Source organism: Pelmatolapia mariae, linkage group LG9, assembly GCF_036321145.2.
Source record: "Pelmatolapia mariae isolate MD_Pm_ZW linkage group LG9, Pm_UMD_F_2, whole genome shotgun sequence".
NCBI lineage: Eukaryota > Metazoa > Chordata > Actinopteri > Cichliformes > Cichlidae > Pelmatolapia > Pelmatolapia mariae.
In genome coordinates, this window is record NC_086235.1 from 30,711,153 (window position 1) to 30,838,248 (window position 127,096).

Sequence of the window (127,096 nt, forward strand, 5' to 3'; positions counted from 1 at the left end):
ATAAACCAAACCCCAGAGCCGACACACTATTGTAACAGAGCCACAGGATGGTACTGTAGCTCACAGTCTGCCATTTGATTCATATCAGCGAGCGGGGTGGGGAAGGAGGGCTGAAAAATCAGCAGAGCCTGAAATGATTGCGTGGCCAATTGCAAATTAAAGTAACAGTTAACAAGAATGCAACGTGTTGGGAACAAGCCTGTTGTTTGTGTTGTTGTGTTCTCATGCCAGGCCTCCGTTTTTTGTTTTTTTCTTTTTTGTTTTTTGTTTTTTTGTTTTTTCTAAAGCGTGTGCTGAAACCTTGTGGTGATTACACCCAGCCATATGTCTAGTCTGTGAACACTGTAGCTTCACAGCAATCCAATCCATTTGGCCTTTTAAAAACAGCCACTCGCATCAAACGCTTTATAATTAACCATAAAATATGACTGGAGGAGCTGTGGTGAGCTGCTGCTTTTGTTCGCTGTCCAAAAACTGGGCCTGGCTTCCTCTTGGAGGATGATTTCATGATTCTTTATTGAAAATTTAAACAGGGTAAGGGAAGCCCTGTGCCACTCTCTGTGTGTTTATTTTCCATCTGATACTATCCATTTGTCTGTCTTGACAAAATTGAAATATTAGAAAGCCATTGGAAAAAAAACTGTAGTTTAACACCAGACTGCAGTGCACTGATTATATATATATAAATGGTTTTTTGTGTGTTTTTAACCCACTCTAGTCAGCTCTAATGCTCTTTTAAAGACCACTGAGAAACTATTTAGTAACCACTGTGACATGTGTTGTAGGTCTGTACCAATAAACATGTACTTTGCCAGACTGTGTGTCTCAGAGTGCTAATGTTCAGTGGGGATCGGGTTGGTTTTTCTTTTGGATAATAGTCTTTTGCGATTAAAAAGCCACTAAATCTGTGGAAGCAGTAGAGGTTTCAGTATTGCAGGGTTTCGCACTGCCTGCTTCTCTCTATTTGTATGTCAGCCTTTCTCGACCACCAGAGAGGTTTATTGTTGTTCTTATTTTTAAAAATCTTTTTCATCTTGACAAGAAAATGCCAAAAATAAATAAATAGAACCTAATTTTCCAAAAAGTTGGGATGAGGAGGAAATTATGAATTAAAAACAACATATGAAATGTTATATATACTCATATACACATACACACTCACATACATGTGTATGTGAGTATACTCAGTTAGGACAAGGGCATGTTTGCCACTATGTTGCATCAACTTCTTCTTTTGACAACACTGTGTGTGTTTGGGAACTGAGAAGAACAACTGCTGCAGTTTTTCAAAGTGAAATGTTTTCCTATCATTCCTTGATATTGGATTTCAGCTGCTCAACACTTCAGAGCCTCCTTTGTTGTATTTTATTTTATTTATTTATAATACATCAAATAGTTTCAGCAGGTGACAGTACTGCAGTAAGACCTGTTTTGCACATATTGCCTTTGTAATATGTACTGTACCTTAACAGGGTATGGCATAGTCTTAATAACCAGCACCTTCACTGTAAAATACATCAACTAAATGATATAGCAACACATGTTGCTCCAAAACGTGTATAAACCGATCAGGTTTATGACCACCAAGCCTGATATAATGTTGGTTCTTCTTTTTTCTGCTAAATCAGCCCTGACCCATCGAGGCATGGACTCCACTACACCCCGTAAGGTGTGCTGTGGCATCTGCACATGTTAGCAACAGATCCTTTATATATTTTTCTGTTGCCCCATTAAAGAAAACATAATAGTGCCACAGACACCAACAACTCTGAGTCTCTGGAGAATATGAAGACCCTGTTAGACACTTTCCACATGTATGTGCCAAGTAAGTACTCCATCAATCTGTACCCTTAAGTATTTGTTTGACATAGCCTGTCTAATGTCATGGCCATATAGTAATTGGGGTCTGATCTCCAACTGATCTGAGATCAGTAATCATTTTTTCAGTTTTCTGTACATTAAGTGATGCTCATCACAGCAGTTCACAAGCATATCCACTCCACTCTACTCCACAGTGGTTGCCTCTCTGTGTAAGACTAGTGACCTGTATACTCTGCCTCTCATGCTGTGACAGCTGGGATAGCCTCCAGTCTACCCTGAACTGGATAAGCAGAAGGAGATGGATGGATGAAAACTTTCTTCCTTGCATGAAATTCCAGATTAGCATAAATTAAGGAACAGATGAATGCATTCTCAGTTTGATCATTTTAAGTGTAGTCTTTGTACTGTTTTCAGTTACATTTAGGAAATGCATTGTTAGCAAAGTGTCCCAGTGTTTTGGAAACAAGTACGATTTCAATAGCTCCCAATATTCTGCACCACACTTTTGTGTAATTAATTTTCGCCTATTATAGTGAAGTTTACAAAGACGATAATAAATTATAATCTCCCGATTCACTCCACTCTTTCTCTCTACTTGACTCTGTTGCTCGGTTTCGCTGTCTGCATCCAATTACATTTGTCTCTCTCCTTGTCAACTTCCATTTCTCTCTCCTTATCTTTCTGTCTGCATCCAGCTCCAAATCTCTTTCTCTCTCGCTCCCCCTTCCTAGTTTCCTCTCTGCTGCGCACAATTTTGTGTCTCTCTCTACATCGAGTTCCATCTCTCATTCTTGATGTATATACATTTCTCACTCACTGTCCCTTTCCTCTGCGTTCTGGCTCCACATATTTCTGCTCCTTTCCCTTTCTACTCCTGCCTCCATTTGTCTATTCCTGTCTCTTCTCCCTCTCGGACTCTGTCCTGCTGCATCTCTTTCTCTTGCTGTCTGTCTCTATTTGTCTCGGTGGACAGGTTGGTTTCTCTGAGGGCTGCACTCTGACATGGTGAAATGGAGTTAGTTTGTTCCTGCAGTGACGGAGGCACTTTGCAGTCAGGATAACAGCTCCAGATATTGACAGTGAGGAGGAAGAGGACTTCAGGGGTCACCGAGAGCTGGCAGGAAGAAGCGGTAAAGCTTCAAACCACTGCAGACATTAGCTGTAGGTACAGTTGCAGGTAAACACAGAAGCCCACAAGACAGTCTGAGGTTAAGATAAGGCTGTTCTTAGAATAATAATTATTGCTGAATAGTTTACATCGTGACGTTATTAAGATTGTTTTATTTTAAAGTAAAACAAAAAGTGGCATCTGACATGTCAGAGCGAGAGCTGCAGGACAGTGTTGTAAGCTTTACAAAAACTAAAAACTGCTTCCCTTCTTGTGCTAAATACCTTCCTTAACAGTTATAAGCGAACCATCCAGGAGCTGGTACTGCACTTTATGTAGCTAAACCTTTCAGGATGAATGCACTTGTGCATGAAAGTGAGTATAAGAACAGATATATGTGGGGTTTATTTCTTGCCCTTCTTGTAGATGAAGATGGGTCTTGATTGCAGAATCAATCAGTTGTGACCAATCATAGATGTCCCTGTTAGTACTAAACAGCATGCACTGTGAAATCCTCTGTTATGGAGTTAATACTGCTTAGCTTACATATGCACTTCCTGAAAAGTAGACATCTAGACTACAGCATAGACATTGTGTGGAGAGCCATAAAACTGTGCCTAGGTTTGGGCATAGTGTGTGTATAATGCTGGACAACAAAAAAGCAGAAACTTAAAAATAGCTAATTCTTTTTACACAAAGCCATCTCCACTGCAAATATTCTGCTCTTACTTTCACTCAGTACCAGCCACTTATCAGCTGAAAACACAAGCAAAACATAAAGCAGTTCCAGTTAAACATGTATATGCACCTTACTGCTCATATTGTAAGGTGTTCAGAATGTTAGTGTAAGAGCAGCAGTGCAAAAACAGTCATATACAGTTATATTTTCTTTATATATACATCACATATCACACTTCTCTAACTGGTATCTTGCAGGAGAAGCGTTGCTGTGTGTCAAATCTATCTTTGTGCTCTCATCTGGTCTGTTCTCCGTTTATTATTCTAAATCAAGGTCAAGCAGTGCAAAAACACTTAGTTGTCTAATGATGCAGAGCAATTTAGCTCTGCAATGAAAAAACCCTCAGATAACCTATACTGCATTTGCATCTGTGTCACTGAAGACGAATGTTGAAAGTTTATGACAGTAATGTGACACAAATAAGCTCATGAGAACATGTTGAAGGAATAACAAACTAGAAGGCTAATTTAGTCAGAGTTTCACTTCCCAGTACTGTAGCTGCTCTCAGGCCAGTCTGTGGCCAGTGCATCTGAAATGAGGCCAGCATACTGGGTGGGATTCAGGTGTACTGTGAGTCTGGCAACCCTGAGTGCTGGAATTGGGCTGCCATTGTGTTGAGACACTGAAAAGAGAAACTGAAACTCTAAATCACGAGGAGCCACTGAAACCACAACAGGACATCATGGTCATTTTGAAGAGAAAAATGTTTTCCCACAGTTCACAAATGGGTTTCTTTGTTAAGTGTTATTACCTGTCTATAAAGAGGAAAGGGTGTTATCCGAAACTGAAACTGAAAAACATACTCTTCTCTGTTGCTACACCTTAAAATCCCATTAAGAGATGATGGGGAGGTGGAGAGCCTATTAGCTTTTTCGGGTGAAAGCCAGATTCATTTCGAAGAATTAATATCCAGAAGTCTTGTCCAAGCACGGCCCGAGGATGATGATATATATCCTAAGCAGTGTGGAATGTGAAATGTTGTGCTTCATTTTGCTGCCAGATGAATTTCACTCCTATTAATGACTCTATCCTTCACAGTGATTGCTTTTTTTGTGGCATTTTAATTTTGCACCTTCTTGTTAGAGTCAAAATAAGTGGACATATCTGACAGAAAAATGCATTTAGGTCTTTGCTTATGACTTGGTTGCATGCTGCCAGATGACACACAACAAAAAGTTAGCTCCAGTAATGTCTTAAAAGGAGTGGATGACCTCTTAATTGCTTCTTTTATATTCAGATAAAACTGAAGTTGGCTTTAAAAATGTTGGAAACATGGTGTCAAACCTGATACTTACTGTGGGTGGCCGTGGCCTCCAGTAACACTGTGAGGAATCTTAGAGTTGGTTTGTATTTGCGCAATATCTCTAAAAATAGAAACATCCTGTTTCAGGGTGAAACTGAAAAACTAGTAATGCATTTATTACTTTTAGGCTGGACTGTTGTAATTCACTGTTATCAGGCGTCTCTAAAAACTCTTTGAGTATCCCATATTGGCTTTTCTTCATTTTCTCCCTGTTAAATCCAGAATCAAACCAGATCAAATTACACAAAAGGTCTAAAAGGCCTTGCATAATTAGACCCCATCTTATCTTCAAAACCTCATAATATAGAGCACTTTGCTCTCAGCAGGGAGACATATTTTTCCAAGTAACCTACATTGGACAACAGCATAATAAAACTGGAAATTCTGGTTTTAGTGTGCCACCCCAATATTTTAGTGAACCCCTAGGGCCACCCCCATGAAAACATTCTGGAGGTGCCCCTGGCTCCTCCTGGATGGTTTACTTGTGGTTCCTAGGGTATTTAAAAGTAGAATGGGAGGCAGAGCCTTGAGCTTTCAGACCCGTCTTCTGTGGAACCAGCTCCCAGTTTGAATTGAGAAGACAGACACACTTTTTACTTTTAAGGTTAAACTTAAAACTTTCCTTTTTGATTAAGCTTATGAGTCATTCCACCATTTCCATTCCCTGGAAATTCTATTTATAAAATCTCATGAAGATTAACTGTAAAATACATTTTCTTATTAAGCAGTATTTGTCACCTGCCCTGACTCTATAACATTACATTATACAATAAAACATAATGAATAAAATCCTAAAAATATTTTGCATTTTTGGGTGACGGCTTATGCCATCTATGCCCTACATAAATTTCTTTTAAAAGAAATCTGTAATATTTTTGTTAAAATAAACATTTCAGTCATATGTCTGGATTTTCACTCAGTCCTGTTTCTCTACTAACACATTATCCCCCCTTAAAAAATTGGAACATTAGAGAAGTCACATGCACAACAGCAAGTTGCATCAGTTGGATCTTCTAAAAGACACAGGAAAACAAAAACTAAGTACATTTCACCTGATCCAGCCCTAACTGATCAGGTGACCCTGAATCTTCCCTTAGTTACATTGCAAGGAAGCTGGGGGCTTCCCATGATGCATTGAGTGTTTCTTCTTCACTCACCTCTTTTCACGTTCTGTGCTGACTTACTCTGCCAGAGGAAGATTCTTGTTAAAATGGAGTTTTTTCTTCCCACTATCGCCAAGTGCTTGCTCATAGGGCATAGTCTGATTGTTGGGGTTCTCTGTTCTCTGCATTATTACCTTACAATATAAAGCTTCTTGAGGTGTAAAATTGAGATAAAATTGAAAGTGAAATAAACTGCAAATACATCTGCAGTGAAAAGTCCCTGCTATTATTCTGTGCTTTGAAGAAAACAAAACTTTTTTTTCTGGAAAGTACCTAAGTTCAGCAATAATATCTTCTTTTTCTTTTTCTTTTATTGCATGTGACCATCTTTGGAAGTTTAAGGGAAATGCAGTCTTGTGATATATCTGCCACTGTGTGCATGAGTTATCAAAACACAAACACTACTTCCGGTGCCAAACCACAGGTTTTTCCTCTGATCGTGTCTCAGCATCTAGTAACATCCTTTCAGTCTTCAGTAAATAATGCAAGAATAAATCACCAGTTCTGTCACATGATACAGTGTTGTGTCAGACCACAATCAAACCTTGTGGCAGAGACAAAAACAGCCACATAAAATGTGCTATGTAAGGATGACAGCACACATTCTTTACACACACAAACGCTGAAACTGATAGAGGTGTACTCCCTCCCCTCCAGCGTCTCGCACACATACACTTGTGTACAAAGGCAGGCATCTCATCTTCCTACTCTGTATCATCACAGGGCGAGCCGCCATTGTTAAGATTTCCTCTTCTTAATTACTAGGAGACTGAGCATTGTTCTTACCGCCCTGCTGTTTCGGGCTCCATTTCTAACCCAGTTGTGTGTGTGTCTTTAACCCCACTGTTAGTCTTGAAGGCCAGAGGGCAGCTAGGTTTACCACCTGTTGAGGCAATTACTAACTGAACAAAGCGGAAAGGGCAGGGAGGGGCTAGGGTTCACATGTCAGCAATTTCCATCTTTTTCTGGAAAACCGCCAATTGTTTTTAATCAAAAGGTCGCTGCCTTCATTAGATTTATATTTAAAGTCCTCCTCTCCGACACGTCTGCCTGAGAGGCAAGCCAAAATTTGATAGGATTTTATACTGCTGCTGACAAGAAAACACCATCCCCAGAAACTAATGGTTCAATACAAAGTACATAAACAACATGGAGCAAGTGCTTCAAAAATGGGAACAATGACCGAATCACTCCACCTCCACCCTTTGCCAGCTCAAAGAAAAAGCCTTCTGAGGAAATGAATGGGTAGTTTAATGGTGTCATGTTACAAGACGTCTTAACAGAAGCTTTGTGAAAGTCATGAAGCCTCCACTGGTTTCAATGAAATATTGGCCTGTTATTTGTTTGCTCAGAGTAAAAGACGTTATTATTTTTACTCATGAGACTTTTTTTTAAAGCGTCAGCTTTTGTTTTGAAATGTCTGAAACTCTAAATTAATATATGACACGGTTAAACCGACTTGACCTTCATAGGTTTTCATTTTTCTGATATTGAAGACCTTTTCATCATACCGTCCACTAGCATGCGACTTCCAGAGCACCACTGTTTGCTTCTTTAGTGCACCCCTAATGGAAAATCAAAGAGTGCATTCTCTTGTATTATTGAACATATAAATAATATACAGGAATGCAAATTTGTATGTCCTGAACTGGAGGAAGACTCTTACTTCCTGTTCATTGATTTTAATATTACTTTTTGATCTCAGCATTCTTCTTCATTTTCTTGAGTTTGACAGGAGACCAGAATTAAGACCTGTTAATAGCTCTTGTCGCAGCTTACAGGAAGTCCTTCACTTAGTTTGGACAACCACTAAGAAGGATATAGACACAGGTTTTAAGGCATGTAGTTCACGAGATATTGTGTGAGAGACCAGGATTAGTTTTCCACTCACAGATGTGCAGTTTTTGTAAGTCATATCCACAGCCTTTGTCTGACCTTAACTGGACAGTATTTTCCTTAAGCACAGTTTTGGAACTGAGTATTAAATTACAGTACTGTGCAAAAGTCATGGGCCTAATTTCTTTTATATTTTTCTCCTAAGGAACCAGATTTTTTATTTATTTATTAAAGTAGTCTTGAGCAATAACTCTGGAGGCTTTCTGGGGGTCTTTTGTTGGACATTGGTTGCTTTTTCACTAACCCTGACCATTATCTCAGGAATTCTTTTTTGGTTTTCTAAGCAGCTTAAAACTGACCTACAGTATGAATAACTGAACCATAAAAAGGCATCTAACTCATGGGATGAACCAATGTTGTGTCTACACATAACACACAACTTAAAAAAGAACCATTTTCAGGCATTTTCTTATTAGCAGCCTGTTGGGAAAAAAAATCAAACAATTTATTCCCCTTTCTTTGGTTGATTTACAAAACAGCCAAAGATAACACACTGTGACAGGAATAAAATTGTATTTTTGCACCAACAAGACAATTCCCAAGAGTTATTAGCTGAAAACTTGGTATATATGTGGGTGTGCAGTGTGTAATTAAAAGTTTTAAGTAAACTTGACAAGTGGAGGACAAATTAAGACGTACCCAGCCTTAAAAAAAAAAAAACTATCTACTGCAGAAGAACAGTATCTGAAAGCCACATCCTTAAAAAAAATCTAGCAACGACCTGATACAGGACCTGGAAGAAGCATCTGGCCCTTGAGTTGATCAGCTATTTGCCAAAGCCTCATCACAAGTAAGGAAAGTTTATTCATATAGTGCTTTTCAGGAACAAAAGGCACAAATTAAAGTATGTCCAACACATGTCCAATAAACCACTGTACGTGTTTGTCACTTTCCTAGCTAAATATAGGCCTTTGTACAATACTGTATAAGAAGTTTCCAGTATCAACATTCCTGTCAGGTGATGGGTTGCTTCTGTAATGATGAACATTGCTTTCAGTTCTGCAAAATGAAGCCAGGAGGAAGTGACTACCCTACAAAAATTCTCAGCTGAATACAACTGGACGTCACTAACCAATGGGTGACATGACAGTAGCTCCTTTTCAGTAAAGTCTATAGGTTTACCATGCAAAGTAGTAATGTGTGTCAGTTTGAAAAGTAAGTCCAGGTAAACTGATTGAGCGGAAGTCTGAAGGAACCCCCACGTTACAGAAGCTGTTTGACGGAGGTTTCTTTAAAGAATCTGGACAGATCTAAAGTAGGTAGAGTAATGATCTCAAGGTACAGATCCCCCTGAGTGGAGAGGGTTCCTACGGCAGTCACTGAGGTGATTTTAGGTAGGGTAATCTCTCATAATTCAAGTCAGATGGATTCACCGGAAATCAAATCAGCTTCCCAGACTGTGAGCTGAGGAGGCAATATCCCAGTGCAATTCTTCATTGACCTACATAGCATTTCTTCCTGACAGTTCCCTCCCGCTCTTACCCATCCCTCCCTCTCCTCCATTGGCCTGATCTCTGGGGCTTCTCCCTGAGCTTTTGATGATGAGCTGCACAATATTCATCATCTCAGCCTCCAAAGTGGAGAAGAAAAAAAAAAACAAGTGGAGAATCGAAAATTACCCGACCTGAATAGAAAAAAAAAACATATCTATCCCCAAAAATTGGAATTTGCCGGGAGGTTTGCTCTTTAGCTTTCCAGAAATGTAATTAAGCATCAGAGACAATCGCAAATCTGTGTGTCTCCCCCCAAAAAATGATCGCTTGATTAGGTATCTAGGAATGGGTAATTTCCATCAGTGATGATGTGAAATTGGGGTGTTGCAAGAGTGAGTTGGATGTGTGTGTGTGTGTGTGTGTGTGTGTGTGTTTGTGTGTGTGTCTGTGTGTCCTAACTTCAAACACATAGACACACACATTTGCAACTAAATGCTGTCACATGTGCAGACACTCATACAGACGTACACACACACAGAGAGACAGACAGTAGGCTCCCTCATCATTAATTCAGGAGCCATCACTCTCACCCTCCTTCTGCCCCTGAGAAGCTCTCAATGCTTCCCGGCAACATTATGCATATTTATTCATACATCCTGCCCGCTTTACTAAATGTCACTGTAAATGTTTCTACATCTAATAAAACCATTTCTTTATGTTTTTGTTCTGTTCCCCCTGTACCGCCTTCCTCCTCTGTTCCCTTCCCTCCAGCTTCTGTTTGAATGACAAATATCCCCAAACATGTTTTGGGTTTTTTGTTTCTTTCTTGAAGGCCTCGAAACTTCAGAAGTGCTCGATTCTGCTAATTCCTCTCACGCTTAGTTTCATCTCCAGCAAACGCCCCAGAGGAGAAACGCTGCCTTTGTAGCAATTACACCAGACCTTGATCTGACTGAGCCTGCACCACCACCACCACCACTGCAAACTTACCCCTCAAATGTCAGCATGGATTTTTCCGGGTCTCCTCGGTTTCCTGTGTCCTCACAAAGCTGACTTTGGTTCCTGTTTATCTCTGTTTGCTTTGTTTTTGAATTCTTTCACCTGGTTCTTTCCCACCGCTGCCTCGCACAAACATGCACACGTGTGTTCAACATTGCCCCCATTCACAAAAAGAAAAAAACCCCACAGTATTAGACACATTTTGAAGGTATGTCATTTATGCCAGCAAGCCTGTTTGAGAGTGTGTGAAAGATTCTTTGGCAAGTAATTATCAGCAGCTCCCAAAAGTGTGAAACAGGTACAGCAACTTCTATAGTGTCAGAGCTGTATGCCCCTTATTCACATGCACATTAACCTTTCAGCTTGAGGCTGCCTTTGGAAGCAGTTGCCATGGAGGTGAAACTGGAACACTGTATGATTAGTAGGTAACAAAGTCTTTGAAAAAGTTCAGGCTGTGTCTCTAATCCGCTCTGTACTGCGGTAGGGTGGGAACATGCATTTATGTTTTCCTATTGCTGAGGTAAATACCGTATCTGTCATCTCATACTGAACTTAAAAGACCAAAGTGTGCACCGCAGTGATATCCCCTCTGACAGTCTGAGTACTTGTTGTTTTCGTACTAAGAAAATACAGCCAAGGCGAATGACATAAAGCAACTGTTAGGGTTTTCTTGTTTGTTTTTTACTTTTACTTTTTTGACTTTTTATTGAATGAATCCAAAAGTCTCGATGGTCTGCATCATGGCATTAAGCAAGACCCGCAGTCCACCTGATATCAGTGCAAGATACATTGAAGATATGACATCAGGACAAGCATCGTGCAACCAGTTATTTAGGGCGGCAAGGCTGGAAACATCAATCCTGGCTGTGCAGCTGAAGTCGGAAAATGCAGAAAGTCAGCATGTTAGGCTAAATCAGATGGCTAGGATAGTGGTCAGTTAAGTTGAGATGGGAGTTCAGACCTGCTAGACCTCATTTCTATGTCATCATGTTCACTTTGCTCATTGGTTAAGTGCATATGTAGCCAGTGTGAGGAAGCAGAAAGGGCTTGAAAATTCGAATGGATGGATTGCACTCCTCTGTGATGCCAATGTCGGGCATCACGGGAAGAGATGTGCTAATTATGCTGAGAGATGGAAAGTAAGCAACACTGGCTTCCTCTCTCTAACCAAGTTTGACATATTTCATTTTCCAGTCTCTTAAACTACTATGTATTAATCACTCATCAAAAACATTCACTCAGAGCTTGTTCTTGACATGGAAACGCTACTTATTCATTTTATTTATTCATTTAATTATTGAATCATTCCTTTATGTCTATAACCCCTCCCACCCCCACCTGAAATATCACAAAAAGTATGAAACCATGTCCAAATTCTTAAGCTAATCTTAACAGGTGACTTTTCAATCAGACACTGGGGTAGAGTGCTCGCTCTGACGTTGTGCCAGACGCTTTGAGTCTGTACATTTCACTTGGACTCACTCACTTTGGTGAATAAAGGGCAGGCTAATGAAATCAAGTCCACTACTCACAGGAGCCATAAAATGTCTGCTTTTGTACCCGAGCTAATTATTCATCGAGGCTGTACTAAAGATTAGTGAGGATATATATGAAGAAGCAAATCCTTTAAATGGCTCTTTTATTGTTCCTTTACAATCCCCTGGCTCATTTTAGATATGGCACTCACAGGCACCCTTGTGAAATGACTCTAAGCCATTGTTCCTTGTGTTATCCTGGAGACACGAAAGGCTAGTTAGTGCTGCCTTTGATACAGATGCCCGGCACCGTTTTAGCATTTGTGTTATCAGGAAGACAGAGAATTACTGAGGCCGGGGTGGGAATAAAGCCACTTGTTCCTCCTGCTGTCTCTCTCTCTAGGAATAAGAAATAATAACGGACGAGGTTTGCGAGCTTATTGTGCTGAATTGTTCCACAGAAACTTTTCAAACAGGAAACATCTTAATATAGTTTGTATAGCTGCACATCAGGTTTCTGAAGCAACAAAGTGCTGCTTGTGTTTCTCATAGAACAAGCAGAATATAATATACACCATATTAAGATTCTTGTGCTGCCACTAATGCTAGGAAGAAGAAAAAAAGAGAGCAACTTTAATGCTGACGCATGGTAAGCTGAATTTATAGTGAATGGAATGATTAAGTCTGCAAAATCCTTGAATCAGTGCGCTCTGGTTATAAACACAGCTGTGCAATCTCAAAGGCTGCACAGTGAGGTGAGCCTGAGGAGCAATAGGTTGCTCTCTCTGAGCTGCTCGCCTGTTTTGTTGCCCCCTACAGGGCAGAAAACTGCCAGCCACGGACCTGCGCACGGAAACCTCCGCTTATTGCAGTTAATTGAGCTAAAAACAGCAGAGAGAGCTCCAGTGAAAGCCCGCTTGCAAGGCTTTAGGGGCAAACGAGTGCGACTAAAGAAGCAGAATGAAGGAAGTTTAATCTGTGTGAAACAATGAAACTTTGCTTTGAGTTCCTCTTTCTGGAAAGTTGCACAATCGAATAGACCACTGAAGGATGTTTTGACAAAACTAAGTGATGAAATGTCATTAGAGGAGTTCCTTTCAATGACTTCACAACCTCATTCATTAAGAAAACCTTTGCTGTCACTCTGCTCTCCGCTAAACAATCAGTTGATCTGAAAAAGTCTCGCTTCTCATGAATTATAAGTGAATAATAAAAATAAAGGAATGAAGAAATGAATGGACTATATTGTCCATGATTAGCCAACTTGATCTCTCTTGTCAGTGTTGCTTCTTACATCCCTAATGTCTTTCACGACCAGCTCACAGCTTCTTTGATCACAGCAGCACAACTTCGTCGAGTCCCCTTGGGCCTCTATAAGCTTCCAGAAAACTGTACAGGACCACACAGTGTCTATATTGTGTTAATGCGACATTGCTATGTGGATTATAAAATTCATCATCAAGCTGGTTAACATTTTCAGGAACAAATAAACGAATAAATAAATATATAATAATAATAATAATAATAATAATAATAATAATAATAATAATAAAACCCCTTTTTTCATGATGGCTCACGTGTACAGAGACGTTGTCGGTTCAGTATTTCACTTGTAATGTGACATCCCGAAGGGGCCAAGAAAGCCCACGGGCAGGTAGAGAAAGGCAGTTGAATGAAATCTGCATAAGCATTGCAGAGACCCACACACCGACACGCGCACGACCGCGCGCTCCTCTCTCGTAAAGGGGCGTGTGTGTGTGTGGCTAGCAGGGGACTCAAACCCTCTGCATTTGCATCAGTGGAGGAGCCGAGAGCGGTGGCGCACGGAGAGAGGTGGACGGGAAACAAGTTGAATTAAACCAATAAGGACTTTTATTTTTATTCTGTTGATTTTTTTAATCCCACCTCCCTCACTGAAGAATTTTCAACACTGTTCCTCCACACGCTGGTCGTATTGCGGTTTGGACCGCGCGTGAATGAGAGCTAAACAGCCCGGGAGACCCAGAGACATCCGCGGCGAAGGGACCGTCTGTACGCGGAGAGGGGAGAGCGTCTCCGGGTGTCGGAAGTGCGCCTTTGCGCGGTTTGAATTGGACTGCGGTGCGATTCTTCCACGGCGTGTAGCCCAGGGAGGAGTTTTTTTTTCTTTTTTCGTGGGGGGAGGATACGTTGGCTTGCTTTTTTTGGAAGCTCGGGAGAAGATTTGGTGTCATTTTAATAGGATTTGGGGGAAGCCTATCGGATCGTACACTCCGCTCCACTCGTGTTGAAAGTGGAGAGGGGAGGGTTGGATGCCTGCAGGTTTGCGAGTCCTGAAGAAGCAGGTGAATGCAGCTTTTTTTTTTTTTTTTTGTAAATGTATTTAACTTGTATGAGAGACTGAAAGGAATCTTCTGCTGTGAGTCCACTTAATGTAATACAGTATTTACACATTTGGCTGATATGACCATCTTATTCTACCGTCGATTTTATTGTTATTCATACACTGGCTTACTTTCTTTTAATGCAGGAATTTAGAGTAGAGCATGCTGTGTTTGCTGAGGTTCGTTCCTTTTTGTGTAGTGTGACCCAGTAAGGGCAGCCTTGAGTAACCGACTCGAGGCTATACCGTAATTTATGCTTTAATTGATTTCTTTTTAAATTTTCAGAGTGCCAGCTAAATGGTGTCACTGATGTGGGGTGGTTATTAAGAACAGTAGCGTTACATAGCTCCTGGTGGATAAAAGGCATGCAAATAAAATAATAATAATAAAATCAAAATAAAAGAGAAAGATGGAAACACTTTGTAGAGGGAGAAAATAGGCCCACAATAAGCACTTCGATATAAATTGGCTTACATCTGAGCTCTGTCATCTGTGTTTTTTAGGACTTGCAGCCACAAAGGGAAACTTGGGCTGAAAAGATCAGGTTTATCACATAAAGGCATCGGTCCCACACACAAGCTAATGACCACATCCCGGGGAAATGCCCTCTACAATACAGCCTAAAATCCAGGCTTGAGTGGTAGCCTGTTCTCCAGGAGTAGCATTCTGTTGCTGCTGCTGCTGTTGTTGTTTATGGCGAGATCTCAGATAGTTGCGGGGGGGGGGGGGGCTAGCGTAGCGTTGTGTCGCTACGTCTTGCGTTAATGTCAGACTCCTTGTTGTCACATAGAGCGGAAGAGAGCATGAGTGAGTAAAAGAGAGAGAGAGAGCAAGAGAGAGAGTAGTGTCACTTAACGGACCGCTGGTGCTCTGCGACTCTGTGTGCCGCTCTCCTTACTTATAAAGACGCGACGCCTCTCAGACATAGGTTGGCTATTTGTAATCAAGCCAATCACCAACCTCTCCCATTCTCTACTCTAAGCCTATTGAAGCAAAGCGGGTCACAATTTGGGGGGAAGGGGTGTACCCGTGCCTTCGGAGTCTTAATTGTGTCAGATAAGGCGCTTTTAGACACTTTTGGGGAATGTCCAGTGCGCACGGAGGCGACACGCTTTCATAGTCTGCTCACCTCTCACGTTTGTGCTGTTTTGTTTTTTTGCACTCCACAGCCAAGGATTACATCCTGCCCGGGCACCTTCTGAAGGGCCAAGGACGCAAAAGACCGGGTTGGAGTGGCTGATTCTTCGCCCGCCTTGCGCTTTGGCTTCTTTTGGAGAGGATATGGCAAGGTCGGCGCTGGAGAGTGGAGAGCAGACGGCGCAGGCGAGAGGAAACCGGAGCTGAATGACAGGATGCCAGCGACCTGAGCCCGCACTCAGATCACTCCTAACTTCGTTAAGAGACACTTCAGCTTCATTTGTTGGACAGAGCGGAGAGAAGAATACTTTCCCTTGAGGAAAAAAACATCTTTTGGAGGAGTTTATTTTCAGAGGATTTTTGTTTTTGTTTTTTATATCTATATACTCGTAATTTTATTTTTTTTCCTGGTGATAAAACAAGGATGCATTGTGGATTAGTCTTTATCCTGTTCATGGGAATCCTCTCGGTGGCCAAGGCTTTCAAAAACGGTAAGTGTGACATCTGATCTCTCTATAAATAAAGATTTTATGTACTCTGCAAAGCTACTAATCCCGGTGTTTTTTCTAAAGATTAGCCCTCGCTGATCTCCGGGCAAACTCGCATGGCGCTCACCTGCTCATTCTACTAACGCCTAAAGAAAACCCCTCTGATATTATTTCCACACAGACTTAGTAAAGTGACTTTACTGACACTCATCTGTAGCCTTCGTTAAAACCGTTTTTACTCCTACATGATTTCACTTGTATTTATGGGACCTCTTTGATATTCCTGTTGTCCAGCGCGTTAGGGTTGTTACCTTGTTTCCGTTCAAATATTTTCTACCAAAAGGCCATTAAAATACTCCTGAATATTTGCTTTCTTTGCAAATATTTTTTAAAGACTTAATTCCAACAATTAAGCACCCGGGTTCTTGTGCTCCTGGTAAAGAATTTCTAAGTCAGGATGAAGTTCAAAAAGTCAGCCCAAACGCTCGGCTTGCACAACTTTCCCGGTTTCTATTCTCGGAGGTTCTGTTTCGCTTCAGCTTTTATTTTCCGCTGTGAAAGAACTCGGAGGGGGAATGCGTTAGGAAAGCACACAGGAGCTTTTATAACACAGAAATAAAAGCAAAAGGAACTTTGTTTTTTAACGAGTGGATACTTTTACATGCAAGATTAAAGGAGAATGACTGCAAATAATAAAAATAAATAAATAATAAATAATAAAAGGGCGTCTTCTTGTTCGGTCCTTTGTGTTATATGGATCAGTCAGCAAAGGTTTATCATTTTCCCCTCGTAATGTGTGGCAGTGTAATTTAAGCGTGTGCATGTCACAGCATGAAATTAACGACTAAGTGAATTTCACTCGCTCGTTACTGATAATTTTCCATCACTGCGTTGTTCTGCTGCTCACTGCAGAGTCGCAGTCTGGTAAAGGATGATTATTTTTTCCACACACACGCACAAGATAGATAAGCATGTTTGCAACATCTCGCAGAGCAGCGGTCTGGTTTTCTGGAACAACATTTTCGCTTCACACTTACACCAAAACGTTATTTCTAAGAATAAGATGATTTGTCGACAGTGTGTTGTGTGTGAGAGAGATGGTCCTGTAAGCTCGCTGTAGTAGTCCAAACTATTGTGTCTCTCTGAGCTGCCAATGATGTGAGTATCACTCTCGTTTGTTTCCGTATCCTTTAAGAACTTTTCTCTTTTATTTTCCCTCCCCTCCCCGCTGCAGATAAATGTGGAGGCAACATCAGAATCTCAACCGCCAACTACCTCACTTCGCCCGGATACCCCACGTCTTATCCCCCTTCTCAGAGATGCGTGTGGGTGATTTCGGCGCCTGGTCCTCACCAGCGGATCCTCATCAACTTCAATCCGCATTTTGATCTGGAGGACAGGGAGTGCAAGTACGTGCACCGCGCTTCTTCTTTATGAAAAACACATGTGCAAATACAAATGCTCGTTCATTCAGGCAGATTTTGTCCCCGGGGGCCCCAATTTGATCGAAAGATAGGGAATTTAAAAAAAAAACAGTGAGACCTCTGCCAAAAACAGTAAATGTGTGCTTTCATTCTGTTGGCGGTGGAAGGAGCACCTACAGATTTAAGTTTATTTATATTTGATATACAGGCACTGTTACAGTTCTGTCTGTAACGCGAGTCTGAATCCCACTCCTCCTGTCCCCTTATGCCTATTGCTCATGAAACTGCGCCATCTAGTGTCGGAGGTGGGCTCAGTGAAAACTGTGTTATTGTAATCCAGCTCTGGCACTACATAGGGGAGTAGGAATGTCTCGCCCCTGCCATTTGGTTTTGGAATGTCCTTGATTTTCGTCTTTGTGGAGTGAAGTCACCAGCATTTAATACTGATTTGAACTGCTGTGCTTCTGCAGAAGACAGAGCGAGGGGAAGCAGGGTGGAGGGGATTGAAGAGGCCAATACCTCAGCAGAGGCGGTTAATTGCGGCTACTTTCTGCACTGCATGAAAAAAGAGTGTCTATTAAAAGTGTCTGAGCAGTAAACCAGTGACTCGAAATCCAATTACTTTCTAAACAAATAAAGAAAAAGAAGTGATTGCATTAAAAACAGCTTGTTTTAATTAGACAACCACTTTAATAAAGTCAGAACAAAGTGAAATTATCTGGCTGACATGGGATTTTTTAAAATTTATTTTCACTAGGGCCCCTCCACCTCACCCCAAACTTACTGAAAGCACTCTTTTAAGGTGGCGCTCTCAGCGACAGTTACTTACCGATCCTTATTTGACCTGTAAGCTGTGAGCTGTTGCATCCAGCAAAAAGGCTAAGCTGTTGTCAGATAGATAGTTTAAGCCGATGAAACCAGAGACAGACAGTAATGTGATGAGCCGGTGTCAGTGTGGGTGCCCTGAGGTGAGCCTTGCCTGGGCAGACTGCCTCAGTCTGATTGTGTGTGATGTGGTGTTTTGTGTGTATGTGTGTGTGTGTGCATGTGTGTTGGTGCCTTTGCCCTGTCTCTGTCTCAGCTGTTTGTTTATGCTGCAGGGCTCCAGAGAGTAGAGGGCTTTGCTGGATCCTGTTACTGTATCCCCGCTCCACCCAAAACCTGGACCCTACACTTTCTTTTGTGCTCCTTGAATTGGCCCCAGTATATACGCTTGCAGGCTTCTTTTATTTATTTATTTATTTTAATCCCAGATTTAAATCCCACTTTAGCCTTTCTTTACTGCTGACAGGGGTTTAGTGCAGAGCGGGATGCTGGTGTCCTTTGGAGTGCGGGTGCTCCTTTGACACTTCTTTTGGGTTCGATTTCAGCACCGGGGGGGCCATTAAGCTGTCTGAGGTCCTTAGTTAGAAACTGAGAGTGAGGAAGGGACTGGAGTAGGAGTAGGGGCAGCAGTGACAATGCTTATGTTAATCAAATTAGTCAGGAATGAATTTCCTGTGTCTAAGCACACACAGCAAGGAGAATGGAGTTGCTGCGGGAGCAAGGAAGGGTTTTTTTTTTTTGTTTGAAAGGAGGGAGGACATTGAGCTTAGTGAGCCACTGATGTGTCATTTGCAAATTAGCACCGCTCTTTCATTTAGCAGCCACAAATTTGGTGGTTTCCAGTTAACCGGTCGCTCATACGTTTGTCAGCAAATGAAGTTTGTGCAGTGGGTGTCAGGAGCGCCTCGTTGCTGCTTCTGATTTTCTTTTGCCTCTCATTACGTTTGAAGAAGACTTGGTCTGCAGTGGTTAGGAGGCTATAACCTGCTTGTCCTGAGGAGAAAGAAAAAATTAACAGATGACTTGAGTCATTCTCTGATTCATGTGGGCCTCACAGAGATTGCACCTGAAAATGGGGTCAGCCTAACCCACAGCTTTTTTCCTATTTTTAACCCTGTGTGCCGTTTCATTTTTAATGCTGTTAATGGAGTGGTTTTCATGGGACTTTGCTTCTACTTCGTAACATATTCTACACAGACACACAGACACACACACAAACACACACACACACACACACACACACACACACACACACACACACACGCACACACGCACACACACTTCACTCCACCCTCCTTAATTTCAAAACTATGGCACTGTGCAACATGAAGGCTGATTGCTGGCCTAATAGCTGACATGGCAATGTCCATGGGTAACTTGATTATAAGTGAGGGAACATAAGTGACTCATGTATCTGCAGACAGTAGTTGGGTTGGGTGCGATTTGTGTTGAGCCATCAGAGTGCCTCTTGGAGCCCCACTCACCAAGTCAACCCTTTACATAATGGAAACTGATGAGAGCCCAGAATGGCTTCCTTATCTGATGGACCGGCAGAGTGGGTGGAGGTGGAGGCGGTGGGGTTACAATGCATGCTTCAGTGCACTGCCTTGCAATCTAATTAGTGGGCAAATGGAACACACATGCACCACATGTTCTCCAACATGGGTCTTATCAGCAAACTAAACAAGAAGCACTCAAAGTGGTGCTCCTGGAAAAGAAAAGAAAAACAGCCTTCGCTGTGAGTGGAGCCTGGCTGCCGTGCTGCTGCTGCTGTTGTTGCACGTGCTCGCTCCCCTTGACAGGTTTGTTTGGGGAAGTGCAGGGGCCTGTATCCTGAGAGCTGGAGGAGGAAAACACTTCATCACGGAGATAAGGCGACTAAGTGAGCCCTGCGATTCTGAATGCAGAACGTGTTTACCTTTCACGCACCGTTGTAGACTTTCACAGAGTGGAGTTTTTCGTGGGGGCGGGGGTTGGGGGGAGCTGGAGCCGCCCTCACTTGCCTCACACAGCTAATGAAGTTTGAGGCAAAGGCGCAGCCCGCATCAAGGCAAATATTTGAAGTCAATTCGCTCTGAAAGTCGTCGGAATGAGCGAGCTTAGCCGGAGTGAAAAGCTGGAGTAAACAGATATGCTTTCGCTCCGCGCACCTATTCTCTCTCTTTATTCACGGTTATCTGATAAGGCCTGTCAGACTCATCTGGCTCCACTAGCTCTGTCGTGGGGAGGTATAAGTGGAGATGGATCTAAAGAAGCGATGGGAAGGTTTTATATTTGATTAACAGACTCGTGTCATCATCATCATTATTATTATTATTATTATTTTGTGAGATTCAAGTAAATCTGGTGAAAGTTTCTAGTTTTAAACTCATCTAAACCAAGACCTAGAAATATTTCATCTGAAGCTGGAGGCTGTTCTTTCCACCTCCTCCTCTTCCTCCTCCTCCTCTCTTGCTGAGTCGAGGAGGGGAGCCAACTTTCTCGAGATATGATGTACTCCTGACAACATTATGAATCATTGATAGCATTGGATTTGCTGACCAAACCAAAAAAAAAGCAAGAAAACAAACCCCCTCCAAAAGAGCTCTTCTGTCTTCAGCTCACTGAAAGCTCCCTTGCAGTTTGTAAGCCAGTTGAAGTTGTGCTGGAACAGAGAGAGGGATAAAAATGAGAAGGAGAAGGAGACACAGCCTCCTCTTTCTTAGCCTTCCCTGCTTTCTTTGCCTTTCCCTGGTATTTTCCTGAGACCTTGCTAAATTCCAACGTGCAGAGCAGCATGAGGAGGGGTTCAAATGACACGTATGTCAGGATGGTACTAAGCGGAGGAGATATTCAAGGAATGCCTTCTCGAGCAGCTCTTTGTGAGTGAGATTGAAAACATCCCACCTCAACACAGAGTTCAAAAGTCATCGAGCCCCCCTCAAATATTCAGGTGCCTGTAACTCAAAGCTTGGAAAAGCACCTGTTTCCTCTTTTAATTCTAGTTTTCTCCTTTCTCTGTCCTTATGCCCCTTTGCGCCAGTCTCCTACTGAGTCCCCCCCCCCCGACAACACACACACACAGAGCTGCTTGGCCTGCTGGGAAGACAAGCATTCTCTGCTATGTCCCTTTTATAACAGGCATCCTACCCCTTGTGGCATGGAGACCAGGTCAGAGCTCCAGAGGTGACAGGAACTTGGGAAGTGGGGGGTGGGGGTATTAACTGACCCTGTAACCATGGCTCTTTCTTTGTCATGTGGAATCCCACTAACTCCACTCAACATGGGCACAGTGTCCAACAAAGGTGACTGCCACCTGTTTCTAGGAAGTGAGAGTGGAGGACAGAAGGGGATTTAGGGACAAGATCCTCTTGGCCACTTTTCCTAATTCCCTTGTTACCATTCCAGCCTTAATAGCACATAACAGCTACAGTATAAAGACCAGCAGAGCTTCGCGGCTGGTGGTGGTGAGGGACAAGAGCTCCTCCCTTGATCTTAGCTGCTGCTTGCTTGTTTTGATTACCCACCTCACAGTCACTCTGTAACTTACCTTGCAGCTGCAGGCGAGGCTCAAAAAATGGGCATGGTATATGCCAAGGCACAAGCCTGCACAGAGGGCCACCACATGAGAGGAATGCTTCTATTTTCTATACAAGTTGTACTATGATTTCCTCATTAAAAAAACAAGCAAACATAACATTTACTAGATTCATACTTAATTCTGATGCTCACATGAAAATGGATGGAAAAAATACAAAGTTATCATAGCATGAAAAATCATATCTTATGAAATCCAAAACGCACATGCATTTCTTTTCCATGTGTGGTCTCTGGAAGATGACTGCAACACTTTGAAACACAAGCCCTTGTGTTGGTGCTTGAGTGTCACAGTCCCTGAAGCTGTTCTGCTGTTTTTCTAGCATTGTTGCTTTCATTTTTCCCTGAGCACCAGTATCTTTTGTGCAGGGAAAGACTTCAGTTAAGCAAATACAAAAAGTTAGTTAAAAAAAACAACAACAACAACAAAACGCTGCTCTGACACTACAGCTCACACGTGCAACAAGTGTTGCTTATTCTTCTCAAAACCGGCTGTGCAAGGTAACTGCAGGCAAAGCAGCACAGGTGGACTGTTTGTTTTGTAGCCGTCGGAGGAAAATAATTAAAAAGAAAAAAAAAAACAGGAATTCAACAGAAATGTTCTGTTAGCAGGTGGTGATGTGGTGGTGGTAGCTCTGAAAGGAGGGGCTGTGACCCACAGTGCTGCCAGTTGGGTCTCTAAATTGACATGGATTGTTAGAGATACTTACGGCCTGTTAGAGGGCATTCATTTCTGCTGTCACTCTGTTCTTTATGTGTGTTTTATTTTTTAAGTGCATGTCACTGAAGCATCCATGCTGGGGTGGGGGTAGGGGTGGGGGAGTTCAAATTGGCGCCGTGAAATCGGCGCAGCAAAATGGAGTGCGTAGGGCGACACCGCTTCTTTTAACTAGCGGCTTTGACAAAGGCAGCTCAAATTGTGCACCTGGTATTCTCTGCAGCAATAGACTCCTACAGCTCATAACAATGGAAATCAAATCAGAGGCGAAATTACATTGAAACACTGCGCCTTAGGAAAAAAAAAAAAAGCTTGTCAGCAGCATCTCAAAGAGCAGGCAATCCACTTTGAATGTGTCTTGTTTGGACTTCACTGTAATTATACGGAGCCTTATTTTGCCAGCAAGGATTTGAAAAAAAAAAACTTCCAGAGACGAGCGTTCTCGGTGCAAAAAATGCAACGCTTAATGAGGCAGGTGAGCCGTTTAAAGCAAAAAGCAAATGAAAGTCGCAGTTAATTAACAGGAGGGCAGAGCAGAACAGACAGCAGACAGAGATGTTGCATCAGAAAACCACTGACCTTCACTCTCATTACTCTCTTTCTTCTCCTTCTTCATCTCTCTTAAACATGGAGGGCTTACTCCCCAGCTAATGAGCGGGATTAAAGTAGGTCTGGGCACATGTGTGCTCGCACATGTATGCGTGTGCGAGCGAGTGAGAGTGACCGTGGGGTTCAGGGTCTTTTTTTTTCATCTACCGGTGAAGTGTTTCACCTTGGCAGCAGCTTGGAAGGGCAGCCTGATTGAAAAGCTTTCTGGCCGTGGCATCTGCCATCCTCCCTGCTGCTCTGTCACCGCGTTGATTCATGCACAACAACCTAACCACAACCGGGAGGTGAGCCACTCTGCCTCACAGCAGGAGGCAGGTCCACTTCACGGCAGAAGAGAAGGGGAGAAAGGAGGGATGAGGGAAGGGATACAGGGGGGGGGGGGAGATGACAAGCTCCGGGCTCATGAACAACCTTCCAGATTTCAAGTCAGCAGTCACATATCTGTGACAGCACAAAAGCATCAGCGTCTCACATGTCTGCCCGTTTTGTTTGTCATCTCAGTGTGGGAGTGAGCTCCTTGTGTTTGCCAGGGTCTACTATCCCTAAGCTGCTCCTGGCACACTGATCAGCTCTTTCTTTCTTCTTTCCAACCCAGTACAAGCTTCCCCTATATGGAAGTTTCTTGTGGAGTGGAGCTGCAGCCCACACAGCTTAGAGATGTCAGCCTTATGCTTTTTTTTAAACTCCTTTATCCAAAACAGATTGTAAGAAAAAAAGGGAGCCGAATGGAGCGACTCCTGATTACAGGACAACATTTGGTAATCTCGTCTCTCTACATCTATTAACTGTAAGAAAATGTAAGAAAAAGAGGAGAAAAGGAAGGAGAGGAGGCCCTTTAGTTGAATAGACGAGGGACTTCTAGACGCTTTAATGCTGCGTGGCCGGGCTTGTCAGACACGTTTTACTCAGTGGTCTAACCTTGAAAGGGGGCCTGTGATTTTGATTGATGTGGCCTGCTCAGCTTGTTTGTTGCCCTAACGCTACGGCGCTTACAGATCCACAAGGGGCAGCAGGTGGGAGGGGGTGGGAGGGGGTGGTCTCGGCGACCACAGGGCTCTCTATTCAGACAATCAAGCCAAAGTCTCCAGAGGGGGTTCTTTTAAGGTAAAGTTTGTTTGCAGTGGGTGAGAGGGTATGTAGGTAGGTAGGAAATAGGAAACCAAGGGGCCCTCCCGTCTCAGCCCCCAGATAGATCCCTGGGGTCATTTTCGGTCACTGTGTTTGCGCCACAGCGGGTCGTTGGCTCTCTGGTGGTTCTTCACCACTCAACTCAGCGTGATTCGGCGAGGGCAGCAAGCAGACAGTGATTGATGGGGCGGTACCCCACTGCTCTCTGATTGAGTTAGAGCCACTCACAATCCCTCGCTTTGTTTGCTCTTTGCTTGATCTCCCCTCACTAAATTGGCAACAGTAGTTGTGGTCTTTCTTTCTTTCTTTCTTTCTTTCTTTCTTTCTTTCTTTTTTTTATTATGACCACTATTACATTTTTTTCCTCACAAGTGTATTTCTTTTGTTAGCTGGTGGTAATTGTACAAACGGCCTTTATATCTGGCCTAGCAATGATTTGTGGTGTTATCTCAGTAGGGTAGCACTATAAGTAATATAAGTAGCTGGGGTGTCTGGCGCCTGCCCACCCTTTCCAGCATGACCCTCGCTCATGAGGGGATAACCAACCAGAAGGCCCCTCTCTTATACGTATGCCTACCACCCGCAGGCTTTACCAGAAAGCAGGGGGAAATAATGCAGCTAATCCAGCTCGACGGTAAAGTTCAATTGTCAGGCCAGTAAATGGAGGAGTCACCTTGCCCTCCAAATGTTGGCAGAAGCTGGCCGGTCATCAGCACTTAAATCAGCTCTGCAATGCCAAGAATTCAGCCTCTCTGCCCATCGCCACGGAAGAGATGCACTGCTTGGCGTGTGGCCCTCACAGCACGGCCCGTTTGGCTTTCAGAGTGCTGCATCGTTGGAAAATCTGACTTCTTTGCACAATCTGGGAACAATGCAGTTGTCAAAGTGAAATAAAGCACGAGGATTTAAACATTAGCTTTTCCATCCAAGGGCTGGTTTACACTGAAAGGAAACTGCCCCGAATCTGGCATCGCCCGATCTCCTCACTGTGCAAACATATGTCCCAACCGTAGAAACTCTTCCCTCATTTATTTTCTTCCTCTTCTCGCTTCCTTCCTCTTCCTGTTAACATTCAGAAATTCAGGTTGTGCTGCCTCGAGTCTGAGGTCAGGTGTAGTTTGTTCTTTTTTTAATTGGTCGCTCATACCGAAGAGGACACAGTCCCAGTCGTCCACGGGGGAGGGGGAATGTTCACATGTTCACAGTTCTGTCCTGCTCCTAGCCAAGTGACTAGATGTCCGGCCAGATGACTGGGTCATGAAGTACCCTGCCCAGACTGCTCTCTGACCCACTCCAGGGAGGACAGAGAAAGGGAAGAGGAGGGAGATTGCCAGTGGGGATGGATGGAATATTTAATTGAATAATTCCCGGTGTAGTTATTATTACCATTGCCCTCAAGCATCCTAAGCATTGCAGAGCCATGTGTAAGAACTCACACCACTGACCTTTTTACTGGATTCGGGCTGGCACCTCTATCAGCTGTTTGCATGCTTTGCTTTTCTCTTTTCTGGCTTTTCCTTCACTCCCTCTATCACCAACTGAACTTCTCTATCTCCCCTCAGCTGTTTCCTCTTAACACAACCAACACCTTCACCCCACCCACGCCGCACTCTTTCTCCCCTTCCTGTCCATTGTGGAGAGGCGAGAGAGTTTTGAACAGCACCCGAAGGCTTTACCTCTAGCTGACCTCAAACCCAGCTCCCCTCCTCCCTTCCTTTCCTCCTTTTTTTAACTCTCCTCGCCAGGTTCCTCCTGCCTCTTCTTTGAAAGCGGCGTGCTCATTACTCGACGGGGAGCGCTGCTATAAGCAGATAGATGATTACCTCTGTAGATGCTGCTGGATTTTGATTCTGCTTCTTTTTTTTTTCTTGTCAGGCCACAAAAGATGAAGCAAAGAAGAGCTCACATAGCTGATTTTTGTCCTATGTGAAGTTCAGTGGGTCACTAGGACAAAGTTGTTTACAATTATCTCCTTCTTCTTTTGAGTGCTCTTCTTTTCACATGGTTCCAGCAAGGCAGACCTCAATCATGTGCTGTACATCCTACACATGCAGTCATGAACAGGATATCTAGTAATACTTTGTCCTCTAACAAGCACCCTAACCCATACCCCAAACCACACACACACACACCCTTTTGCGACATGAATAAACAGGATATTATTCTTTGACCCTTCGGATCAGTGTCATGGTTATAGTCTCTCCTGCATCGTGCACACACCAGTGTCAGTCATTAGAAAGTCATATTCTGAGTAGCGGTGAACCACCATCCCACGTACCGCTCTCAAAAGGTATGTTTTAAAGTATTTGTCCATAACTGTACTTAGTTAGCTACAAGCACAATGACACAAGATAAGAAACAAATGATCGCAAGGGTGTAGTCATTTTTAGCATCGTGAGATCAGACGGAATCGGGCATTTCTCATTGTATCTGCACAAAACCCAATTCAGGAATGAAATCTGCATGAAATTTTTCAACACGAGCAGAGGCGTACAGTCTTGGGATTTTCCAAACATGCTTACGACAATGAAGTGTTTTGCATATTGAAACATTCATATGCAATAAACGCCATGTTTCCATGTTTCAAGCGCATTGAACCCGCAAGTCTTTGTGCTCTTAAATTATATTGTGTTTAGAGATGATTCGAATACCCACACTTGAACAACATATTTGACCCCTGCTTATAGCCATATAAAGAGATGAAATGTTAAACCAGCATATATCCTGTCAGCTGAGGGTTATGGATTTTCCAGTCTTCATTACAGGTTCAAATAAAGGGCCCATTTGCTCCCTCCTTCCCAGCAGGGTGCACGTGTACTTATGTCACCGAGGTGCTCCGTGGGGTAGAGCAGGCGACAAGAGGAAGGGCGGGGATAGCACACTTAAAAAAAGACAGTATCCAAGTCAGCCCTGCTGTGCCACATCACCCCTTTCTCCCGGTGCCCTGTTATTTTTACCCTTGACTTCTCATTGTTGTAACAGCGGCGTATCATCTGAGCCGTGCCACAGACCCCTGTGGAGGACTCTCACTCGCTCACCTCTGCCTGCCCCTCTCTCATGTGTAATCAGAGATCCTCTCAAATGTCAAGGTGGGACAAATGGGAGCCATTCCCTCCTGTAATGGCCCCAGAAATGGACTGGAGTGCTCCTCTCCCCTCTCTCTCTCTGTCTTTCTCTCTGCTATCTTTAAGAAATCACACACCTTTTTCATCCTTTGTATCTTTTTGTTGGTTGCTCTCTTTTCATGCTTTAAAAAAATGTTATACTAATTTTCTGCCGGCCTTTTTTGGTTCCTTTGTAAATGATATCACACAGTTTCTAACTGTGTTTTGTCCATGTTAAACCTTTTCAGGAGCCGGTGTATCGCTGACATAGTTCTTCATAATAGCTCCAAGTCAAGCTGACTACATAATAAGGCCGTAACAGATATAGCTACTTTACTTCCAAGAAATGTTTCAAGAAATTACCCAAAGGCTTGGTCGCTTCATTTGGAAACACATACATTCAGCGTGCGAACGCTCCGATCTGCACTCAGAAGCATGTATGCTGTATTTGCTGTATGCAAAACAGATTCATTTCCCAACCATACTAAGTAGGGGGGGAATGTGCTAAATGTGTGTTCCCATTTTGCCATGGGCAGTTTTCTAATTGATTGTAGTTACTCATTCCCACAATATTCATTATAACAAAATGTGTACTATGAAAGGAAATATTGGCAGCACCGCTCGCAGCATTATTGCATCCTGTTAAAAAATGTAACATTTAAAAAAAAAGTTTTATTTTTATTAAGAATATTTGAAAATAGTTGAGTTATAGTTGAGCTCATTCTTATTTTAATACTTTACTTAAGGGAAAGTCATCAGGGTTTATTTTTTGCATTTCATCCACATTTTTCTTCTCATTGAGTTGTCTTGGAGCAGGACTTAACTTCAGATGCATTGAAACCAAATCTTGTTAAGTGAAAAGAACCACCTGTTTTACTTTTGGTTCGATAATACCTTAAAAGGCCCAAACCTCCAAATTAGCAGTATCACACTAGTACAAGGAACTACAAGTTAACTACTGACAGATAGTCTTGTTGTTATGACCGATTGGTCATGCTTCATTGTTCCAGTAAGGGAATAAAGTCCAAGTGTGTCCATGGAGAATTACTGGAAATATGCACAACTCTGTTTTGGCCCTGTAGGCACGTCAGTGGCTCATGGGAGCAGAAAGCGAGTCAGCTGAACATACTTCCCCAGGGTTCAAAGTGCAGTGGGCCTCACTTGTGAGGTGAGCACAGGCAATTCAGACAGCCTGCTAACAGTGGGAGCTTTTGTGGTCAGTTTTATTTCCCCCACTTGTTTCTTGTCTCCTCCCATCATCCCTTAAGTTCACATTAGTGTGAGCCTGCTCTGTGCTAAGCGGGGAAGGAGCCCCCCCTGGGGCAGAAATCTCCCTCCTGTCAGTCTGGGTGCTCATATTTCTGAATAAGGGATTATTGTGCTTGTTGCAGAAGGGGTGGGGAGGTGGGGGTGTGCAATAATTGAGTCTAAACAGCCAAATTCATTAATTTGATTGTTGGCGATGGCAGATCTCTCGACAGTGTAATTAGGGGAGCTAATGGATGGAAGCATGCTAAATCCATCAATGCTAATGATAATTGCAGTTTAGGAAAGCGAATATGCTTACGAACGTGTGGCCTGGCCCGCTGCAAAATCCGAAACAGCTACAGCGTCTAAAAATACGTCTAACCGTGTGGGGGTGACACCCAGAGAGGCCCATTGATGGTTGCAGCTGGGCCATCTGGGTGGGGAATATCCAACTTTTCATCCATCTTTTTTATCTCCATCCATCTATACAGAAGCGTGGTTGGCGAGTTAACCAATCATTCCCTCCGCCCCTCGCAAGTGAGAACCACTTCTGAAGCCTTCGGCCCTGATTGGCTGGTGGTTTATTCCACTGGGTGTGCTGCCATGCTCCAAGCACGTAAACTCGTGAAATAATTTTCTGTGGTTTGAGAAGTTAAGGTTAACTTAAAACAACCCCGTGGTTTTTTATTTTTTTCCTGTTTAAATAATTAGATCTCTCCCTCCAATCGAAATCTCGAAGTCAGAAAGGTCATTAAGGTTAATGTTTTGAGCTGCGAACATTAAGACGTAGGCTTCGTTTACGGCCTCATTTTTTCTTCCTTACTTCCTTGTCTGTCCAGGCAAGCTGACACAAGGGTCATTAAAGCTGGACTGGTGCCCAAGGAAAAATGGAACCTGTTATTCTAGGCTCAGGTTAATGAATGTCACATGCAATGGGGATGCAGTGAGGGATGGAAAGTGGAGAACGACAGATCATTTTATTTGAGCGAGGCATGTCCCGCCCCCAGGCTCGGAAAAAGTAACTCAGAGATCAACTGATCTTTGCCCTCCCCCGCTCACTTATTCAAACCTTAACAATGTTTTACCAAAACCCCAAGTGGCAGTTTGTTCGACAAGTCTCATTAATACATCGAGTCCCTGGGCCTGGAATTTTCTGACAGCCTACAACAAGGTCCGTTTTCCTGTTAAGTCTCACCGGGTCCTGCAGGGTCCGTCCCAAGTCTGCTGTTTAGCCAGTTCCACTTATGTTCCCCAGAGCTGTTTTTACATGTTATAGGTGACATGTTTTCATGTTAGCTTGCAGACAGAGAAATGCTTGAGAAAGGAGGTCAGGCATTTGTTCTCTATGCAGCTGAAGCAAGGGGCGATAGCAAAGAAAGAACTCTTGTTCTGGGGGGGTTCCCGCAGCAAGCTTGAGCTTATAAATGGTCTGATTAAGAAATCTAACCAATTGTGTGAGCCTTATACAGTCTGTCATAGTGTTATTGCATTGCCTTAGATTGCATTGCTTTTGTAGAACCATATCAAGCAGACATTTATAGAGGGAGGACAGATTATTTCCATGGGAAAGCTTCAGGCAATATAACTGTTATATTGTTAGGCCGGTGGTTTGTCGCCTTCTCTTTAGCTTTGTGAGGAGGGCTAATGTTCTCGTTTGACACTAGCGGATTGCTTTCTCTCTGTGCCTGAAGAAAGAAGGCAGGCTAATACATTTGAGTCGGTGAAGCGAAGGTCGTTGAGAATTACATTGCCCCCCTACCACCACCACCTCCGCACCCACCCACCGCTTCTTTCCCTCTCTTTTTTCCTTTAATTTCCCCACTGGATTGGCAAACCGTTTTCACTATTAGCACTGTGGTAGGCAGCTAACTGTGTGTGTGTGTAATTATCTGTGTGTGTTGTGGTGTGCTAGCAGGCCCACCCAGGCCCAAAGCAGACTAGACAGATAAATAGGTGCACAGCTCAACTAGATTGCATTGTCATGGGGAATAACAACAAGAGCAGCAGTGATGCAGCATAAAAGGTCATCGCACAGGCTCCTGAGAAGAGGAATCTGGGTTTAGCTCGACAGGTCAGTGGGACACAGACTAGCAGCAAACCCCCTAAAACTATGGGGAGGTTTATAAGTAGGCCATGTTCATGTGCTGCCTTTAATATCTGAAATCAAAGTTGTTAACTGTCCTCTGTCCCCCCTTCAGGATTCTTAGCCCCTAGAGGTGAGCACCCACAGGTGTTTAGAGTAACAGATTAGAGCTGCATTTAACACAGCTGGCAACGAGAGTGACTTCTGAAGGCGTCAAAGTGCCCGGCCAAACGTTTTCCCGTAATGTCTTCCAGATGATAAGGGCCCGGATGGATTCTCTGTTAGAGAAGCGGAGCATGTGGGACCCGGTGGCGCAGAACCGCTGGAGTTCTGGCTGATGCACCAGTCATTTAGGAACAAATAGAGACATTTTGGAGTAGGAGGTCTCCTCTCACGTTCTCTTCCACAGCGAGGACCCCCCGGGGCGTGTTCTCTCTTCCATCTGCATTCTCGCTCCCGCTGCGCCGTCTTCACGAGGGCCATCCAAGCTGATGATGATGATGTGCCAGGGTGGAAATGCAGTAAACAGCTTTTCTCGGTGTGATCGGAATCGAAATAGAAGTCCAAAATAAGCTTTTTCCTCTCTTTGCTTGGAGGGGTGAAATGGCAGTCTGTGAGGGCTGATGAGATGAAAACATTAGTTAGTTGTCTAGCTTCTTTTCACACGCCTAATGCTGAGCGTGCACACGTGTGTGTGTGTATGCGTGTGCATGCATGCATGCATGCAAACACATAGAAACTCAATCAGTTGTAGAAAATCGGTTGTACTGCAGCTTGCTCTTCTTTCCTTCTTCATCGCAGTGATGCATCTCTGCATCAATTTTTTAGGCATCTGGCAATTCTCAGCTTTTGGCAGTTGTGGGGGAGGAGGGGGGGTAGCTGCAGAGACAGAGGCTCTGAGGTGAATTATAAGTCTGCTGATAGAACAGAGCAGGGCCATGGGAAGATTGATGTTCTCTTTTGTGAGCTGGGAACTGAGAGGAGAGGAAAGGAGAGGACAGGAGAGTAGAGGAGAGAAGAAATTGATTGTGTGTAGACTCGAAACAAAGTGGGAAGAAATCTTATTGTTGCAGCTTCCTGTCAAGAGTTAAACTCAAATGAAGAAAATGCCTATGCCAGTAAGACTTTTGAAAATAAACTCTCTGTTTTCTCAGGTGACTCAATCAGTTTAGAATCTATTCAGTTTTATTCATATAGTGCCAAATCAGTCACCTCAAGGTGCTTTATTTTGTAAGGTAAAGATAATAATACAGAGAAAACCCCATCAATCAGTTGACCCCCTACAAGCAAGCACTTGGTGACAATGGGAAGGAAAAACTCCCTTTAACAGGAAGCAACATTCAGCAGAACCACACAAGGGAGGGGCAGCCATGTGCCAACCTCTCTGGACCACACCCATCCTCAGAAATATTATAGAGCCACAAGGTGTTATAAATACAATACATATTAAAAATACATGAAGTGAATCCAGTCTTTTCAGTCAGATTTTGATGGCAGTTGTAATGCAGTGACGTCGCCTGTGTGTGGGGTCATTCTGAAAAAAGAGTGTAGACATCTGGCTATCCAAGGCTGTTGGCAGGCAGACAGCTGCTTTCTTGGTATCAAACCTTTAACCTGACACTCTAAAGATTTAAAGGAAAAAAGAAGAACAAGGCTCAGTGTGTCTTGACAGCTCCATATCACCCCAGATCACCCCGTCTGAGCCCAAAGACAAGTGAAGCCATCCATCCACCGCGCTGCCTCAGGAGACCTAATTTGGAGCTGTCCAGCTCTACAGTTAGTTACCCTCTGTCCTCGCCTCTCACATGTCAGTCCCTCTTGCTCGCCTTAATGTTTTGCATATGAAAACCCGGCGGGCACTCTCTTTCCCACTTCATCCCAAACCACCGCTGGTAATTCAATTCCTGTTTTACAAAAACATTTTTAAAAATTTGAGGCAGGTGAAGTAAACCATTTAACAGAAAAAGGTGTCAAAGGGTACATGTTGATACATGTGAGGTCTCACCTGAGGGATTTGGTCCACCCTCGCCATCATTCAAAGTGTAAATCGCCTTTTTGTGTAAAATCCCACGCATTAAGGGAGTTCGGAATCACTAAGGAGGCCCGGTGTTTTGACAGTAATTTGGGAATCAAGGAAAACTATGAAAAGAGTTCCTGCTCGCCAGAAGGCACATATTTTCTTCTAAGGAGACAGACAGAGCATGTGCGCGACTGATTGTGACCACACACTCGCTGCGCCTTGCACACACATATATCAATTTTTTTGTTTTATTTTAAATGTACTATGTGTGAATTATATTTTATTCGTCTGGTTCCTGATTAAGATGGAGGAACTGTGCCACAGGCCCTCGTGGTTTGGGTATGGATATCCACGATAAGTGGCCTGGAGAGCGGAAAACTTGGCAGGATATTCGTGTTCTGGGCAATTAGGAATCTTGGAAACCTGAACTGAAATCTGCTTTTGGAGGAGCACTCAATCTGTCACTCACAGTCAAAACACAGCACGGAAAACTCATCCCTGCACATCGTTCAAACTTGCACACACACACACACACACACACACACACATATGCAGGCACTAGAGTGAAAACCGCAACTCAAATGCATTTAATGTACACCTTTAACAAGTGCCTGAAAATACTCGCACCCACAGATAACCAGGGGCTAGTTAGACCACCCCCGATGGCCAAGCACTCTGATTTCTCCTCTACCAGCTTAAGTTTCACATGCTAGAATCTGTGTGTGTGTGTGTGTGTGTGCGTGCGTGTATGCGTGTGTGTGTGTGTGTGTCCTATTTCAAAGCTGTTTTCCTCTTCGGCTCCTAAACTCTGCGCTGACTCAATTAAGTGGCTGCTCCCTTCAATAGCCGTGGGTCTGAAATTCCATTTGAATGTGATGTTCAAGTGTGTGTACATGTGTGTGTCTCTCTGAGTGTGTGTGTTTTAATAGCTTTAGCACCTGCTCGTTCTATACACCAATCTAAGCCAAAGGCCAAAATATAATTACGTTGGCGTCCCATATTATTCTGTTATAGAACAGGCTCACTGTGGCTGTTATCCTGTGGTTAAACAGCAGATAGACAACTGTTCAGCTCAAGTTCACCAGTTAAAGCAGTTACATAAATCTGACCTCGGTGCTGCTGGGAGCAGAAAAACCTCTGCAGTGTGTGTGCGCGTTTGTGCGTGTGTGTGTGCTCATTGCACACCGATATAATGAAAGCAAACTCTGCCCACCTGTTCTCTGAGTTTTAACCTGAGACCTCATTAGCACACAGTGTGTTATTTCCACCACATAACCTGCACAGTATGTTGTGTTGCTCTGTGGTCCTCTGAGAACGTGTGCACATGCATGTAATAGCAGTAATAGTCTGATTTTCAACCTTATTACCTAAACACTAGACTCAAAGAAGAATATGATTCATATACAACATTGTGGGACTGACACTCCCTCCCTTGTGTCCTCTCTGTTCAGATATGACTATGTGGAGGTACGAGATGGCACCGATGAGAGCGGTCAGTTGGTGGGGAAGTACTGTGGAAAGATTGCCCCTTCTCCAGTCGTCTCTTCTGGAAACCAGCTTTTCATCAAATTTGTGTCCGACTACGAGACCCACGGAGCAGGCTTCTCTATCCGATACGAGATCTTTAAGACAGGTAGGTGACAGTTATCTTTTGCACAATAGCAATATTTTTCACATTCATGTTGGAAATATATTTATCTTGTATTCTACATTTAAAAATTGCTGTCTTCCATATTTTACATCAGCAATATCAAATTATGCATGCTGTTATTCAAGGATGGAGGAAATCATTTCTCCTTTGTTCTTTTTAACAAAAAGAAAAGAGGATGTCGCAGAGTAACAAACAGAAATGCAACTGACAAAACTTACCTCAAAGCAAATTTAGTAGCTCTTCTTGAATACAGACTGTATATTAAAGATTTACATAGCTGCTGTGATGTCACCAGTTGTATTGTTTGCTTGTTTTTTGGAGCCAGAAGGGGCCATTTTTCAGTGAGTTATTATTACCGAATATTAGCTAGCTTAGTTAGCACCTTTCTGGGAATTTAACTCACTGAAATTCCTCTTGGACGATTTGTTAGTACAATAATGAAACAATAAGCAATATCACTTGTCACATAATTGCACACAAAATTCTCCAAAAGACGATTAACAGCACAAAAACTGTCAAGGGGCCTCGTTCTGTGGCTTCAATTAGCTGAGGTAATACCTCACTAGACAGCTAGCAGTTATAACCACCTGGGTCAACACACAACTGTCACTTGAACTGCAGATGTTCTCAATCATACAGTGCTTTAAGCCCTGAAACATTTTAAATGGATGGGTAAGAAAAAAAACAACGTCCACCCTTGTTAATCATGAACTTTGCAGTAGAGATCCAAAATGTTTTTTGGCTGTAGACATGCCTATTTCTTCTCTTACCTTTGACATTTTATCACTGATGTATGAGGCTTGGCTCGCTTTTTGAAGACAACCTCAAGTGGCCATTATTGGAACTGCAGTTTGAAGCACTTTTTGCATCAGCTTTGCTTTTCAGCCACTCTGGTTTGCTAAACCACTGGAAATTTAGTTGCCCTGAATTCAAAGTTGTGTTTTCCTCCATTTTCGAGCAAGCTTACTCTGTGATGATCTTTCTTTTGTTCTTATTTGCATTTTTATTACATTTAAAATGTCTGAGCTGACACCTTAAAGTAGTTGTTGACATCTTGCTTTAAGTTGAGGCAACGCTGTCACAGTCCCCTAATTTGTCAAATCTATCAAACGCGGTGCAACACGCTATAAAAGCTGGAGGAATAATTCTGATAATGAAGCAAGAAAGAGCCCCTCCATCTAATTTCATGGTTTGTTTGTGATTTAGTCAAGGCATTAGAGCATCAAATTATGCAAATGCAATATGGCAAGCAATATGCTTCATTCAAAACCAATGAATCATAGTCCCATATGTTCCATAATTGTAGCAGTTTTCATCTGGTGTGAATTATTAGACAATAAGCATGGGCATAATTTGCTAAGCGCTGATTTAACAAATGTTGTTTCAAGTGTTAGTTTATTGTCAGATGGCAATCCACAGCAAGGGTATGAACCAGCTATTATAACCTCTGATGTGCTAGTTGTGGAGAAAATGATTTCAATCCACTTAGCAGGGCTCTAGCTGAGGAAGCGCTTTCAGCACCACAGTAGTATGCAGTTAGTCATGTTCCTCCCTTAATACTTAAAAATAGGACCTCTGGGTAATTTTAGGTGGGAGCCAGGTATGTTAAATCAAAAATATTATCAGGGGATGTCTGTCTTATCAGACCGCAGCATAGCAAGAAAGAGAATTTCCTGTTGGGTTGCTGCCTTCCTTTGTTTAGACTGGAAGAAGGCAGAGGAGAACAGCATATCTAGAGAGTGAGTAGTGGGCAGGCAGGTGCGACAGACTCCTTTTATTAATTAACCCTAGCAGCAGTCTATGGGACAGCACCCCGTGACCCCAGGAGACATGATAAATAGCCCAGCAAGGTTCCTCCTTCCTTTTAATCTGAGCGAGTGTGTGTTTGTGCTTGTATGTCTGGGTTTGTGCGTGTCACCATCACAGTAGGGCAGCTGGTGGAGTGTGGGTCCATTTACGAGATCAAAGCGACACTCCACCTCGACATACGCAAACCGGTCCACACGCACATACACATTCCCCGCTGATAGGCTAGTTAAATCTGCTACATTCTTTCCACGATTAGCTTGGTATTTCCCAGTCTCATCTATTAGCCAGGACTGATTATAAATGAGGCGTGTTAGGGGCTCTTTGGTGATAGGGAGGAACTGCTGAACACACTCAGAGGGAATACATATCTAGCAAGAAACATGGATCTAAGCGTGGACAGAGAGCGAATCGGGGCCAGGGTCGAACTTTTTCATATGAATATTTTTCACCCAGTGCTATCCCCCCCTGCAGAGAAGAGCACCGTGGGTGCGCCATCACTTTCTTAGTGGATCCAGACCATCGTTAAGCTTTGAATTTGCTCTGTGTTTTGACTACTGTGGCGCTGGCTCCCGCCAAGAATGGGCTCTGAGATCAATTAGCAGCTCTGTTTGTTGGAGTGAGAGAGAGTGAGAGAGAGAGGACTGAGCAGAAAGAGAGATACAAAGCTAGCTGATTAGCGCAGCTTATCAACACGCACGGCATTAGTTGGGAAAACATTGTGTTGGCTAACACATGTAACGTTAATGATGATACACAGATGCTCCGATAACGGATGGAGAAACGGGAGACTCACGCTTGTGCATGTCAATGAAGAGAAATGCAAAGAATGCAGGCTGTTTATCACTGTGATTATAGGCCCCGGCTCACTGGAAGTCAACCTTGGGGGCTGCCGCTGCCTTTCATCCTGGGTTTAACAGAAGCAAAGGTCGTGTGCAAGATAAATATGCTCACAAGGCAAACATATTCAAATGCACAGCCCCCCTTTGGGATCATATGCCAACTTTTACAAGTATGTTTATATGTGCAGGTTCACTCACGTCAGCTGTAAGCTGTGTAGTTACAAATTCACAAACACTTGAAAAATCCTGGCATCTGTACCCCTGGCTTTCATCAGCGGCATGCCTGCAAAGTGTCTAATTGGTAGAGAACAGGTTGTTTTGCAGGCTCTCTATGGCCGCTTCTGCATCAGTCTCTACCCCCTCTCCACTCCTCAGTCCCATCCAACCATCTTAATTAGCATGGGCTATTTATTTTATAGCCCACAAATTGGCAGCCTCGCTCTGCTGGCTGAGGTCTGGCGAGAGGCGGGAAGAGCTAGATGGTGGTGAAGAAAGAGATAGACAAGAGGTATAAGTCGGAGAGGGAGGAGTGTTTGGCCCAAAGGGAGCAGTTCAGCAAGCTGCTAGTGTTTGTGCGTCTCTACAGAGGCATTTGACGCCCAGATAAAAATAAAATGTCGATTAAAAAGAATGCGCTGGGAAAACAATGGCCTCGACTTGCAAAAATCGAGCAACAATGAGAGCGAAAAGCAGTAATGCGCCCCCCCCCCCCAGTGTAAAATGAGTTGACGTTGGATTACCCACCAATGAAATCCGGCTGCTTTTGTAAGAAGAAGATCCGTGTTTGTCCTGTCATCTGACAGAATTGCACTTAAAATCCTCAAGTGGATTCTGGAAAGAACCGTCCTCTTTAAGTGTACGCGTGTGCGCACACGCGCAACATATGTTTTCTTTTAGCAGCTCCTCAGTTTGCTTAGAGCCGCTCCGAGGCTGGCCGAGCTCCCATTGAAGTGGGAGAGCAGGCAGAGATAGTGCCACTGGTAGCCCCCACCCGACTCACACACACACACACACACACACACACACACACACACACACACACACACACACAGCTCAGCCTAATTGCTCAGCAGAATGACTAAGCCTGGAGTGAGGTCTACCGTGCCACACTAAAATATATATGTTCTCATGCAAAGGCCCTGTTTATCATGTCATGGAGATGTGGTTGCTTTTACTCTGAGCACACACCTGTGAAAACACTTTGAAGGTGTGTGCATGTGCTGGGTGGGACCTAATGGGAGGGCGGCTTTTGTGGACGACACACACTGATGGCAGAGGTCACATCTGGAGACGCACTGTCATTGTACACACGCACACACACACACATGCAAGGCCCTCATGGAAACTTGAGACAACACATTTCTTTCAGGGGAGCCCGAGGGATACTGTGTCCCCAGCCCACCCCCATCCTATCAGCGCAGTGTCATCCATCCCTGTAAGTGGGGAAGGCAGGGTGATGTCATAGGCGCATGCTAAATACCACGTCAGTTGTGCAGAGCCTCAGGATGTGTGTGTGTGTGAGTGTGTGGGGGTAAATGTAAACCTGCCTCTTCCATCTGTTTCAATGACAGACACTCCACAGGCTCCAGGTTAATGTTTGATTTAGTGTGGAAGGAGTTAATTCTCCACCAGCAATTAACCCTTCTGTCAGTGTGGCATGAGAACAAAATGGGAAGGGGTGGGGGCGGGCGTGAAGGCGGTGGGGGGCATTAATGGCGCAGGGGGGCAGAACTGGGATAATAATCAGCCGGAGAGCGACATAGAACACAAACAGTGGTGATTTACTTAACAGCCTAAGAACAACACCTTCAGCTTCTATGGCTCCAGCCACTAATACCCCTGACTTGGGTGGGTTGGTGGAGGGGCAGTGATGATTAGATGGAAAGAAAAAAAGTTTGAAGTGTTAGGAGCAGAAAGAAAAAGAGTGGGAATAGCAGGAAAATAGCAAGAGGCTGTCACATTTGACACGCGTTCCCTGGTTGTTCTAATGATTAACGCACAGTCTCCGGTTTTCTCTCAGCACTCAGAGTAACACAGAGCACAAGCAATCAGGGGAGACTTAAGAGTTGAAAGGCACACCACTGCCTTAATGTCCAGACCACATTTATTTAGCATTCATTATGAATCTCTCACTCTAGCAAAGATTGAAATCAAATCCCCATTAGATATCGTTTTGCCAGCTACAACTTGCCCTGTTAAACAAATTCAAATCATTCACAAAGCAAGTTGCCAGTGACATCTGTTTACTCCTCCATCCAGAGAAGGACTCCATATAAATGAGAGTTAACAGAAGTCATTACTGCCAGCGGTAAACAGTGGAGTGTCTGGTTGGAGGCTGCCAGTAAATGCTGTGCGCTCAAGGTTGCTTCTTCCTTTCTTTGTCCCGTCCTTCTGCTTTAAGTTTAAAAGCTGCAGTTTGCGCATGCTTGCCGAGTCACACTTTTTCATGTTTACAAACCTGTTTTTTAACCTTTCCTGTTTTTAAGAAATCTACGAGGAGAGACACCCACAACTGCAGCAGTAAAACAGCACAGGGAGAGACAGGGAGTAACTGAGGGGCAGGGTGTTAGCCTTTGGCTGACAGCTGGATATAGTTGTCTCCTGAAGCTCCTTGTCAAGACACACGCAGCGCATGTAGGGGCGATGCGACAGGAAAGCGTGACTGCTTTTCTGTTTGCCTCTCGCTCGCATCAGCACAAAACATCCTGGGCGTAGTGAGAGGAGCTGGGGACAGAAGCCCTCCCATGTGGAGACGGCAGATAAAAGAGATCTGTTGGATGATTATCTCACCGGTGGGAGCAACCAGAGTGCTCTGTCTCTCTCGCTCCTCTTTTTTCATTTGGAGGGAGTTGCATGCAGCCAGGAACAAAAAAAAGCTGACAGTATAAGAAGGTTTGTCCTTGCTTTGGCCTCAGTTATGACAGTTCAGAAAGAACATAGCAACAGAAATGTTGACGGTGAGGTTGGTTCAGTTTGGGGACAGTATCTCTGGTTAATGCCTTTTAGCATTCAGAGGAGACGTCTGGTGTGGGGACCTTGGTAACTACCAGTGTTTAGCCGAGATAATCAGAAACCAGTAGAAACGATACTGTAAGAGCTGTAGTTTTACTAACAAAAATTTGTGGTGGTACTGTGCTCTTTGACTGCCAGCCTACTGCTTGGATTTCGACAGGTTTACAGCGTGAACCATTTCCAAACTCTAAATCTGTTCTGGTCAACTGCTGAGCTGAGATAAGGGTCACGGTAGAAGCTGATGAAATGGATGGAGAGTGGAGCTCGGAGCCAATATCCACACAAAATTCAACACATTGACCTGAACAGCACTCTGGATGCTACAGCTGTCTAGAACACTCACCACAGAAAGAACTGGCTTGCATCTATAGTTTTACCCCCCCCCCCCCACCCCCAGAACTGCATGACATTAATCTCAAATGTGGCAAAGTGCAGATCTCCAGCATCCAGCAACCCTCTCATCCCGGGGAGCACTCTCCCTGAACAAAAATCACTCCGTTTTCTCCCGGGGTAAATACGAAGGGGGAAGCTGAGAAATTAATGGCGTCCACTGTTCACGAAAGCCACACTTTAGCCGCCGCACTAAATGTCAACTCTTTTTGGAGTCAAAGCACCCGCTTGCCGTGGCTTTCAGCTTGGGGCGAGGGGAGAAAATCAACGTTGCTCTCTGTCCCTTCACTCAAAGCACCGGTGGACAGACTCAAGTGGTGTTGATGGTCTTCAATTAGGGTCCCAGCGAGATGCTTGAGTGGCGATGGAAAAAAAGCAGTTTGCCACATTCATTTAAGCTGCAATGACTGCGGCACGGTGGCTCTGTCTAACGATAACTCCCTGCAATTTTGGTTTCGATTGGCCCCATCTGCACCCATCACGCCAGCTGCCAGACTAGCATGAAAATGATGTTATCCTGGGTACACTTCTACAACTAATGGCTCAAAATAATGAGAACGACAGTAGTTCTGGGGTTTTTTTTCTGATTTTCTATCTGTGTATATGTTTGTATAAAACAGACGCTTTCTAACACTCGGGACTGATGCTTGAGTCTGAATAGTGAACGCATCCTAATGTCTGTCACATACATTTAAACATTTTCAAGCAGCTGCTAGTCTCAGTTTTTGTTTTTTTTTGAATCACGTCAATCATTCTTAAATCATAATTTTGTGCTTGTGAGAAGTGTCTGCCATGGGAAATGCGTTAATACTCCTCATCAGCTGAAAGGTAGCTCTCCGGGGAGCTGTGCATAAATATTTTGACTTTTCCTGGTGTAAAACTGTGTGTTTAGGTGTGCGTGCGCGCGTGTTGATGAATGCACAGTTGTTCACTTCGCTTTCCATCACTGACGCTGTAATTTTGCTCGAGCACCTCTCATATGTTTCGCAGACATGTCCTGATGAGGGCTTGTGTGTGTGTGTGTGTGTGTGTGTGTGTGTGTGTGTGTGTGTGTGTGTGTGTGTGTGTGTGTGTGTGTGTGTGTGTGAGGAACGAATCAAGCTCTTTATTCATCATTCCCCCGATTCTGGTGATTGAGGCCTTTCACTAATGTTTACACTTTCAGCCCAGATGTTCCTCCAGTTTTAACACACATACAGACAGTGATGGAGTGTGATGCTTTTTTTGAGCATCCAGATGTAGAGATCCAGATGTAGCCTCTTGTGAAAACAAGAACTACTGAGGTGGTCTTGCACCTATGGGCCGTAAACTGTCCTCCCCTCAGTAGGGCAGCTGGAAGGCTGAGCTTCTCAAACTTACTTTAACACCTAAGCAACTCACTTAAGAAATAGTCATTCAAATGTCTTCCTTTGTCCCCCATTCATCTTCTCACTTCTCATCTCACTTCCTTCCTGCAGGTCCGGAATGCTCCAGGAACTTCACCTCCAACAGCGGCATCATTAAGTCACCTGGGTTCCCCGAGAAATACCCCAACAACCTGGACTGCACTTTCATGATCTTTGCCCCGAAAATGTCAGAAATCATCTTGGAGTTTGAGAGCTTTGAGCTGGAGCCCGACCCAACGCCCCCTACTGGTGTGTTCTGCCGCTATGACCGGCTGGAGATCTGGGATGGGTTCCCTGGAGGTGAGTGAGTGGGAAGAACAGAGAATTGAACGCAATTTAATGTGAAAGTGTGAGGCATTGCAGCAATGCATCATTTAACAATTTAGGGCACCGCTGCTACCTGCTGGGCAGTGTTAGATCACTTAATATACACAGATCAGGCATAACATTATGGCCAACTGCCTAATATTGTGTTGGTCCCCCTTTTGCTACCAAAACAGCCCTGACCCATCGAGGCATGGGCTCCACTAGATCCCTGAAGGTGTGCTGTGGTATCTGCACCAAGATGTTAGCAACAGATCCTTTAAGACCTGACTTTTATGTCCAGCAGATCCCACAGATGCTTGATTGGACTGAGATCTGCAGAATTTGGAGGTCAAGTCAAACAAACTCAAACTGATTATGAACCTCAAACTATTCCTGAACCATTTTTGCTTTGAGGCAGAGCGTATTCTCCTGCTGAAAGAGGGAGTGCCATTTCCATGCGTAGGTAGTAATGTCCACATCCATGGCAGGGCCCAAGGTTTCCCAGCAGAACATTGCTCCAAGCATCACACTGCCTTTACAGGGTTGCCTCCTTTCTATAGTGCATCCTTGTGCGCCACACACGCAACTGGTCAAACTCACTCAAATCCTTACACTTACCCATTTTTGCTGCTCCTAACACATCAACTCTGAGGACAAAATGTTCACTTGCTTCCTAATGTATCCCACCCACTAACAGGTGCATTGATGAAGAGATAATCATTGTTATTCACTTCACCTGTCAGTGCTTGTAATGCTGTGCTTGATCTGTGTTGACATTGCTGTGGAGCTGCCACTTTTGAACTCATGTACACTTTATGACTCCTTTCTAATTAAGCTACAGTTTGAGCTCCTCTGTTATAATACATTTTTTCTGTTATGTCATTACTAAGTCGTTTCGTTGTTTCTAAAACTACTAAAAACTCTGGTATTTGAAAGTCAGAGATCTAATGTCCAACCAAGTGTAGAAGTTAGCTGTGTCAACACCAGCATAACAAACATGGGAAAATATGTGTTATCGCACTATTTAGAAAACCTGTAAACCTGTGGTGGGAGCGTGAGAATGCGGGTGAGTGGAGTGATAAGTTTCAGCTTCGTTGCTCGTTGTTTTTCCAAAAGGAAAGGAGCAACTTTAAACAATAAGATGACATTCTTTGGGCAAGAAGGCTAACTACCTTAACCATACTTGGCAGTGGTCTAACAGAACGCTTTGTCTTTGCCAAATGCCGAACACTTCCTGTCACAATCCTCCCATACTTCCTTTTTCAGTCACAGACCGTATTGTGTCAAAGACTTTGATAGTGCTTATACATTTGGGAGTTCAAGGTCCGATCTAGGCTGTAATGTTTAAGTTGATGCTTTTCAGGGTGCTGACATGTGGAGAACACAGTCTGATCTTGCAGGAAATTGCTCCAAAAGGAATTTCCTTTGCAGGATCCTTTGTGTTTCTCACCGGAAGTGCTTATTAGAGTCAAACAGCACTCCACGGGACGTCTGCTGCTCTTGGTTTACCACAGGCCACAACATTCACGTGGATCCAGACACACAATCAAAATATTCCCCCCTAAAATGGCGTTCTGAAATCCATCTATCTCAAAAGAAAAAAAAAATCAGCAGGTGAGCGATGGAGCGAGAGCAAGCAAGCAACGTTCAAAGCAAGGCTTCCATTGCTCTGGGACGAGGCTTTGAACTCAGCGAGCGAAATCACCTCTTGAAGTTTTCAGTTTTTCTCCTGGCTATTCCAACACAGGGTGCAGACAAGATGAAAGCTTCTCTCAGCCATCAGTGGCAGAAAATTGAAAGAATTTTATCTTGTTGCGTTCAGCCCAGTGCACATCGGTATTCTCTGCTTTCACGTCGGAGGTGATAAGGTTGAAGTGCAAATCGTGGCGCCTTTTCAAGTAAGTTTACTTAAAGCTCAGTTTTCTTTGAGCCCGTGTGTCTGTAGATGTTAACTTTTGCCAAGCTGACCTTTGATTCCGCAAAATATTTCCACAACTCATTTGTGCAACCCCTCCTCCCTGCCAGAGGTGACGCATGTCTAATTTTCAAGACTGGTGTTGATTAAGTCGATTCTCAAAGACTCTGGGAGCTGAGAATATGTCACATTATTAGCACCTTTTAATACATATTTTTACAGAAGACACCGGGGGTCTAGAAAAAGTAACGTTTCCGGCACTGCTTGATGATTAAGATTCAGATCTGTCTCAGTTCATCATTGCATACAGGAAGCTTTGATGAGAGCAGGAACTGGAAAATGCCATTTTGAACTGATGTAGCGTCACGTCACTCAAGTGTTGCCGCGTGTGATCCACAGTCCTGTATAAAAATGAGCCACAGGGGGAAAGCAGCGTGTCGGCTTCTGCCAGGCGGTTCCTGTGGTGCGTGCAGGATCGATAATTATGCATTAGCACGGAAGACTGGAGGCAGAGGTGGGAGACGTTTGGGCAGGCGCAGGTCTTCGTGAAGCAGCGGGGGGAGGATCTGTGCTACCCCTTACCCCTGTTCTTAAAGTGCACCTCGCTCGACAGGTGTGTCATGGAACCTCAGCGAGCCTTTTCCCTGGGGAACAGGCTGGAGAAAAGGCAGCAAGGTTCTTGAAAATATCATAGTGCTGGGGACTCATGCACTTAATCCAGGAGATTTTTTTTCAGCTCAGGTTCACAAGCAAACATACAGTAGAGTCTCACATTTGTTCACCAGGCACCTGGTCTGTGAAGATTAATCTGAGCCGTCACACCGCTCCCGCCCCCGAGCCCCAGCAGTCTGGCCTTTGCCTTTCATGTAGGAGCCGGGCTGGAAGTGGCATGTTTTGGATGACAGGAGGCCACGGGGAGGCAGGACTGTCACTCGCTGCTGATCACAGCATTACTAATCACAGATAAGCTCCAGCTCCCCCAACAGGAACGCACACTCACCAGTGCGCACGGATCACAGCACACATCAGAGACGCAGGGCAAGGTCATTGTGCTCCCGCGCTCTCCCTCTCTCTCTCCCTCCCTCGTCGCCCCCATCGCTCTCTCTCACTCTCCCTGCATTTCTCCACCTCCAACCTTTCATCCGTCCTGTTTTCCCATTCTGCTCAGTCTGCCCGGCCGAACACATCGCTCTCCCGCTTTTATTGCTTTCCGACTTTTAATGCTTCCCCATTGTCCAGTCTTTGCTTGTTTGGCCTCGCTGGGCCACGGCTGTGTCTGCCTCAGGTCTAAGAAAACAATTGTGGGTACAGGAGGTTTGTGGTATTTACAGCCAGCAAATAGAGACCATGACCTGCCCCCCACCCCCCGCACGCCACAGGTTGCACTTGCTTTTTTTTTTTTTCCCTGTGGCAGGCAAACGAACAAACAGAGTCTTTTCTCGCTCTTCTTTATTGGGTCGATTGACACACCAGGTTTCACACCTCCACGGTGGGGGTGAGGGGCTAGTTAAAAGCCATGTGTGACCTTCACCCAAGTCTAACTCGAGGAACATATTATATGTTTGCGCTTATTCACTCTTTTTCTCTCTCCAGTTGGCCCACACGTCGGAAGGTACTGCGGGCAGAACACCCCGGGCAGGATCATCTCTTACACAGGCATCCTGGCCCTGACAATCAACACCGACAGCGCCATCGCAAAGGAAGGCTTCTCTGCCAACTTCACCGTCATCGAAAGAACCGTTCCAGAGGGTGAGCTGGCATACACTCCAAAAAACCCCAGAAAAAGCACTTAAAATCAGACAGATGGGGATGTCAGGGAGGCTGAATCACAGGTAGACAAAGAACATTGGTACACAAGTGGGATGACTGAGGCAGAAATGTAAATTTGTTTAGTGAAAGAAAACTTTAAAAGTTACTAGCTGTAAAAGAATTAGAGGGCAGGAATGTAACCAGCAGGAGAATATTACACAAAGAAGCAGATGTTGTCTGCTACTTTCAGTGGGTCCTGTTGTGACAAGTTCCCACTTGTTAAGCAGAACTTATAAGAGTTATTAAATAAACACCTCCTGCCTCTTCATTTGGGGAATGTGTTACTGGTTACAAGTCTGCCTCCTGTGGTTTACAAGGCTTACATTTACACACCATGAGCCCAGACGGGCTCCAAAAGACGGCTTCCTCACCAGTAACAACCCTGGACGCACACTCACACACATCCCTGGGGCTTTCACATTCAGTGTCCCTGTCACGGGGCCTGACCCCCTGACCCCGTTTTGCAAAACTTTCCATCTAAACATTTCATTAAGGAGGAAAAGTCCTGGTAGGAGTCATAAATCTGTCCAGAGGCTAGACCACCCCATATACACATACCCACACCCACACATTTGGTCTTTGAATAGCAGCAGAGATGGATGAAATCCAGCCAATCTACTAATCATCTCCAAAGAGCGTTTTATCTCACCCAAAGGGGAAGGCACACTTTGCTGTTGTACACATGCTGCAAATGAAAACAAGGCCACCTCGCAGCAACGAGAAGAGCTGTGACTGTTTATGTCACTTCTCTTTAGTTTACTCCGAGTCACTCGGGCTGTTTTAATCACGCGTCCAAGATCAGATTACGCGGAGCAGCTTTTCACATTCGCCCTTAAGAGGCCCGGTGAAATATCTGACCTGTGATCAGCGCACACCTTCATTTAGAAGTCAGTTGCTCGGGCTTACATCACCAACTCAAACAAATCCGAGATGAAAATAAAAATCTCCAGACCCTGTCTTTGCTTTTCCAGGCTTGTACTGCTTGAATCATTCATAATCCCCTTATGCATAATACACGGTGGATTTTCTCGCTTCTCCGTGGCGAGGGGATGGGTACGCTCCAGCTGAAAGCTACTGATGAGAGGCGATAAGGCGCTGAAAAGAGGCCTTGTCTTTTGTTCTTTCTCATGCACTCATCCCCTCTATCAACTGTCGCCATTTTCCTCAGCTATCAAACCCCGCTTTGGTCGCTAATCCACGTGATCAGATACCACCTTTGAAAGCGAACAGACAACCTCCTTGTGTTTTTTTGTTGATCGCGGTCTGTATTCTAGGTGACGTAGGTCCGAGTACAAAAGTCTGGCAAGAACAGGCTGTCTTCTCAAAGAAAGGCGACAATGAATGCGGGGAGGTGCGAGACAGTTTTCTCGGCCTCACACGGAGACTCCGGCATACCTTTGTGCACGAACACATGCGTATACAGCCACACGTCGACACTGTAAAGCACAAGGATGCACGCTGACCCACTGACTGAGGCGCGTGAGCAGGCCAGCAGATGGGGAGACCATCTGTGTTAGCTTTTAGGCAGCAGCCACACAGCAGTTCCACACTACTCTCCATCCTGAGCCCTCTGAATCTGTGCATGTGTATGTGCATATAAGCAAATGACTGTATTGTTTTGGTCATAAGCTTTTACATTTATGCTAGCATCCTACTTGAAGGATTGCCAGTTTGCTTTATGACCAATTTCCCCATTGGGGGAAAAAAAGGAAGTAAATAAACAAGAGCCGCTCACATGAGTGGCTGAAAGTGTGCCTTCGCATACCTCTGTGTTGTTGTGGTGAACTTAATGAATAACTGCCCGGATCAAAAGGTCATTTTCTTCATCGCTCCACAGCAGGGTCAGTATGTCCAGACAACTGAGGTTAGAGGGGCTGACCCCAATCTGACCCAGCGGAGTCTTTTCGTTTACGGAGCCCCGGATACCACAAATCAGCTGCCCAGAGTTAACACTAACAAGTGAAGCACCTCCTCCCATGGGGCGTTTGACCACTGAGTGTGATGTATGGTCCCCAAATACAGACACTAAACACACCTAAACTCCCACAAGAGACCAAATAAGGGAGAAAATGGGGAGAAAGGTTAAAAAAAAAAAAAGATAAACTGCCCACAGGGAAGTGAAGGGAAACTGATCCAGTCAGTGGAAAAAAAAAATTTACTGGAGGGAAAGTCACTCTAACGCGTAATACCAGCCTACACTGAATGTTTTATGAGGACATTTTTACGTCTTAATGCGGAACGCTTCCATCCTGCTTCCATTAAAAAGTAGAGGGAGAGACGCGGAAAGGATTTACCGAGGCACTGCTGATGTGCTCCTCTTTCCCGGCCGGCAGTGCTGAGTGGCTGCCATGCGGTGGCCTCCTCCCTTGAGATAAGCTCTGATTCTGTAGCAGGGGTGGTGGGCACTGAAAAGACATTGCTGTGTCGCATTTTGACTTGCTCAGAAATAAACATTGTTTACATTTTCCCTTTGCAGACTTTGACTGTAGTGACCCTTTGGGAATGGAATCGGGAGAGATAACGTCAGATCAGATCATGGTTTCATCCCAGTACAATCCTAGCTGGTCCCCAGAGCGCTCCAGACTCAACTACTATGAAAATGCATGGACACCAGCAGAGGATTCCAACAAAGAGTGGATACAGGTAACCAATGCCACTGACAGGAAGATAACAGCGCATCACGGATAACAATTAAATTTTTAACAGGAAGTTAAATCAAAAGGCAGCGTGGAACAATTCTCCAGCTGTCTGTGGTCTGTCTTTCTGGAAGTGCGTCACAGTCTGAGGGTGTGTTGTGTATTTGACGCGACCGCTGCCTGCTTGAGCACAGTCAGTGTGCTCCGTGTTTGTTCTTCGGCCTCTGGAGGTGCAGCTTCTCCATAACACCCAACAGTTCCGATGATGAATGTCAGCTGTCCTGATGGACCTCTGGGGTGCTTAAGTTCACGCCTTACAAAAATTGCGAGTCCACTCTCTCTATCACTGTCTACCTACCTGCCTATCTCTCTCTCCCTCCCTCTGTCTTCTTGTCCTATCTGATAACTTTTCCTCCGTGATAACAGAGACCGCCTCTGGGGGATGCTGGGATTTATTCCAGGCGTCCTGCCTGGCTTCACACACACACAGACACTCTCTAACACACAAACAGGCTCCGTCATATTTTTTTCTGACTGTCAGCTTATCTGCACAAAGCGATCATCACCCACCAAGGGAACTTTATGTGGGAAGATTAAGGATTTAGTTCTTCCATCCCTAGACTGGGATAAGTCACATATTCCAAGTCCACTCACAGCACAACCCCCCCCGCCCCAGTGACATACCCACTGAGGCACTACCTAGATGCATTCGGAGCTTGTTTGATTTATTAACCGAAAGCCTCCAGGCCTCGTAAATGCCCAGACTGTTTGTCTTTTTCGACTCTTTTCTACAGTCTTTGCTTCACTGCTGAAAACTTTGGCCCTGGCATATTCCTTGGGGGATGAATAATAGAGCTGACCCAAAGCCAAATATTTGCTTGGGGAGGGCCATAAGCAAGCTTTTCCTTTATTATTGCAATGAAAATATTGTCTGGGGGCCCCTGTTGCTCCTTCAGACTAATTTAATCAGCGTGCGAGTGTGTACGTGCGCCAGTTTACGCACACTCTCCCATGCTTGTGTGTGTTCGTGCGTTCATACTTGAGTTTGTGGATGAGTGGGACTGTCTGGCAGGGTCCATATTGTCCTGCAGAGGAACTCAGCATGTGTCAGAGTGGAACAAGGCACGGGCTCCTTTACCACTTCCTCCAGCGGTTGGATGGTCTGTTGCATTACAGCATTTGTCTCTCTAAAAGGAAAGTCCATTGTTCACAGCCCGATAAGTGTAACAGCTTAGACTTGAAGGCTGCGCCGCTCTGGTTCTCCTCCATGTCATGTTGTGAGTTATCACAATGATTTCTTGCCACTCCAGCCTCCCCCACGTTTTAGTATTGATCATATTGAGGATTTGATTTGGCAGTAAAATCTGCATTTTTAAAAGGAGGGATGTGGTCTAATGAGCATGCTGATTTCCCAATACTAATCAGATGAAAACACAGAATGAGACTTGTCTAATTTCAGACTCTGTGAAAGAGCCAAGTCTGCGCTTGCCACGTAATTTATGTTTTTTTTTTTTCCGAGGATGTACTTGTGCCGAGCGCTCCGAGCAGAAGTCCAATTATCACAAGTGGTATTAAAAGACTAGAATTCTTCATTCCTCTTTCATTAAGCCTGTCCGTGGTGTTGCAACAAGCTCAGTCCCCCCTCGCGGCACGTACAAATCATCTCAGTGCGCAGTCAGATGCATAGTAATCAATTCATTATTTATTTCATTATCATCCCCTGACTGCAGTTTGAGGCAGACAGTTTTATTATTCATGACAGCCCGGCCTTTGATTCCTGGGCATTTTCTTTTGCTCTGCTTTGCCTCTTCTTTGCCGAACATAATCCAGATTTGTCATCCATTTTAATACTGCCTCATTCTGATGCATGGAAAGGAGGAGGGCGAGATGCTGGAGTCTGTGCGCTCTCCGCTGGGTAATTAGATTGGTGTGGTGGGGTACAGCATTGAGTGCTGGGTTAGCCAGGTCATTAATCAGCCCCTTTGGTCTACACGGAGATGGACAGATGTCCTTTGAGGAGGTTTACAGGGGAGGGAAGAGGGAGGAAAGAAAGCAACAATAATCCCTCAAAACAGGCCTTGATTTCTTTCTTTTTTCATGCTTGAGATCTCTTCCTTGTCGCGCCACTCTTTTCCCCTCCCTCTTCTTGAAAATTTTAGGCTTACAAATCTACATCAAGGTAGAAAGAGATTTGTACGAATTACCCTGCTGCGCGACAGTGCGTCTTTTTCAGATGCTTAGCAGTGGGGTTCTCTGGAGCAGGTTGAGGTATTAAAAAAAATAATAAATGAGGATACGCCACAAGTTTTCACACAGCACCGGTGAGGAAATATCCGCATCTGTACAACACATTTAACTCTGAAGGGGAGGTATAGTCTATGGATTGGTGTAATGGTTCCTTGGGGAGCGTGATTAGGGAAATTGCTGAGAAGCTCACATAGTGTACAATGGCTTTGTCAAGGATGTCGGAGGAAGGATCTGATGGCCACCAAGAGTCAGTAAAGCATCTGAAGGACTCAATAAAAGACACTCCAAGACTGAATCTCTGTGAGACGGCTGCCATTGATTGCACATACACACAACATGAATAATTTAGACTGTCTTGGAGAGAACCCAACTGTCAATACCTGAAAGCCTCTTTATTGAGCATCTCATAATGGCGATATACAGTACACGTTATCCCATACAGCTGGGGCTTTTATTTTTTATTTTTTTATGCTCATGAGCTTGAGCTTGTCTCCATATCTATAATTTAGCTGGAACAGATCCTGCCATTATCTTCAATCTTCTTGTCAGGATGCATTATCCCTGACTACTTTGTCAGTATTTATGTATTTTTTATGTGTCTCTGATAAGCTAAATTGTTTAATCATAAATGGAGATAATGAGTCCCTTTACTCTTGTCATGCATGCTTTAATCTCACCTTTGTGGCAGACATCAAAGGTTCAGAAGCATATCGGTGTTTGTTGACACAATATGCCTCTTTATCTCCCACATGCGATATTAATCTCAAGGTAAAGTCAACCGTTTGCGGGGGATATTGTCACAGGTTTAAGTTGCAATTTGAAACACGGGGGGGCACAGCCCTTCCTGAGTGTATTTGCCCAGGCAAAGCCATACAGCAAACTGTGCTTTGAATCTGAGGCCGGATAAACCCTCACCAATCAAACACTTGCACAGACCCTTGATAATGGTGCAATTCCCGCCACCAATCAGATAAGAGTGAACGCTAAATCCATGTGGTCTGCCCACAGGCTGTATATAATAAACGGACAAAGGCATGGTTACGTCAGATTAGATTGTAAAGTCTCACTTTGAAGCCTCAAGTTAACATTATGGGCAACTGCTTCTAGTTCGTTTGTTTATTTTCTTTTACAGCCAGAACTAACCATATATGCTAATGCTAGTAAGAAAAAGATTTCATAGACATGTGTGTATGACACAGACATAATTTCCCACTAATAAGTGCTAAGTTATAATACTGGACTTTCCCTCCCTAAGAGTTGAGCTTGCTAATTTTATAGAAAATGCTCCAAAAATCACCAATACCCCAAAAAGCATTCAGGCTTATCTTTACCTGACGGGTATGCTAACACGGGGAGCCATAACCAACAGCTGGTCAACTGTGTGGTGCAGACCATCCAAAAGGTTCATGCGTCAGTTTTAGTGAGTCAAATTCTTGTGTCTTATTCATTTGTTTATTTGCGCTGAGCAGATGTGCAAACTGTGGATGCTAGCTTTAGCTGATAACTTATTAATCTACTCGCTTATCCAAATGTTGCTATTTCTGGTTTGGAAAGGCCAATATGTCACCTGCAAAAAAGCTAACACTTGAAAATGAGGAGTCAGAAACCACTGCATGATGTCATAATGTCTATATTGTTCGTTTTAGCTGGATACTGTGGCATTGGCTTTTTTTTTAGCCCTCTGGGTTGCAGCTTGGATCTGACACACCCTATTTTCCATCATCTCAAAATGTTCTCTAAACCCTAGATCAATGATTTGTGAAAACGTCTCCTTCATTGCTATTGTCTGCTTCTTTACCTCAGCCTCTGTTTGGGCTTACTTCCCATACCGAGTGATAAGTAATTAGAATATGGACTAGTAATTAACAGCAGCTTCTCAGTTGATGAAGTCTAGTGAGAGCCGAGGAGCGGAGGCTGGCATGCAGCTGCTGGTGAGATCATCATCGTGCCTTACAAATGGAAACAATGGATGCTGTCTGTGCCTCGCTCCTTCTAGGCCTTGCTCTCAATTGGAAAATCAATGAGAGAATAGAGACCCACACTCGACTGGAGCGGCCCAAAAGTCAGACTAGAAATCGAAACATGAGGGATAGCATGATGTAATTAAATGAAACAGTGCTGCATAAGTACTCTGAGACAAAACCTCAGCTCAACCATAATCAGCTTCATTTTCAGTGCCTGAAAGTCCCGTAGCCGGTCATCATCTCCAAGCGATCACGTGCAGCTGCGTATCCTGAGATCAGATCATGCAGCCACTTCCAGACGTGACATACCTTCAGGTCTGCCCTGCTTCCCATCCCTATCACTGTTTCTGGGTTTCATAATCATTACTCAGCACGTTAGTCATGTGTGTGGCATGGCTGGGAATGACCCTGGAGTTAGTGTTATAATGATGATTCACAAAGGAAAAACTTGAAGCCAGACTGTTATTCTCCCTCTCCAATCACGCAACAGTGCATATGTTTAAGCTCACCCCCACCTCATGCATGACAAACCAGGCAACCTTTAACTTAACTATCGCTGTCATCCAGCCTGTACATCCCTCTTTGTCAAGAAAACAGATGATCAGCGCATGGGAAGACCTGCATAATTCAGTGCCACCAAAGAGGTGCCGTGGTGCTAAAAATAAACTGTAATCCTGTCAGGTGAACACTGTGATAAATGGAAGGTCGTGAGAGGAGCTCATAGGTCCCGGAGCATTTGAGTAATACAATTTTCATGAAAGAACAAATTAATTACAGTTTCCAGGTAATTGAGCTATTCCTACAAAGCTCCTGCTACACCAAAAGTGACTGCGGAAGAAATTAGTGAAGAGATTGCCAAAAGCTGGTTTAGAAATACTGCATCTGGGAATGGAAGCGTGTCTCTTTAGCTTCGTGGCGAGGTATCTTTGCGAATGTCAGCTTCACCGAAATGTCAGCCTCCTCTCATTAGCATACAAAGAAGATTGTAATCAGATTTTGTATGCAAAAAAAAAGAAAAGAAAGTGACTCGAGACTCTCCGCCTGCTTCATCACTTCTGACTATACTATCCTTTGAGATCCATAAAGCATGTCCAGGGGTTGTTTCCTGGACCGGGGCCTCTGTCTGTGTCTACCAGCTGCTCGTTGACTTTGGAACTCAGAGGAGCTCTCCTTTCTCTCTCACCCTGGGCATTTCTCTTGTTGTTGTTTTTTGGTGAGGGAAAACGAATAAACTTGTTCCCTAGAGGCCTTGGTTATTCAGTCAGCAGCCCACACAGATAGGAAGCTATTTCCCCCCCTCTGTTGGGCAAGCAGAGAAATGGATTTCAAAGAAAAGTACTTCTTCTCCCAGAGTACGGATTGCTCTATGCAACTCCTTGGCAACTCAATTATAAGCCAATCAAGCAGCGAGAGATAGAGCTTTTGAGTCTTTGCCGCCAAGTCTCACACGCACACACACCCCTCCTTCCCTCCCAGGCCTTATAAACCACATGTCTTCTTTCTACACCTACACAAAACTGACAAGGCTTTAGCCTCGAAGTACATATCATGTGGCCTTGCTGCACATCTGAGTCATGCAGAGACAATACACCTAATGATCACGCCTACAGCTCCTACTGCCAATGAGGTATAATTAGAAAACTTCAAACTAAGCCACACTTGTGCAAACAGATACAGAAATACAACGTCTGTCTGAACACATGCAGTGCATCCGAAAAGTCTTCACAGCGCTTCACTTGTTCCTTATATGGATTAAATTAATCTTTTTTTGTAAGAAAAAAGATTCATTTCCCAATACTTTTTTCACTTTTTGATTATGAGGCATTGAGGCAATATGAGGCAAACTTACACACCAAATCAGATGTAATCAAATCAGACCGTCCAGACGCCTTCTGTTGATTTCAGTGTGTCGGCCTGATTGCATTCACACCAGGCTTTAACTGGCTGATGTTACAAGCCCGAGCCCACGACTGATTCTCTTTCTGCCTTTCTGCTTCCATTACATTGTGGAACCACCGGAGCTGTGCGCACTGGCATTTGTGGGGCATAGGGCTTTTGACTCATCAGTTTGCCTCATAACAGGAAGGGAGAAAACATCTCAGGCGCACGCACACTCGGAGAGAAAGTCACACGTATTCTGGACTGTCCCGGAGCAGGAAAAACTCGTGGGAGACAAGGACACACTGAAGCCTTGCCCACATATCAGCCTGCCACTGCTTTATGGAAAGATTGTGGGTGATTTCTTACCCTGCCTGGCATGTTTATGGCTCAGGTTGTGTGTCCCACCAGATATGAGTTACTGTGCACCGGCATGTCCCAGAATGTGTGTTGTCATTTATCTATAGGTGGGCTCGAGTCCAAGCACTTATGCAGGGGGAAAAAATAACAATATGGCAAATGCGCAGCAGATACAAGCTTTCGTTCTGTTTGATCAGCAGAGTCTGGAAACGCAGAGCCTCCCTTTAGGCCTGCGATTAGGAGTCATAATTCACACCTTCCTCGCAGTCATTACATCACCCATTAGACATGACTCAGCCTTTCATCTGCAGATGACAAACGGCTTATCATCTGTGAGTGATCTATTTACCCAAGCTCCGCTGTGCACTCAGTTTCTAAATGTTGGCTATCGGTTTATGTATATAGGTCAGCAAGTTCTGTCCTGTGCTCTGGGCTAAAAGGAGTCCCACTAGTAATCATTATCTGGGCCTGTTTGTTTTCACTGCGGTCTCTGTGGCGTAGGATGGACTCTGCTTTGCATCCAAGCGCCCTGGCAGCCCGCCTTCTCTCCGTGACCCGTGCAACCCCGGTCTGTTAGCGCAGCCTCAGCACCGTTCTTCTGCTTCTAACAAGCAGCCATTAATAAATCATGCTTTGCTCATTACCCAGGCCCTGTTATCAGGCTGTGTCTGTGAAATTGATCTAGTCTGTGCACTTCTTCGCGGGAGACTCTGCGCTCGTGTCCCTCACATCTTGCGAGGCATCACTGTCAGCCACTTGTTCCTCCCCTCCTAACCTTCTCCTCGCCCTTCACCTCTCCTCTTTCCCTTTTTTTTTTTTACCTCAATTCCACTGTTGGACTTACTTTCATTACAGCATTACAGCGATTTGGTTATGCCCACCACCGTGATAGTTTGTAGGAGTTTAAAACAAATGAGCGCAAGGTGATTAAAGTATGTAAAACTGGGAAGCGAGATCGCACAATCACAAACGCACATTTTTACCCACCGACAAAACGTCTCTACTAATCAGAAATATTTTGGCACGCACATGTCCTGAGATTGTTTGAGTCTGAGCACCCACGAGTGTTCCCAATTAGCCCCGCCACTCATTTTGTTCCCAGAGGCTCTTCTCCTCCATTAAACCTAATGAGATCCATTCAGAGAAAACAACCCCAAGGCCAAGTCTTCCTATTAGAGCATTTTCAGTGAAGCCTTTACAGTAAACTGCTTTGCTATTGGTCCAGGCTGAAAATATGTCAGACTGGCCAGTTGAATACAGATGTTAAAGACCTGCCTTGGCTAATGCACTAAACGCCAGCACAGACCCAGCTTCCTCCATCCACTACTGGCACATGCAGCTGTTTTAGCCAGCAGACAGGAAGTAAGTTCCTGTGTTATTAAATGGGAACTGGCTGAAGCTGACAGGATTTGATTTTGTTTCTATTTGCAGACCAAAAGAAATCAGGGGGACTTACTGTAAAAGCCCCTTGAGCCTGTAGACAGGAACAAAAGTATTCTGTCTCTGTATCTGACTGTCTTTTTTGTTAGTCTTCATCCATCCACATCCTTTGGGCGGCCAGGAGAGAGTGAGAGAATAGCAGTGGAACCTCATTTATTGCTCCCATCTGTTTATGTCTTTATATTTCTGGAGCGGGATTGACCGGCATTCTGTGGCATGCAGATATTCCTTCCCTGCTCTTCACTCTGAATCATTAAGAGAAGCACACTACTGTATATAATGTTGGCAGGCAAAGTAGGTAGATTCTGTGTGGCTTTAGTCTCAGCAGAGCTGGAGCCCTGCTAAGATAACCCTGGCTCTGATTGCCTAAAAAAATGCACACGCTAAAGTGTCTTGTCTGCTCACACTCCCATAAAGGATTTGACGGTTGTCGCACATGCTCAAGCCGACTATCTCCTCTGAGTCGATGCAGTAATCTGCTCAAGACTCTGGTCGCCATCCGTCGGGGCTCGAGCCCATCTCACGTCAACATCAAAGGCTTCGTCTCTCCCCGTGATCTTGGAAATCTGTTCCACCAACGCCCAAGATCTTGCATTTCTCTTGTTTTTTGTTTTTTTTTAAACGGTGTCCGCACGCAATACCATTACTCCTCATTACCGTCAGCTCAGCCTGTCAAAAGATGGTGTTAGTGCTTGTTAAAATTAAGCACGCTACTTTTACACCGAAGGCTTGGGATCCTTTGAAAGTTTTGCAGGTCGACACCACACCCACTCTTTTTCTTTGCCTCTGCTGTGGATGATGGGATGATAGGTGAGGTCCAAGGAGCCTCTGCAGTGGTCAGAGCGAGCTCATTTATTATTGCTGGTGGCTGAAAAATTACACCTTTATCCTCAAACTAGCAATACTTGGCTTCTCCTTTGCGCTGGTAAACTAATCAACGTGATCAAAGCAAGTTTTGAAGGCCGTTCCTGCCGCAGACACAGAAGCCGCGGGGACATATATATATAAGGACGTGGATTCTGTCTTTCCTGGCAGTGATGGTGGTGGTTTTAAACAGGCATGATGGCTGGCAGACACAGACTGCGCTCCCTTTTCCAGGTCTGATGGAAACCAGCCCCACTCTCTGCCCAGCATCATCTCTGAGTGCAGCACCCATGCACTGAGCAAAATATACGTACACACAGACGCACAGACATTCACTCCTCCACCTCTCTGACCCTGCTACCTCTGGCTGTCTCCTTGTGAAAATATAATAGCCCTGCAGTAATGTACTGCAGTTCATGATTACTTTATAAAGCCCTGCATATTTTAAAGACACAACATTTGATATTCAGTCTGTATCTTTCTTTCCCGCTCACCGGTTCTGATGATGTGATTGCAGACCCTGTTTTATTCACTTCTATCCAATGAGTTCTCGCCTCCCTTCGCCGGAAATTAAGTTGTCGTCCTGTCTCTGCTTCATTAATGCGAATATCATTTTATTGCTGTTTATTAAATTCCAGGTAGCTGCTGATGAGGCTATGACCGGAGGTGAATCAGATAGCGGGGACTCATTTTTAACTCTCTAACTTGTCTTGTTGGAGAGTTGTCTTGGCTGTGCGCTGAGAGCCGTCTTTACAAAAGTTATCAGGCAAAGAGCATTACATTATAGCACTTTTTGCCCAGGCTAATCAGCGAAACACTAAAGGAGAAAGTAAAGTGATGGGCAAACTCATTGTAAACTTGTTTCTCCTCTCTTCACCCTTTTCAGGTGGACCTTGGGTTCCTGCGGTTCGTCTCGGCCATCGGCACCCAGGGCGCCATTTCCCAGGAGACCCAGAGGGTTTACTTTGTCAAGTCCTACAAAGTGGATGTCAGCTCTAATGGAGAGGACTGGATCACTTTGAAAGAAGGCTCCAAACAGAAGGTATATTCCTCAAGAATTAAAAGTTTCTTTTGAGCCACGAGTGGTGTACCGGCACCACCTCTGTGTTATGAACTATTTTTGCAGTGAAAAAGCTTTATTTGTTCAGATAAATGAACAGAACCCAGAGCAGAGCAGGCACCAGTGATCACAGATGTGAGATTGATCAGTTCAGATGCAGCATGAAAGAAGGAGCTGAGGTGAAGGAGGTTTATGGTCAGCTTCCAGAACTGCTGCAACTATGGCCTTGTTAAAGAAGCTTAAATAGCATGTCCTACAGGCTGGGATTACAACTAAGCTTAACTCCATGACCTGTCTGAACTAATGTTGTGCTCGCTTTCTGATAGTGTTTCTAGATGCTTTGGCTGTAGCTCTTCATAAGACTGTTTTGGAAGAAACTAAATCATCAAAATAGCTGACGTTCACTCCTCCTTGACCAGTGACTGTGTCATGAAAAACCACCCATGCACATGTGCTACACTTGGAATATCCTGTCCAAACAGCACATCTAGCTGATTTAAATTGTGGTCTTTTCAAAGTTGCTTACGAACTCAACTAAAGGGGAAATACCAGGCTGTATGTACTTAAACCACATTCTCCCAACATGTAATTATACACTTTAAATCAGTAGGGTAATATACCCACTCTCCGTGTAAGTGCATGACATTTACAGCAAAAACGACGGCAATAAAGTCCCTGCAAGGAGGACTGTGCTGGAATGTTGCCTCTGTTTTATGTCAGGGACCTGTCAATTTTTCATTTAAGAAGCAGGGAAAAACAAAGACTTGACAGACCAGAGATAAAGAGGAGCGGGAGCGATGGTTGTCGTGTTTGAGCAGCTGGCAGAGAGGGACAAGAAAAGGAAGGAAGAGAGGGATAGTATGCTTGACCGGAGTGAGACAGGCGATGACCACTGATTGCAGATCAGCCTGTCAAACAGGTTTTGTCCATCTGGAAGCCTCTCTGTGGGTGTCCAGAGGGCAAGGGAAGAATGTGTGTGTCCAACAGTCCCCAGGTTTCCATGGCATGTAAATACCACAATTTCCAATCAAAAGAGTGTGAGGCTACCACTCATATCAAGAAGTTTTCAAAGGCAACAGAGCATCCAAGCACGATTGTTTGTGCTGCTGTGTACATGTCCCCTCAGCCCTCTCCAAAGTTCACTGTCACTTCTATAAAGTGGCAGCTTAAAGGTACCGTGGTAAACTCAGCCTGTGTTTTCCGGACTCTAAAGTGCTTTTGTGCAGAGGGGCACCATTTGCTACATGCTGAGACTGCAGTTTGGCATCTTAGCGTAGCTCCGGAAAAAGCCACTTTACAGTTAGCGAGTGGAGAGGAGACTCAGCATGACTTTTGAGAGAGTGGAAGGTTTTCTTACAGGTTCCCCTTAGTGATGTCCCTGTACTCAAGGAGTGCGTGGCAAGCAGTTGGACACAGCTGCATGAACTACTCTTAGTTTTTTACTTTAGAGTTGATTAGCCAAACTACCAAACTTACTGCCTTTCTATCTCTTTTCCATCCTGCTTACTTCAGCTGGGTTCCTCTTTGCCTCATTGCCGCTAAGTCACAAAGGTCAGGAGGTCATGTGGTCATGTGGTCACTGCTGTGATTCAATTACCCGGAATGAACTGTGACGGACTGCGGGGAGTTGTTTGGCTGGGTGGCCAGCCTACTCATATGATGCTAGTAAACTGTCAACAGACCTAAGGGGGGAACAGTGACGTCTGTGACCTTTCAACAAGACACTGCAGTAAAACCTCCAACTGATCAGGAAACAGAGGACAGTGAAAAAGCATCTTGAGCCAATCTGGTATATCTCGTCTCAGGTTTCATAGTCACATTACCCAGCCTGTGGGGGCTGCTACATATGGAGAAAGAGGAAACATTTAAGCCATCTCATTTAAAAAAGTGGCCATAAAGCTTGCCTTCCAATGCTACATCTTGTGTAAACTTAATGCAGATGAAGGCCGATCTCTGAGCTCCAGTGAATTCTGTCTCCGTCTCGTAGAAATTCTGCATCTCAGCAGCTCAGCATATTTTGTCGATAACTTACTTCCCTCCTGCATCTTTCACAGGTTTTCCAAGGCAACACCAACCCAACTGACGTTGCCAAGACGAAGCTTCCCAAGCCCACGCTGACGCGCTTCGTTCGGATACGTCCCGTTACCTGGGAAACAGGCATCGCACTGCGCTTCGAGGTGTACGGCTGTAAGATATCAGGTTGGTTGCTGCTGAGATCACATACACATTCATACAGTGACTCCATATTCCATTTTCATAGGCCTAATCAGCTTACACCACAGACTCTAGTCATAATTTCTGCTCTCTTGCGGCAACCTAGTAGATATTTCCCATCCAGGCCTCACTGGTGCAAACACCTCCCTCCTTATCCGCTTCCTTTAAGGCTAAAGCAAGCTGTTGCATAATAGAGAAGTGGTGCATGAAGGAGGATTACCTATTTATGTCTCCCCATGTTTAGATGTACCTCATCCAATATATATGAAGCCAACAGCTTGCAGGCAGAGTGAGCTGAAGCCGGGTGGGCTCTGTTTGGGCCCATCCCTCCTGCAGATCTTTCCTCAGCCTCCTCTTTAGTCTGGTTTTGCTTTTAAAGCTTTGATTTTGTTTGTCTCATCTTTGCCTTTTTTTTTGTTGATGTTATTTTAATGTGTGGTATGTGGATGTGTGTGCTGCTCCCTTTCGTATGGTTTTTAGCACATCTGCCTGACTCTCTGCGGGATTATGAACATGTGTATTGAATTCTAATTAGCACTTGGATGTGTGTTTTGTTCCCCTGCACTTACAAATGAAGTGGACAGGGACAAAAAATATGAAAGTAAGCTTCTTGTATTTTTTCCAATGTTGTGAGCGCAGGATTGCGCCCTGGATTAAAATTAGGGTTGGGATTAGTTGCAGCCAGCTAAAAGTGATCCGGTCGAGTGTTGTTTTTTTAAAAAAAAATTTTAATGGAGCTTTGTAGCTCTCTGGTACATATGCAGAGCACTGTGGGTACAGCAGGGTTACAGATGGGGCGTGTGTTTCGGGGCGCACGACCAGACCGCTGCGCAGAGCATAAACACATCACAGGATCGAAGTCACCACAGGGCCTCGGGAATGACGTCAGCACCCCTGGGTGCTCTGAAGACACTGCCAGCTTCACTGCATGCTAGCAGAGAGCGAGAAGCTCTGAGGCTCTTGAGGGCTGCATAAACTCAGTGACTCACTCCGTTCTACACTTAGTTACAAATCCTTGATACAAGATCTTGAGTAACTAGTGCTTTTAAAGTGCTCTTAAAGTTCATCGCCGCTTTTCTCACCAAAAAAGGACTTTTCAAATCTGCATTTTTTCCCAAGTTTTCCCCTTCCAGTTTTTCTTTAAAGCCATAACTTAGGCATCACAGGAGAGGAGGAGTAAAATCCCAGAATGCGGCAAGATGTTCTCCCTTAAATCATCATGGTCGCGTGCCGATCTAAACAGCTACTCATTAATGAACAAGATCCGCCACCCTGTTGTTAGTAAATATGCCGTGGTGTATAAATATCACTGATAAACCACCGATGCTCCACCCAAACCCTGAGCATGGCCCACATAGCCGCGTATCACTTTGTGCTTGCTCCCCTGGGTGTGCCGCTGCATGCATGGCATCGCAGCTGAAGTCGATTAACAGCTCCAGATGACCCAGGCACTCGGGCAGAGCGTCTAAGCTCAGATCAGTGTCTCTCACACGCACTATCACACATGTGTACCTTCTCTGTATCCTCCCACTTCAAAGGGGGTTCAGTATGCCTTTGCTCTGCCAGGGGCCAGCTCGCTGATCGCTCTCAAACAGATTCTGGCCAAAGATGAAAGAAAGTGGGAGAAAAATAAAACAGTCGAGGAGCATTCGCACAGCCAGCATTTGTTACATGAGCTCCAATTTGGACCTTTTCGAGAATGCGGGAGCAGAGATTTGTCCCACGGGTTCTCACAGGAGCCAGTTTAGATAACCGGAGACAGAGAAAAAGAGAGAGAAAGACAAGTCTGAACGGGGCCTTGTTTTCTCCAAGTTTTCGCTGACTTTTCCCAGACGCAGCTATGCTATTGATTCCTGCTGCGGTACAGTGCACGCTCTGTCTCATACAGACACAGAAGATGTAATAATGCTGGGATTTATCCCTCCGTGGGAGCCAGATAGTAAATATATTATTGCTTAGCACAGGTCTCTGACTCAGTGTCTTGGGATTAAGTGCTGGAGCAAAGATAGGACGAGACACACAGGAAGATTTAAGCCCAATAAAAGCTGCTAATACAAGTGTCAGACTTCGAGTGGCAGCTCGTGGAAAACTTTTGTGGATTCCTGTGGATTCTTTCTAGCTATGCAAAGAAGAATTTCTGAAGTATATAATATTTACTGCAGTCTTTCTATCGAGCTGCAGTTCAACCTTCTGTTTGGGTGGGGCAGCCAATTAAAGGACAGATAGCTTTAAGTAAAGGTGACCTCTCACTTTAAGACAGAGGAGAGCTAAAATGGCTTGTTTCAGACATAATGTGGACTGAGGCCCAGCAAACATTGGGATTATTTTTAATTATGAATCATGCAAAGTTACTGTAGTAGAGGTCAAGAATGTAAATGCAGAGCTGGAAGAGAGTGTAATCACTCTCCTTTACAGTGTTTACAGCATAAGTAAGTTGCTGTGCATGACTTTTACAGCATCTCAAAAAGACAATCCCGTCTTGGGTTTAGAACTATTGTGTCCCTATTAATCACTCGCATGGTACTAAACTATTTCACAGATTTCACAAAACATTTGATAAAAGAATATGAACATAATTATGTGTATCTACTGATAAAGCATACCTTTCTCCTTAGTTTTTGTGGTCAGTTTATACAGCTAAAAATTACAATAATCCTAAATTCAGAGCAGCCCACCAGTGTGACAGAGCTCTAAAAACTTATTATCTGAGACAAATTTGTTTTTATTTTCACATGTAGTGTTAGAGAGTTTGCTGGGTTTTGACTGTTGTTGCTGGGTTTTGACTGTTCTAACCAGAGATTTCTACATCCATGTACAGTCAATAAGTTTTCATTGGAATTATATCTGGCCACCTTTCGTGTAATATCAAGGCAAAAACATGAAAATGGACCAAAAATGAACGAACTGGTGTCCTTCGACTTCATTATACAAGGGGATGTCACTGGAAACAAGGCTTGAGGAAAGAAAATGAAAAAAACAGCTTTCTCTCTTTTAGACAAACTGGAGATGGAATCAAAGATCATAAAATATACAAAAAGTTAAGCTAGAGATGATCACAGAGGTAGAATAAAAAAATAATAAAATGAAAGAGGAGAAAAAAGTTTGGAACTCTGGACAGGAAACAACAAGGTGTTCAAAGATGCGGTCCCACAGATGTTAACAGCTGCGGAGCAGAAGGTAGACGAGTGCAGCAGCAGCAGCAGATAAAACACAAAGAGAATGTGTTTTTGTGTGTATATGAGTCTATAGAGGGAGGGGCAGAGAGATGAAAAGAAAAACTGCTCCCAGAATGCAGGAGATGGAAACACCAACAGAGAGGAGGGTTTTAATTGGCTGCCTGGAGACAACCGCTTCAGGCAGAAGAATTAGTATGCATGAGATCTGCAGGCAGAGAGACAGAGAAAGAGAATAGAGGCAGAGATCACAGTAACATCACAACGAGTTTGGGGAATAGTCGTCCTCACTTTGACTTTGACTATCCATGACGATGCCCCTGTATGAACTCAAATTCACCGAAGCAGAGCCGTGGCAAGGCTGATGCTGAACCTCAAGCCTTTGGATGCAGATCGCATGTTTTATTTTTCCATCCCTCTCTCTAGGTTTTTTTTTGTTTGTATCAAAAAGCTAAGCACCTTTTGCTTTCCCATTTGCCTTTCAGAGTACCCGTGTTCAGGCATGCTGGGCATGGTATCAGGCTTGATCAATGACAACCAGATCACCGCGTCCTCCCATACAGACCGGAGTTGGGTACCAGAGAATGCCCGCTTGCTAACAAGTAGGACAGGATGGACCCTGCTGCCCCAGCCACAGCCCTTCACTAATGAATGGCTGCAGGTGGATCTCGGCGAGGAGAAGCTAGTGAGGGGCTTGATCATCCAGGGAGGGAAGCACCGTGAAAACAAGGTGTTCATGAAGAAGTTCCGCCTGGGCTACAGCAACAATGGCTCGGACTGGAGGATGGTGCTCGACACCAGTGGAAACAGGCCGAAGGTGGGTTTTTCTCTCTGACCTTGCACAGTGCCCAACAATACTTGGGTATGTGTTCAGTTCTGCTATCAAATCAGAAGATTAGCCTTAATCAAAGCTCTCTTGATCATTTTTCAATTCATGCACCCAGGATTTTTTTTTTCAAGAGCAAGGATTGGAATTGATGTTTTGATTTAACAGAGGTTTTACCTTCAGCACTGTGGAAAATGATTTGAATACCAACTTCTAAAAATGTCTCTTAGACACGTCAGAACATCAATTGTGATTATGACGCATTTAGTCAATTTTCACCCGACTACGCGCCGGGCAGTTGTGAGTCATTGAGAAGTCATTGTGAGTCAATTTCAGTAGTGCTTTGAATCACATTAGGATAAGCATCTTGAGTCTCTCAGAGTCCTTCCCCCTGTTCTCTCCTCCTGCTTTGTATTCTGCATGACACACACACCGTTCAACCCTTTCAATGGATAGTGAAACCTCTCCAGAGAGGAAGGAGGGGTGAAAGGGAGTCAGAGGGATGAGAGAGGAAAGAACGGGCAACAGTCAAGAAGTGACCAGAGATTTATCTCCCAGTGGCACTGCCTTGCGCTGAAGGCATACTTGCCAACACTTTGCTCGATGCATGCACACACTTACACACAAAGTATGTAAGTGTGTGCATACTCGCAGATGCAGGCACACACACCTCCGAGAAGAGCTGCAACAGCCCGTCCCCAATTACAAGTGTCCCTGACAGGGCATAAATCTGATCCAGATGGGCTGATGGTTGATTTATGAAGGGAGTGAGGAGGATCCATATCCCGGCTGTCCTAGTTAGCGTCCTTTCTCCTCTTGCCTAAGAGTTTCCCAGCATCTAAGGCTCACCAGGCGTCTTCACGTGATCAAACCCATTAATCCACTTCCGTCAATCCTCTATCTCTTTCTTGGCTTGCTTCTCCCACACTGCCTCCTCTTTTCCTTCGTTTATACCTTCCCACATGGAGGACCGGAGAAAGAGTTAAAGGAGCCAAAAGTTACCCTTGTCAGAGGTGTGAGTCATGCTGTCTTTGCCACTGGACTCCTGTGTCACTCACCTAGTCTGTGCTTTGGATATCAGCAAGATTACAGATCTGGTCAGCTTATTTATTTATTTTACTTTTCATCTGTCCACCTACCCAAAACAACCAACCCTCTGTATCCGTTTTCAGAACGTAGGAGTAATTTTGCTGTGGGGTAACTGCATTTGGGGGGCTGTAGCAGTCAATACTAATCTTTATCACTCTTGCCCTTTTCCCTGCCAGATATTTGAAGGCAACAGCAATTATGACACTCCTGAACTGAGGACCGTGGAGCCTCTGCTGACCCGTTTTGTCAGGATTTACCCAGAGAGGGCCACTCCTGCTGGGATGGGCCTGCGGCTGGAGCTGCTGGGCTGTGAGATTGAAGGTAAAGCTCAAAAACATGTAGGACTTTCAATAAAATCGATTGCGTTGTCTGTCCTCTGTCTAAAATGCTCCTTTCTGTTTTGATGCACAAAACTATAAAAGAAATAGAGTAGTATTTCTATTGACGCTGGTGACATTTCCACCCGTGGTGCTCATTTCTCCACCAGCAACAATTATGTGTTTACCAGTGGTGGCAAAGTTACTCCCCCAGAGTGAAACCTTTCTCCGAGCGGTTGACATTTTCAGCTATAGTGATGCTTTTAGCCACGAAAATGACATTTTCACTCCCGTAGTTGACGCCAAGACTGTCTTCGATTGTGTCTCATTTTCTCCCTGTGATGATAACCTTAGTGGGCACACCTAGACCTCTCAGACTACATGCTCACATCTGACGTGTGTTGACTCACATGCAGGTGAGCAGTCTATCATCCTAGCTAATGGCATGGCTGTGAGGAGCTAGCGCGTCATGTCTTTGCCACAGTACTGTTTATTTAAAGACGTGCATGAGCGCTCCCTATGTTGAGCCCACAGCTGTCCAGCTCCTGCTCTTTATCCTTACAAGGGACAGTTGTCTTGTCTCCCTGTTACATCGAAGCTGCCCCCAATAGCTAGCCACTTCTACAGGGGATCAAATGAAAGCCCACCTGGCCCACTAGGATTATTGCATCCTGGCCCTCATCACACTCTTCCCAACCTCGGCACGCCTTTCTTCTTTCAAAGGACTGCGCCCACTTTGCTACCTTTGAAATTACCCTTATTTTTTTTCCAGTTCTTTATCTGCCTCTCTCAAAGCTGATGTAGCACAAAAAACGCTCAGCAATATAAGCACACGGAGCATCCTAGCCCTAAGTGGATTTACATATTGGATTTCAGGGAGGCCCATTCTCTTGTAAGCCTCATGGACTCCCACCGGGAGCTTTAGTCAGATGATAATGCTTGTTTTCGCTCTTAATGCCAAATACACACAAACTCGCACAGATTTATACACACAGACGAACCGCAATCACCTTGCCAAACATGTGGTTACAGTAAACTGTACACAGTCGGGTGAGTGCACAGGCAGGTGCGTCTCCTAGTGTGTACAAATGTGTTTGTGTGTATGTGTGTAGCAAGCTGTAGCAGGAGGCCGAAATCCTCATTTCTATGAGAGGCTCCCCTGACGCAGCGCTGACCCCATCCCTGACCTTCCCCACCCTGAATCTGACAGGGGCTGATCTGCCTCATATTTCATCTAGCGGAGAGAGCGAGCAAGAGCATTGGCTCACACACATGCACAAACACACTCAATCGCTCTCACGCACAACTACAGATATTGTACACATTTTTCAAGATGCTTGCCCCTATCTGTCTTCGCCTCCCTTTTGTCACCTCTCTCCTCATTCCTTCTCCTCAGCTTGCACTGAGGAAGCCAGTTTAATCCTCAGACAGTGCAAACACTTATGAAAGGGTTGGACTACAGGAACTGTTTTGTAGCTCCTATAACTATTGGAGGAAATACACTTTTTTATGCGGCCATAGGAGTGCACGAAGTAGGACTATCAAAAGTTCTTGGAACCCTGTTCGAAGAGCAGCGTTTCAAAGTTGCATACAAACTGAAAGGAATTTGTGGTGACATGGTGACCAGAGACCAGAGGCTGTAGTCAGGTTCTGCAATAAACTTTTAAGCGAGTGAAACTACCGACGACAGTGAAGGTTACTGTTGATTTACAGAGAGTCACCTAGGCAACCTGAGCCTGATATGCCAGCAAGAGACAAGCTGGCAGTTTCAAACCGATGTGCAATGAGCAAATCGTTTCCAGTGCTCCTACTTCAGGGTATGGACTCTCCAAGCACAGGAAGTGATGTCAGTGACATGCATGAATGTGGGTTATTTTAGATGTAAGCATACTTCATTGCAGATACTGGCTGATATAAAATTAAAATCATCCAAGTATATATGTCAGCTGTGTAGGGAAGAGCTGTAAAGTTGAAACAAAACGTGTAAAAACAGAACAACGGTGAAGTCCAAGCTTTTTTAAGACTATGTGTGACGGGGGGGAAATGCAACACAATGTTCACTCGTCAAAGCAAAACTGTCCTCCCACATTTCCTCTCACCTTGAGCTTCTCCACACAGTGAAGCAGTGACTGATTAGAAGAAAGTAAAAAATCCCCAAAGCTCTGTGTGTGTAAAGACTTGTGCTGACAAATGGCTATTTTGTCTGTGCCACACAGTTATACCCTGCTTTTACAACTCTGTTGTAATCCTGACACTTACAACACAACAAACACACGCTCAGTCTTGTTTTGTTTGCAGATGTTTCTTTGTCAGCTGCTAGCTTGCTATCATGCCATTAACGGGAAGTGGAAAAGCATATAAAAAGACCTTAGAAGACATGTAGTTGTTGGGGAAGTTCCTCAGTGTGCAGATACCCTCAAGGAGTCCCGAGAAATATTGGGTCTGAAATCTCCAAAAGGCACACCGCTGTGTGGCACTGGAGCGTGGAGCGGATCTTGGGCCTTTCCCACATCCAAGTGAAGCACGGCCATAATGATAGACTGGAATGGCCCTGCCTATATCCAGTCCCAAGTCCTGTTACTCCACCTTCTAGTTTCAAAGCCTTACGCACCATGTATTCCTTCAGCTCTATTTATACACCCACACCTCCACAGCTTGATAAAAGGAGGGATACTAATAGCTCAGTTCTACACTGACGCTCAGCATGGAACTGTGAGCACAGCAATCGAGCTTACAAAAATATATTTCACTGTTTCTTCTTCTTTTCTTTCCTTTTCTGTTTTTGTTTAAACTAGATGCTTAAACCGTAGGCTTGAAAAGAAGGAATTCAGACAATTAACAAAAAGAAATGTGATGCTATTCAATAGATACTAGCCTTAAAAACAAAGGAAAACACTGTAACCTTTTTTTTAAAGTAGTCGAAAAATCCCTTAAGCTAAAAACAGTGCACTTTCCATGTTTGACCTGTAATCTAACCTGTATTGTTTCCTCTCTCTCCCTTCGCTGTCACCTCTCCAGCTCCTACACTCCCGCCAACCACCGCAATCCCGAGCACCACCCCGTCTGACGAGTGTGACGACGACCAGGCGAGCTGCCACAGTGGCACAGGTGATGACTACGATGTGACAGGTGCTAACATCGCCTTCATGAGACTGCGACCAGCCCCTACCCAAACCCTCCCTGCCCTAATTCCCCCTTGCTTTTGCTGTGGCTGGCGCTCGATCGTCTCCCCTCGATTCTGCGCCATCACGGCTTCTGTAGCATCCCTGCCGCAGTCAGATTTTGATACCAAACCCAGTCTTCCATGTACTGTACCCTGCACACTGGCAAGCATGCATGCACCCTCGTGTGTCCTGGCAGCCACACAACTCTAATTTGCTGCGCCCCCGTTGCTACCACCTCCTCCTCTTCAGTCTACCACTTCTTACCTTAAGCTCTGAGCGCTCACCAGAAAGCATTGTTGCATTTGCACCTGAAATCAATTCACCCACATCTGTTCTCTATCATTTCACCTCTCACTTGCTTTTTGCTCTGGCTCCCTGCCTCCACTCACTCCTAGCTTACTTTTCCTTCTAACCAGTCAACTATCTCAGCCTGCACCGTCGCCTGCACTCCCCATTAACCAGCAGTCTCCAATGATGAGCATGGCACCGTCTCAGTCATGTGTATTGCATAAGTTCTTCCTGCTAGGAATACCAGAAAAAGGGCATTCATAAGAAAGAAGCCAGAGACACGGCATGCGTTGATTAGCCAAGTTTAGCTAGCATGGGTACTTATTTAAAATGAAACTTAGCTCTTTGCAAAGCTAGGCTAACTGTGCTAACATTCTATATTGTGACAGGTGGTAACATGATGCCAGAGAGCACTACTGCTGAAATGGATACCATCCCAGGTGAGCAAAAAATACCATATATACATATTTTTTAAAGGTCAGTGCTTCATGTTACAAAGCACTGACCTTTCAAAGTTTGCACACCAGAGTGATGAAACATACAGCGGGGCAAATGTTTAACTGCTCATGGTTTGTTCTGAATTCATATCATGAATTCATCAAGAGACACACCTGAGATAATGATTGCCAGCTCGAGCCAGCCTCTCTCCTCTGATGTGTGTCTGTTATTAAAGCTGATGATATGGCCCTGAGAGGCTCCCGCTGACAGGGTAAAGGGAGGCTACGTGATGCAAGGCTAGCCGATGATTAGCACTGGTGCTCTGCTGCTGCCTTCTCAGCATAATCACTAATCACCATGCTGACACCGACACACACAGAGCGCACACAGACCTGTAAAAGCCAGATGCAAATGACTGGAGGAAGTTAGGTGCACTTTGGGGCCTACATGCATGGACAGACACACATAGCCAGTGTCTCCTACACCGGGCTGACGAGGCAGCAGCCAAGAAGCAGTGCCCCAGTCTGACCTTGGCTAATGGGCCGTAGGCTCCACCCAACCCCCTGTCTCTCAGTCAGCTGGCTCTGCGGTCTGTCTTTGATTTGGGGCACGGGCTATATTATTAGAGTAGCTCTAAGATGCAAATGTGTGTATGCATTTATGCATATTTTTGTGTGTTTGTGTGTGTATGTCTGTATGAGTGTAATGAAGTACAGGTAAACGCCTATCTATTTGACTTTTCATTTCAAGACTCTCAAACCATGCATGTTAATAAGCTGTGTGTGTGTGTCCATGTGAATGTGTGTGTGTGTGTCATGCACCATGCATCTCAGGGGATATAGTTTCCACTCACATTCATGGAGACATAGACTTTTTTCTTACATACATATATGTATGTATATATATATATATATATATATATATATATATATATATATATATATATATATATATATATATATAAAATGGCCAAGTGAGTCATGTGGCTGCTCATCAGGCTTGTCACAGTCTCCTCTTAATGGAAAAAAAAGCCAAAGTCATTTTAATTGGGAATGGGGTTTCTATGGGGAAAATGGTGGCTTGGACCCTGAAATGTGGTTGATATGTGATGGGAATTCCATCCTTTGTGTTTAATGGGTAAATAGCGTCATTGCCTGCAGAAGTTAGTTAAATCCTTCCCATTTTTAAAGGGAATATTAGCTCATAGATTTTGTCATTCAGAGAGTGGTATCTCTAAAGACATTTCATGCTGGAGAATAAAGCTATGACTGGCCTCCCAAACATCTCGTTTCCCCAGTGTTCCTTGAAGTCTTTCTTTATCTAATTTGGAAAACACTAAAGCCCGAGCTCCCACACATTTTCTGGCCTCGATGAAGGCTTCTTCGACACGGTGTGTGTCCACAGGGGATGGCATTGTTGGAGTGGGGCCCCGGCGCTGTTACCATAGCTGTCTTCGAATCCCATGTCCCTGCTCTCATTAAAATCGTCAGTTCGCAGCGGGTTGCTATGAATGTTTCCTTTCTCAACTGGGCACGGTGTCCAGGCATCTGTCTTCCTGTCCCTGCCATTGGGGGTTTTGACTCTTCTCAGTGTTCCCGTTTAATGCATTCTTTACATACACTGTTGCATTCATTAGAAGAGATCATTAAATACAGCCAAGACATAAGGACTGCATGAGGTCTGTGCCATTGGTTCACACTCTTTCTCATGTCAGAACTGTAATTTACCTTTTGTCCGACTCCTGCTTCTCCTTCATGACTTAGCTGCTTGTATCACCCCCACCTGTAGGACTGTAAGCTTATGTCCCACAGTTATCTGCTGCCCTCTAGTGGTCTGTTCCAGAGCAGAATAAGAGAAGGAAGCTCCAAAGTGTAGCCTGTAGTTATACCATGACAGGCCCTGCGGTCATGGTTCGGATAGAGCCCAGGGCTACAGGCAGCTTCTCCTTTTGTAATAAGCAGAATGATTAAGGTTTTTTTTCTCCTGTGACACATGATCTTGATCTTTCTTCGCACAGCTTTTCTCTGGTTCGCCTGCGACTTTGGCCGAGCCAATGATCCGTCCTTCTGCAGCTGGACATCGGAGGACACGGGATCTAGGTGGCAGATCCAGTCCAGCGGCACCCCTACCCTCAACATTGGACCCAACATGGACCACACAGGTAAGTACCTCAGATGATAGACTCACAACGTCTGACACGGTACATGTGGCAATTTACCTCAGTGTTGCTGATACAAGGGCTTTACATTACAGGTGAACCGGGGAATTTCATCTACACCTTAGCAACCAGCCCCCAAGAGACAGAGGTGGCTCGACTCGTCAGCCCCGTGGTCAGCTCCCCGGACTCCGACCTCTGTGTGTCATTCTGGTACCACATGTTTGGGCCGCACATCGGCACACTACACATCAAGCAGCGCAAGCAAACGGAGAAGGGACCTGCGGATGTCCTACTGTGGACAGTCAGTGGCCACCAAGGCAACCGCTGGAGGGAAGGTCGTGTCCTCGTGCCACGCACCAACAAGCCTTATCAGGTAACTGACCCACCTTTTAATTTACCTGTGCTTTTTGTGTGTGTGCTGTCACTCTAGAGGCTCACTTTTTTTTTTTGTCAAGGTGGTGATCGAAAGTCTTGTGGAGAGAAAGAGCTGGGGAGACATTGCTGTGGATGACATTAAGGTTCTCGATGGGATCACACTGCCAGACTGTAAAGGTGAAGCTTTGTGCATAGTTTCAGTGACTTCCTTCAGTTTTTGAACTAAAACAGCACTTTGGCACACAGCTCTGACTGCAGTTTTTTGTCGTTTAGCTCTGCTTTTAATATGAATTTCTCTTTAAAGATCCCGACGTGCCCACCGAGCCAATATTACCGGAGGATATTAATGAAATCAGTAAGTCCTTTCACACATCAGGTTTGTTGTGCATTCTAACCTTTTATAGTTTATTTTCTCACTTTTCTTTTTCTCTTCTGCTCCTTGCTTCCTCTCTAGTTCCGGAAAACACAGAATATCCAGACTTTGTGGATAACAACCAGATCCCTGAAGGCAGCATGCTAAAGACGCTTGATCCCATCCTGATCACCATCATCGCCATGTCTGCCCTCGGGGTCTTCCTGGGGGCCATCTGCGGCGTGGTCTTGTACTGCGCCTGCTCACACGGAGGCATATCAGACAGGAACTTGTCAGCTCTGGAGAACTACAACTTTGAGCTCGTGGACGGCGTCAAGCTAAAGAAAGACAAACTCAACGTACAGAGTTCATACTCGGAGGCGTGAGCCAAGACCAAGCGCATTCATGTGACTGTGTGCGATGGGCCGGGCTCTCGCACGAGACTGTCTGCAGGCATATAATCCCGCCTGTCTGCAAGCAGACGGGCTCAGAAGGGACTGCCGATGCCCTCGAATCTCTGGACGAGGGACAGGTTCAGGAACCAACAGGAGGTCTGGACTGATCCATGCTTTTCTCAGGAGCTGCAGTTAAAAAAAACAAAAAACAGAGCCTACCAGTAAAGGGGGAGGGACACTGTGTACAAATAAAATACAGGAAAAAAAATATGTACAGATGATTCAGATGATATTTTAATTTTCTATTTTGATTTTCATTCATTTTTACAATCGGATGCTGGTGTTGAGACCAATTTATTAATGATGTTTAAAGTATTTATCGTTTTCTGGAAAAAAAAAAAAAAAGAAACCTCTTTTTGTTATTACCATCAGTTGGTAACGGCTATTTTCACCTTTTAGAAAGAGACGTATTGACATCCTAAGTGAACAATATCCGGTAAAAACTGTAGATTCGCCCCATGGCGTGGCAAACAGAGCGTGCCGTGAGACATGTACCCTTTCTCCCCCTTTGACCCCTATCACTCTAAAGTGAGGGTCCCATTCATGGCAATGTATGGTCCTGACAGTGCCTTTAATACGTTTTTGTTGGAATCCTCTGTTGATATTGGTGTTTTTTACTGTACTTGGCTTAAGCTATAATGACAGGAAACAGGGGCACATGACCTTAGAAATACCTGCAAAACAGGACAAGAGTTTATCACAGGTTTTTTTTGTTGTTGTATTTGTTTGTTTGTTTGTTTTCTGTCCAAAACAAAAAAAACACACACTGTAAATAAGTTTTAATATATTTTATTGCCCTTTTTTTAAAGAAAGTAAAAAGGAAAAGAAAAAAAAGCTGCAGTATCCCTTTTTGTCATGGGTTTGTGCGTGTGCGTGTGTGTAAATACAATCTCCTGGACTGTTTCGTGGAAGGTGCAGCGTTTCATTTTCAGTCGCTCAGGCGAGCACGATTCGCCCGATCGCTGACGCTCCAGCGATTTCAATGTGCATTCAAGCCATCTGTCACCGAAACATCCACTTCTCAAAAAGAGCCCCAAGGATGAATGAATCGAGAGGTAGCAAACGCACAAAAACAAAACAAAAAAAAGAGAGATGAACTCTCAGCACTCTTCTTCTTCTGATCACTCATGACCACGCCATATCTCTGCTGTGAGCTGAACTGGTCGCTGTGATGTTTTCCAGAACTTTAAACACACTCATGACAATTTCAGAGGAGGTGGTAAAATATATCAAATATTTGGCAAAAACAAACAAACAAACAAACAAACAAACACCAATCCTCGTTGCTTTGCTTTATCTAAATCCCTCACTGTCTTGTCACTGTGGATTGTTCACCCAGGCAGTGCTATCTGGACAATGCAGCTTGAATGCACTTTGTTTTGCAAGCCCCTCGTGGTAGAAACCTGTAAAAAAGAGGGGTTAACACACTAACTGACGAATGGTGCTATCAGTAATTTAGCCAGACACATGTGTCTCATGATGAAAAAAACATTTTTTAAATAAAAAAGCCCAGTTTGTATTGTCCACATGCTGTAGTGTAGCTCAAGCGCTCCGACCTCCTCCTCTTGGGGGGCTGTGAAGAGTTTTTAACGTGTTTCACGTGTAGCAGCCATAATGTTGTGATGTCAGAGCTGATGTCAAAAGGACAAGACACTGGTACAGTGGGTTGGAGTGGGGGTGAGGTGGGGTTGGGGGTGGGAATCGAGCATCGTCACCTGAATCAGACCCCCAGGCCTCTCTCCGTGGCTTTACCAAAGGATGGTTGCCCCCTTATACATACGGTGGAGGGCTGGAGGGGGAGGAGGGGTTCCTCGCCAACACAAAATACCATGAGACCACAGTCCCTCCTCTCCACACCCTTCCCCATAAAAAAATCAAAAAAAGGGGGTAGCCTATGGCAGGACACTTACGGAGCACAGCAACGTGTTTGTTTTTTCTATCTCTTTTTAAGCTTAAAAGAAGTGAAACGTCACCCAGGTGTGAACTCTTCAATCCCAGGGTGGTGGTGCCCCCCCACGAGGCCACTGGGGCCCCTGAACTCAGTGGGGGGTTTTTGTGTCACAGTCAAAACAATCAAAAAAAAAAATCAATCCTGGGAGGCGTGGAGTCTTTTTACATGGATGTGCTTTGTATGTTGTGCCGTGGTGAACACACGTTCTCAGCTTGTTCATTTTATTTTTCAGGACCAGGCGACCCTCTCTCCCCTCAGCTTTTACACCGCCCCTCCCCCTCCCCCCACCTGTGCTTTCAGCTGTAGAGCACTGTAGCTGCAGCAGCTAAGGAGAAAGGATACTGTAGCGTGGACTCAAAAGAAATAATGTTGCACTGACATATATATTTAAGAGGTTTATGTGTTTCTAGCATTCATTTGCAAAAAAAAGAAAAGAAACTGAAGAAAATCAAAAACTGTTTTCTTTTTCTGTTCTTTTTATATATACATGCTTATATATATATAGTTTCAGATTATGTGACATAATTCTGAAATGTAAAAATACTGAGATGTTTTCATTATTGAAAAAGGCAGAAGAGATTTTTTTTCCTCCCAGCAGTAATGTCCCTCCCCCGTACATTTACATGGCATATTAACCCTTCGTTTTGTACTGTCATTCAGAATTTTGTGCAGATTTTCTTTCTTTCTTTTTTTTATAATAACAAGGAATTAAGACTTTTATTTTCAGTACTGCTTCTGTAATTTACTGTTGTGAAGGGCGGGAGGGGAAAGGAATAAACAGCAAAGGCCTTAAAAAATTGAAAAGGGAATTTGTGAGTTGTAATTCAGGCTTTGAAATGTTTTGTTTTCTTTTTCTTTTTCTGCTCCAGTCAGACATCTAAACCACAGCCCTGCTGTGAAGGGTTAAACCAGCATCTTCATAAGCAAGCAGCTCTTTGAAACAGCATCTTTTTTGTTGTTGTTCCTTTTGCTTGAGAGTGATGTGAAAGCACTATCAAGGCAACGCAGTGATGTTAAAAGAGAACTTTTTTTGTCTGTCTCATTGCCACCGCTTTCCAAAGATACAATAAAAAAGGCGTCTCCACATGAAGGAGGATGAACTTTTCTTTGCTGAGGAGTTTTGCTTTTTTTCTGCATTTAATAAAAGAGAAACAACTCACCGGCTCGATTGGCCTGACACTGAGCAATGACAGGTGAAAATTAACCTCCTGATTCCAGATCAGAAGTCTGCTAATGTGAGAGTTTCCACCTTACTGAAGTCGTTAACAGGGGTGAAATTGATGGCATAAAGTAAAGGGTGGGTGCTGACCACTAATGAGAAGCTGATGTGAGCTGGGATCAGTCACTCAGCTGGATTTTGATCCTGGTCTATCTTTAGTTCAAACTGCATTTTCACTGATTTTTTTTTTTCTTCTAAATTTATAGGGGTCATATCGTTTTGCCACTTATTTTGGCAGGCCAGGAAATGAGACAGAAAGTATCACCACAGTGATAGTTTTTAAAAAATCTCTGGTTTCAGTGTCAGTTTCAATTTAGAGTGTGAGATAGAAGTACAGCATGTAAGCAGCTCGTTGAGGAATGCTTATACACATCTTGAAAGAAATAGCAGGACCCTCATCAAATTAGAGTCCTAACATCTTTCAGCTGTTATATCCTTCACACGCTATTGACTACATGAGAGCTTAGAGCATGCAAACCCAACCTCATCGCTGTTTTATCTCTCCTCAGACTGCTGAAAACTAATAATCTTGCAAAGCTATGCTTAGCATTAATTAATGATTAATTAATTAGTCATTAACACACAGAGTATCATCAGTCATTTATCTGTGTGGCACGATTGATGGAGAATTGTAGCTTGATCTACACCACAATTAGAAAGTGTCTGATATGGATACTTTATTTAGCAGTACTTCTTTGGGTTTTAAAGTCTTCTTTTCCAAAGGTTTTAAAGTGCTGCTTCTTTGTGAATATGTTATCTACTAATTCTAAAGATTAGCCTTTAATAATCAATTTTGGGGATAATGAAAAATCCCTTTTGTGTTTAACTTTTCTATTCTATACTCAGTGCAGTCGCTCTTATTGAAATCTGCAGAAGTCATTATTAAATCACCTTCTTAAAAGGCTATTAGTTTATCACTTATTAAGAATCAGTCAGTGCTGTAGCTACAATGTCAGTAAAAAAATCTCTTTCTCCAGGTCAAACATTACATAGAGCCAAAAAATCAAAGCCACAGTCGCACTGTGAGGAGAATCACTCATTGTTTTTTGTCACAACTAGAAATTTGAAAATGTTTGACTTGCTAGTTTTTAAAGGCTGTTTAGCTTTGCAGAAAAGAAGTTACAGCAGCATAACCACAGCATTAGTAACGTCCCAGAAAGGCTCGCATCTGAAACTTGTAGTTTTATATTTTGCCACTGGGTGGCTCTGTGGAGTAATATTGAGTTCCTTATTCTGTATCATATTCCACGTTTGCTAAATAAAAGGAACATTATTATGAAACGGTCTCTAATGTATTAATGTAGAGCACTGCAGTAAATGTGTAGATGCTTCATTATTTTTCTTTTTTGTTTCCATATTGTTTAACGTCTGCAAATCATTTAGTGGACTAGGAATGATTTGCCAGTTATAATACGTGCAAACACAATACACAGTTTGTGTTTTTTTATTGTGGGTATTGTGATATGTTATCACGGACGCAGAGTGACTATGGCTGACTTCCATAAGCTGCTGTGTTACACAGTCTTTACTGGTACTGCCAAATAAAACAGAACCGTTAGTTATCTGCGCCTTTCCTGCTATAACAAGTGGAAATTGTGTCTGTCATGAAAGCCTCTCGCTATTTTTCCATGACGAAGACGTCTGCTCTCAAAGTGCAGCTCTGAAAAAAACTTAGATTTGAAATCGTATTTGTTATGCCCCTGTCCATGCAGTAGCCAAATCCCACCACAGGGGGGCTCCAGAATCCACTGAAGTCCTATGACATTTAGCCAGGATACCTAAGCTATTACGGCCCATCACTTTTATACCATTGGCTGTAAAAAAAAAAAAAAAAAAAGGCTACAAAAACTCACCATCCACACATCCACTATCCAATTTCCTTAATATATCATGGGCATACATTCAACAACGCTGGAAAGATTCCTCAGAGATTTTGTTCCATATTGATATGATAGCATCACAGAGATGCTGCAGATTTGTTGGTTATACATCCATGATCTGAAATTCTCATTCCTCCATATCCCAAAGATGCTCTCTTGGACTGAGATCTGGTGGTGGAGGAGGCCACCTGAGTACAGCGAGCTCATTGTTATATTCAAGAAACCAATTTGAGATAATTTGAGTTTTGTGACCTGGCACGTTGTCATTAGTAGATTATACACTGTTGCAAAAAAGGGATGGACATAATCAGCAACAGTAGCTACTCAGGTAGGATGTGGCATTTTAAATGATGCTCAGTACTAAGGGGCCCAAGATGTGCCAAGGAACCACAACATTACACCACAAGCAACAGCTTGAATTGTTCATACAAGGCAGGATGGAGCCGTGCTTTTATGTTCTTTAAGCTAAAGTCTGATCTTATCATGTGAATTTTGCAGGAATGTATGTACAATTTTATTTATATAGCACCTTTTAAGATAAATATCACAAACAACTGTCTAAAAAAGTTACCCAAAAGCAACTTTACTTAAAAAGATGGCTCTTTAGCTGTTTTTTAAAAGAAACCACCAAATCCGTAGATCTAAGGCTCAGTGGGGGAGAGTCTGGGGGTCACTGTGGGAAAATCTCTGTCTCCTTTAGTTTTCTTGTATAATACACAGCCAGCAGGACCTGATCGCAGGACATCAGAGACCTGCTGGAGACAAATGGATGTAAAAGTTCAGTGATGTACATCAGTGTTTACCCACAGAGAGCTCTGAAAGTCACAACCGGAATCTTGAAGTGGACTCTGAAGTTGACGAGGAGCCAGTGCATCTGAATTAGAAAGTGACCTGACAGTACTCACAGGTGTATTCTGAACAACTTGCATACATTCTGAGGAGGTTTTGTTGAGACAAGTGAACAAGCAATTGCAATATTCCAGAAAGGATGAGATAAAAGTATTAGCCATAATTTCTAATTCACAGCGTGAGAATCCAGAGATTTCATGTGATCGTGATCATCCAAAGTTAAAGCACAAATCTGTCAGAGGCACAAGCAAGGACTTCTGTTTTTTCTATATTAATCTGGAAAAAAATGTCAGCCACCCATGCAAGACCTGAATCTGAATCTGTTATTTAGAAAATCAGCAGCACAAGAGAATACAAAAATAGGGGTTGACTTTGCCTCCACACCTAAACAGAAAAACAAGAACAGTCAGTGAGATTTGGCAAGTGGGGGAACACTAAGATCTGTTGTAGTGTCCCAGCTTAGGGAAAATACTAACAGCTCACAATAGTTTCTATTGGCACCATAGGCAAGAAAAGTAACTGGCAATCTGTATAGCTTATATCTTTATATGTATATATTTACAAAAATTGCCATATTAAAGTTTTGTTTGTTTGCTTCTAGCATGATATCTTGCTATTTTCACTATTCAGTGGAAAGACAGTGGATCACTGCTGGAACATCCACTCATGTCTCTTTTTGCAGGATGTCTCATGGAGCTGCCTGTAGGATAGTCTAGATTTGCATTCAAATGCCCATCCAAAACAAATGCCTCTTTGGGGAATGTTTGCTCCCTTTCAGCAATGTCTCCATTCTTACTTAAGTGTGATTTGTGATGTATATCAGTAAAATCACAACTTAATTGGAACCTGCAGCAATTTCTGTTTCTCTGGAATGATATGAGCCACATCGTTTATATGAGCCATATCACAAGTCATATCAACGTTTATCCTTGTAATAATACAAAAAAACATACTTTGAGTTTTAAAACTACTGCTGAATACCTGGAAAAAGTAGAAAGAAATAGCTGTAGTTTCTAAAACAGATCTTTCTGTGAGAGATAGAGAGCTGCATTCTCTTGTAAACATTCCCAGGAGGCCAAACAGGATTTGAGGGTCTTCCGGCCCACTGTTTATTTTTTCTCACTTTTTTCCCCCTCTGTGTCCACTAGTGCTCAGGCACAAAATAACAATCCACAAAGTTTAAAGTAAATAAATAGCTGACTGAGTTTACTTATCTATTTTTTACTAGAACTCATACAAAAAAAGTAACGGTAGTGGCTCATTTTGTATCTGTGGCATCTAATACCTCTAAAAGAATTTTCATAAAAAACTTAAATTTCAGCTTTGTGGTTGTTAAAAAAAAGTATTACACATTTTTAAAGAGTCCACTCGAATTTCAGGTTTTCAGGGTTTGCTGTATCTTACAGCAAACCCTTACAGCAAACCCTTGATTTTATTCTTTTTCAGTTTTTGTTTTCTATTGGTTTTATATCACTTTGTATTATATAACTAAATTGGATTAACAACAAAAACATTTGAAATAAATTATCATATTTAAAATATGAGTAGAAGAAGTTACGACTGGATTTAAAAAAAATGTTTTGTAGTAAATTACACATTAAAAGATCAATTAATCAGATATATTTAAACTTTATAGCCTACTCTTTTTTTTTAGCTTCAGTGTTAAACTGTTAGTGGACAGTGAGGTACAAGTACAGAGCCACCTGTCCTTATAGTGATGAGGATGCTGATGGTGATGAAAGATGTGGACTTAATTGGAGTTACGGACTGAGTTAGTATTATACCGACACACTGTGTATGTGTGAGCGTGAGTGGGGCTGTCCTCCAGCGTTGACGTAGACAACATAAGGGTCAAGTGAGCAAAATTAAGACGGTTAAACGAATGCGCGCACCTTCAAAACAAAAAATATCAAAGCGCAAGTTTGTTTTTGGTTTTGTTTTTTGAATGCGTTAAAAGACTTTGATGACGCATTGGGAAAGCTTTTTAATTAGAGGAAGTGAAACTTTAATTGGAATGGTTAACAGGACATCTGTATCTTAGAAAGTACTAAGATACAGTACTAAGAAGGTCTAGATTTTACCCCAGATATTAGAATAATTTTAACCCCGAATAAACAAAAAGAAAGAAAGAAAAGAAATGAAAAACTTCCACCACCATCTTTGTTTTTTGGAATTCCCCATTAATCTCCATTTACCAGAGAACGCTTACTCTTCTGTAAAGCGTTCTTCTATTTCTTGAAAGGGGCTATAAAAAATCTTTAACTTGAAAGTTATTGACATTTTTTCCTATTTTTGTTATATATACATATATAAAATATAAATATAATAAACAAAAAAATAAAAAGATTTGAATTTGATTTTATGTTGAAGGAGCTGTAACCGGAAACGCTCGGTGTGCCATTGTCCGCGATGCTGCTGCATTTTTTATTTATTTTTTTTTAGGAGCAGCGGCGGAGGACTGAGGTTTTCACTCTTCGCTCGTCCCCTTCATTTAGTCCGCAGTAAAGAGGTCCGCCCAGGCAGTGTGCGGACACGGTCTCCCTCTCCAGCTACCGAATACTTGGTTTTAAACATATATACTGCCGACATATTTCTCTGCAGAGAGGAATGAGCAGCAGGATAAATCTCCCGTGACTTTTCGGAGGAGAGAGTGGCCCCCGGTGCCAGCAGGGCAGATAGTTGCTGTCTGCCTGTGCCGCTGCTGCGGGCAGAGGACTACAAACGCTAGCTTACTTCTGCTTATGTCTCCTGTATGAAATAACAGCGCCAAGGTAAACTTCATTCGTTCATTTATTTCCTCTTTTTTCTTCTTTTTTCTTTATTTTTATAAACTTAACCAGCCCGGTTAAGTTTATACTGTCGCTGTTACATTTTAATGGCAGGTTTATAAAGTTTGTAACATTTTGTTATTTTTCTCATCGCCCACGTTTTTTTTCACTGATACTTGAAGCCGTTTGCAATAATCTAATCACTGGCATTGTGTTGTGGTTTAATTTGACATGACAGACATGCAGATTTAAAATGTAAAGATGCTGGCTGTTTATTTTATACAATTTTCAAACGATGGGGCATAATTGTGGTTACTGGCCATGTGTCAGTGTGTTACATTGTCATTAATAGTCAAACTGAAGTGTACTAATGTGTTCGGTGTGCCGGTGTTGTGCCAGAAACCTGATCGTCTTCCAAAAAGTGATTTCCGGTATTTGCAAAAAAGTGATTAAATAAGATTAAAATTAGATAAATGAGTTGTTGGCCTATAATATGCAAAACATGTGTCAAATGTATAGTAATAGATGATATCATAATAAATGATATCAATTCATCTTCAGACACAAACAACATTCCTGTCACAAGGTAGAACATGCAATCAGTTTTTGGCAAAGTGACTAAAATGTATTCTATATTTATCTAGTTAAAAAGTATCGTTGGCATTAAAAATGGCTTTTTAAAGATAATTTGCAACAAATAAAAGATAATAGTTCTACAAAGATATTTTAAGTGGCCACAAAGGTCTGAATTAGTTATAATGTAGGTACAATGTCACATAAAGTCATAAAGATACTTCCAAAACATTAATTTATTTATTTTATATAGAACCACTTTGTAAATACTGTTGACCTCAGTCTATTTACCAATATAAGCAAAAAACAAACAAACAAACTGCCAAACCGCCTAAAAACAGAGCTGTAAGACTTTATAAGTGTTTACTGTCTGCTGCTTGTTGTTGCCCAGGCAGTGCATGATTGATAGGCTGAACAACTTCCATTTATTGAGTAACAACCCCCCCAAGTCATTTAAAGGAGAGCTGGAGAGTGAAGGCCTTATAAATATAGCCCACCGCACTGAAACCACCACTGTAGATAAAGATCCTAGAAGTTTAATCAGGAAAATGGAGGCAGGAAGAGAGACAAGGATGGAGGGAGTTTGGAGGGGGGAGGGGGTAGAAGGCAATATGAAGGAGGGTGATGGGGTTGGAGGAAGGACAGTAAGGACATGGGGGAGGAATGCTAACTGAGGAGGAGGGTAAATGTAGGACAATGAGGGGAGTTGTAGCCAGTAGCCACCAGCTGAATAGATGTGACCTCAGGTTCCCTGGGGAGCAGCTGCTGAGGTGTGGGGGTAGGGGGCTCCCAGCTGATTTACAATGCCACTAGACTCAGAGCCACACACAGGCGTTTCTTCTGGATGTGTGATGTTTCCCATGAATGTGAGTGTGTTTGTTTCTTTGTTGGGGAGTGGCACACACGTTATGTGCGAACTTGTCACACTGAGATAGATGCGATCAATGTGTGTGTTTGTGTTGCTCTGTGAGACATAAGTGATGAATGTGTACAATTGCCCTCTGTGACACATGCTTTGTGCCGTAGGGGAATATTTCAAGCGGAAAGATGTAACATGGCACAAATAATTGCCTTTGAAAGCCATTCACCTCAATTGCCTGCACACGTGCCCATCCTACCTTGAGTTTGAAAGCGGGTCAACAACCTGATGTTGACCCGCTGAAACAGCGAGACATTCACATGCGATCAGCCAGCACCAACCTCAGCAGTCTTTTCTATAACAAGTGACAAGTGCTCTCCAACCGTATGAGATTTAAAAATCCTATAAGAGCAACAGTTTCTAAACAATATAATCACTTTGATTTGTTGCCTTTACTGGGTGCCATTCTCTTAGCCCTCAGTTTTTTGGCACAAATACATTTGTTCACTCATATTTTCACCACATTGAACTCCAGTGCACTTCTAGCCCCTTTTCTTCCCTGTTCTTTTTTTAGATGGGGTGCCTCCTCTTTCTAAAATTAGCCCCGGAAACACCACGGAGGTATGAAGCGGTTAACGCTGACCTCGGCTCTACAAGGTCTGCTGAGAAAATGAAGAATTTGTTCTGCTGGGAGTAAATGACAGCAGACTTTTGCAGGGCTGTAACCTCTGTCATTCTTTGTTTATTATCGTGACAGCGTGAGTTTTTAACTGGAAGGCTCCGTGAGTTTGTGTAACTCACAAATAGAGGCAGTTTGTGTTTAGCAGCACAGAAAAATTACATGCGCTGTTTGCGCTGGGTTTCTTTGTCAGATAAGCAAATGCAGGGAAGTGACAGGAAATGAGAGATGAGACAGCTATGGCGTGCAGCAAACGTCCCCAACTGCACTCAAACATGCGATTTTACAGCATTCCAAGTTTATTCCTTGTAATTTTAAAGAACGTACAGCGTCTTAGATTGCTGACATCTCAGGTGCTGACATCTCAGAGAGCAGCACGTTGGTACTTTAACTAATAATTGTTACTGACTGATCTGCAGGCATTTAACTTGAGACTCTAAAGGTGTCATTTTAAATGTTAAAGCTCATGACAGTACAATTAGAAAAAAGACTGAACACCATAGCACGCTAGGAAAGTGTCTTCTCTCTAAAAAAAAAAAAAACATGGCACCACAGCTTTGGTTTGCAAATTTGAAGAAACAATAAGGCTTCTTTGAATAGATGAGACCAAAGCAGAGGTGTATGGCTGTAGTGCAGAGCACCATGTGGCGAGAACCAGTTGATCAGCACAAACACCTCATACCAACTATCAAGCATGGCCGTAAAGGAATGATGATTTGGGCTTGTTTTGCAGCAACAGCACCTGGGCACCTTGGAGTCATTGAGCTGACCATGAACGCCTATTTATAACATTTATAAGCTTATTGTATTTTATAGCTTTGGGGCCATCTGTCCAAAAGCTAAAACTGAAATAAAACTGGGTCCTGAAACACGACAGTACTTCCAAGAATCTACAATAAAGTGACCGAGTGTTGCAGTGGCTCAGTCGAAGTCCAGACATCAATCCAACTGAAATGCTGCAATGGGACCTAAAGAGAGCTGTGCATGAACAAATGCCTGCAAACCTCAATAAACTGCAGCAACTTAGGAAAGAAGAGAGCACCACAAGGATGCCAGAGACTGACTAAGTCATACAGAAAACAATTCCTTCAACTTACTGCTGCTGAAGGTACAAGCTATTGAATTGTGGGCTGTACTTCATTTTTATACAAGCCCTCTAAATTTTGGCTTAAAAATTTGTTAAATAAATAATGGCACAGTATAATATGTGAAGTCTTTGTATTTACCTAATTTTAAGACACACTGGAAGGGTTGCACCAGAAGTGTTATTGCTGTGCAAAATCAGATATGCAGAGCCATCCACTGTGGTGATCCATTGTGAATAAGGAAGCAGCCAAAAGAAATGTTTAACATAAAGCCTTAAAATTAAAAGAGAGTCTACTTTTTTCTACCACAACAGTAGGAGATATTTAGGGGGCGCATTCTATTACATTATAATACAATGGGTAACATCTATTAAATGTATTATATACAGAGGTTTTTGCAGGCTCTTAGCTATGTTATTAAATAGTTAAACTGCTGACATCACAATCTGTCTTCATGCTCACGTCCTCTTTTGAGCAATAATCTCTCCCCATGTGTCTGACTAAATCACATGTATGCATGAACACATAAAACAGGAACAATTTGAGCTGTAAAGTGTTTACTGTTCCAGTCTCTCCTGGAAGCAGAAGGGGAGGTCCTTCACTTTTAGTGTAAAGTATGAAGCTCTAATGAAAGACATCTGAGTGTCTTTAATGAGCTGTGGTTTCGAGCAGGCTCTCCATAGAAAAACAGTTGAGGTGTCCATGGGTGGCCTCATGCAGTGAAACCAAATGTCAAAGCTTCTTTATTATATGTGTCCATCCACATATCTGTAAAAAAAACCATGTAATGTCAGATTGCTGGTACTGTAGTTTCTTCCCTTTGAGTGTGTTCTCTTTGATTACCACCATGTAGTCTACATTCATAGCCTTGATTAAAATACCTAAACAGCGGCTGAATGTCCAGATGAACAGGAGCAACAAAACTTTACTTTTTTTCAATCTGTCTGAGAGAATGACATCATCTGTGATTGAGTTACTACTGGACAACTGCCTCACTCTAGTATTGCAAGTAAGACACTGATAATCAACTAGCTTCATCCCTCTAGAACTAACATGCTGTTGTGTGAGTCCTTGATATCACCCAGCTGCTTCCCCAGAGAGGATCTCATGGTATAGCCATACATACTCAAGCACCACCTTCTTTGATTGCAGCTGGCAATGTTGGTCCTTTTTCTGTAACAAAGAGAATGTCAATCTCTTGGAAATGCTGCAATTTTCACATCTAGTGCATAGACCTGGAGAATTGACCTATTTCTAGTCAGCAGTTCCCCAGATTACTGACTGTACTGGAGAAATAATGTTTATTCCTGTCTCCATCCCAACAGACAATTCATTAATCATTTCACAGCTGCAAATATTTATGGTAGACTGCAGGCTGCTGCCAGCCCTGGTTCTCCTCTGATTTTTGTAGAATTAAAAAATGCTTCAGCTGTCAGTTAATTTCCAGTCGCTCCCTTTGGCTCCAGTCCTGCTGTTGTTTAAAGCAGTTTACAAGTATGTTTAGCTTCTTGCACAGTTCCGATTACAGTGATGGACTAGTTTAGGTTTAGATCAGACACGCTTCATTCAGAAAGTCAATAAGCTGCTGTTCTGGCAGATCACAATACTTTCACCTCTTTCTAGTAAAGTAGCCTTTTCCTGGCTCTCGCTTGTCATTAACTTTCTTTGTTCTCCTATTTCCCACTGAACATCCATATATGTCATTTTCATGGGTTCAAGAAGGAGATGCCTGGCTGGTTTCCAGGCATATTGATGCAGGCTTCGTGTACGTTCTTTAGCTTCCTGTGTTTTAGAGCAGGAAGGACAGAGTCAGCAAAGACAGGGAGTTTGGAAGGGCTTATTGTACAGCTGCTCCCAGCTCCACAGACTGAGCCCAAGGCTCACACTGTCACAGCAAGATAACCCCACAAGATTTCCAAAACCATCCTACAGTTTAGACTGGTGGTTGGTAGTGGTAAAAACTGGACCCTCTTGCCTTGTCTCACTCTGCTTTTATAGGATTGCTGTAAATGGTAAAACAGATGGCTCCTTAAAACTAAACAAAGCTTGTCTTCTGTCAAACAAATCTGCCTTACTTCAACAGCAATTTTTTTTTCAAGAATGCTACAGAATAAAGTGTGTCGTTATTTCTACACAAACAAGTATTAAATTGGTTATGTGTTTGTAGGCTCGAGTGAGATTTGTGATTAACTTTGTGTCAAACCAAAGAGAGATTGGAGAGGCCAGGCAGGGAGGACAAGTCCAAAATAACGTTAGCATTGCACAGCTATTTTCAACACAGGGATAGAGCCCTGAATAGCGATATGGTCTTGGCCCTCCACCAAAGGCTGTGGCTGGGCTTCTATTGTTTCTACTTAGCTACTATGCGAGGACGTGATGTGATGAGATACAAACCCAGTTTGATGTGCATTTTTCTTTTTAAGAAAAAAAGAAACCAGTCCTATGAAAGTGTTATAGATTATCTGAGTGGAAAAGTCCTTCAAAGGCAATATCCCTTCTCAGAAGTATATCTTTAGCCTCTGTCACACACAAGGAGAATGTTGGCAGGGCTCAAGAGAGCATGCGTGGCTAAGTGTTTTGTGTGAAAAGCTGCAGCAGAATTTTTAAGGCCAGCAACAGGCTCTCTGTCGAACCGCTGATAAAACTGATTTTTAGGCTGTAGCTATTATCCTTATTACTCTATTAAACTATCACACTGTGCATAATTACGGGTCTCTCAGGGAACTATTCTGGAAAATTTTGACATTGCCTGAAACACTTTTTAACAGGATTCCTGATTAAGTAAACAGCTAGACTGCTTCTACCGGTATTATGTAAATGAGTTACCACCTTTAATAGCTAAAATGTCAGCAGCTGTTCTTATATAATGGCATATCGCTGCTTTAAGCATCAGGAGTGACAGCACACTTTTTTTTAAAGGTGCTAGGGTTATAATGGTAAAAACAAATTCAAGGTTGGGTTTGCAGTGAAGCAGAAAGTGCATAAATACACATTTTTTCTCATTTACTTAAGATGACTAAAATGCCACTGCCTGTAACTGTTAAGGTTTTTGAAATCATGTGCTCTCTATCTTATACAAATCACATTAGTGCATTTCGCTAGCATTTAAAGCTAGCTAATTTAAATGGAATTCAGTGACTGTTGCTGATATATGGATTACTTTTAGCTACAAAAAATAACTCTTTCGACGGCTTTGAATTAATAAGTAAAGGAACCTGACTTATACTTATAAGTCCGATACCAGTACTAATATCTGGCGATTTAAAAATCAGATATTTCAGCTGATACTGTCTCACTTAGTGAGTATGATAATAAAGTTTAATATTGTTTTTTAGGCACAATAGGTGGATTACTCATGTACTCTCTTCAGGCTCTGCCTGACTCTGCTTGGATCAGATGCTGCTTGTCATTGTGTTTCAAATTTGCTCCCAACAGGGAAGCTGCAGAGACAAACTATGCTGCATCAATAACATGGTTGCAGGGTGTTTTCTCCTGTGTCTTCTTTACCATTTGAATCTCTTAATTTATAAATGTAGATAAGAAATTATTGTCAAATAGCTAATACTGGCCGTTATAGGTCAGGATCTTAGCAAATCTGCGCATCACTATTATGCTGCTACAGTTTTTATGTTACAGTTACTGGGTAATTGTTGCTTCTGTCAGTTTCCTAGTTGAATATTCAGTATGCATTTTATATTACATATTTTACCCATAATCAATGAAAAACTTGTTAGCCGCTCTTAGAACCCCTGGATCGTTTTCTCGCAATGGGAAAATAGAAATGGAAGCTGAATATTGACTGTATGTTTTTTAGACTAAAAATAATGGGTGGCAGACTGAAGGAAAACTCACTGCTCATCCCGTCTCATGCCTCTCAGCCTCACTCTTCGGGCCAGTTATTTTTAGTGTTTTTTCCATTTCTGGAAGCTGTTTCTCTTGAGGAATCGCACAGAACTAACATGCTGATGTAACGTGGAAACTATGACATTTCTCAGCCGCTGTCACCTGGAGTGTTTTACTCTTTTCTTCTGTGCAAAAATTCACATCGACTACTAAATTGGATTGTCTGCACATATCAATCCCCTTGAAACAAAGAAGCACCAAAAGATATCGTATTTTGTCTCATTAGTATTATTTAGCGCACAGAGGCCCTTTTAAGCCAAAAATTGGATGGTGAGTGGGAGCACTTTAAGGATCAGATCCTCGTGGTCTCAGAGGGCAGCCTGATTCATTACTTTTGTCTGCTGTGAGAGGGTCCTCCGGATGATGGTGGGGGTGGATAGAGACACAGGCAGACACTGTTTGGTATTCTCCTTCAGTTCTGTCCGGCGGCTTGTACGTCTCAGAGCTCAGACATGTTCCCCACTCCGCTGTGTTTGAAGGGTATGTGGAGTCAAAGGGGCCACCGGCTTGGCTCCACTCACAGTGGAGGGAGTGAACTAAGCAATTGTGCCGGGGATATGAGGGAGGAGGGAGGCAGCGCAAGGGAGTGCGTTAGGGAAATGAGGGAGAGAAAATGGGAGGGATGGGAGTATAGGATGCCAAAGATATGCCACAGGCAACTCTGGAAACTGAACACATGTTGGAATGCTGGAGTTAAATATCAACTAAAAACTCCAAGTCTTCAGTGTCTATGAAATGTATCAGTCTTAAGCTGTGAAGACCTGTTTATAGTCACATAATTGTCATTACCAATTAAAGTTAGAAATGCTCATTTTACAGTACACAAAGGTAGTACAGTAAAAGTGCAAATGGAGGAGAGAGGATTAGGAGATACATGAGCAGAAGCAAAGTCTGTGAGATCCTTTCCTTTGGACTTGAGGCTACCCTTTTTCCTTTGAGCTGTGGACCGCCCTTTCCTGTTTTTCCTTCTTTTCCATTCCCTTTTTTCACAGACTTAGAAGAACAGCCTTTCTGAGGGAACCAAGCACCCAGCCTTTAGCCACAAAGAGAGCTGTGACTCTGAGCAGCAACCAGTTCTTTGCAGCTCCACTGTATGGTTTACCGTGTCTCCCTGTTTCTCTCCCTTGACTCCAGTGGTCATTATTCATGGCAGTGCTTGCTGAAGTAAGTAGTCCTAAGTACTTGCAAATGCAGCTCAGCTTGAAGGGAAGTAAATCCAGTCTTTTAAAGCAGCTCAATTAATTTCTGCACCACAGATTTTCACGCAGGGATTCACCCCCCCCCCCCCCCCCCCCCCCCCCCCACCTCAAGCTAATATCTGTTAACTTGATGTAAAAAAAAGAAAAAAAAAACAAGTCATAAACAATATGTGCAGATGAGAAAAGTCATGGAAAAATGGAAAAAGTGGGTTTGTAATCGGGTTTAATAAGGAAAATGGAGGCAGAAAGAGAGACAAGGATGGAGGGAGTTTGTTTATGCATCGTGGGTGTCACAACAGCTCACATTTCCCCAAAGTGCAGTAACAGTGTTATGGGTTACTATCCTGGTCAGGCAATGTTCAGTCTCTCTGGAATGCCTCAGCCCGTTTTAGTCACGCACCACATCGTCTGCCATACATCACTTTGTCTTGCCAACTGATAGAGCCTTCAGAAGCCTACGAAACACTGGGCTGCCACTAGTCACAGTTCAGGTGTGCGTGAAGAGTTAAATTTCCATGTATGTATGCAGACGTCTGAGTGGGGGAGAGACAGGGAGTTAAAGTAACTGCTCTTTCTGCTGTAGTCAGGGAATTTATCTATATTACCCTTTCCATCTACTCACACACATTAGAGCAAACACGTGTCATTACATTTGTTATGTAATAACACATTACCAAGTTTGATTCATATATTTTTCACAGTAAAAATTACCAGGTTGTTTGTGAAAGCATACTTCTAGGTGCACGGTCTTTTCGAACCTCATGAATTCTGCAAAGTTAGCGCAAAGAGAATTATAGATGATAACGTGTTCTTAGCATTAGTTTGCATGTTCATAAAATCCTGGTTTCAGCATCCTGGTGCCTGGAACCAGTTCTCCCACACACCAGTGCAGGATAACGACAGTGTGTTAAAAGCCTGGTTTCCTAGGAACTTATAAATAATAATATGTGCTGCCGTTTATTTGCACAGCTTCTGTCCTTGTAGGCATGCTTTTTACATTTCACCATATCAAAACATGTCTGAGTGAATAGTAATAGTAATTCTCAAGCAATTTTATTAATTACAAAAATATGATTTGGTTTCTTCTTACAGCCTAACTGTTTCTCATCCTGTAGCAGCACCTGACTGATATAAGATTTTTAAGACCAATATCAATATGTTGTGATTTAAAAATCTGATATTCAGATATCCTAGTAAGTAGAGTATATTTATAAAACACAGTTTTCACTAACCATATAGCCATATATATATGTGTATATATATATCTATATATGTATAGATATATATATCTATATATATATATATATGTGTATATATATATCTATCTATCTATATATATATATATATATATATATATACACATTAGAGCTGGGCGATAGAACGATAACGATATGTATTGCGAAATAACTTTTTCTCGATAGAAAAATTAAACTATTGCGATAGGCCTCGTCTCTCTTGTCCTCTTAAAAAAAACAAAAAAAACCAGCCAATCCAAATTAAGTAGCGCAGAGCCGAACCAATCACAGCCGCAGCGTCACGCCACGTGACTTGTTACGTACAGCACAAGTGCCAAGGCGCACATGTGTATTTGTTTTTGCAGCCGGGCTGCCCAGGTAATGAAGGAAATGAGTTTGCCGACTAGAGAAAAATCAACCGAGAGCGTGAGCGAAGGTTACCGAAGAAAAAACCGATGCTGGTTCCAATGCCGGAGAGCTTATCGAACGGAAGGGCCATAGAAGTTCCATAGTGTGAAGGTATTTCGGCTATTTCAAGTCTGACAAAAAACAGAGTAGCGCGCACTGTAAATTGTGCCGAAAGCAAGTCTGGAAATACAATAAACCGGTGCATGCTCAATCTCTGGCTGAAAGCGCTAATTCGTCATTCGGCTTTTGTCAGACTAAAGTAACTGTTAAAACTGTTTGAAAAGCTAAGCTATACAACAAGGAGAGATTGAGAATTTCCTTTTAGTTCTCAGTTTATTTGATATTGACAGAAGTTAGTCAATTTTGTCTGTTCTTCTGTAAAACAAACTAAGATTTATTTTTAGAATTAAAATTTTGTTTCTAAGTGGAATTGACAATTTAGTAGTCTGTTTTGTTTGTTCTATTTTGAAACTTAAACGCTTTAGCGGCTGCCTTTTGTGTAGTTTGCAATATTTGCCTTTACTTATCTGAAACTGAAGTCTCATGTTCCTTAAGTACATCTACCCTGTTGAACTTATTATGGGAAATAAATATTTTAATTAAAACAAGCTGCAGATTATTTCACATTTTACTTGTGAGCAACGGCACATTTAAATCTTACAAATATAGTTATTTGGCTTATATCGTGATATATATCGTTATCGCCAGAAATGAAAAAAACATATCGTGATATGAAAAAATCTTATATCGCCCAGTAGGGCTGGGCCATATTATACCGTTCACGGTAATACCAGTATAATGTTAGGCAACGATAGGAAAATGAAATATCGCGATAGAATATGGGTCAAACGCGCATGCGCAGTGCCTTTGTTTTCATACGCACATGGCCGATTGTTGAGTGAAACGGATGAACCAGAATTAGTTTGTAAAAATGGTGCCACTTCAGTGATGTGGAACTGGTTTGGTGTTTGTCCGTCAGATACACAACAAAGCACATTTTTTTTTGTAGAACATGCAAGCCGCTGTCGTTATTGCCGTATTTGTCGGACTAAGGTGCTCGTAAATCTGGGAGTAATCTGGGTCCTAAACTCCCTCCGCTTCAGGTCCCAAAGTCAAACAAACACTGCAGCATCACTAAGAGTTAAAAACTGTCTAAATTCTTTCATCTTTAATAAAATGATCAGCATTGCTGCTTTAACAGGTGTAACTTTGAAGTTTAAGATCCAGGCATACATGAAAACAGAATTTATTACATTTAACGGAGTTAGAAGTTAGCAGGAAGCTAGCGGAAGTTAGCTCGCTAGTTTTGCTAGTTACCTAAGCATGATATAGCATGTTCTGACTGAGAGATTTCTGAAAAAATTCAAACGTACAGCTCTGCTATCACTTCCAACATAAATGAAGACAGGAAACTAAACAGCAGTGACGTTTGTAAGGTTACTGAATTTGGGCTAGGTGGTTTATAATGATGTGCTACGTGATTGCTAGCGACACAGCTATGTTAGCATAACATAAACAGTGAACCTGGAGGAATCAAGGCTAACACTTTTCCACTCAATAAAAGTTAACGTGAAGTTTCCTGATGGTTAGAGACAAATGCAATCGCATAGCAGGATGCTGTAAACGGACCAAACTTTAGTCAGGAGAACAACTGAGATAATCCATCCACAATAGAAGGTTAGTCATTAATATACTGCAACAACATGGGAATAGAGCAGCTGTGATAGAATACAGCATTAATGAATCAATGGTACAGAAGTGGAGGAAGCAAGAAGAATGAGTTGAATAAAGTTTGATTTATCTGACTGCTTTGTTTCGCTTAATGTGTCTTATAATCCCGTGCACCTTATGGTCCGAAAAATATGTATTTGACTTTTTTATTTGGCACACTGCAGTTTAATGTTGCAAAGCAACTCTTTTTAACTTCAGTGGATATTATACATGGTTATGCTCAGTAGCCCATTCTACTGGAAATGCCTTTTGGTTAAACTTTCAGCAAGGAATTTGCATTTGCACTGTTAAATTTTTATATAGCTTTAATGCACATAAAAAACAGCTTCTTGTTTAAGTGAAAATGAATGGATGGTGTTTTTTTGCGCTAGTAAAGTTGTGGAGTTGTATTTTGTCTCGCATCAATTATATCGTCAGTTATATCGTTATCGCAAATTTTCAAATATATATCGTGATAAATATTTTTGGCCATATCACCCTGCTCTATCGCCCAGCTCTAATATACATATATATATATATATATATAAAAACAAAGTAAAACATGGTCACAGAATAAACAATTTAGAGGTCATCAACAATGACCAAATGTGTAATGACAACAGCAATCAGGACAGCTTGGACAAACAGATTTCCAGATGTAACAAGCACATGGGATATTAATGAGCTGGGAAAGCCAGACATTTTCATCATCTCTTTCTCATTATGTCTTTCTCCTCCTCCTCCTCTTCCTTTTCATTTGCCTTATCCACCACTGGTCTCTCTCCTCTCTTATTTCCACCTCATCCTCTTCATCCTCACTTCAAGCTTCATCTCCTGAACTGAAATCAGAGGGGGGGGTATGAATTTAAAATAAAATAGAATGCTTGGACACTACTACTACTACTACTACTACTACTAGCATAATGGACAAGTTTTTTGACGGGGCTCCAAGACAAATGCAAAGCAGAGGTTGAAGCATCGCCAAATATGCTTCCAAACCAACTTCCTTCCAAGCCAAAGACTACAACATAGGACGAAGCATATCTTGCCTTTGGCTTCACCTGCACAACAGCTATCATTCCAAGGTAGGTATCCCCGACAGAATTCGTTTCCCCTGCGTCGGGTACACACGCTGGGCTCTCCAAATCACGGACAAACAGTATCCCACGGTTGTCTATGTTTTTAACCCATTTTGCACAGAGAGACATTTTTTGAAAAGAGGTAGTGGTTTTACACATACACCCATATGGGTGTATGTGTAAAACCACTACCTCTTTCAAAAAACAGAAAAAACAAACCATTATTTTACACTTGGAGGATGTGTTTTTGAAAAGAGGTAGTGGTTTTACACATACACCCATATGGGTGTGTGTAAAACTACAATCTCTTTCAAAGAACAGAAAAAACAAACCATTATTTTACGCTTGGAGGATGTGTTTTTGCGGTGGGAGTGGGGGGGCATTTTATTGTAAAACAAAGGGGGGCCTAACAAGTTTGGGAACCACTGCGCTAACATTATGCCAGCTAATGTTAGCTGTGACCTAGAAATCACATTTTCCCTTTCATAAACAATTTCAGTTTGTTTGAGTTTTGTCCGAAAGTGTCTGAAACCAACAATATAATTTCTACTTCAAAGACAGTTTCAGTAACACTGGCTTACTGACAGGAAAAGTTCATGATATCCTCAAGAATGCACCTCAGTATCGCTGTCATTGGACAGACTGCTGATTCATCGACTCATGCCAAACTCCTTTCATAAAATTTTACAGCCTCCAGCTATTAGACATGGATACAAGCTGAGATATACTGTAGACCAGAGCTTCCCAAAGTGTGGGGCCCGCCAAAGACTAGAAAATATGGTGAAGCATATCTTCCCTTTGGTTTCACCTACACAAGTGCCAAGGTAGGTCTCCCCTGCATAATTGGTTTTCCCTTCATCAGGAGCACGCGCTGGGCTGTATCCAACATTCTTGATTTTTAGTTCACAAACACTTGTTGTAATGACTAACTACTACTGACATTTTGGAGATGTTAACTCTTTATACAGTAAAGTTACAGTGGGATACAAATAATATCAGGCTGATCCTGCCACGATTTGTTCCCCCTGTCTAAATCACGGACAAACAGTATCCCACAGTTGTTTATGTTTTTGAACCCATTTTACACAGAGAGGCATTTTTTGAAAAGTGTATTGATAGCAATGTTGAATATTATTACACAGGAAAAAAAACAACTACACGTAAAATAATCACACCGTGACGCCTCTGCCTTTCTAAATGGAGGGACAGTAACTGTGTGTGTATATGTAAGCGTGTAAAACCTGAAGATAGTCAGATTAACAGTAACAGTATTTTGTCTTTATCTGCCATTCTGCAATTCATCTCATGTAAACAATAACGTGGCGCACAGCGTGATGTGAAAAAAGGCACATACCTTTGATGTTGCGTGACGAACTCTGTATTCCTCGTCCACATGTAAATGCAAAAAAGGAGTTTTAAAAAATCTCAGTTTTCGGTGATTCGAAACGCCATTTACGTGTGGACGACAGGTCCAAACGCATAGAAACAGCTGCGTTTTCAAAAATACCCGTGTAGGTGTGGACGTAGCATAAAAGAGTTAGTAGTTTATTTTATTACTACCTGTAATTTATTGCAGATTACTTGTATTTGCTTAATTGTTTACTAAATGTTTGAGGGGGGGGGGGAGGAGGAGCCATCTTGGCTGCTTTCAGACCCATGAAACATAAGCATTTCCCTAAAAAAATGTTGTGTAGTTTTTTGTTTTCTTATATTTACTCTGCTCAACTCTGCTTGGATCAGCTGACTGCCAGCAAGAAAAGTAAAGGGTTGTTTTTGGGTTGGGTTTTTGTTTTCGAAGTAATAGTTTTTCTACCTTTTTATTTTACTAAAACATATAACAGTGTGTGAGGAAAAGCACCTGGAAATATTGACAAGTTATTTAGTTGATTTAGAAGTCTGGGAAGTCTGACGTTTCTGGATGACCTTCTGTTCCTGAGCCTTCCTTGGGCTGCTCTCAGTCTTCAGCTCTTTATCCTACTGTAGTTATTTACTAAGCATTCCTCTGTGCAGCTGCAAAGCTTCATGGGATTGAAGACAGCATGGTTATTTTTCTAACTTGACACCTGAAAAGAGTCTTATTGCCATTGTTTTCATTTGACTAACTGCAAACAAGAAACATACACAGAAATATCTGTTTTTTAGAGGAGGATTGTGAACCTCTTTGATTTTAAGCTCAGGATTTTCACCTGAGTCACTTCTTTACCCTGTATACTGACTACACATAAACCAATCATTTGCAACATTTAAAGCTGGGGTCATAGATCTGTATTCTACCATCGAAGATGCTATGGGATCTTTTTATTCTATTAAATGTCTAGCTCCAACACCAACTAGAACACGCTGCCCATGCCCAGCAGTGCCAAGCCAGCTGATCTAATCTGGGGGGATGTAGACAGGCTGTCTACCCCTCTGTGTCTGGATAAACGGACTCGCACACACACATTCACACAAGTGCTTAGGAATGCATCAGTCAACACAGTGAACACTGAACGTCAGAGCTTCCTTTAGCACAGTGTGAGGGAATGCAGTCTTTTATTGCAACGTCCATGAATAACCAGCAGCAGCCAGTAGTCTAAATAAGTTAAAATCAAAGTTTTGTGACTTTACCGCTGTCTGTCAGTCTCTAATTTGGATCCTTGACGTGTAGTGTGGTAGACTTCTAGATTCTGAGAATATTTTAGTAATGACTCTACGTCAGTTTGTGTTTTATGGTAAGATGGAGTGTTGGGTATACCTTCCACATGTTTTAGATTCAACATGATCTGATCCTTTGCTGGCTGGTGGTTGGTTGGCAGTTCTGTGGAGGAGCCTTCTCAGCTGTGGCTGAGTAGGTCTGCCAGTAAGAGGTGCTGCGAATCTTAAAGAATGTCAGCACTAACTATATCTTTTGAGGCTGCAGCGGTTATGCAGAATTTATAGTGACACAGAGACATAAAAAAGAAACACTGTGAAAACAGTAAAAAAAAAACCATAAACAGTAAAATGCATAAATATAAAGCCTGTAAACTCAAACTCAGCCGTTTTTAGCCAGGTTAGGAGCTTGTGCCTACATATTTGCGCATTAGCGTTGTTGTTGCTAAAATAAGTTGTTGAGTATTTTAGCAACTTTATCTGTGATAAAATATGTCCACACACAGCAACTAGCCAGGCTGACCAAACGGCCTGCAGTCAGACAGGGATCAATGTACACGATGACAGAGGGGATGACTCTAGGGAGCTGATGCTATTTACAGTAAAAGGAATTGTGGGAGAGAAATATTAGGTGATGTAATCTTGTGTGCGTGCGTGAGTGAAACTGGTTTGATTTAAATGAGCGGCCTGTTACCTATGACCATCTGCGAATAGCCAAGCACGCTATAACGGGATAATTTATTACCTCCAATTATAACCAAGCTATTTACAGGTTTAATCTGTCATCTCTTGGACACTCGTTCTCACTCTTGTGGACCTTTTTATCCGTGGATATTATTAATTCAGACACTCAGGCCACCAAGCACACCAGATCCTGTTATTGTAAATAAAGGCACAGTCAAAATGGCATTGTGCTTTTCAAAACAGCAGTCGCTCTGTTTATGTCAAGACCACAACACCTCGATATATATATTTTTTCCCCTTGTGTGTTTTTCAGATGGACCTGAAGGTGATCTTGATATCTCTGTTGTTAGGAGTCTTTTGCTACTGTAATCCTCAGAAAGGTAAGATTTTCCTCTTGATACTTCGGTAGCATCCTTCATTTGTCCCAATTACATCACTTTGTTGATGTCAGCTCGTATAGTAAACATGCAGTTCATTTTGATGAGTCCCACTGTGGCGAGGGAGGGTTAATGATGTTGCTGACCAGAGCTCCACTTCAGCATCAGGGCATAGAGGATAATGGAAAAAATGGAATTATCCGTCTGTGTCTCCCATTACCATTGAGACGCGGAGTGTTTCAGAGGAACCGATTTGTAGGCGTGCGGGCGGGGGCTTAACAGGACTGCTTATTTTGCAGCGACTGCGCTATACCTCTCCTCCCTCTGACTCTGCTCTCTCTTCTCTCTTTGTTTTCCATCTAGAGGGGAACGAGTGCATCAGTGCCAATGCCAAACACTGTGGGGAATGCATCCAGGCTGGAGCCAAATGTGGCTGGTGTGAACAGGAAGTACGTGAACTGAAGTGGTCAGCTGTTTTCACTGCTGAGGAAGCCATTTTGATGTTTTATCTTAGGCTTATACTCTTTGTTATCTTTGAAACATCGATAGATTCGTCAATTCCAAAAGAGAAGGGTGGCATTTTTAGCAATCTTTTATATCAGTGATATACAGAGGAGCAAGAAGCCAATATTTTACACTCATCCAATTTACAAAGACTGCTCCTACCTAGGAGCGCAGGGTAGGCTGTAGTCTGTTATACTTTTCTAGTCTCCACTCTCTAGCTGAGATTCCTCCAAAGTGATCATTTGGCTTGTTGTACATTGTAGAACATCCTTGTGTACACATAACAAAGATGCCTACATATGAACAGATTTTAACTTGTTAAACTGACAGACTGCTCCTTTAATTCTCTCTGTGCTGCTGCTCTTAGGACTTCCTCAAACAGGGTGAAGCCTTGTCAACCCGCTGTGATGAGGTAGAGTCTCTAAAAGACAGGGGCTGTAATGATTCGCAAATTCAGAATCCAACCGGCAAGAAGTCGATCATCACAAACAAGCGTGTGACCAATCGCAAAAAGGTTACTGGGCTCGAAACCAATAAACCAAAGCCAGAGGAAATCACTCAGATCCAGCCCCAGAAACTCAGACTCAACCTTCGATCTGGTGAGAACACATTCTATACTGTCACTGGAAGTGCATCCAGGCTGGAGCAACCTCAGTTTTATTTAAACTTTAAATGCGATCCCTTTATGTAGGTCAGCCCCAGTCTTTTGACTTGAAGTTCAAACGAGCTGAAGATTATCCCATTGACCTGTACTACTTGATGGACCTCTCCTACTCAATGAAGGATGATCTGGAGAATGTCAAGAACCTGGGAACCAGTCTCATGTTGGAGATGAAAAAGATCACCAGTGACTTTCATATAGGTGAAGAAAGACATTTTAACTGCACAAATATACATTTGGAAACCCCCCCCTCGAAATTAGAAAAATAAATAGATAGACAGTTTAGAGGTATACTCTTAAAGCAATTTTGAGGTCAGATGAAGTTCTTTTCAATACTTCTCATTTAAAAAAGCCAAAAAAAACCCAAAGCATGTACAGGACTAAAAGATAATCAGGCCGTTGTGCCTCACACCTAACCCCACAGTTACAGACATACGCATTGTCAAAGCAAACATCTAGTTTAGCTCTTAGCAAAATTTATTTTGCAGGTTTTGGTTCGTTTGTGGAGAAGACGGTCATGCCTTACATCAGCACCACTCCGTCCAAGCTGCTAAACCCGTGCACGGGGGACCAGAACTGCACCAGCCCCTTCAGCTACAAGAATGTCTTGAGTCTGACCAGTGACGGCAATATGTTCAACTCTCTGGTGGGCAAGCAGCAAATCTCAGGAAACCTGGACTCTCCAGAGGGGGGCTTTGACGCCATCATGCAAGTGGCTGTTTGTGGGGTAAGCATCAAGAAAAGGAAAGTGATCCTGTGGGAAATTTTCACTCTCAAGTAATTTTCCAGTCATTATGGGGCTTGCTTGGAGGGATATAGTGCCAGTAAAAGTGTTTAGATGTAGTGTTAAAAAGGTATTTTATGAGTGCTTGGTGTTTACAAGGAGATTTGTGGATATAGTCAGAAGTTCATGTGTCACATATTAAGCTGTTCTGGTAATTCCTTAATATATTTTCTTTTTTATTTATCAGAAGGAAATTGGCTGGAGGAATGTTACGCGTCTGCTGGTGTTCTCCACTGATGCCGGTTTCCACTTTGCTGGAGATGGCAAACTGGGAGGCATTGTACTGCCTAATGATGGAAAATGTCACTTGGAGGACAATGTGTACACAATGAGCCACTATTATGTAAGCAGTTCCTTTGTGCTTTGATTGTTTTGTACAGGTTAGCTGTGTTGATTTAGTAAAAAATGGCTTTTTCTCTTCCTTGGTCTTTTTAAGGATTATCCCTCAATTGCTCACCTGGTCCAGAAGCTAAGCGACAACAACATTCAGACTATCTTTGCAGTCACAGAGGAGTTTCAGCCTGTGTACCAAGTTAGTTCTTTTTCTTGTTATCACTGTGATATTCATTCACGTCTTTCTTCATTGTCATTTTTTAAGCATGCATGTGTTTGTCCAGTGCAACAAAAACATCTGCAAAAAGCTTAGCCATCTGCTAAGTTAAGACTACCATCCCCTTGAAGTTCTCATTATTTCTTGCTGACAAGCTGTTGCTTTTCAGGCCAGTCTGAAGTGTGAACACCCATCAAAGCAATAGTTGAAATTTGTGGGATCAGAATCTGCAATAAAATGGTTAAAATATTATTTTTGTGGGCTGTAGTGTAAGCTGAAACAACCTGTGTCTCTTTCCAAGGCCACGAGATTAATAGATTTCTGAAGTTTTGCTCTTCCTCCACAGGAACTGAAAAATCTGATACCAAAGTCTGCAGTGGGTACACTGTCTGCCAACTCCAGCAATGTAATCAACCTCATCATAGACGCTTACAATGTAAGTACATTGTTGAGATTTTTTGCTGTAAGCATAATGTTATAAAACTTTGATCAAGTTATCATTTCCTCATATGAACTGTGTTAAAATCTTGTAGCGATTACCGAGCTGGAACATTCCTTTTTTGTACTTGTATTCTCATTTAACCTACAGCTATGCCTTTGTGTATTGTACTCTGTCAAAACAAAGCTACTAGATGACATTCCAAAGCAGGAAAAAAACCTTCATGTTGTTATGTTTTTGGTTTTTGGCAGTCTCTCTCATCTGAAGTTATTCTAGACAACAGCAAGCTCCCAGAGGGAGTGGAGATAGAATACAAATCGCAGTGTAAGAACGGAGTGGTTAACGACAAGGACGATGGACGAAAGTGCTCCAATATCTCAATTGGAGACGAGGTGGGAAATACAGACTGACTTCTTTTTGTTGCAGTTCAAAGTTCATATTTTCTATTTCGGTTTTCACACCATTCTTCTCTCATTTAGGCTTTTTTTCTTATTCCACCATTCAGGTCAACTTTAACATCACTGTGACATCTAAGGGCTGTCCAAATGAAGGCAAGAGTGAGACCATCAAGATAAAGCCGCTGGGATTCACAGAGGAGGTGGAGATTATCCTCAACTTCATCTGTGACTGTCAATGCCGGAATAACGATGTTGTTAAAAAAAGCGAAAAGTGCTCCTTAAATGGGACCTTTGAGTGTGGAGCGTGCAGGTAAGCCTTTAATTCAAAAGATATTTTGCTGAAAGATGCCATCGTTCACTTCTCGCCTTCGTATGTACTTGGACTTCTTTTAAAATGCATCCCAACCTCCCCTTTATTGTCTCAGGTGTTTTGAAGGCCGTGTGGGTAGAAATTGCGAATGCAGCAGCAACGACATGGCTACAGACGACATGGATCAGACCTGCCGTAAAGACAACAGCACGGACATCTGCAGCAACAACGGAGAATGCGTGTGCGGCACATGCGAGTGCAAGAAGAGACCCAACCCAGAGGAGAGGTACAGCGGCCAGTTCTGCGAGTGTGACAACTTCAACTGTGACCGCTCTGGAAACAAACTGTGTGGAGGTGAGTGTGTCAATGCTACAGATTATATCTGTGGCTTCATTTAAGTGTTTAGGCCATTTACAGTATTTAATCACAAATTTCCTTTTTTAACTTTTTTCCTTAGGGAATGGACGCTGTGTGTGCAGGGAGTGTATCTGCGACCCCATGTGGAGCGGTAGAGCCTGTGACTGTTCTCTGGACAACAGCACATGTTTGGCCACCAACAAGCAGATCTGTAACGGCAGAGGAAGATGCGAGTGTGGCGTTTGCAAGTGCACAGACCCCAAGTTCCAGGGTCCCACATGTGAAACCTGCCCTACCTGTCCAGGGGTCTGCGCTGAACACAAGTAAGTCTGATGTGTAGAAATAGTTCTGGTTTTGCATATATTTCATAGATGGTAAGTTGTGTAAAATGTAAATAAAACCAGCATGCAATGATTTGCAAGTCTCATAAATCCATATTTTATTTACTATAGAAAAGCAAAATATGTCTGATGTTTAAAAAAACATACTTATAAATCACAAGGCATCACAACGTAATTAAAGGCTCAATCGGGAGTGCTGACAAGATACTGTAGTGATTGGTGCAGATATCTATAGCTTTACTACGGCTGTGAGTGCATGCTCACTGAAATTATTGCAAACCTCTACTGTGTGCATGCATTAAAATAATAGAGTGATAGGCATGTGTGTTCCTGTTCAGCTGCTGAACACTTCTCTTTAAGTGCCATGCTTTGCTCTCATAATGTCTCTGTACTATGCAAGTACATGTACGTAAATCAGCTTTGAGTAAAATCTGACTGCATATCCACTGCAAATAAGAACTAGTAATAGCTGATCTGTCATATATTCATTGCTAATAATAACGTGTCAACATGTAACAAAAAGTAACAACACAAAAAAAAAATTAACAAAAATCTAAATAAAATAAAGAAATAAGGCTACATTAACTGACTGCATGACAAGAAGGAGGTAGATGGGCTGCTGCAGTTGTTTCTTTTGTGTTGTCACATGGCAAATCTAACTGAGTGTTTACTAACAACACTCCTTGTCCTTTCCAGACTGTGTGTCCAGTGCCGGGCGTTTGGCACCGGTGAGAAGATGAAAACATGCAAAGAGGAGTGCAGCTACTTTAACCTGATTACAGTGAAGGACAGGAACAAACTGCCGCAGCCCAATGACTACCCTTACCCCGTGATGCACTGCAAGGAGAGGGATGCCAATGACTGCTGGTTCTACTATACCTACGCTGTCAACGACACGGAAAGGGAAGTCCATGTGGTCGACAAGCTGGGTAAGGAGAGGGCTGGGCTCACTGGGAACAGGGTGTGGAAGGTTTCTGTTACAGAAAAAGCTAATTACAGGGGCCATGGTGGTTGGCTTACAAAAATAGAGCTTTTGTTTACTCACATGTAGCTGTGTGATGGTATGTTACTCCCATGGTCTTACTGCTGCACTGCGATTTCAAGCTGCCTGCTGAACCCTGCTCTTTTTCAGACTGCCCCTCCGGTCCTGACATCATCCCCATTGTGGCCGGCGTGGTTGCAGGCATTGTCCTCATTGGCTTAGCCCTGCTGCTGATCTGGAAGCTGCTGATGATCATCCACGACAGAAGAGAGTTTGCCAAGTTTGAAAAGGAGAAGATGAACGCCAAATGGGACACGGTGAGTGCCTGGAACAGGAAGTGGCTCTGTGAAAGACGAGAAGGATAAATGTTTTTGATTGTTTTGGTTTTGTTTTTTTTGGATGAGGTTAGTAAGTTAAATGTGGAAAACAGGTGTCGGTTGGCCGCTCAGCAACAGCAGCTGCTGTCAGAGAATTAAGTTGCGAAGATCATTTGTTGTTTTTTAGCAACGGACGAGATTTGCAGAGTTTTCGAAATCATTATGAAGTGTCTTGTTCTCACTCTCCACCGTCCCACAGCTGCACACACAGACTGCATTTGTTGCTTTTGAGCGGAGCTCAAAATAAAGAGGGAAAAATGTTGAAGACTGTGTGGACTTTTTTGGGAATGCTATGCACTCTGAGCATAGTTGGACTTTTTCTGGGGAGTAGCCACAACTCCTCCCCTCCCTGCTTCTTCCACATCATCTGCCAATATCAATATAACAAAAATCTGGATTTCAGCGTAATTCCATGTGCAGTAATATTCCCCCATCTAGTGGCAGGAGTTTGTCAAACCTGCAGGGGGTTGACGGTGCAGATGTCTCTAATCAGCAGCAGTAAAGCTGCTCTGCCTTTTAGGGTCTTTCTTATTCCCACAGGCAGCGTGGCCTAAAGCTCCACATCCCTTTAATTTTGAAAAATAAGAGTGCATGTAACCCTGCTCCCTGACAAGATAAAAGGAAGACGTCTGTGTCTAATATCATACCCAGATGCTTTGTTTGATTTGTTTTTATCTTCATCCTATAATTTTTAGGTATCTATCACCAGTCATGATCTATTTATACATATATATATATATATTGTGTATATTGCCATAACACAGTTGTATTTAAGCTGCAACAACACTTTAATACATTCAGTACGGGTCTTTAGGTGCAATTGACAACGAAAATAAACATCACAGGTGCCCTTCATGTTTTTTTGTAGATGTTTTAATCTGATGGCAAGTTCTTTTTATCCTTTTATTTGAGAGGTGGGAAACTGCCAGACAGGGAGGGGAGGATTAAATGCTTGAGCACCTTCAGCACCTTCCGGTTAACCAAAAGCAAAGAGACAAGAAAGACTGCAAGTGAACAAGTGAATAAGTGATGAGCTATGTTAGGAAAAATGCTTTGGTGGCTCATTGCTTAATAAGAGCTTCCAGCTAAATTCCTTCTATTTCACATGCTGTCTTTTCTTCTGTCATCGCACCTGATTCCTGCTTTTTCATTTATCTCGCCTTTTGTATTTTTTTCTCTCCTGTACTGTCACTCTTTGTTTCCTCATTCATCTCTGTCCTGTGCTCATCTGCACCCATAGCAAGAGAACCCCATATACAAGAGTCCCATCAATCAGTTCCAGAACCCAAACTATGGACGTAAAGCTGCTGTTCTTTAAGTTTGTATTTCTTTTACTTTCCACTTGGTTTTCCCTGCACGGGCTGTTTATGTGTGTGCTGTGATCTCTCTCTCTCTCACCTGTCTTTTTAAAGGCCTACAGACTCTGCAGCTATATTAAGAGTAGATTAATGAAGACTGCATGAACAAGCTGTGACAAGCAAAGTTGCTTGGTGATTTTTACCTTCTGGTGTTTAGTATGTGGTCACAAAAGCATGTCTGTTTGCTAAGTGTGATACAACAAAAACTGACATGTAAATTCTGTGAATATCCCAAGTTGTTGTATGTTTAATCATAACCGGTGTTTTTGGAAGAATAACACACACACACACAAACGTGCATGGTTTGATTGAGTTTTAGAATTTGACCAAATTTCAACTTTTCTTTTCCAGGGTGAAAATCCAATCTACAAAAGCGCCGTGACGACTGTGGTCAATCCCAAATATGAAGGCAAATGTTAGCTCCACAGTTCAGCTCTGCTATCAAGTATCCGACAGCCGCAGCCTTTACCGTAGCTTTGAGTTCTGACAGGAGCGTGCGGAGGAATTTATGTGCATTTTTTTCCTATTTGCTTTATCATTACATTTGCCCACTGCATCAGTATTTTTACTAACACTTGATGATATGATTTTTATGCATTTGTTGTATTTTAGATGTACAGTATGTGTATATACTTTTAAGTTGCGTATTTGCGTATTAGTTCTCCTGCCGCTGGACTGGTACGGGCAGAGGACTTGGCTTTTTTTTTTTAGCAACACAGCGTAGACGCCATGGATAATATAACACGTGCACAACACTCCTTCAGCTTCTGTCTGTCTCTACTCGTCTGTCTCTGTCTGCACTGACCTCCTGTGAGTTTCTGTATGTTTGCTGACAGGGCCTGAGTTTAATATGTAAATTCTTGGCCATATCAGGACAGTATGCCGGTGTGTATATATCGAAAACAACTGCAATAGGAAGTACTGAGTAATGTTGAGCATTCGACTTAGATTAGGCTATTGCACAGTCTATTATGCAGTATATATTATATTGAGTGCAGCTTAAGAACATCTAGTGATTCAAATATCATTAAAGGGAACGTATACCACTTGTTCAGATTTTGAAAATGGTGGTGGTAATGAACAATCAATGGAGTTTTATTACTATAAAACAAATTACTGCTTAACTAATGAGATATGATTGTATATGGTAAATGAAGTAACTTTAACACTCATTCTCAGGTCCTTTGCTGTCTTCTTTTCAAGTACACCAAACGCATGTCCTGTCAGTGAACTGGTGAAGTTGCCCGTTTGATCCGATCGTGCTGGTTTTAAGTTTTTGAGACTGTGAGGCTGAAACTCTCTTTGAAACGTCACATGAAGAACCTCTGAAATGTTTCCCAAACCCAAATTCCTCTGAGATACCACACTCAAGCCTTTACAGTATTATTATCAAAGTGCCTTTTATCTCAGTATCATGTTCTCCCACAGTGCTGTTTATGACTTATTTATTAAATAATGGACAAAAAAAGTGCATTTTCTTTCTTTCAGGTGTTTCATTTGTGGAAGGGCTGTAAATACTGTTAGTTCCATAGAGTTTGTGGACGATAATTCAGTTTGTTTAATTTTGCATGTGTAGACAATCACAGTGGATTGTAAATGAAACAGTCAAGTCAATATGTGATGGAAGCACAGACTTTCAATTTTTCAGCTTGCATGAACTGTTTAGGAATTATGGACGTTTTTATGCACAATCACATAATTTCAGAGTCAAAAGTAATTGGAGAGTTGATTGAGAAGTATAAGAGTTATTGTGTTTTCTAGTTAGTTTTTACTTTATTTTATTTCTTTTTTTTTTTTTACATTTTCAATTGAGTTTAGTTTCACAAAGGTTTGATATTTCTTCTATATTTTTATTTGAGTTTAGTTTTCCAAGTTCACAGTATCGTTTCAGTTAGTTTGAATTGTTTTCCAAAATTCGAATTATCCCATCAGCCGCAAGTGGCATGGGACAGGCACCAGTTTAGCTTGGGTGTGAGCATTCGACCATATGCAATATAGCCAGAGAGCAATAGGCCTGGGTTCCAGTTTGACCCATGGCTCTTTGCTTCATGTCTTCCATTTCTCTCTCCCCACTTTCCTCTCTGTCTTCACTGTCCCTATTCAATAAACCCTAAAAAGGCCCAATAAATTAAAAAAAAAAAAAAAATTATCTTGCATTCTTAAAAAAAAAGGCTGATGGAGTATAGTTGACTGTTTTGAATAAAATAAAATTGTATTTGGTATTGTACATAGGTGTAATTACCTTTTGCCATTGTTATGCAATTAGCTAGTTATGGACCTGACCATAAGAGGACCAAAAATGTAGCCTTGGAAAACACCACATATTGTTTTGTACAGTTAGATGTGTAAATGCTGACCAAAAACCTTCCCTGTCTTTAGAATAGGATTATTTTTGCAGGGTAAATTCATTTAAAAACATTAATAAGATCATGTTCAGTGGTGAACGTGACTGAAAAGTGGAAAATTCATAGGAGCCAATATTTTTCATATATAAACCAATACTTTTTTGGTGAACAGAGTGCTAGAAGTGACAAGACCTCGTGCAAAGAAACGAGCCATTTTCAAAATGTCAAAATTGCCAATCACAATCAATTCACTGTGACTGTCAGTGGCATAAGAATTTCAAATGGTTGACTTTGAAATTACATTAGTAACAAATGTATCGGAGTGTGAAAAATCCCCGTTTAAAGAGTCCAGTAGCTAATATACAGTACTATTAAAATGACACGAACGCATGACGTCGACATGTTGCAACACTGCGTCCTTTGTCTTACGTAATCTTCTCCCAAGATATCATGTAAGATCTCCAGCGGAAGTAGTGACAAGTCATACCGGAAATGGTTGGAGTGAGACGTCTCACCAAAGGGCTGTCATATTATTATCTATGCTGTGAGCTGTAAACAGGGACGCAAGTTAGTCAGCTTCACTTTAACAAGTCTCTTTTAGAGATTTACCGAGAGTAACACAGCATACAGTGAAGGAAGAATGGAAGACGACGTGCTTACCACGCTGAAGATACTGATAATAGGAGAAAGCGGCGTTGGGAAGTCCAGGTAAGACCAAGTGATCAACAAAGTGATGTCGTGGCTCCCTGCTAACGTTAGCCAGCGCTAGCAGGGATGTAGCAGCTAACCAAATGTGTGGATAAAGAGAATTTAGTTTTTAAAACGATGTAGACGGTTCAGTGCTGGTTTGTCGTCTTCTTTATTCTAACAGAGGTCAGACTGTCTTGGTACAACATGTACAAGAAATGCTTACAGTGTGCAAACTGTTTAGCTAACACATTAGTCAGATGCCAGAAGCTCTGTACGTGACATCAACAATGTGCACGTCTGACATAATTGCTAGAAACAGGCTGTTTTTGTTCACACTAATTTGATGGCTAAACGAGAAGCTGCCACTCTTTTAAGTCCAGTTACTTGAATTGTACTGCCAGCATCTCCGTCATTAAGAACCCAGCAGAAGGATCGATCCGAACCGGTCACGCTCAAGTAAGCGTATCCCTTCTCCAGATGGGACTTCAAAAACATGTAAACGATACACTTGCTCTTGTCGTCATGTGGTAATCAGAGTCCTTATTAACAACCACAAATCAACCTGATAATATTCCACGCAGGGTAAAATGCTTTTTACCCACATCAGCATGGAAGTTTATAGCGTGTGTCCCTGCCAAAAGAGATCATGATCCAGGTTTGCAGGTCTCCATAACAGTGGTCCCGGCTGCTGGAGGAATTCTGATAGCCTTCCTGAGCCATCAACCATCACATTGTAGACTATGGTGTTGACTACAAGCGTGCCTTCCATAGCCATAGAACATTCCGAGAAAATTATGCCATTGTAGGCCTTTAAACAAGTTCTTCACCAAAAGTACACCCATCTATTTAAAATAGACCAAAGGGAGGTAATAATAAGACTTGGAACTTCAGCATCAGCAAGGACAGAGTGTTAAAGTTAAAGTCAGCTAGGTTTTAAACCAGAAAGCAGAGATGATATTGAATAAAAAGTTTGCAGTAATTTATGTTCTTTGCAGCTGAGATTTTAACTCCCAGTACTGTGTCCACTATTAGCTGAAATGGTTTCTCTTTTTCCAATTTCCTGGGTCAGTTCACTGATGTGCAGCATGTGTCTACTTATACTATAGAGTTTTTTCCCCCTTTTTTTTGAACAGGGCTTGTACTGCTAGTTGGCGTCTTTTAATGGCTGGTCTGTATAAGCTCGGCCCAGAGGAAGGACTGGCTTTATGCCGACACCATAACACAGATCTGTGTTTGCTTATATTTCCAGAAAACAGAAGAATATCTAGACGGCTGTACTGCATGCTGTCTGCCGTTGCATCATCCAGGCCGTGATGCATTGTTTCCAGAAAGCAATTTAGTATTATTATTAAATAGGATTTCGCTTAATACAATAAACAAAATCAGACCATGATTAGTTTCAAATGTCCTAATTTGAATCATCCATAGCCAGCTTTGGTAATATCAAATAGGTACACTTAGTTTTGAATAGTTTACAGATATTTATTTTGTTTCCCTGCAATCTGAAGGCCTTTAAATCACAACAGATTTGAATGCTTGGCGGGGAATGTATGCGTTTCATGTTTCCTGACCTGTACAGAATACATTTCTAAATCGGCTGTCTCCCTGCATCAGTTCATCAGCCATATGGCCCTCAAACAATAAACACTTACTGCTTCACCATCTCTTCTGATGGCCCGTGAGGAAAAAGTACGAGAATTATGTCTGGGTCAAGGGAGAGGAGCGAGCATATCGCCATCGTCAGCGGGGCTGTTAAGGCCTTTGCACTCGATTAGTCATGGTTAAGAAACGAACCCTGTCCTCCTGACTGCAATCTAATGGTGATGTCATCTGGAGCTTGACATCACCTCTTGCTTGCAAGTGAAGGACAGAGTGATCAATAGAAGGAGATAGAGAAAGAGACTGTCTCCTGCCGCAGGAGTCAGCTCAAAAGCATCCTCAAGAGAGGAGAATACAATTCCTAAAATCACACATATGTGAGTCATGATGAGGTCTAATCTTCTTATTTCCTTCTTCTTGTCAACAGCCTCCTTCTAAGATTTACAGAAGACACATTCGACCCAGAACAATCAGCAACAATAGGTGAGTTGAACATGTGAGGTCTGTTAAAGGGTAAAATGGAAAAAATGTGGCTTTGTAGATCAGAATGTGCTGGCAAGTACAGGATCATCAGCAGCAGCAGAGAATAAATAAGACACAGACTTAGAGTAGTAAACAGTCACAAAGACAAGGATCTTGAATTTGAGTAATAATAAGCAATGCATCGATTCATCTGAGGCACAAACAGCATGAGCTCATTTAAACCTGTTGTCTCATGGCTTAGTAATGATGTCCACATTACATATGAGTATGCTAACACTTAAACATCCAACCACTGTCAGGAGTAGAGACTAAAATAGGGGTGCTTTTGGTCTATGCTGCATAGAACAACACATGCATTTGTCCTCCACAAGATGAACATGAAAGAAAAGGAGGAATTAAAAAAAATTGCTTTTATCTATCAAAATACTATCAAATATAACTATGATTTTATATCAGCACTAAATCTTTAGTGGTTAATGTTCACACACAACACTTAGTGTTGTGATCTCAGTCAGCAGCAGCACAGCTCCTGCAGGCAGCTGTATAACCACGGTGGAGCCAGGAAGGAAAAGGAGGAGTAGATTTTCAAAAAGTTTGATGAAGCAGCAGGTTGTTGCCAGCATAGAGCCCGACCAGTATAGGATTTTAAGATCAATATGAATATTGTTGTGATTTGAGACATTTCTTGATTTTCTTCAGGCATATGAAACAGTTTTGTTTTGTTTGTCTGTTAATTATTTATGTGTCCTTATTCAGACAGTATGACAGTGCAGGTTAAAAAAGAACTTGTTTTAATGTCACAGCAGGTTGTGGATTGTTCATATATGCTGTGCTTAAAGTGATGTCTATACTTAATGCCTCTGTCGTCAGTCAGTTAGTGTGAGGGTCTGTGCAGACGTCCACATGTCTGCCAGTTTTTTTTGTTTGTTCTTTTGACCGCGTGGACTTGTCCAAAGAGAATTTACATTACAGCGCATCAACTACACATGCAACCAGGGAGCGGACTTCAAGAAGTGTAACAGGAATGACTACTCAGCCAGTCGTACTCCAGCTGTCCGTGTCTGTAAGAGTATAATTCAGGCTGGTAGTTGCTTGTAGTTTCTAAAGACTTGTTGTTTGAGACTTGGAGTTTGCATGTTCTCCTCTAGTCTGTGTGGGTTCTCTCCAGGTACTCCGGCTTCCTCCCAAATTCCACAGACATGCAGTTGGTGGGATTAGGTTAGTTGGTAACTAAATTGCCCATAGGTGTAAAGGTGAGCGGGAACGTCTCTCTGTGTTAGACCTGTAATAGACTGGCAATATAGGGCAAGAGACAGGATACACCCTGGCAATCTGTCCAGGGTGTATGACAGCTTGGATAGGCTTCAACCCCCTCGCAACCCTAAAATTGGATAAACGGAAGAGAAGTGATGGATGTCAGTTGGGCTCTAGACCAACGTTTTCTACATTAAAATAAATGAATTTGTCATAAACAGTTGCAATATGGCCATTTAAGCTGATTAAACACACAAAAGCAGCTTGATACCAAATAGAATTGTCTGATATTTGATATTTGTGCACTCTGACTCTTAGACCAGCGAAACATGAGAGGGCAGAAGAGAAAATTATGCTGTATATCTCTAGTAATAATTTTTAATTAGAAAAGTTGAAATGGATGATTTGGAAACTCTACAGATTGATTTGCTGCGTTATTTTTTTAGTACATACTGAATCATTCAACTGGTGCCTGGTTTTAGGCTTTACATAAAGATATTTTCTCCATAAATGGATACAGTTGGTATCCAAAAGACCAAATATCCTGAGGGAGGACCACCAGACCAGATGCCCGCTGTCCCAATTCAAAAGCCAGTTGTGGTCATACATGACATGAACTTCTGCCGTTGTGTGTACAGCATTAAACTCTAGCTCACCACAACACATAAGTTGAAGTACACCCTCAGTTGACATATGTATGAAAACGGAGTACATTCTGTGACCACTTTCAGACATGCATTTGATCTTTTCATAGATCGTGGTATTCAATTTTGATTAGGAATCTCAGAAAGGTCTTAAATTAGCTGTAGTAACAATGAGGTTATAGTTTTTTTTCAAACCTGTTGCTCAGCACTATTTGCAAACACCACCACTTAACAGGACCGCAGTAATGTAAGGATGTTAATGATGCCTGCCAGAATATTTGTGCTGTGACACACCCACCCAAAGTTGGAGTTTTTAACAACTTTAAACAACTGCAGTAGACTAAAGTGACAACCATGCTCAGCTAAGTGTACTGTCCTTCACTCTGTTTCCCAGCCTGTAGTGTGCAGGCCTGGCTGAGGCTGCTGACAGATACTGTACATGGTCTGGAGCAACGCAGCCACAAGTTGACAGACTTTTTATGTTATCTGTTCCAGGCTCAGTCAGCATACTGGCTGCATGTGTTTACTAAACCCCCAGTACCTACTGCAGATAACTGTAAAAGAGACGTTAAAGTTTAGCTTTTTTCTTCTTTTTTTTAATCAAGCTAGGGTCGCTAGGCAGAAATGTGGACGTTTAGGAGATTCTGCAGCACTTGGCGAGCTAAAAGTAAAGTCACCACAATCCCACACACCGACACAGCCACAAAGCTTTCAGATTTATTTTAAAGTTAATGCTGTGTGGAGAAAAAAACAATCTGTGGCAGACCAAACTATCCATCTTATCTGGTAAAGGTTTTTAGATGTAGTGGCAACCCCAAACTGCGTATCTGCAAATAATATCAGCCTTTTTTTGGTAATTGAATAAATCAGTTGACGGATCGAGGACACACCGACTATACTTTCATAAGCTATTAAAGCTGCAGCTACCTTAATTACTTTATTCTGACAAAAGCATCCACGAGCTCCAGATTTAAAATATTTTGGAGAGAATTTGGATGAAGAATTATACTTTCTTTTCTTTTTTTTCTTTAGTTTTTCAAACCAAACTAATGTGGTTTTGTGAATCGCTTGTAGCTCACAATGCTGTCTTTGTTAAAACGGCCGAAAAGCACAGATCCCAAGAGGGGTTGGAACGGAGAAAATACTTTGTTTTGTCAAGGTCAAGGCACGGGCCGCTACTGTTTTACTTGGCCAGCTGGGATTCTCTGCCAAACAGATGTCTTTATTGGAGTCAGTTCTCTGCTTTGACTTGAGATTCAATTTTTTTTTAAATCTGGTATCATTCAGTCTCAGTTAAAGTATTTTCTTCCTCTCACCACCCCGAGGCTGGATTTCTCCCATTGCCAAAGGCTGTCTCGACACATCATCACACTAGCATACAGAGTGTTAAATGATCTTTTGCAAGGATGATCAGCAGGCACATTAGCAGCTTTGCATTTATGGTACTTTTACTGATGGCTTAAAGCACCTTGTTGCTTCTCGGTGCCATCGTTGCCAAAGGTTAAAGACAAAAGAGAATACAGGCTAACAATGATGTGTCATTCCCCACCACAACTCTCTCTGTGTCGAACTAGTGGGTTGTGCTGCTCTGCCTTTGGTGTATTTATATCGTACAGAGAAGGTCCTTCAGAGAGCAGCCCAGCCTTGACCTGTAGCACTAGTAGCATCTTGTTGTGTTGTGATATTGCAAACAGATGCGTTACTGTGCGTTCCCTGGGCAAGGCCCGTCTGTATATGTAGTGAATTAGAGCAGAAGAGACTGGTCCAGGTTCAGGGAAATGTTTAGTGTAAACTCGTCTCCACATGCGCCTGGCAGCAGTATCTGAGCAACCCTGCTGGACGAGAGGAAGAGCTAGTTGTTGTGATGGGCTTTGTGAACAGACTGTGTATTTGTGTGTGAGTGCGGTGCCATATATCAGCCTGTCTTCATGTCCCCTTTCTCCTGCTCGATCTCTCTTCTGTTTTGGCTCCCAGCTGAACTCCCCTCCTCAGTCCCAGATGTAAAAACAAGCCCATCACAAGTGTACATTTCCCTGGTAAATCTGTCAGTGGATGCTAAAACTCGGCCGATATGTCATCCAGACGCCGCACGCTCCGCTCACCGAGACACTGCAAAGAGGCAATAGAGGAGATTTACTTGTTGGGGTGGGGGGGGTGGGACAACATTGTTATTTTCATGTAAATGTCTGCTCCTCTGGGACCTGGCAGGGATTTTTAAGACTGAGTCATTGCTCACTGAGCCATTTTACAGGTGCCGGCCTTTCATTTTTTTTAACGCAGACCCTCGTCGGTTTTCGTTCAGGACATTAAACCGCACTGTCCTTTCGCCGTGGATGTGAATGCATGGTCACACTGTAATTTAAGTGCAGGACATGGGACGGGCGTAATGCCAGTCTGAATAACCAGAGGTTAACACAAGTTCATAGACATTGTGTGGTGTGTATGTTTTGACAATTCATCTTCAATAATTATGGTCTGTCACCATGATATGATATTGTTGGCAGTAATTGAACAAACCTGTAGGAGTCATCATATTGGGCCTGAAGCAGGATGAGGTAATCATGTGGGTTTCGGTGATTAACTGCCCCTTTCTTTTTTTTCATTGGCTAGGCGTTGACTTCAAAGTGAAGACCATTTCTGTGGATGGCAACAAGGCAAAGCTGGCAATATGGGTATGTTACAGACTCTATCATTATTCCAGTGCTTTAGTATCACTCGGTTAAACAAACATGCAGCTCTTGTCTGTCAGAGCAGAAAAATTAACTATGAAACAGCTCCAGCTCAGGTCTAGACCGGCTCTTCTCTCAAGTCACCAGAAGATGGCGCTTATGTAACACTATTTCCACCCCTTGATGGACACCAAGGAGTGTGTCTGTGCTGTTCGTGTTTGTCTGCCCTGGTTTGTAACCACTGGTTTTTTCCTTGCAAGTGTGAGCAGTAGTGTGTGTTTTGCAGGACACCGCGGGACAGGAGCGCTTCCGAACCCTGACGCCCAGTTACTACCGCGGTGCCCAGGGAGTCATCCTGGGTAAGCAAAGCTATTAGCACCGTCATTGCTCAAACACCTGTACATGTGTGTGTGTGTGTGCAAGCGCACATGTGTGCGACCTTTTCACTTTACAGTCATGCCCCTGTTGTAAAGCGAGTGATGGCTTTTCATCCTGTGACTCACACACATACGCCTGCCTCTTTCTGGAAGTTAGTTTATACTCTTAAATCAGAGTCTTCATAAGGTCATGCATGTGCAGCATGTATACACACACACACACACACACTACGGAAATAAGTTAAACCTCTAAAGCAGACTTCCTCTACAGTTCATGGTTTTTGACCACACTAATGATGTAAAGTAACAGAAGGCGCCTCGGTGTATCAGTGGGATTATGACCCCCCCTTGTTTTTCTTTTGTTTTTTCAAATAAACCAGCCACGTGTTTAAGTTGATGTTCCTTTATTTTATTTTATATTTATTTTATCTTTTTTGTTAGATGATAATGATAATGATGATTATTATTATTATTATTATTATTATTATTACCGAAGTGGAAATTAGACAGTGTTATTGTCAGTAAAGTTTCATTTGCTCTGTGATTTTCAATAGTAAACCAGTTGAAAAGGTTCAGCAGTCAAGGACTTCTTACACCTGTCAGATTAATTTTAGTGTGTCAGATGTTCCTATTGCCTTACACACCATAACTACTTTTGTATAATTATTGCAGTTCTCTCAATCGTGCATCCAGAAAATCCACACACTCACTCTGCACTTAAAATATTTTTCCTCATCCTGTGAATGAATATTTTCCTGCATTCTGAGCGTGCCCTGTTCATTCTGTGTGTCACAGTGTACGACGTCACGAGACGGGAAACCTTTACAAAGCTCGACAACTGGCTGAGTGAGCTGGAGACATACTGTACAAGGAATGACCTTGTTAAAATGCTTGTAGGAAACAAAATTGATAAGGTCAGTGTGTTTGTCTATAAACTTGTGATGTTAAGGGTGCGCGTGACATTTTTAATATTTAGCTTCAGTGCAGTCTTCCCTTGGTTTATGCTCTTTAGATATATATGTGATACACACACAGAACAGGGAGATGGATTGCCCCAAAAGTAAGTGTGTTTTACAAAGTGAGCCCTTGACCAGTTGATGGATTGCTAAGCTAAATGATAGTAGCACTTTCATATTTTCTGGCAGCTGGTCCTTTGCCAGGATACCAGAATCAGTGAGTGGAGTTAAAAACGTATACTGTTATGAATTCATTGCGTTCTGATCTTTGTCTGTGAAAACCACTTTCTCTCCCTGGCCCGTGACGACCACAGTAGCTGACAGCCCAACCCGACAGACCTCAAATAATCCATTACCTTTCCTTTGTTTTAGGAAAACCACGAGTTAGACAGGGCCGAAGGGCTGAAGTTTGCAAGAAAACATTCCATGCTTTTTATAGGTAAGTCAGGAGGATTCCCCGCTCTACAAAGAGCTGCCGGGCACATGAGTTACACCAGACTGTTACACAGGGGAGGCAGAGTTTGAAATAACTATCATACTCACCGAGGAATGCTTGCATACTTCTATTTATAAAGCAGGCTTCATATATCATCTTCAGTGCACTCTCTTTTTTCCCCCCTCTGCTGTTATTTTTCAGGTTTGTCAGTAAAAGGGGGAACTTAAAAGTTAACACCTAGTTTTTATCTTGAGCACTTAAAGTGTTATTTGGTAATATGTAAAGATTTCTTGACATGTTTTCCAAGCAATTCTCAAAGATATTTCTCGTGATTTGTCATAGTAAGATTTATTTCTTTATGCTATGGTTATTACAATTGAAATGTTCCTGGATGTTATCATGCTACGCAGCAGGTGCTGACTAGAGCCAATAATAACCTGCTATGGTCCAGTATTAGCATCGTGGAGCTGACAGTTACTGTTGAGATGTTTTCCACCACTCGGCGCTCCTGCTGGGGGGGCCAGCAGATGATGACATCAAGACGCAGACATTAACAGTTGTTGTTTCTGCGTTTTGTCTTCTTTTTCTCCACCTTTTCCAACCTCCGCCTCCTCCCCATTCCCGTCCCTGTCACTTCTCCCCTCCTCTCTTCTTCCCTCTGCACTCTCTGTCCTCCCAGAGGCGAGTGCAAAGACGAGGGACGGCGTTCAGTGTGCGTTTGAGGAGCTGGTGGAGAAGATAATCCAGACTCCTGGCTTATGGCAGAGCGAGAACCACGGCCGAGCAGTCCAGCTCACCGACGAAGACGCAGGAGCTGGAACCTGCAGCGGCTACTGCTCCCTGCTCTAGACTACCTACACACACACATTTAAAGATTTACATGGGACAAATACCCTCGAATACAAGCATATCCACACACACACAAGCATACACACTTTAAAAGAACAGCTTCCCTTCCTGCTGTGTGCTGTCCTGAGCTCCGTCCTCACACATCAAGGCATTAGAGATCCAACTTTCTCCTCTCTTCTTAGGTGAAAGTGTTTATTTCTCTCTCGCAGACAGACACAAACACACACACACAGACCTTTTGCACACTTTCTAGTGACAACGCGGCGCTAAAATGCAAATACAGCTCAGCTTTCCTGTTAATGGAATTTGAGTGTTTCTCTCTTTCTGTTTTGTTTTGAGTCGCAGTTTTGTGCAGTCGCAGTGCCGCGGTCAACACATTAACCATTCTCGCTTGATACTCGTGTGATTTAGTTATAGCAATGCAGTAAAGCGAGTCCAGAATCGTGAGCCAAAGCTTGTCAGACATATGGCTAAATCTCTGAAGTATGATAATGAGAGTGGAAACTCTTGTATTTGACCTAGGTTTCTTTTCGTCTCAAGCATGCTTTTTGTCCTCGGCGCACCTCGCCTTAGCAAGCACAGCTGCATCAAAGCAGGGCCGACTTTTCTCCAGTGTTAGTGTCACTTCTCTTTTGCCCTGCGCTTTGTCCTGTTCCCCGTGCACAGGCTCTAAGATTATAATGCTGCTTATGGAGGAGCTTATCAAGCCGAGCCGTCTTGTATTTTATCTCGGCACTCTCGGTCAAAGGCTTGGATCAAATGACTCTGTTGTGCACATGACTGCCTCATTTCATTCCAAGTGTTTGGAATGGTGTTTTATGACTTTTATTGACTTGGACTTCAAACTAGTGCTGTGTTTTTTGAAAAGAGCATAAATCAAAGAGACTGGCACCAACACGCTTTCCACTGGGTGCTGAAGAAGAGGGGACCTCTTAAAATTGCACGCCTTTTTAAAAAATTTTTTTTTAATGTGTGTAACAAGTTGCTTTAATGGAGTGTGACCTACTGGCACTCATTCACTCAGACAGATAATATCAGTAATATCACCACCACTGCTAGTCTTTCATATAGATCCCTTTGACTGGACAGAGACAAAGGAAAAGTGTTCAATATTAAAGAGGGCAGTGAGTCATACGGGTGTCTCCACTGAATTTGGAAAAATCAAAGAAAAAGCTGTGCGCTCCACATTGCTAATGGATTTCGCAGTTCTCCCATCTCTGTGTTAGCATCTGAGAAACACTCATAAATGTACTGTACCCCTGACCTCTGACCATGTTTGCAGTATTCAAGCGCTGGTATATGTTCCAGGAAATGTACTTCTGGGAGTTTGATCTCCTAACAGGGATAGTGTAAGTGACATGAATTTGAGCATGTCTCATCACACATTGATTTTTATTATTTTTTTTAATTGCATGGGAAATCTGTGTGCCATTTTTTTTTTCCCAGTTTGTCTGCTGGTGAATGACGTTTAGAGGCTTACTTATATTTAGCTGAAAATAAATGAATAAATGCTAATTTACAATTTAAATTTAATGGTTACAATAAAAAGGAAGTAGGCTTTTACTTATTAAACTGGTATAGCTGTCTCTTTTGTGTTGAAATATGTCAAAACACGTATAAACGTCGTATTTTAAGAATTTGTTGGGGAACCTTTGTGTATGAATTGTAAAGCTGAATGTATCCATATTTCACTACAAATTGCCCTATGTATTAAACTAAATAAAGTTCTTTTTTAAGTGAATATAAATGGATGTGTTGCTGCTGATGTGTTACTTGACGCGCCCCTGTCATCATTGCCATGTTAGAAATGTGGCTGCTTCGTGATGGGTTTTTCACCCGGCACCCGTCACATTCCTGTGTCTTCAGAATAAAGACTTGGTGTTTAAACAGTGTCCGAGGAGCCCTCAGACCCCAGACGTGCGATCTGTCTAAATCATCTTTTTGGCGAACTCCTCAGGAAGCACCACCGCAGCCATAGTTCACTCTATCAGTGCTTTAACTGGGATGTGAATAATTCCTGGGCCATTATAAAAGGGTCAGGGTTGGCAGCTAAACCAAGGACTCCTCCCTTGTAGCGTATCCCTCATTTCTTGCCGCACTCCGGGCAGCTGTGTGGAAATATGTCCCAGTCAAACAACAACAGAGACGCGGAGCCCAAAGTCTTCATGTGGTCCAACCATGTGCTGAGCTGCAGCACCACTGTTTCCTCATGCCTACACTAAAAAAAAGTCTTCGAGGAGCTGAGAGATTATATATTTTGGAGAATACGTTTGTTTGGTTTACATACCTTTTAGTGACATATTGTGCAAAGTTGTGCAGTGGATGGTAATTTTGTAACCTCCACCCCAACCTCTAATGCTTTATGCATCAGAATCCTGAACCTTTTATTTAAAGAAGGAAATGGAACTTTTTGAGATTTAGAATCTGTTTTTTGTGAAACTGTCCTTGGCAAAGACAGATGGACAACTTTTTTTTGGAGGATGATTACAGATATTAGATCTACTGTGAAGACAAGGTTAGAACACGCAAACTCCACACATAACCAGAGGCACAAGAAGACAAGGTTCTAATGAAGCACCAATGGCCTTTACATAAATGGACACTGCACTCCAACAGTTACTGAATAGTTGCATGCCCATGCAAAAAAGTAGACTAGCTTTAAAACTATGGTATATCTGAATTTCACCGCAGTGTTTGACTAAAAAGACATGACTCACATCAATTAAGGTTAAAAGAAAAAAGGTCACGAATGTAAACCTTTTTCCAAATTGAGTTGGAAAGTGTTTGAATGTTAAAAAAGTGATGATTAAAAACTAAATTGTCTTTTTGGCAAAAAGGTTAATGTGTTGACAGTGGCACAACTTACATTCAGAACACAGGGATATCAGGGCAGTGTAGCAGCTTGGATTTGGGGTGGAACTCTATCAAGTCAAATCAAGTATTTTTATGACTTTAAGTGTCAGGCTAAATTCAGAGATTCATCATACTCAAACCTGCGATTGAGTAAAATGGGTCTAGCGATACCCAGGATGCTAACCTCTGAGAAACCTTTAGTTGTTACAGTTCCACCTCTGGGGTAGATGTTCCAAATTTATCCACCTAAAGCCAAAAAAGTCTAACTTTGTGCTGGCATTGCAGGAACATGACTGGATTACCACATCAATAACTTAATCACCCTCAGTGTCTGTGGTTTCAATGCAATTCATGCAGCAGAAGATTCAACAGTACGGATTGAAGGGGTGGATGAAAGACGGTGGTTTCCCTGGGGAAAAGAGTTTTTGGTAAACCTTGGTCAAACAGAAAAGTTCTGAAAGGAGGATTAAACACTCTTTGGCACCCTCAGCATGTCACATGAAAACACCAGAACACCTCATGTCCTGCCACACCTCGCTGTCTGAGAAAGCCTGAAAGCTGCTCTGGTGGGACTGCTTGATGGACTGCTCTCTGTCCTACTGCTTGTGTTTGAGCATGCAGCCAGGCACAAAGCTAACAGAGCAGATCTGGCTCTCATTAGCACAACCTGGTCTCCCTGCTCCTCCTCTGCCTGCCAGAGCAGCAGGCCTTATGGGTTAGCGTTCAGATGAGCTCCTCCGGAGAGCAGTCATGCTGTCGTGTGTAAAAACCTTATGAGACGTTGGGCATCGTTTCATAAGGTGTCGGGTTCCCAGACGGCACTCACATTGTCATGCTTATTGCCGTTTTGCTATCAGGTGATTGTTTTGCCATGCTAACTTATATAAGTGAGGAAGAGAGTGAGAAGGTGATTGGAAAAAGATCATCCTCTAGTACAACCACCTGCACTGACTATTGTAGTGAGGAGCTGTGATATGGTAGGGGATAGGGCTGAAAAGTGCAGCAGGCCTTTGCTGAGTTTAACAGAACTTTTGGACAAGAGCTCAATGTCCTCTGCACTTAGGGGTTGAACCTCACTTGTTGATGGTAAAAGGAACCCGTAGGTCTGCAGATTGTTTCACTATTTTCTTTTTGAGGTAAGTTAGAGGAAAATGCCCCTTTGCTCCTTTTCCTTCCTCCAAAGTCGGGCAAAGTTGAGCTCAGGCCTCCCTTAGGTAAGCCACTGAGTCCCAGAAAACTGGGAGGTAATGACCTGCATGACCAGAACTGATGGCTCTGGCACTGCAGGTGGAAACACTTTGATTAAAAGGAACCTAGTGTTTACATTGTTGCACCCGTTCACATTTAGACCCTTTGACATTTTTGTCAGGCAGCCGTAGAATCCAGTTTCAGGCCTGATCTCTTGAACTTGAACTGTGCAACCTCCTGTGTCCTTTGCCTCACAAAGAACACCCACCACCTCAACTACCTACATTCTACAAAATCTTGAACCTTGTATGGGCTTGTTGGAATTAAGTAAAGTACTTGAATGGTAAACTCCAATACGGTTCACAACTAAGGCCACAATTTCCATGTAATTAAATAAAATTCCGCCATTACAACAAAATGAATCTTAAATAAAGGTGTAAAAAGGCAAGCATAAGTTACTCCATAATACAGCCCATGCCCTGAAATGGAAAGCATACTTACGATGTAAGATGAAATATGGTTTTGCCATGAAATGACCAGGTTAGTATAAACTTAAAATTATTCACAGGATTATTTGTGTCACCTTTTCTGTAAAAGATGTGGAAATAGTTAAGGTTAAGCCCCTCCCCAATATGACCTCCTCTCCAAAATGTACAGCATAGTGAACACTACTTACCTGCTTTTAGGTATTTGTTTGTAAATATAACTATATCATAATTTCAAATAAAATATTATCACAAAACAAATAAAGTAAATTCGATTTAATTATAGGGAGATTGCGACGTTTGTCCCTGGGTGTATTATAGTGTTACCAGAATTTCTATAGATTTTGTCGACACATATGCTCCTCCACATCCTCAGGAGCAGCATGTTTGTTGCATATGTGTATAATAACATCAGGCTCCACATAACCTAATAAGAACAGGCCCAGGGTGAACAGGAGACCTCTGTCTTTGTTCGGCGTGAACCTCTGGCCTCGGATGCATGTAAGTCAGTTCAGCTCATAATAGGTCTGTAACTGAGTTTCCTCGTATTTGATACCCTGTCAATCTAATTTGAACCTAAATGATTGTATTGTAACTCACTCCTGTTATTTTCAAAAACAGCACCGTGTGTACAAGTCCTAAAGAAAGCAGGAGATGGGTGCTCTTCAACCTTCGAAAAGAAAAGTCCTCTTGCTGTTGGGGTTGCTTTCATCCCAGCCTCAGGTTACTGTGGCAATAAGCGGGAGGGCTGAGGACAGGCTGGCAGGATGAGTAACTTCATTCATCGTCCCCCCACCCATGATTCCCCATGTTCACGTCACTTCCATCCCGTGTGGCATACAGTGGCTTGCAAAAGTATTCGGCCCCCTTGAACTTTTCCACATTTTGTGACATTACAACCACAAACATGAATCAATTTTATTGGAATTCCACGTGAAAGACCAATACAAAGTGGTGTACATGTGAGAAGTGGAACGAAAATCATACATGATTCCAAACATTTTTTACAAATAAATAACTGCAAAGTGGGGTGTGCGTAATTATTCAGCCCCCTGAGTCAATACTTTGTAGAACCACCTTTTGCTGCAATTACAGCTGCCAGTCTTTTAGGGTATGTCTCTACCAGCTTTGCACATCTACAGACTGAAATCCTTGCCCATTCTTCTTTGCAAAACAGCTCCAGCTCAGTCAGATCAGATGGACAGCGTTTGTGAACAGCAGTTTTCAGATCTTGCCACAGATTTTCGATTGGATTTAGATCTGGACTTTGACTGGGCCATTCTAACACATGGATATGTTTTGTTTTAAACCATTCCATTGTTGCCCTGGCTTTATGTTTAGGGTCGTTGTCCTGCTGGAAGGTGAACCTCCGCCCCAGTCTCAAGTCTTTTGCAGACTCCAAGAGGTTTTCTTCCAAGATTGCCCTGTATTTGGCTCCATCCATCTTCCCATCAACTCTGACCAGCTTCCCTGTCCCTGCTGAAGAGAAGCACCCCCAGAGCAGGATGCTGCCACCACCATATTTGACAGTGGGGATGGTGTGTTCAGAGTGATGTGCAGTGTTAGTTTTCCGCCACACATAGCGTTTTGCATTTTGGCCAAAAAGTTCCATTTTGGTCTCATCTGACCAGAGCACCTTCTTCCACATGTTTGCTGTGTCCCCCACATGGCTTGTGGCAAACTGCAAACGGGACTTCTTATGGTTTTCTGTTAACAATGGCTTTCTTCTTGCCACTCTTCCATAAAGGCCAACTTTGTGCAGTGCACGACTAATAGTTGTCCTATGGACAGATTCCCCCACCTGAGCTGTAGATCTCTGCAGCTCGTCCAGAGTCACCATGGGCCTCTTGGCTGCATTTCTGATCAGCGCTCTCCTTGTTCGGCCTGTGAGTTTAGGTGGACGGCCTTGTCTTGGTAGATTTGCAGTTGTGCCATACTCCTTCCATTTCTGAATGATCGCTTGAACAGTGCTCCGTGGGATGTTCTAAGGCTTGGGAAATCTTTTTGTAGCCTAAGCCTGCTTTAAATTTCTCCATAACTTTATCCCTGACCTGTCTGGTGTGTTCTTTGGACTTCATGGTGTCGTTGTTCCCAATATTCTCTTAGACAACCTCTGAGGTCATCACAGGGCAGTTGTGGAGCTGTTTTGCAAAGAAGAATGGGCAAGAATTTCAGTCTCTAGATGTGCAAAGCTGGTAGAGACATACCCTAAAAGACTGGCAGCTGTAATTGCAGCAAAAGGTGGTTCTACAAAGTATTGACTCAGGGGGCTGAATAATTACGCACACCCTACTTTTCAGTTATTTATTTGTAAAAAATGTTTGGAATCATGTATGATTTTCGTTCCACTTCTCACATGTACACCACTTTGTATTGGTCTTTCACGTGGAATTCCAATAAAATTGATTCATGTTTGTGGCTGTAATGTCACAAAATGTGGAAAAGTTCAAGGGGGCCGAATACTTTTGCAAGCCACTGTATCTCCTGCCACTCACTGCCTCTGCGTCTTGCATTCCGCAGCCGTGTCATCATCATCCGCCGTGTCAGATCGCCCCACCAGATGCTACCGCTGCAACATGGAAGCAAACAGCCATGTACTCAGGCCATCGGCTTCTATAATAAACTAATCACATTGTATCAACATGGACTGGGTGTAAGCTTTCCACATGCCTCAAACATTTTCATGGACAAGACGCATGTTTGACTGCAGCACTGCAGAAAAAAATTAATAAACTCCCTTCTGGGTGAGATGATTGGCATGTATAGAAACAAATTCATTATTTTGTATAAATAATCTGGGCCCCTGTGTAGTAATTTCACTGCTTATTTTTCTTTTCCAAGCTGATCTTAATTTTGGGTCCAGACCAGAGAATTTTGTTGTAAACCACCAAGACTAAAAGACCCCAATTTCATTCTCTTTGAAGAGGCAAGGAGGTCTGTAAGGTCCTGGAAGATCCACAGTTAGTCGACAGAAGCCGTTTTTCCGCCAGGCCAGAGCTTAGCTTGAAAGAAGGGAGAGATTTCTGAGGTTTAAACTTCCTGACACTGTGTCGAGATTTCCCAGCATCTTGTAGCTTACATCCCTAACTTTATATAGAGGTCCAGATCACTTTGTTTTTTTTCTGACCATTTGCTGTCCTTTACGCCTTGGATGAAACCTGAGTCTAAGTTTATTACTACACACCACAGGAAACCTGGGCTCCTTAACTGTATAGTGGACAATTGAATTTGAAGACACAAAGCCAACCTACATTTCCCACCCTCCTACCAGCACCCTTTTGTCAAATAAAGCTCTCTCCAAGGAAATCGCAGCCAGGTCATGCAAACACAAAATACTTTCATTTCATTCTGGTTGTGTGTCTTCTGCGATCCACTTTGTTGCAGGATTTCCTTTCAATCAGATTATGTGGAATAACAGAGGTATGACAATTGTTTTGTAACCACATAGCTTACAAGAGTCATTTAGCGGGTTCAAGTACAGGTATGTCTGTCCGTTCAATGGCCTGATAGAATTCGTTGTTTGATCTTATGTTACCTAAGGCTATAGCGACCATAATTAAGCAGGTCTTTGGGTGGAGATCTGCCAGTTCACTCCTCCTGGGGAGTACACCACATTTTAGCAGCTTTGTTATACTGAGGAGAAAAAAACCTGCAAAAAACAAAACGTTAAGAAACTACCAGTTATGAAAACAATTTACATTTTAATGGAAATATTGTGAAGTTACATTTGATAAGCCTTAGCAATCTCCACAAATTTGATTCACAATAAATGTTTTTTGACTAACACATTTAATTTTTTTAATTCAATTTTATTTCATTTATATAGCACCAAATCATAACAACAGTCACCTCAAAGCGCTTTATATTGTAAGGTAGACATTACAATAATACATACGGAGAAAAAAAAATCATATAACCCCCTATGAGCAAGCACTTTGGCGACAGTGGGAAAAAACCCTCCCCTTTAACAGGAAGACAACTCCAGCAGAACCAGGGGAGGGGCGGCAGATGGACTGGAAGTCCTATAGAAATCTCACAGTCACAGTTGCATTTCAGACAGAATGCAGGTTTAAGAAACTTCTGCATAGGCTTAATTTTTTGAACCCGACAACTGGGGGTGTGGGGTTTAGCACTTTTGCCTCTTGTCTTGAATTTGACTCCACTGTTTGGCTGGGGCCTTTCTGTGTAGAGTTTGCATGCTCTCCCCGTGTCTGTGTGGGTTCTCTCTTGGTACTGTGCTTCCTTCCACAGTCTAAAGACATGCGGTTAGTGGGGTTTGGTTAATTGGTGATTCTAAATGGCCTGTAAGTGTAAATGGTTATCTGTCTCTGTGTTAGCCCTGCATCGGATTGATGACCCGTCCAGTGTGTATGGTAGATTTACACCAGCTAGTGGGCCTGATATGTTATTTCCAACACTACAGTTTTTTATTTCTGGACACTTCTAGAGTTGTTTTGCGTGATTCACAGTTCAAATTAATCCTTATAGAAACTAAAACCCCTTTTAAGCTCAATTCTATGTTACTTTGAGCCAACTTTCTTTGGATTGATTGTGTGAGGTGAGCATATATCTATCTTAACTAAAGTTTCTGCTTCTGGATTTTGACTTCTAGTGAGTTCTATAACTTATAGATGCAATTTTTATTTTCTTTTGAGCACACATTTCTGTTGCCTATTACACTGCCAAGAAGCCATATTTGGTTTTCACTCATGTTTGATGAATTTCATCTTGTGTTTCAGCTTTAGGTGGCTGTGAATTTCTTGGAATTTGGAAAGGAACTGTTTTTGATTGTTTGTTTCAGATGTCGGATGAAACCGACACCTTCAGATGCCATAGACTTGGTAACCAGATGTGCATACATGTGGACATTCCTGTATGCCTGCCTGCAATATCTTTGTGGCTGTGTCGGTGTGTGAGTGTAGTGAGGTATAAAGGAAGCTGTAGTGCTAGACTGGCTACTTCGGGTTCCCCCAGTTGCAATATGGCTCATGTTATTACCCGCTGAGCTCCAGCTTGTGTTAACGCAGAGCAGTACCGTCTGCAT

General features: G+C 42.8%; 3 protein-coding genes across 7 annotated transcripts; all 3 read left to right on the top strand.

Annotated features, from left to right (window-relative positions):
- Positions 1-13,750: 13,750 nt before the first annotated feature.
- On the top strand, positions 13,751-76,125 carry nrp1a (neuropilin 1a). 5 transcript variants are annotated; one of them, XM_063484154.1, is made up of 18 exons: positions 13,751-14,261; positions 15,470-15,928; positions 17,160-17,334; positions 34,112-34,293; positions 41,819-42,046; positions 45,561-45,716; positions 48,253-48,419; positions 58,052-58,207; positions 60,280-60,424; positions 64,098-64,429; positions 65,704-65,848; positions 68,863-68,973; positions 69,686-69,736; positions 71,752-71,895; positions 71,988-72,265; positions 72,348-72,444; positions 72,572-72,622; positions 72,722-76,125. In XM_063484154.1, the coding sequence occupies exons 2-18, from the start codon at positions 15,862-15,864 to the stop codon at positions 73,003-73,005; spliced, it is 2,769 nt and encodes a 922-aa protein (XP_063340224.1). In that variant the 5' UTR covers positions 13,751-14,261; positions 15,470-15,861; the 3' UTR covers positions 73,006-76,125. The 5 variants fall into 5 exon arrangements, with proteins under 5 accessions (XP_063340224.1, XP_063340225.1, XP_063340221.1 ...); XM_063484155.1 differs by having other exon boundaries at positions 68,863-68,952; XM_063484151.1 differs by having other exon boundaries at positions 72,572-76,125.
- A 5,325-nt stretch (positions 76,126-81,450) lies between these two features.
- itgb1a (integrin, beta 1a) lies at positions 81,451-106,717 on the top strand. The gene is made up of 16 exons (XM_063484150.1): positions 81,451-81,744; positions 98,100-98,166; positions 98,527-98,612; positions 99,035-99,266; positions 99,359-99,529; positions 99,817-100,055; positions 100,300-100,455; positions 100,549-100,644; positions 101,009-101,098; positions 101,353-101,493; positions 101,607-101,809; positions 101,925-102,163; positions 102,267-102,489; positions 103,204-103,436; positions 103,640-103,806; positions 105,576-106,717. Exons 2-16 carry the CDS (start codon positions 98,100-98,102, stop codon positions 105,642-105,644), a joined length of 2,412 nt encoding a protein of 803 aa, XP_063340220.1. The 5' UTR covers positions 81,451-81,744; the 3' UTR covers positions 105,645-106,717.
- Positions 106,718-108,061: 1,344 nt separating this feature from the next.
- rab18a (RAB18A, member RAS oncogene family) lies at positions 108,062-119,247 on the top strand. The gene is made up of 7 exons (XM_063484322.1): positions 108,062-108,277; positions 110,286-110,341; positions 114,850-114,911; positions 115,195-115,267; positions 116,081-116,199; positions 116,614-116,680; positions 117,357-119,247. Exons 1-7 carry the CDS (start codon positions 108,210-108,212, stop codon positions 117,524-117,526), a joined length of 615 nt encoding a protein of 204 aa, XP_063340392.1. The 5' UTR covers positions 108,062-108,209; the 3' UTR covers positions 117,527-119,247.
- The last annotated feature ends 7,849 nt before the right edge of the window (positions 119,248-127,096 follow it).

Coding starts and splice junctions, on each gene's coding strand:
- nrp1a (XM_063484151.1), top strand. CDS start 15,862: ATGCATTGTGGATTAGTCTTTATCCTGTTCATGGGAATCCTCTCGGTG. Junction 17,335..34,111: donor CTGGAGGACAGGGAGTGCAA/GTACGTGCACCG, acceptor CTCTCTGTTCAG/ATATGACTATGTGGAGGTAC. Junction 68,974..69,685: donor TGATGACTACGATGTGACAG/GTGCTAACATCG, acceptor ATATTGTGACAG/GTGGTAACATGATGCCAGAG.
- itgb1a (XM_063484150.1), top strand. CDS start 98,100: ATGGACCTGAAGGTGATCTTGATATCTCTGTTGTTAGGAGTCTTTTGC. Junction 98,613..99,034: donor GTGGCTGGTGTGAACAGGAA/GTACGTGAACTG, acceptor TGCTGCTCTTAG/GACTTCCTCAAACAGGGTGA. Junction 103,437..103,639: donor CCATGTGGTCGACAAGCTGG/GTAAGGAGAGGG, acceptor GCTCTTTTTCAG/ACTGCCCCTCCGGTCCTGAC.
- rab18a (XM_063484322.1), top strand. CDS start 108,210: ATGGAAGACGACGTGCTTACCACGCTGAAGATACTGATAATAGGAGAA. Junction 116,200..116,613: donor TAGGAAACAAAATTGATAAG/GTCAGTGTGTTT, acceptor CCTTTGTTTTAG/GAAAACCACGAGTTAGACAG. Junction 116,681..117,356: donor ACATTCCATGCTTTTTATAG/GTAAGTCAGGAG, acceptor CTGTCCTCCCAG/AGGCGAGTGCAAAGACGAGG.